The sequence below is a fragment of the Coccinella septempunctata genome, chromosome 1 (genome assembly GCF_907165205.1).
Source record: "Coccinella septempunctata chromosome 1, icCocSept1.1, whole genome shotgun sequence".
NCBI classification, from domain to species: Eukaryota; Metazoa; Arthropoda; class Insecta; order Coleoptera; family Coccinellidae; genus Coccinella; species Coccinella septempunctata.
In genome coordinates, this window is record NC_058189.1 from 37,497,072 (window position 1) to 37,641,250 (window position 144,179).

General features: G+C 35.6%; 7 protein-coding genes and 1 non-coding gene across 9 annotated transcripts; 5 read left to right on the top strand and 3 right to left on the bottom strand.

The window, feature by feature from the left end:
• The first annotated feature begins 9,746 nt into the window (after nt 1-9,746).
• Nucleotides 9,747-11,851, top strand: LOC123306441. Its single transcript, XM_044888449.1, has 2 exons — nt 9,747-9,962; nt 11,028-11,851. The coding sequence occupies exons 1-2, from the start codon at nt 9,914-9,916 to the stop codon at nt 11,849-11,851; spliced, it is 873 nt and encodes a 290-aa protein (XP_044744384.1). The 5' UTR covers nt 9,747-9,913.
• A 9,286-nt stretch (nt 11,852-21,137) lies between these two features.
• LOC123322741 (tyramine beta-hydroxylase) lies at nt 21,138-48,202 on the bottom strand. Its single transcript, XM_044910732.1, has 10 exons — nt 48,087-48,202; nt 46,220-46,428; nt 44,794-44,940; nt 41,532-41,798; nt 38,761-38,958; nt 38,611-38,695; nt 37,458-37,624; nt 34,628-34,810; nt 24,760-24,947; nt 21,138-21,402 (listed from the first exon to the last, which is right to left on the bottom strand). The coding sequence occupies exons 1-10, from the start codon at nt 48,151-48,153 to the stop codon at nt 21,171-21,173; spliced, it is 1,743 nt and encodes a 580-aa protein (XP_044766667.1). The 5' UTR covers nt 48,154-48,202; the 3' UTR covers nt 21,138-21,170.
• An 8,598-nt stretch (nt 48,203-56,800) lies between these two features.
• Nucleotides 56,801-63,723, top strand: LOC123316498 (casein kinase II subunit alpha-like). 2 transcript variants are annotated; one of them, XM_044902602.1, is made up of 3 exons: nt 56,801-56,988; nt 57,996-58,022; nt 62,559-63,723. In XM_044902602.1, exons 1-3 carry the CDS (start codon nt 56,972-56,974, stop codon nt 63,622-63,624), a joined length of 1,110 nt encoding a protein of 369 aa, XP_044758537.1. In that variant the 5' UTR covers nt 56,801-56,971; the 3' UTR covers nt 63,625-63,723. The 2 variants fall into 2 exon arrangements, with proteins under 2 accessions (XP_044758537.1, XP_044758546.1); XM_044902611.1 differs by lacking the exons at nt 56,801-56,988; nt 57,996-58,022 and adding an exon at nt 62,371-62,504.
• Nucleotides 63,724-65,602: 1,879 nt separating this feature from the next.
• On the top strand, nt 65,603-65,675 carry Trnar-ccu. The gene has a single exon. It is a non-coding gene; the product is annotated as a tRNA-Arg (tRNA).
• A 1,184-nt stretch (nt 65,676-66,859) lies between these two features.
• LOC123316484 lies at nt 66,860-86,090 on the top strand. The gene is made up of 6 exons (XM_044902579.1): nt 66,860-67,105; nt 67,162-67,311; nt 73,129-73,259; nt 73,312-73,567; nt 77,868-78,224; nt 85,782-86,090. Exons 1-6 carry the CDS (start codon nt 67,015-67,017, stop codon nt 85,919-85,921), a joined length of 1,125 nt encoding a protein of 374 aa, XP_044758514.1. The 5' UTR covers nt 66,860-67,014; the 3' UTR covers nt 85,922-86,090.
• A 17-nt stretch (nt 86,091-86,107) lies between these two features.
• Nucleotides 86,108-109,335, top strand: LOC123316489. The gene is made up of 6 exons (XM_044902593.1): nt 86,108-86,240; nt 87,378-87,530; nt 98,864-98,994; nt 99,066-99,321; nt 101,911-102,279; nt 109,189-109,335. The coding sequence occupies exons 1-6, from the start codon at nt 86,150-86,152 to the stop codon at nt 109,305-109,307; spliced, it is 1,119 nt and encodes a 372-aa protein (XP_044758528.1). The 5' UTR covers nt 86,108-86,149; the 3' UTR covers nt 109,308-109,335.
• A 5,861-nt stretch (nt 109,336-115,196) lies between these two features.
• Nucleotides 115,197-117,601, bottom strand: LOC123306451. The gene is made up of 3 exons (XM_044888462.1): nt 117,407-117,601; nt 116,995-117,154; nt 115,197-116,725 (listed from the first exon to the last, which is right to left on the bottom strand). The coding sequence occupies exons 1-3, from the start codon at nt 117,599-117,601 to the stop codon at nt 115,197-115,199; spliced, it is 1,884 nt and encodes a 627-aa protein (XP_044744397.1).
• A 9,837-nt stretch (nt 117,602-127,438) lies between these two features.
• On the bottom strand, nt 127,439-129,763 carry LOC123321168 (prostaglandin E synthase 2). The gene is made up of 4 exons (XM_044908677.1): nt 129,310-129,763; nt 129,044-129,256; nt 128,562-128,764; nt 127,439-128,182 (listed from the first exon to the last, which is right to left on the bottom strand). The coding sequence occupies exons 1-4, from the start codon at nt 129,604-129,606 to the stop codon at nt 127,714-127,716; spliced, it is 1,182 nt and encodes a 393-aa protein (XP_044764612.1). The 5' UTR covers nt 129,607-129,763; the 3' UTR covers nt 127,439-127,713.
• Between the last annotated feature and the right edge of the window lie 14,416 nt (nt 129,764-144,179).

The window sequence follows — 144,179 nt, forward strand, 5'->3', positions numbered from 1 at the left end:
GTTTGATTCTCTGCAGCATAAAACTGGTCCGATTCATTTTCACAAGTCTTTCGGGTATGAGTGATGCTAAATTTTGTTTTACTGCCTTATCAGCGCAAAATTCAGAATTATTATATCTAGTCCATCTATTTTCCGGTAGTATTGAAGATATCGCAACTGGTATATCGTTGGAAAAACAAATCATATGATTCCTCAAAATCTCTTCGTTCGTAAGTTTTACTGTGTTGGGTTCAACACCAACAAGGTGGTCATACAGTTTACCCTTATAAAATGAATAATTTTGAAAAAACCATTTCTGAAGCACTCCACTAAAATTCAATTATGGGTATACTGAATGCAGCGACGTTGCCGGTTATACGAATAAATAATACAATTGTTGAGATAAATTCATCAGAGTAAAGCAATATATGATATGTAATGATATGTATAGGTAATTGAGCATTGTATTATAAAAGATAAGAGATTTGATTTTGAGGCGGCGTGTTGAGATAAATTCATCAGAGTAAAGCAAAACCAAATCCCTTACTCATTCAGAATTCTCGACAAATATAAATATGTCAAATGCGATTGGTTTATTAGTCAACAATATTAGTGCTGGCGGTAAAAGTGTTGAATAACATACCCCAGCAGTTTTCGACTGTGATAACCATATTATGTACTTTGCTATTGGAACCTATATACTGTATATAAGCATCTTTTAGGAATAAGATATTTCTCTCCGTTTGAGTTAGTTCTTGTTTGATATTCATTGAGAGTATAGATCGACCTCCATTAAATTGATTGAATCAATATACAGATTGTTTCACAAAGTGCGTTTCATTGAAGATGAATTTATCCTAAACCAACCTAATTTCCAACAATACGAAATCAAACTCACCAGTTTCATTCTCAATTACCTTCGAGTTACCTGATTTATCGTTATCAGGTTTACCTACTTGTTTTGATACAAAATCAAACACACCAGTTTCTCACTTCACAGAATATCTGATTTTCAATCACTATCAGATTTCTACATGAAGCCATGCTATCAACTCAATAAAGTCCGTACCTGCGTCTTATTGCATCAACTATATGACTTTCCATGACTGCTGTATATTTTCTTTTGAACCACCAACTGGTTTCAATTCAATAGAGTTCATACCAGTTTGTTATTGCATTATATTTTGGATTTTAGTTCACTATCAGATATCGCTGCTTGAAGCCCCGGGAAACAAATCGCTTTTATATTTAAATGGATTTCCAAAAATTGCATAATTTTTAATTCTTGTTATCCATTTGCAATTAACAATATTTTCATTCTCTTCAATAAAGACCATTATTTATTCATCAACAATAATAATAATTGATTTATACCAATGATATCTATTCAACATTTCATTCATTTCATAGAAATATTTTGGAATGTTATATTATATTAAGAAAGTATAACTTAGTAATTTTCATGATCCACACTCTGGACATTCTTTCAATTTGTCCTTATTTTGGGTAAATTCAACCCAATTCACTCTTGTGAGATTCATTATAACCTCCACCTTAAATTTCGAATTCATTCAATCACTTTGTTCTCATATACCTACTAACTGTACCAATTTCATTTCATAAATTTTCTTTCGCTTTCGACAAAGTGTTGATATCAGATTTACCTACTGGTTTTGGTTCACCAGTCTCTTTCTCCATTATTATCGATTCATTCACCTGATTTACCATTATCAGATTTACCTACTGGTTTTGATACAAAATCAGATTCACCAGTTTCATTATCAGTTACCTTTGAGTTACCTGATTTATCGTTATCAGATTTACTTACTGGATTTGATACAAAATCAAACTCACCAGTTTCTCACTTCATATTTCAATATCTGATTTTCAATCACTATCAGATTCCTACATGAAGCCATGCTATCAACTCAATAAAGTCCGTACCTGCGTCTTATTGCATAAACTATATGACTTTCCATGACTGCTGTATATTTTCTTTTAAACCACCTACTGGTTTCAATTCAATAAAGTTCATAACAGTTTGTTATTGCATTATATTTTGGATTTTAGATCACTATCAGATTTTTTTTTTTATCTCATTCTTCAGAAAGGTAGATAACTGATCTTTTTTTTTTTAATCAGCTCTTGACTAGCAATTATTCAAAGTTTAATAAGCTACAATGGATTTCCAAAAATGCATCAATAAATTCTTATTATGCATTTTCAATCAACAATATTTTCATTCTCCGGTGTCTTCGATAAAGACCATGATTTATTCATCAACAATAATAATAACTTTATTGCTTTATACCAATGATATCTATTCAACATTTCATTTATTGCCTAGATATATTTAGGAATGCTATATTATATTAAGCACATATAACTTAATAATTTTCATGATCGATACTCTGGACATTCTTTCACTTTGTCCTTATTTTGGGTAAATTCAACCCAATTCACTCTTGTGAGATTCATATTAACCTCCACCTTAAATTGCCAATTCATCACAATCACTTTGTTCTTATATACTAAATGTACCAATTTCATTTCATAAACGTGTTGATGTCAGATTTACCTACTGGTTTTGGTTCACCAGTTTCTTTCTGCATTATTATCGATTCATTCACCTGATTTACCATTATCAGATTTACCTACTGGTTTTGATACAAAATCAGATTCACCAGTTTCATTATCAGTTACCTTTGAGTTACCTGATTTATCGTTATCAGGTTTACCTGCTGGTTTTGATACAAAATCAAACACACCAGTTTCTCACTTCATATTTCAATATCTGATTTTCAATCACTATCAGATTCCTACATGAAGCCATGCTATCAACTCAATAAAGTCCGTACCTGCGTCTTATTGCATAAACTATATGACTTTCCATGACTGCTGTATATTTTCTTTTAAACCACCTACTGGTTTCAATTCAATAAAGTTCATAACAGTTTGTTATTGCATTATATTTTGGATTTTAGATCACTATCAGATTTTTTTTTTTATCTCATTCTTCAGAAAGGTAGATAACTGATCTTTTTTTTTTTAATCAGCTCTTGACTAGCAATTATTCAAAGTTTAATAAAATTCAAATTCAATAGAATATTAGAGAGAATCATTAATGTGAATATGATATTGTAATTTATAATCATCATATCTCTAATTTAAAATTATTTCGAATCATAATTTAAGCAAGACTCTAAGACTCAATCGAATCCCCTTTTTGTAAGAAAAGCTTCTATCAAGATATGCAGTTGTTCAAAGTGCTTTATGAATTTTTATTTATTTTTTTTTTTTCATCGAGAATCAGATTCTTCGAAACAGCCAAGTAATGAAATATAAATCAAATCACTCAACAATCAGACTTCAACAACCAATATAGAAGACAGACATATTCAGGTATTTTGCTATTCCAGCAATCTATAATATTTTCACCATTAAAGAGATTGGCTTTCGATCTTCTACAGTAGCATATCATAGTGTGAATAATATGAAGATTAGGTCATGAAAGTTATATATTTCAATTCTTATTCAGATAATTGAAGACTCAATTGAAATATTATTTTTTTTTTTATGAAGCCTTTAGAACATTTCAAAATAAATTGAATACTCAATTCATTTTCTAGCTATATTTCCGATAATGATCATGAACTCCTATTTTTATGCCCTTGAACAGAACTTCTACTTTTTACTTTCACCAATCAAAGAAAATAACTTCAACTTATGTCAGCTTCTCCTGAAATGATATTTTTGCTTAGGCAAATGCGGAAGCTGGTTCCTATATTGAATGATGCTCAATCTCAATTTCACTAATTTTTTTTTTTTGGTTCGAAATCTAATATTGGCAACGATGTATGCATTCGAAACATTTAGTTCAAATATACAAGAAATGTCCCGATTTCGGAAAACTATCAATTACTACTTATGAAATTATAAATTATGATTCAGGCTCTTCATTTCAAGAATACAAGAATTGAATTTTTTATTATTCTTTTTAATCAGTCACATTATATAAATGTAACTGACCTCGAAAATAAAAATTTAATATTCCTTAAATGTCATCTTTACTGTGTTTTGATTTTTAAGGCAAATTCGATATTATATTTTATATCCAGATAGTTCATAAACTACTCTTGAGATATATTCGAACGGATTTTTTTTTGATGAAATGTCTTCTAAGTTGGTTGAGTCCGATTTATATTTCGCTTGAGTACCTAATTCAATTTCAAAATTCAAATCCTTTTCAATTGAATTTTAATTAGGGAATTTCAAATCAAAATTCAATAATAATGCCCTTCAATGATAACTATCATTGAGAAAATTCCTTTTTACGAAATTTTATAACAGTCACAGACAAATTGATTTTGTCTAGTTTCAACGAGCTTTCGTTTTACTTCTCTGAAAAACCTTACAGGCTGTTGATCAACATAAAAGAGAAGACGCCCATTCTCTAGCTCCTTAATTTCCCTTGTGATGGATTGTTGCATCTTGATCCAACTCTGCTACTGACTGAAAAGACTTCGTGGTCTTTCGTAGGACTCATCGCTGATCATCAGCTAACTACGCACATATTGCTTTTCAACCGAGTTCACTTCACTTCACTCACTACCAAATTTTTCATTCTCAATAGAAGAAGGAAACTTCTCATTATTTCACTGATTAACTTCATGAACGAAAGGTGTATTCACAATTATCAGCGGCGAATTTATCTTTAACAGAGCAAGCTGGGCCCATAACCTGTTGGAAATTAGGTTGGTTTAGGATAAATTCATCTTCAATGAAACGCACTTTGTGAAACAATCTGTATATTGATTCAATCGATTTAACGGAGGTCGATCTATACTCTCAATGAATATCAAACCAGAACTAACTAAACGGAGAGAAATATCTCATTCCTAAAAGATGCTTATATACAGTATATAGGCTCCAATAGCAAAGTACATAATATGGTTATCACAGTCGAAAACTGCTGGGGTATGTTATTCAACACTTTTACCGCCAGCACTAATATTGTTGACTAATAAACCAATCGCATTTGACATATTTATATTTGTCGAGAATTCTGAATGAGTAAGGGATTTGGTTTTGCTTTACTCTGATGAATTTATCTCAACACGTATCAAAACCAGTAGGTAAATCTGATAACGTTAAATCAGGTAACTCAAAGATAATTGAGAATGAAACTAGTGAGTTTGATTTTGTATCAAATCCAGTAAGTAAATCTGATAACGATAAATCAGGTAACTCAAAGGTAACTGATAATGAAACTGGTGAATCTGATTTTGTATCAAAACCAGTAGGTAAATCTGATAATGGTAAATCAGGTGAATGAATCGATAATAATGGAGAAAGAGACTGGTGAACCAAAACCAGTAGGTAAATCTGATATCAACACTTTGTCGAAAGCGAAAGAAAATTTATGAAATGAAATTGGTACAGTTAGTAGGTATATGAGAACAAAGTGATTGAATGAATTCGAAATTTAAGGTGGAGGTTATAATGAATCTCACAAGAGTGAATTGGGTTGAATTTACCCAAAATAAGGACAAATTGAAAGAATGTCCAGAGTGTGGATCATGAAAATTACTAAGTTATACTTTCTTAATATAATATAACATTCCAAAATATTTCTATGAAATGAATGAAATGTTGAATAGATATCATTGGTATAAATCAATTATTATTATTGTTGATGAATAAATAATGGTCTTTATTGAAGAGAATGAAAATATTGTTAATTGCAAATGGATAACAAGAATTAAAAATTATGCAATTTTTGGAAATCCATTTAAATATAAAAGCGATTTGTTTCCCGGGGCTTCAAGCAGCGATAGTTGATTAGATAATGCTCAAACTTTTGAATCGGTAGTCAGAATTTCAAGCTTCAGATACATAGTAACTCTTGCAATCGATTTAATTCATCGATACATCATATAACATATAGATGTCTAAACTTTCCCTTCAAATAGCTGATTAGTTAAATACAGTGGCGGCTCGTGGTCATGAGAGCTGAGGAGGCTAATAGTTTTCGAGGAGTGTTGGAACAAACTCTTATCAATCAATAAAGTATACTTCTTCAATATAATGAAAGTTAAGTTGCCAGTTCTAAGACTAATTTTCAATGCAAGGGGATGCTATATGCTCCTAAATTTTTCAAATCTGAAAACCCCGTTTTGAACCATGAAGTATATTCTGTTTGATGAGAAAATAGTAAATATGGCCAGCAGAATAACTTTTCCCGTTTGATCGATCCAGTTTACCAATCACATTTATCGTACCAAACAACACTGAAACCTCTATTCTGACTTTTAACAACGTGTACAGTTAATTCTCAATATTCAATTCCATTTTATTTTTTGATCCGTATCAGTACTTACCCCTAACGCCCTAACAGAACAACCTATCTTAACAAGAATATATCACAAATTTCCCGAAGTTCCAGTTCTCCACGAACTCGTTACATTCAAATTGAAAATTGAAATCATAACAACTACCGCCGGACAACGCCCCTACCGCCGGAGATCATGCGAATATAGTCGAAGACGGCACGAAAGAATCGATGGAGAACAGGGGAGCTGTGCCTCCTCTGGTACATTTTACGGGCGAATATGGTACAGTAAGTCAGCTGAATTCTTGTTCGGCTAGTATGGGAGTCCAGAGAACGTATGCGTATTGCGTGAGTTACACTATCAACGGAAGCAGCAGGCCCAACAGCCTCCGTCCGAATAGGCAGTCCTAGGAAATATTCACATTCGACGCGGCGGACGCTTACGCGGCCGGTTGATTATATGATTGTTATGCTGGATTTTTATAAGCGGAGGACCGACAAATGAACTAATTTTTATCTGAATATCTAGTTCAGGTGTTCGGAAAATCTATATAGAAAATAAGGACATGCCCAAAATGAATGTTTTTCAGCTCTAAGCTTTATGAGGAGGCTTAGCCTCCCTTGCCTCCTCTGACGAGCCGCCCTTGGTTAAATAGTTTTCTTAGAGCAAGAAATTCTTAGGAAGGTCCCGTGAGGAAACGATTGTCAATTTCGTCAATCGAGTAAAGCCCTATACGTAAAAGTTCAAACAAACAAAAATTCGAAAAGGATCTAAAATGATTTCGGTTTTCGAAATTCATACTCATCGATGCATATCTTATAGGTAAAAAAAAATATAGCGCAAAATATATAATTATGGGGTACTTTATCCGGATGATATATTGTAGTAGTTATACAACGAATGATGAAACATTGATAAGTTCTAATTGATGGATTTTCTATGACAAAAGCAATCAAGTTTTTTTTCAGGAATCAAAGTTTATAGAAAACAAAATGAAATTATTCCTGATGAAAAAAAAAATTATTACATTATATAAGTGTTTTCAAAAGAAGATTATGAAGCACTGTGTAGAAAGATCTCATAGTATAATTAAAATGGATCTATATATTTTAAGTAGATTTTTTTAATAAAAGAAGAACAAAACAACTTTGGATGTTCTCACGGAGTTATCAATTAATTCAAGATTATAAAATATGTTCGAATTATTTGAATTCTAATTTTTCGAAAATAATAAGTACAATTTAATACAAAAAAAAAATGCAAACTTTAATCGCTGCCTCATCCATAGAAAAAGGTTATATACAATATGGTTCTATAAAAAGCCGTCATAATACGTGAGTTAAGACTATAAAAAAAAAAGGTTTTAATTTGACTATTATGATGTCTATCATTATTATTATGAAGATAGAAATAATGGTTATACTAACTTGTATTAGTTTTGGGAATAGTACGTACTGCAATCCATACGAGATCAGAACATATTGAATATATGTATGTTATAAAACTCAAATAAAATCGCAGAGGTTATCAGCTCTCTGTTATTTCAACCAAACTATTACCAGACTAATGTCTGTTAATTCATAGCAGGTTTAGGAAATTTAAGTTTTAAATGTTTATTTACTAGGTATTACTATTTAATACTGAAAGTTTTATAAAATGTATGTATACAATTTCTAATAGCAATGGTCTGGTGTGGTTTTTCTGGGTTTCCCACATCCTTGCAATGAATATTGGACCATCCCAGTCAACCAGTTTCAGTCACAGGGAAGTTGTTGGGAATTACCACTGTGGAAATGCGACTTCACAATGTTGATTTAAAAAAAGGCCACCAGTACTTACTGGAGAGTGCTTAATGTCCGCAACATCGCATATCGCGGGTAATTACCCAGTACATCACATAGTAGGTGTAAAAAAAGCACCCTAGACAGCAACTTTGCGACTTCTCATTTTGGAGGTTTTTGGAACGATTATTTTGACAGAATAAACTACCAAAGTGTATCCTCTATTGAAGTTATATTCATGTTCAATTTGATAATTACCATCGTGGCAATCAATTTGCACTCTGTATTCGAGGCGTTCCGAGGAAGAGTGACCCAAGCTACAATTTTTCTGAAATTGAATTAACAGTAAGAACTGCCTGAAAATGAATCAACATTTTTTATACTCGTAAACTCAATTTCAGAAAAAATGTAGCTTGGGCCTCTTCAGCTCTGAAAGCCGCATTTGTACCCTGTGTTTACTCTTACCTACATATATTTCGCATTCTGCTCTCATCCTCAAAAGGGAAATTGAACAACTATATGAATTACTGATATCTTTTTATTCAAGAATAATATGTTTCATACAAATCCAAATATATAAAATAAAGAACATGTATCTTGTTATAAATCTTCATTCCACTTCAGGAATGGCATGGTCCAGCTGAAGAAGAAAAAATCAGAGCTGTATTGATAGTAATAAATTGAGTGTCATGAATAATCTAACAACAGTAGAAGGTGATTTTTTCCAGCACAGTATCTAAAATAATAATTTGAAGTTCTCTCGATGATTCAAATCAATTCCAAGTTCGATTTTGAAGGTTGTGCATGTTACTTATCACCTAAATTCATATGATTTATGTTGAAAGTTGAACGTTACAAAGGTGCAAAAATGGGGAGGATAAGAGGGCCAAGAAGTGATCATGATGTAGTCATTATTTCAATAGGTGGTAATTATGGAGAACATGCCACCATCAAGAAATACGGATGAAAAATTCAGTAGGTACTTACTAATTTGGGGGCGTAGATTGCGAATCCGAAGCCGAAATCCCGTGCAAATGCCTAGTTTTTGAGAAAAAAAATAAAAATGGTAACTTCATTCACGTCCCTTCATTTCTTTATATTTGCCGTAAAAATGCATTCGTTCTTGATTTCAGCCAAGTATTTCGTGTAAAGATTCATTTTCAATCATAATTCATGCATTTCCATCCGTTTTTTTACCATTAATTCGGTAAAAACGAGATGTTTACGTTTGCCCACGAAATCGGCCATTAGGCCTGCCGCAGACATGCAATTTTTAGTTTTGCAACTGTTTAGTTGCAGAAGTGAGTACAATGCATTTATATGGGACCCCGCACACATGCAACTGAAAAGTTTTGCGATCGAATAGTTTCAGCCCCGACAGAAACTAAACTATTGCGCAACTGTTTTGAGCACAACGTTCATAGTGCAGCTGCGCCCACTTGCGATCGAATAGTTGCAAGTTCTCTCTTCCGAAGTGAACCATGTTCCATGCGCGAGAAGGTAAGCAATTGAATTCGTTCGTTTATTTGCATGATTGAATGAAATTGATGTTTTTACTAAATGCTTGTAATATCGGAGCGGAGATTTTAGGCCGTAAATGTTTTCAAGATAATGATCTATAGTTAAAACCATTACAATTGGTCATAATAACTTTTTGACAAAAAATAAAATTTTTCTTTTTAAGAATTCGAAGATGACGGCGACTGGACGGAAAAGTTCATTCAAGTTATCCAAAGTAGACCTCCCATATTCAATACACGGCTACCAGAACATTCTGACCGGAATTTAATCTGTCGCCTGTGGGAAGAAATTTATGAAATCATGGTACCACGATGGCAAGAATTGACCCCAGCTCAAAAATCATCCAAAGGTAAATAATAAAATAATAGATTTCAATATAGGTAGCATGAAATCGATTTATTCACATTCAACTTCAAGTCATATCTTATCGTACTGCCAAGGAATAGAACCTTGAGGTGAAGTAAAGTAATTCACAAAATAATTTCTTGCTGTGGAGCCAGCATGGGTCCCTCGAATATTTGTGTTACTTAGATTGGCCAGGGGGCATGTATATAATGTATCTTCATAATTTATTCCATCTTTCTGCCTCACATAATTATGAAGGACGCAACATGCCTTGATAATAGCATCACAAAATGGAAGATCCACATCTAATGGTCTGTGCAGAATCCTCCATTTGTTGGCCATGATCCCAAATGTACACTCGACCATTCTTCTTGCCCTAGTCAGTCGATAGTTGTAAATCCTTTTTGCAATACTCAAGTTCCGTCGTCCAAATGGTCGTTGAACGTGTTCGGACATTGCAAAAGCTTCATCAGCCACAAAAACAAATGGCATTGGGGTTCCTGTGTCGTCATTTGGTAACCGTTGATTGGGAGGCAAATTTAGAGTACCTTCGTATAGTCTTTTACCGAAATTCGATCGCTGAAAAACATGTGAATCACTAGCACTCCCATATGATCCAATATCAACAGATATGAAACAATAATCCGCATCTGCAACAGCCATCAGAACTACAGAAAAAAAATGTTTGTAGTTCATGAACTGAGAGCCTGTACGATTTGGCTTCCGAATTCTTATATGTTTGCCGTCTATTGCACCCACACAGTTTGGAAAATGTGTAACAGTTGCAAACTTCTCAGCAATGTGTCGCCATGATTCTTCTGTCTTTGCAGGCATAACTTCATCTTTGAGACACCTCCATATTTGCTCGCATGTCTCTTTAACAATCCGTCTTATAGTTGATTCTCCAATCAGGAATTCATAATGAAGTGATTGAAAACTATTTCCCGTTCCAAGGTATCTACGACAAAAAAACCAGTTTTATAAGAATTCTGAAACTTATTTAGAATAGAGAGAAATGAGACGTTCATAGATAAGAAAATGAAATTAAAACTATTTTTTTTTTCCTTAGGAAACAAAATACAAAACAGGTGGAGGAATCTGAAAACATGTTTTCGCAGGGAACTCAACAAGCAGAAAGGCTCTTCGGGTCAGGCTGCAAGTAAGCGCAAAAAATATGTTTACTTTGACCAGTTACTGTTTCTCCTACCCACAATGGAAGACAGGGCAACAGTAAGCGAATGTACGTCCATAGAAGAAGACTATTCCGGAAGCGATGATGAGTCTCAAGTTATTCAGGTAGAAGACCAATCACAAAATAATGAAATAAAATTGAGTCAGCCGGGTCCTTCCACTCAAAATCCACAACCAATAAATCCGACTACTAATTCCACCCCAAGTAAACATCTAACTACCCCGCTTGGTACTTCTACCCGAAATAGACAACTGATGACACCCAAACGTACAATACCATTAAAAAAAAAAACGGAAACCTATGAGGAATCCTTACTAGCCATTTTGAAAGAGAAAAAAGCAGAACCAATCGATGAAGACCAATCCTTTCTTCTTTCATTGGTACCATCATTCAAGAAATTGAATGATGCACAGAAGCTTGATGCTAAGATGGAATTTTTATCGACATTGAAACGTCTTACACAAACGAATGAAACTTCTTACTATCAAAACTCCCAAGGATACAGGAATCATCATAGTTATGGGTATCCTGCTTATTCAGGCAATTTAGTGTCACCAGCAAATTTATTTCGGACTTATAATATCGAAAATTATCAATCACATTCCTCAACATCTACACCAGCTTTGAGTGAAATTTCGCAAAGAAGTTCTGCTAGTAGTTGTGATCACCTCACTTCCATGGAAGTTCCAGACTTCACTTGAAAATGTAGAAGCACACAGGATGTACAGTTATTATATACACACCTATACGTATGTGATAATAAAATTTTCTCAACATGCTTGTACGAAAATATTTCCCTTACCTTAAAGTAACTGAAAGTCTTTCTTCTGGAATGATGGCTTTCCTCCACTTTGTGTCTCGATATGTAATATAGGGTCGTATCATTTCCAAAAGTTCATCAAAACTTGCTATACTCATTCGGTAATACTTAAAAAACTTTTTGGGGTATTTTCTTAAATCTGAATACACTTGATGAAATTGACCCTTCATCAAACGCTGGGAAACGATTGGGTGTACCCAATATTTCCTAGCACAAATGTAGCACAAATTTTTCCACTAATTTTTGAGGAGAAAAATCAAAAGTGCTGAGCTAACTTTTTTCTTCATTTTCGATTTTCCGGGAGATAAGAGGGACTTTCGCAAACATTCAAACGGCACAACACTGAACATGCATAGCACAACCTGTTTCAGTCGCCAAAACTCATTTTTTGGATAAGTGCTGGGCTAGCCCATTCTATACATTTTGTGAAATATTTTGGGAACCGTGTGGAATAAAACAAAAATTTCAACGGCACAAATCAGCACAAACCGAGCACAATTCAGCACAAAAACTTTTTTTTCGTAAATCGAAAAGTGTAGGGCCAACTGCACACACATTTTCGAAGGACCAGAATCCTTCGGGTCTTAAAATGTTCTGATCTAATCCTTCCCAGATTTCTCCGAGTTGGATTCCTAAGTCATTAAGAGTAGCAGGATGATTTTCTGAACTTCTCAGCCTTCTATTGAGGTTGTCCCAAACCTGCTCAATCGGATTGAGATCTGGACTTCTTGCTGGCCATTCCATTCTAGAGACTTCAACCTCTTCAAGGTACTCCTGAACGATGCGCGCACGATGGGGTCTGGCATTATCGTCCATAAAAATGAAATTTTTACCAATGTATGGGGCAAATGGCAGTACATGCTCTTCAAGAATGTTCCTTATATACTTATCAGCATTCATAGCTCCATTATCAACGACCACTAGGTCTGTGCGAGCAGTCAAAGATATTCCACCCCATACCATAATCGATCCTCCCCCGAAACCAGTAGTATTCAGGAAATTGCACTGAGCATATCTTTCATGTGGACGTCTGTATACAAGGGAACGTCGATCACAATGGTAGAGGCAGAATCTAGACTCATCTGTGAAGAGAACTCTTTCCCAATCGGCCTCTTCCCAATGGATATGCTCTCTCGCAAAATCCAAACGCGCCCAGGATGGACTGGGGTAAGAGCTGGGCCTCTTGCCGCGACACAAGGCCTTAAATCACATTCTCTGAGGAGATTTCTTATTGTCTGAGTGCTAATTTGCACCTCATGAGTTTGCTCAAGCTGAATTTGAAGGAGGCGAGCGGTTGCAAACCATTGTCTCAACGAAGAAACTCTCAAGTAACGTTCTTGAATGACAGTTGTTACCCGTGGTCTACCCTGTCCTGGTGCTGGTCTTCGGACATTCATACCTGTCTCCCTGAATCGCTGCAACATTCTGGACACACTTGTATGGGAAACTCCAAACTTTCTGCAATTCTTGTGCATGTCCACCCTTTTTCTCGCAAAACTACCGCTTGGGCACATTCCTCTTGGGTCAAATTGCGTGTTTCGCGTTGCATAGCGATCGAGTGTAGAAAATCAAACGAAAGAAAAACTATTGATCACTAGAATTGATCGAGAACAACTGATTTTAGAATGGAGCCAATACATTCAAAATCTGATAATATCTTCTTTTTTTATTCCTGCTGGGAAAAAACATTTGTATTGAAGAAAACCGTTGAAAGTGGATAACATATGCATGCATAATTCTGATTGAAATAATTTGCATTGAGAACACCTTCAGTTGTAGAATAAATTTGAGATTTCCATAATGTGCGTTAATTTTTTTGCGCAGTGTGTTTGTCGCTTGACATAATTGTCTTCTATGTTCTCAGAAAGTTTGAGTGTCATCTGTCATTAGAAACGAATTCCATAGACAGAACTGGTCACCACTGATTGCATACAAAGATTATGGAGTAGAAAGATGGGAAACGAAGCGACTAAAGTGATGTGAGTGCCATCTGTGTTACTAGGACCCTAAGATTGGTTAGAATATCAATTTGAGGGCCATTTGCAGAAACAAATCTCTCGTAAACTTAACATTTTACTGCATGTTAAGTGAGAACTGTTAATCCACGTAAATTGTTGTATGCCGAATGCATTTCTTGTATGAAGGGCTCATATTGGGAGATTATGACCTTTATACGTCCATTCAATAATTCTCAAGTGCTACTCCTTCAATATATTCAGAAATTGCAAAGATTTCATTGATTTCGTTTTGGTAATCGAAGGACTGTCAAATTGTTGATTGGACAGACAAAGTTTTATGAAACCTGCTATGAGTATTTTGTTCATTCATTAATCAATTTGTATATTGTGTGATGAAGAGATAATATCATAAAGAAATTATAAAAAAAGCTATACTGAAGGGCTAACATACAGGTCTTGTATATCTCTGTAAGTTTTTTTTTATTGTGGTTCTGAAAATTCTGTGAATAATGTAAAGAACTGAAGTTTGTATGCTTTGATGGTATATTGAATATTGGTTCATATTAATTTCTGATATAAATTGTACAAATTCAACTAATTTTATCAATTCACAACAATGTATTGCACAGAAATAACACCTTTGACGTATAACAGATCACCATACAGGATGAGTCTTTGACTTGTAAAAATATTTTGACAGTAGATTCTTGAAGTCAGAAGAAACACTTTTTCCTGTAACGAATCTGTTCGGTTCAAAAGATACAGGCTGTTGAATAACGATAAAAAAAATATTTTTAGTTTTATCTCACAAAGGATTTATCGAATGAAATGAATTTCGGAATATAGTTTTTCATTTATCCAATTAATCTCTTTCGAACACAAAAAATCAACCACGTCTCCTAGTTTTTTCATTAAGACCATCACGTACCTTAAAAATACCAAAAATTCGAAGAACCCAACTCTTGAAACTAAGTTGGACGCAGGGCCGCGCCTAGCCAAAGATGCGCTCCTGGGCTAATAATATAAATCCGCCCCTTTTTGTTATTCCTTACAGTGAACGTCTAAATAATCATTAATTGAAATTTTTTTTTATTCAGTTTTGGAAACCGTATGTTTTTTTTTCTTTTGACATCTGTAAGTATTCTCCGGATAAAAACTTGAATTTTAAAATTATTCCTCTTTATTTCCAACGAGGTAGGCAAATGTCGTTTTTTGTCGAAAAAAAAACGAAATGAATGAATAATTATTCTTATACTCTATAGTTGAACTCAACACAGATTATACGATTTTCACAAATTGAGTTTCAATTTCAAACAACGACACGTATCGTGGTTTGAAACTCAATTTGTGGAAATCATATAATCATTCTGACTGAACAATTACCTACTTTCCTCAAATTATCAGCATATGAGTTCTGGCAGCGAAAAGGCTTTTTACCACTACTAACAAGTAGGAAATATTCTTATTCAGTGGTGAAAAAACAATAATATGAATTTGGGCTGCGTCACACTATATAGAAATTATAAATCAGAACTGCACCATAAATATTTAAAATAAAAGAATATATATCATCTTCCTGTTATTTGTGGAATCATTTACGGCAGTACGATAGTAGAATGAATAATGAATCTATAACTCACCTTAATTGAATATTAGAACTAATTTATTTAAGTCTCAAAACACAGTGTACCTATATAACGATTTGCAGTGAAAAATCTAAGTAGGATTCACGGTGCACTTTTATTTGTGAATAACCCATGTCTTGTCGGTATTAGGGGAGGCATTATAAGCTTGGGAGAAAAAAAAATCGAGTGTTAAAAATTCCTAGCATCAAATGTATATCTAGTCGGAAGCCAATGCACAAATTTATCTAATATCCGAAATCATCAAAGGCGCCGCCGTCCTATCAAAATCGTAAATATATCAGTCGGCCCCTCACGGTAGTGGACACTTTTTTTACAACTTATTTTGGATATAACTTATCAAGTTTGTCGGCATTCTCTTTTATGAGTGTTATCTAATGAATGTTTGAACACAAATATTCAAAGAGTATTTTTTATATTTTTTCGTCTAATGCACCGTTTTCGAGTAATTTGATGATCAAAAATTAAAAAGTGTCTGTGAAATTTGAAAAATTGGGTAGTTTGGCTGAATAAACACTCAGATCAACAGATCTGTAGTGTCACAGATTTAGCTAGTTATTCTGAAGATGGTTTTGTTTTTCCAGGGTTGGCACAGCTCCTTATGAAAAGTTAAAATGACTATATCTTTTTATCAGGGCCGAATCGGAAAAAATGGTATGGGAAAAAAGTGCTTCTTTTGACCCCAAGAATTTACTGTCGAAATATTTGTTCGAGTCAAAGTCTCACCTTGTTTACTCTTGTGTCCTATTCAAAGTTCTAAGTATTTGTTGTTCATTATTTTGAATTTTTGGGAATTGTTAGAAATTGCGAATAAAAATATAGTACATCCGACAGAGTTTTCAATCGATCTCAATTGATTCCAAACCATTTTCAAATGAAAATTAACATCCTGATCACAAGACAAAACCATACTTTGTTTTCTAGACTCATGCCACCCTGCATTCTCCAAATTACCTTGAGCACATACAGGATACTCTGAACCCATCCAATTCGTCGTTGGAAAATTGGAACAGTTTTCCTCCGGCCGTCCAACGTATCTAGAATCGAACTGCGCCAAATTTCCGGAGTATTCATCTTTCGCGCATTTCGCGTACGAATTTGCGTCATCTTCAGGGGGCGGCGCTGAAGGCTGCCATCCGGGAGGCAGCGACGGCGCGCCGTAATTCACATAAACCTCGTTCGCCCCACATCGACGGTCCATCAACGGGGACAAGATCTGGCCGTCCTTACGGCCGTGGAGGATCCGTCTACCGATCACTATGTCCGATTTCCTGGACGGGGAATCGAGGTTCCTGTCTTTTTTTCTTATGGTAGGAGTAGGGGCCGGTTTCAGGCGGAGGAGGAAGGTCACCTCGTCTTCTACTTCGTCGGTTTGGTCCGTACTGAGTGTGTAAGTTCGGATTGGAAGGCTTCACACTGGCCTCCAAGATCTCCTGATTTAAATTTAATGGATATATATTAAATCGAGAATGTATAATATTATGTTGTATCCTTCAGTCCAACTCACTTCGAAAGGAATAATCCATTTGAAAAAATCGTTCAACCACTTAAATCTACTGCGAAATTAGTATACAGGGTTGGGGTAGGGAATGGAACCAAACAAATATCTTTAAAACTAATAAGAAGATGGCGCATAACGCATCTGATGCTTCAATTTAAATGAGACACTTTGTTAAATTAAAAGGAACCTATCATTTGGAATTCGTAAATAGGAAAGTGAAAGTAATTTGAAAAGATGTGGAAGAAATCACTATGAAGTTTGAAATAAACCTAATTTTCAGCTTCTACTGTACCATTTGCTATCATCAAATTGTCGATGATTCACTCATTTTAAATAACGTTTTTGAATATGTTAGAAGAAAATGTGAGAAGTGTTTGGAGCAAAGAGGAAGATATTTCCAATAACTACAATTCTGGAGAACTCTAAAACCTCAAAAAATCCCTTTTTAATCTGCTAGTAACTTTTTCTGGGAATCACATTATATGGTGTGAACTCTCAATTGTAATATCTATGCCTAAGTCTCTTCTGCCATTTGGTATCGAAATGAGCCATTTCATAAAATCGTGTAAGTTACTAAAAAATAATGAGAACAATTCAGCAATCCTAAATTTCTATTTTCGTTATTACGTAAATATCGAACGAGCCAATATCCTAAACGAAACCACATGGTCGAATCAGGAGATGAGTTTTTTCCCAATGTTTTGCGATAATTCAGCTAACAAACGGACTAGAGTCGTATAAGGATCTATTTCAGAAATCATTGTCAATTTTTATTCAACTTCGTCATTTTGAAAGTTCTGTATAGGCGATTTTTGGTGAAACGCTTCAATTTGACCAGTTCTACCTTCTGATGAAAAAAAGACTCACCTTCAAATACACCCTGTATATCAGAAAGCAGATCATAGATCTCTTGATTGGTTCTCGAGTTACAGGGCGTTTCTGAAAAATTACGATTTCACATATTGTTTGTCTTGTTTTTTATATATTTTGGGGTTGTACATTGAAAAATTGACATTGTATGTATAAAAAATTGTTCGAATAAATTCGTGGGACTCCTTATCTAATATATAAAATTCTCGTGTCACAGTTTTCGTTGCCATACTCCTCCGAAACGGCTTGACCGATTTTGATGAAATTTTTTGTGCTTATCCGGTATCTATGAGAATCGGCCAACATCTATTTTTCATCCCCCTAAATGTTAGGGGTAGTCCACCCCTAATTTTTTTTTTTATTTTTTAGACAAAATTTTTAATTTCTATTTTTTTATGATACAACATACAAAAGGAAATTATTTATATGGCAAAACAACATTTGCCGGGTCAGCTTGTTGCATTATAAAATTTCATTCTCTTAGCAAACGGTGTTCGAATCGGTGCGAAGTGTTTATCGAATATTTCTTCCAATTCTGCCATAGTTTTTTCTTCGGTTTTTTCGGATTGCACTAATCGAACATCAATCGATAAGAAGCCCTAGCTGATCTGTGATAAAACTCCAGTTCTACTTGCTCTGTATCGGTGTTTACTGGCCGAACGTAGTCTAAATACAGTGACTCTATCAAACACAGTGGCGACAATTGGAAATTTAGCAAGAATATGGCGGCTTAGAAGCACAGATTTCAATGCTATGATCTCTAATTCGTAATGCGGATTGGCTCACGTCACGTCACGTTACCAAATCCGCCATATTCTTTCTAAAACAATGAAAAACGAGAAAACAATTGTCGCCACTGTCTCATTAGAGTCACTGTATTGATAATACGTTTTCAGCGCCATCTCATTTTCAAATGTGTTTTCACTGGCCAAAATGTAGTCGGTTTTCAGTACAGTGACTCTAACGAGAGTCTCTATAGTTTTTAGTATTTACTAGCGATATGAGGGCGTTTCCTATCTTTCTACTCTACAGTGGCTCTAACGAGACAGTGGCGACAATTGTGGTCTCATTGTTTATCGTTTTAGCAAGAATATGGCGGATTTGGTCACGTGACGTAACGTGAGCCAATCCAAATACCGAATTAGAGATCATAGCATTGATATCTGTGCTTCTAAGCCGCCATATTCTTGCTAAATTTCCAATTGTCGCCACTGTCTCGTTAGAGTCACTATATACTCTATAATCTTTGGGGTGATTATTTTAGAGGCGGAGAACTTTAAATTCAAATAAAAAATTTCCATGTAACCGATTTGACAGTTCTTTGTTAATTTCAATTAAGTTTTCTTTGGCAAATTCATCATGCCTAGACTTACTTCGGTCCAACGCTTGCAAATTATTAGAATTTATTACGAAAACCATGGTTCAATTCGAGCAACTTACCGGACATTACGTCCATTTTATGGTTGTCATAATCGTCCTTCAGAACGATTAATTCGAGAAACTGTAGATCGTTTTTGCAATAAGTTTACGATACTGCGCTTCCCGTTAGACGTCCGACAGTGCGTACACAACAAACCATCGATGGTGTGCGAAGAAGTGTTAAAGAAGACCCAAATGCGTCTATTCGTCATCGCGCTCAAGAATTGAGCTTGTGTGCATCCACTTTAAGGAATATTTTGAAGATTTTTGTTCAAAACCTTTCAAGATTCAACTTGTACACGAATTAAAATCACAAGATCATCGTTTGCGCCGTACATTTGCTGAATTGGCAGAAGGAAAAATTGTTATGAATCCACAATTTCATTTGGAAATATTGTTCAGTGATGAAGCACACTTCTGGTTAAATGTGAATAAACAAAATTGCCGCATATGGAGCGATAATAATCCACAAGCCTTTGTCGAAACACCATTACATCCATAAAAAGTCACTGTTTGGTGCGCTTTATGGGCCGGTGGGATCATTGGTCCATATGTCTTCAAAAATGATGATGGTCAGAATGTTACGGTCAATGGTGAACGATACAGAGACATGATTAATAATTTTTTTGTGCCCCGATTGAGAGGTATTAATATCGCAGACATGTGGTTTCAGCAGGACGGTGCCACATGCCACACAGCCCGCGATACAATTAATTTACTGAGGGAAACCTTTGATGATCGAGGGATTTCCCGAAATGGACCTCTTAACTGGCCACCGCTTTCGTGCGACTTGACGCCTTTGGACTATTTTCTCTGGGGGTATGTGAAATCACAAGTCTACGCCGACAAAGCACAAACGATTGAGCACCTGGAAGCCATTATTCGACGGGTTATTGCCAGATTTACTGCGAAAAGTGTGTGAAAATTGGACCTCAAGATTACGTCTTGTACGTGCCAGCCGCGGTGGCCACATGCCCGAAATAATTTTTAAACGATAAATGCCAAATGTTATAAAAACCTATGTTCATAAATTTTTATTTTTATTTTGGGTGTTTTATTACGATTTAAAATTCTTCGCCTCTAAAACAATCACCCTTTATATTGTCCAGTCGGAGATTCTGAAGTTGAGTTCTTGCAGACGTCCAATGATTCCCACATTTGCACATGTGTTGATTTCTTCGTTACCTTTCATCATAAAGAAAAACATAACATCTGATAATTATTATCAATCGTTGATGCACTAATTTATCAACTTTCTTCTCGTCGCCAATGTGGTGTATTTAATTTCACTCAACTAATTTGAGCTACATTATTTTATATTCAAATCTTGGAGATAACTACTATTCACGACAACAGCTCGGAAACAAGTGTTTTATTAATAATTCATATGTACAGTAGGTAACAATTATCGATTCTGCGCAAAACTTTAAATTGAATACATCACAATAACATATTTTAAATATGGTGATTCAATCAGCGCAAAGCGCAAGATACTTTCATTATATATTGGGCTATTTCCGATGATACGTTGTTCCACAACGACTGCACCAATATTTCGAACTCTTCTGGCTGCGAGGTTATTTGAAGTCCCAGAATTAGAAAAATGAGACTCGTGACCATCGAAACTTCAGATATTGCACTCTGCTTCTTGTTGTCGAAACACCCATTATCAGAATCATTGAAGATTTCAAGAAAATACCTATAAAACATGGGTTTCCAAATTTATGAAATAATTAATAAAAAATCCATACTGCGCTATAACATGATAATAGATACTTAAATTTCATCATTTATTGCATCATCAACATCTTACAAATTTGTACAGTCCCTAGGGGTTGGTGGTAAAGGATTAAGAATAGAAGTTATAGGAGTGTTCTCCCAGTATCCTGGAAATCTATCTCCTGATGACATGTTGCACTGCATACTCAATGGTGATTCTCCATATACTTCCAGTAGGAGTTGTATGCGCATCTTATTCCATTTTATGGCTTTGTAGTTGTCCGAAATTCCTAGCGAAGATGAAGTTGGTTGTCCTTCCCACCTGAGATGGTTTACTGAATTCAAATCTAATTCATTATTATTTTTGAATCATAACGAAGCAAAAACTTTTTTTACGACTTATTAAAGTTAGACCCTTTCCAAGGGGTGTTTGAAAGCACCCTTGATTCTAGGTTACACCACCTGCTGTAGTGATGCAAACGAGGTCAACGAGACGAGATTTCAAGGTCTTATCTCGCCGATATTACCATCTCGTCTGTAAGGTCCTAGTCTAGTCTACAGTCTACTCCTTTTTCAGTTGTTATTCAGAAAGGATAAGATGTATTTCAGAAATTATGATTTTAATTTAGAATAACAAATTGTAATTCACAAAGTATAGAAGAAAATTCAAATTGGTAGAATGAAATTCAGAAAATGTAACGGTAATTCAGGTTAGTGCATATAGTTAATCAGAAAGTGTAACATGTAATTCAGATGAGAGCCTGAGCTTCTATTCAGAAAGTATCAATTGTAAGTAATTCAGACACCAACAACATTCCTTATGTTTATGTATTCTCCTAGATACCCAAACATGAATCAAGTATACTCCATTCACTTTTATTTTAGCACTCGGTTGGCCATGAAAATTTGACACATTTCACTCTGTATAGTACGAAAATGTGGGGTTATGACGCTTGTCAAATCATTTTTGGGTTTTAAATCAACGCTATGTTGCCCTTTCTACGTGAAAGTTTCTGTTATTACGTATTTTATCACAATGTCGAATCTCTTCGGAAAATGTGTGACGAACATAAAATTGAAGTTCATACAAACTGATTGGAGGCATACCAAATCCAGTTATTTGAATGGAAAATACAAGAGATCAGTATAATATCATAATTTGCACTAGCTTGAGAAGAGTTAATGTTCGTTATCTTCTTTGGCTAAAGTTTGAATACGTTACATCAGTTGTAGATTTCAAAAATATTAACCCGAAGATGAAATGCATATGTTGTAGTGGTTGGGAATGGGTATCTCCCGAAGCAATCAACAGATAATTACAAGAATGTTACATTATTCAACAAAAATCATCTTACATCAATATAAGTAAAAGGAATTAAAGGAAGTTTCAAGTGAAGATGAACTTCACCATTGAACAAAAATTTCACATGAATAATCAATTAACAGGACAACTGGCGCGTATTTTTGGCTGTTCATCTTGATACATTGATATAATAATAATAATTAGGTATTTATTGGTACCTTAAGGCATTTACAATGTATAGGACAAGTCAAATGAAAAATAGAGAAATCAATATTCGGGAACTTATTCTACGATGACATTCATCGAAAATCCTGTAGTAAACTTTTCGCATTAAATTCATTCAAATATAAAATACTCAAATGCCACCACTTTTTTGGGTCTTCCAATAGAAGGAAATTCTTTGTCATCCTCAACATTCACAATCTTTTTGATTGTGGAAATATTCAGCTGAAATATAAGTCGTTTAGATTCGGATGAAACATTATATGAATTCTCTTACATTGAATATTTTCGCTACCGTCTGATGTATTGTGGATTTTAGAATATCAGGGTATAACTCGAGGTATAACTATTTGAATGAGCGGCCCCTGAGTTCTACATAGCACTTCCTGAAACCCTGTCTCTTTTTTAAATCACTTTCGGTATTTTCGTAATAAAAATTGATATTAGTTGTGGCAACGGCGTTATGACATTAACAAACTTTCATGAGTGCCAACTTTCCTCCGTTCTAGTTACAAAAACTTGAGAAAATTATTTCATGGCCAACCGACTGCTAAAATAAATTTGAATGGAGTATACCTACCTAACACTCATGTGTTGAAGAGAACTGCTTGTGTATGTATATTCCGAGTTCAACTAAAACAAATCTAATTATTTTTGTTAAACTCTGAGATTATATTGACCAGGCAAAGACAAAAGGAAATTTCAAAGGGGTGTACACTCCACCACAGCATTCACTATTCTGCAGCTTCAGCAATCCCCGTTGAGGCCGTTGACTAATAAATATTTATTGATATTTAATATGTAATAAATAATTTCTTGTTATATCGTATTACGTAGTCTTACTTATCAGATCCTCAACACATTCTATCATTCTAAATTGCAAGTGATGATTTCTGAATAACATTTACTAATATAAAATTTAAGTTTCTTAATAAACTTTTTAGGGTTTTCACTCCCAATCTCTGAAACAAAATCAATTAAAAATGAAATAAACGATTTGCTCCTGCGTAAATTCTTGCACTAATTTGTCAGGAGCAAATTGACTAGAAAAAATTGTTGCCTGACAATGAACTGAAAATAAATAACGTTGAAATTATAATTTTATGTTGTAACGTTTCGGAGTATATATCAGACTCCTTCATCAGACGAAAAATATATTTTCGAAAATCTTCTGAATTGTGGCTTTTGTTTGATAATAATTGTCAATACATAGAAACAGAGACTGCAAAGAAACGTTGATCAATTTAGTTTTGAAATTACCGTTTCTATGCAGTCTCTGGTTCTATGTATTGACAAGCCACTCTTTGAATTTTTAGAACAAACACTGAATGTGACGATGAAAACGGATGTTAGAGAAGGAACGACAAGATACCGTATCATCTCGTTCAAATCCTTTTACAGTTTCTAAAAACCTATCGTATCGTTTTTGGAATATCACGATATAAAATTTTTTATGAATATACCTAACGTCCAGTTTCATAATCAAATTTAAAGTCACTTTAAGCTTGAAGCTTCCTTTACTGTCATTTTAACGGCCGGTTTCATAATCAAACCTAAAGCCGCTTTAACTTTAAAGCTTCCGTTAACCCTACTTAAAATGACAGTAAAGGAAGCTTTAAGCTTAAAGTGACTTTAAATTTGATTATGAAACCGGCCGTAAATTATTTTCCAACAATGAATGAAGTTATGCTTTTATTCGATTAAAATTCTTGAACTTTATCAATTCCTGTATTTACAACAAATTGAAGAAGTCTTACTTTTATCGCTTGGCTTTCCACGTAATAAATTTTTTTCATTCACGAAAGTATTTCAATCTAAATATGTTAATTCGATTTTGACATTCTTCCTTTTATTGATAAATAATTCAACGAAACAGAAAATAAACAATGAATTCTTAGGGAACGGCTGGATAAATAGCTATACGTATTTTACGAAGAATAATGACACCTCGCCAATATCTTCGAAAGATGCTTTGCAGCAAAGATTTGAATTGAACAAATCTCGATTTACTCCCAACGTTCAAGCTCTCCCAAAGAATTATCGCTTCCCTTCAATAATGCTTTTCTAAATTGGTTGCACAAATGGCTATTTCAGTTTATTCAGGAAAATATTTAACACCATTTGCATACTCTGACGAATCGAGGAAATACTTACTCATTCATATAACGAAAGTATGTCTGAAGTGCTTGATCAGAAATGGAACTTTTGCAGACCTCCAAAGAAGTTGCCGGAAAATAATGAATATAATTTACACACATCTCGTCACTTATAGCGAAGCCTCCCAATGTAATATTATCCCTCTCTTCAGTATTGTAATCACACCTTGTTATCAGAGCGTCACCCTAAAAATAGAAAGGAGATGTAAGTTATGACTAGGTACTATATTATGTGACAATTTATTGAGTTCCTGATAATAATTTATAATTCTATTTTTAAGAAAATTCATTGTACACCAATTTATTTCAGCATGAATATGATGAGAATGTTCCTGCTGTTGGAAGAATATATAATGGAATATCATCATTATGTTCATATGAAAAATTTATCGAGCTCAGCATTGAAGCAAGCCAGTGAAAATTCCCGTAAACAATTTATATGTGATCAATATCTAGATTATTTCAATAGAGAAGAAAAACTGAGGAGATATATCTCTCAATTAATTGAATCAAAAACATTATTTCATGATTTTCACGAATATCAATTGTTTAACCACGACAAGTGTTACGCAATCACATAAAGTATCTTCAGGTGGTTGAAGGTGAACTTATCACGTTATTGAAAATCAGTTAACTCTGTTTTAAGTTTAATTAAGGTTTTAAATCAAGTATCGGCATCAATTCAATATCGAATTATGCTCAAATCATGAACCACGTCGCATAATATTTTCCTAGAAAATCCCACGTTTCTTTTCGAAATTAAAGCTTCAAACAAAGAAGCCTTTTGTTGTTTACTGCGACTTTGAGTCATTACTTGAACCAATCAATGATATCAATTTGAGTTGTATAAAGTAAAGACTTAAGTTTCACTCAAAAATCTCATTTGCCCCGGTACCGCCGGAAACTTGGCTATGGACACTGACATTTGGCAACGCTTCCTGTAAGATTATCAAATTATAGGTACACTCGACCTACTTGAGGATTTAAAAAGTAGAAATTTTATGTCCGTTTCTTCGACTTATCATTATTTTCTGCTGGCCTGCTACTCATCAAGTGAGAATGCCGTTTGAACTCAAAACCTACAGAATGTCTGATCCCAGTCCCAGCGTTTGTTTGTGTTTTTCATGTAAGGAGACTTAGGCCAGGCGCAAATAACGTGCGTTCAAAAAAATTCGTCGTCAAGTAGGCTATGGAATTTTGTAGGTTGATTTTCTGTGACTAAACGTAATTCTTTCCTTACATCACACTCATCAGTCATCACAGCCAAATGTAAACATTGATGACATTAACCTATTTATCGTAATTTTGTGTGAAAAGGCAATTTGTCAGAAAAAATTACTTGCACATTCAATAATGATTTATTAGCATTTTTTCATTGAATCAGATTACAAGAATCCAAATAATCTGAGGCGATTGGAAAAATTTTAACCTTAGTTCATAAGTCAAAGACATGAATCTTGAACGAATCGAGTATTATGTTTTTTGTACTTTCATATATATATATATATATATATATAATGAAGAAAGTGATCACGCCTAAACAGGGAGGCAATGAATTAAATAATGAGGATAAATTCAGATGCATACCACCCGACGATATGAATATCGACAAGTGTTACGATCTGAATTGAGCTAGCCAGTTTGTCATCGTCAAGGCCCCCAAATGGAGTACGCTCCACCGAAGAAAAGCAGATGCTGACCATGGTTTCGGCCTCATTTGGCCTCATCAGAGCAACATAGCATTTTTCCACGGTGGAGAACGTTTGGAATTGATGGAACTTTATTCAATGTTGTTATGTTCTAGTGGGTATTATTTATTTACCCACAGCGCCATCCAACATGAAACGGTATCCGATTCAATCCCCCCCAGATAGAAACCAAGACGAAGACAATAGCATATGTCCCATATTTTCCCTAATTCAGTACGCCGGTTCGCCTTGCGAACGTCGGACGTATGATGGGAAGTCTGAGACGCGCTCGGTTCTCGACAGAATACGATGCCGGCGATACAATCACTTTCTTCATTATTGTATCGCCGGCATCGTATTCTGTCGAGAACCGAGCGCGTCTCAGACTTCCCATCATACGTCCGACGTTCGCAAGGCGAACCGGCGTACTGAATTAGGGAAAATATGGGACATATGCTATTGTCTTCGTCTTGGTTTCTATCTGGGGGGGATTGAATCGGATACCGTTTCATGTTGGATGGCGCTGTGGGTAAATAAATAATACCCACTAGAACATAACAACATTGAATAAAGTTCCATCAATTCCAAACGTTCTCCACCGTGGAAAAATGCTATGTTGCTCTGATGAGGCCAAATGAGGCCGAAACCATGGTCAGCATCTGCTTTTCTTCGGTGGAGCGTACTCCATTTGGGGGCCTTGACGATGACAAACTGGCTAGCTCAATTCAGATCGTAACACTTGTCGATATTCATATCGTCGGGTGGTATGCATCTGAATTTATCCTCATTATATATATATATATATATATATCCGGTTTTATAGCGTCCTACGCCTTCCGGTTCCCAGTCTCCAGCCTCTTCTATCCTCCCATTCTCCTGGTCTCAGATTTCTCTCAGACATTGCCTTTTGTTTGCCGCTCATCCAGGTAACCTTTGGCCTTCCTCGCTTCTTCCTTTCCCTCGGTACCCACTTCAGAGCAAGTTTAGGAATTCTTTGATCTGACATTCTCTCAACATGTCCATACCAAATGAGCTGCTTCTGCTGAGTATCCTCTATTATTGTTTTTTCCACCTTCATAAGTTCCCTTACTCTTTCATTTCTCATCCTATCCATTCGCGATACTCGGGCTGATCTTCGCCAAAAGTCCATTTCAAGAGCTAGAAGTCTTTTTTCAAGGCTTTTTGTTAACTGCCATGTTTCACTTCCATATAGGACGATACTCTTGAACACAGAGGAATAAATATAGCGTTTCTTCTCAGCTGAAATGCTTTTGGACCATAGGATCGAGTTTAAGTGTCTTATGGTTGTTTTTCCCTTGTTTATTCTGCTCTCTATTTCGTTTTGTGTTCTTCCATCTGCTGTTATTTTCGTCCCTAAGTAGATGTATTCATCGCAGGCGTCTATTTCAACGTCGTCATTCACCATCAACTTTTCTTTCTCTCCGCCAACGCACATATATTTGTTTTTTTTTAGGTTTACTGTGAGACCCCAATTTTGGTATTCTTCGAAAAGTCTTCTTGACATGAACTCCAGATCTTCTTTATCTTGTGCAATCACAACTTGATCATCCGCAAAGTGAAGTGTGTAAAGTGCTGTATCGTCTGTAAGCTGAATTCCCATTCCATGGCAAGATCTTCTCCATCTCTTCAAATCTTCATTTAAGTATATTTTAAATAGAGTGGTGGATAAACAGCAGCCCTGCCTGAGACCTTTTGTAACTGTGAAGGTTGGCGAGAGGGATTTTCCCAGTTTTACTCTTGAGTAAGATTGTCCGTATAATTGTTTTATTGCACTGATTGCCGTGCTGTTGATTGGTGACATTTCTAATACCTGCCACAGTTTCTTTATCGGAACTGTATCGTATGCCCTCGTGAGGTCTACAAATAGAAGGTGAACTTCTCGATTTGTTGCTGTTTTTTTCTCATTTATTTGGTTGATGCTGAAGATGTTGTCTACACATGACCTGCCAGCTCTGAAACCTGATTGTTGTTCAATATCATAGGGATCGTATTCATCTTCGATTATTTTTCTCAATATTTTCCCATATATTCTACTGAAGGTACTCGTTACTGAAATGCATCTATAGTTTTGGCACTCACTCTTCACTCCTTTTTTATGGATTGGTGTGATCCAAGCTTCCTTCCAAACTTCCGGTATTGCCGCTCCATTAATAAACACCTCGAATAGATGGCGCAACATCTTCACCAGTTTTTCTGTGCCATTTTTCAGCAGCTCTGCTGGGATTCCTTCAGGTCCTGCAGCTTTTTTGTTTTTCATGCTCTTTAATGCGTTCCAAACCATTTCCTTTTTGACTTGTATATGTTGTCCCTGGATGGTGTAATTAGTTGGTGAGTGTGTTAAATATTGTTCTCAGTCTTCATTTAGTTCCTGCTCAAAGTATTCTTTCCATCTTTCCAGTTTTATTGGGTTCAAATTGATCTTGTTTGATCTTTCTCTCCTCAGTTCCTTGATCAGTTTCCATGATTCGGATGATCTTGCTCCTCCAATATGGGACTCTATTTCTTGACATTTTCTCTCCCATGTTTCGTCTTTGTTCTGGATCACCATACGTTTGAACTTCGCTCGTTCACGTTTATATGATATATTATCATTAATATCATTAGAGTTGAGCATCCTGTTATATGCATGCTGTTTAATCCGTTTTTGTTGCTCCATCTCATCATTCCAAGTAAGCTGAGCATTGTGTGAGTTGGTATTTTCCTTTCACCTAGTGCTTCTTTGGCCGCAGTGTGTAATGTTTTAACTATGTGTTCATATAGTGCATTCGGAGTATCTTCTAAGAAACTCTCTTTCAGTTTTTGGTCCAGGCGGCTTTGGTACAGTGTTTTAGTGCTCTGGTGGTAAAATCCGTCCAAGTTGTATCTAACTTCCTCCAATTTATCTCCCTGCAATTGTGCTTCGTTCTGTTCTCTATCATTTTTGAATGGTATAAAGACTTGTGCCTTTATCAAATAATGATCCGACCCGCAATCTGCTCCTCGGTATGCTCTCACGTCTCGAACTTTCCATCTGATGTTTTGTTTTACTATCACATAGTCGATGATTGATCGTAGGCCTCTGGTTTGTTGGCGCCAAGTGTACTTGTGAATATCTCTATGTGGATAAAACCCATTTAAAATTTTGAGACTTTGTTTTTCGCAGAACTGTATTAGTCGTTGTCCATTATTATTCAGAACTTCTTCTCCATATTCTCCAATGACCTTATCATTTTTCTTTCGTCCTGTCCGAGCGTTGAAGTCGCCAAGAAATATCACTTCACGTTGATTACCAACCCTCACGAGTACATCCTCCAATTGTTCTTGAAACTGATCCTTTTCAAGGACGGTAGCATCTTCGTTCGGGGCATAAACACCTATGACAGTTGTTCTATGTCCTTTTAGGTTGAAATTTGCTGAGATTATCCACTCATTTACAGCTTCCCAATCTGTTAGTTTGTGTTTAAGTTCTTTTTTAATCAGTAAAGATACTCCTTTGCTTGCTCTATTGCTTTTAGGGACTCCGCTGTAAACATGAATGGAGTCTCCAACTTGTTCTATACCGTTTCCTTTCTTCTTCGTTTCGGTTAAGGCAACGATGTCGACTTTTCCCTGCTTCATAACCTGCTCGACCTCCACTAATTTTCCCCTTATTCCTTGAACATTCCATGTACCAAAAATCATTTCCTTATGCCGTTGCATTCGTCGCCGTGAGTTTCCGTCCAGATTCCGAGGCTGGTTTGTGGTTTTTTTTGCCGTATCAGGTTTTCCGAATAATGGGGAGCAGACCCATTGCTTCAACCCCCAACTTGGAGGACCAGGTAATTTGTGATCAGAGTTTTCTTCTCCTAGCCTTTGGTGAACCAACATCAAAAACTACAAGGCAGCAGCTTCGCCTGTATCCTAGGCAGGAGCCCTCACAGGGTGCTATCATCCGGGCCAGATGAGCCCTGGTTTTTTAGCGAGGTGTTACTCCTCGATCCCTCTCCCTTTTTCAACCTGGCTTGGGACAGGCTTTGGCGGGATTTTTGTACTTTCAATTATGTGAAAAGATTATACCTATTACAGTAGGTAATAGAAATAAATCACACTAAGAACCTCAGAATATGTTTATTTATCAATAAATAAAATATTGCATTGACGCTGACAGTGAAAATCCATAACCAGAGGCAGTCTCTGCCATAACTGAAGAAACTGAAATATAGGGGTTTTTTTACAATGAGTTTCACGTTTAAGAGTTCTATATAATTAAAGTAGCTGTTGGAAATGTCCTCCTCTTTGCTCCAACCACTCACATCTTCTTTTGAGAGATTCAAAGACATTATTCAATATAAAAGGATCATCGTTAATTTGATGAATTTTTTCAATGATCCTAGTCTTGAGTTCGTCCAGATTAGAAAGAGGTAATTGGAAGATAGAATTCTTCAAATGGGGCCATAACAATAAATCACATGGTGTAAGATTACACGATCTTGGAGGAAATTCATTTTCAGTATTGAGGCTAATGAGTCGATCCTGAAAAATATTCCTTAGTGTAGGCAATGTTTCTACAGCTGTGTGTGCTCTGGCTCCATCTTGTTGAAAATAACTATATGACCATTCTTCGAAATTTAATTCAGCTATAAAAGGCATGATAATATCCTCTTTATAGCGTTCCGCTGTTAAAGTTCCGTCAAAGAAAATTCTTCTCTGACTGATAGCACACCAAACTCCGATTTTTTTAGAATGAAGTGGTGTCTCAATGTGAAAATTTTCCGGATTTTGACTGCTCCACATTCTCATATTTTGGGAGTTGACATATCCAGAAAGATGAAACCAGGCTTCGTCGGAGAAGAAAACTTTATTCAGGTTATCGATGAATTCGTTTAGAAACCACTGACAGAAGGCCATTCTACGAGGGTAATCAACATCTTCAATCTTCTGATAACATGTCAATCTATAAGGATACAAATTGATGTCTTCTTTCAAAATTGTGTGACATGTTCCAACAGAGACTCCAGCTAGTTGAGATAAAACACGAACAGAGGTTCGTGGAGCTTCTGTCATCACATTCTCAATATTTTCGATTAACTCGGGTGTTCTCTTCTTTGGTCGACCACTTCCTTTTTTTCTTTGAACGCTACCTGTTTCACGAAAAACGCTCACACATCGCGAAACAGTACTCTGGAAAGATTGGTAATCTACAGCAACGTTGGGATATTCGATCCTGAAGTCGCTGAGACATTTCTCAACAGAATATTTCCACTCGCCTTCTATTTTCTCCCCATTTCTGAAGTAGGATTCATTAATGAATGCTTTTTGTACGTCGGTAAAAACCATCTTTATTATTCGCTGATAATTTTAATTTAACAACAATCCAAAACGCTAACTTGTTAGCTAACCTGTATCATTACAGGTATTATTACAGTATTATTATTAATACAGCACAGGCTAAGGACAACGTTTAGATACGCTTTTTAGACGTTTAAAATTCCATACGATTTACGACGAATTTTTTTGAACGCACGTTAGAAACGCAGGTTAGTGAGTTTTTGTAAAACATAGAAAAGAACAAGACAAAAGCGTGACAGTGACTTGCAGCGCAGGAAAAAGCTGCGTCACCTCACCAACCTTTGTTTCTATTTGCGCTTGGCCTTAAGGTGAAGTGCACCTACTGAAGGAAATAGGTGTAAAGTATTTCTCGATTCTCTCGATTACATCGAGATTCGTCACCATTCCCTGATGGGGGTATAGCATCCCAATACGTCCATCCAGATACGGACAAACCTCAACTTGGATTTTCCAAGAGGGCTAAATTAATAATTTTTTTTGATTTTCAATATTACTCGATTTCCTAAAGAATAAACTCATTAACTTTTGTTGTACTATTCGTAGCTTAGCTTGAACATTACCGTTCTCATTTTTCTTTTTTTTTTAGTATCCCATCAGAAAAGTACAAGGCTTAGATAGTATAATCAGGGTCAAAATTCATTCAAAACGACAGAAAAAATTGCGAAATACGAAAAAAATGATAAACTTTGAAAGGCTCAATCTTGGAAACTACAGAGATAGTTCTAGTATTACGAGGATGTATTGATATTTAGTTAGCCTAGACCAGTTCCATGCATAAAAAAATATTGCGTTACCATAGCAACGAACAATAACTCATTAGAAGTGTCGGTGCGAAGTTTGAGGTCAAAAAAGTGAACCAGAGTTACGCAATAAATTAAAAGAAAGAAGATGTCCACGGAATTTGTGAAAATCGAAAAATTGGAGTGTCGGGCCATCATCAAGTACCTGTATTCAAAAGGATTAAGAGGTGAGCAGATTTACGAAGATATGCTTTACCATTGGTGATCAATGTTCATGATTTTATCAGACTGAAGCACTGAATATTTCATACGAACGCGTTCATCATATAATTTACGTCAATTTGGACATGAGAGAAATTGCTGCAAAATGGATCCCCAAATGTTTGAATGTTGACCAAAAGCGTGCAAGGTTAGAAGCATCGCGTTAGATTTGTGCTCGATTTGAAAAGGATGTAGACTTCTTGAACCGAATTTTGTTACTATGGATGAGACTTGGGTACATTTCTACGATCCAGAAACAAAGCAACACTCTGGTTCTCCAAGACTTAAGAAGTTTCGTGTCCAAAAATCTGCTGGAAAAGTTCTTGCTTCAGTTTTTTGGGATTGCCATGGAGTTATCATGATTGATTTTTTAGGTAAGGGTAGAACAATAATCGGAGATTACTATTCGACATTACTGACCACTTTACGGGAAAAAGAGAAAAGACGCGGAAAGCTATCCAAAGGTGTTTTGTTTTTGCAGGACAACGCCCCTGCACACAAATCTTATGTTACCATGCAAAAAATTCGTAATTTAGGGTTTGAATTACTAGAACACCCCCCCTCACTTATTCACCAGATTTGGCTCCATCCGACTATCATCTCTTTCCTCAACTGAATAAAAGTTTAAAAGGTCGTAAATTATCTTCCAACGAGGAGGTAATGAAAGCTTCGGAGGTCTGGCTTGCAGAGCAAGAAGAAACATTTTTTTTTGAAAGGTCTAGAGACGTTGCAAGTTCGCTGTAATAAATGTATCTAATTAAGAGGAGAATATGTTGAGTAATAAAATATGTTGACATTGAAATTTTGTTTGGTCCCATAGTAGGCTAAGAATTTTTCAATATATCCTTGTATATGGTAGCAAATTTAGTCTACTTAAAAAACTGCCTTCGGATGTTTTTTCAAAAACTAATTCTTTAGAGTTGTAATCGCCAAAATTTTTAAAAATAATTATTTTTTCGACTTTCGACAAAGTTGCGTTTGGCGCTCGAGGTCACAAACTTGGATTATTCATTAGGCCAACATCAAAAACAAGTCGGCAAAACATCAGAACTACCGGATTTGACGCATTCTGTGATATATAAAGTTACTGGACTATGTTGTAGTTGATTCTGTATTTATATTTCACTTTTTTTCATTCCATTGTTGGATTATACAATCCAATGATGATTCTGGAAATAACACGATAATTTATTGTATTGTATACATATAGCTTATACTTACAACCGAATAGGACATAGGTTACAATTTTAAATATATTATGCAGATATGAAAAATATTGTTTTGTTTTATGGCTAACACAAATTCGAAGTACTTAAATACATAGTTCTATTAAAAACTCATTCGTGGCTTTCCACGCACCATTGTCATTTTATCCGAACTGAGCTCTTTTATGCTGTCGACCTTCAATACTTTTTGGTTTCATTCGGCCGTAACGCAGATTTGAACCTATCAATTCACTACCAACTTCTGAGCGCGCCCAAAGAAGTATTCAAAAATCCATAAATCAAAAAACAACTCCACTATTCCACAATCTGAACTGCCAAACTACTCCCGATTCAAGTATCCCTAAATCCCCCTGCTGTTAACGCTACGATCTGCCTCAAGTACCTTACGGTGGTCCAGTAGGTATCGACATTATCTCATTACTAGTATTATCCAAATTTCGTCATCTTGAAAGATTTGCATGATAATAATAGGTACTCAATGTTATAGGTTAGGTTATTCTGACCAGTTGTAGCTTATATAGAAAAGTCTCAACTTTTGAAAACTGTATTGTAGACTAGCTTTTCATAATGATATTTGGCAGTATTTATATAATGGTCAGTTTGAGGTAAGTAATGACACTTACCGGAAGCACTGTCACAGGTGATTTGAGTCTTCTTATTTCTTGGAAATGCGTAGAATAGTGATTGTCGTAGTTCAAAAGTGGAAGTTCACGTCCATTTCTGAAATGTCTCGTAGCAATTTTCGCTCCTGTCAAGTGAGTATGCAGCTGGGATCCAAAAATGGTAATTCCTCTTTGAGGAAGTCCCTGAAATATTTTACTCGATATTGAATCATGAAATATATGAAGGGATGCCGTTTTTCGTTAGATGTGATGAAAATATTATTAACTTTTCAGAGAACCTAATATCAAAATAGCTAGTTTACCTATATTACAATCGAATTTTACAAAAACAATTCGTTTTGTTATAGAAATGTGAAGAGTGTTAGCCAGTTTCATAACGAAAACGATGGAATAATTTCAACACCTATTTGGATATATTTTTGAAAACCATTCCTCAATGGTTAGTATCATGCCATGTCCGAACATGAGGATAAAATATTCCAAGCGGAATACAGTAATTTTACTTTTTAACAGTTTTTTAGAGACTTACCACGAAAAAGTTCCGAGAGGAAAAACAGGAGAATACCCTGGTCAGGGGTGCTCAGACTTGATTCGCCTGCGATCTACTTTAATATTATCAGACTCTGATCGATCGACTTTGATAAACTGCAAGTACCTATATGTAATGTAGTGGAAAATATTTATACAGAGTGAGTCTTTGACTCGTACAAATATTGAAACAGTAGATTCTTGAGGTTGAAAGGAACACTTTTTCCTATACCATTTTTTTCAATTCATCCCTGATAAAAAGATGAAGCCATTTCAAGTTTTTATAATGAGCTGTACCACCCCTGGAAAAACAAAATTACCATCAGCTAAATCTGTGACGCTACACATCTGTGGATCTTTCAAACAGAGTTGTATTCAGCTAAAGTACCCAAATGTCAAATTTCACAGATACTTTTTAATTTTTCAACATGAAATTACTCGAAAACGGTACATTATATGAGAAGATAATGAAGAATACTTTAATTTTAAAAAACGTTCAATTATTCATTAGATAGCGTCCAACTTAGTTTCAAAAGTTTGGTCCTTTGAATTTCTGGTCATAATGAGAAAACTGGGAGACGTGGGTGATATCTTGTATTCGAAAAAGATTCATCAAATAAATGAAAAACAATATTTCAAAATTCATTTCATTCGATAAAACCGTTTGTGAGAAAGAAGTAAAAATATTTTTTTTATGGTTTTTCAACAGCCTGTATCTTTTGAACCAAGCCGATTCAGAAAAAATGGTAACGAAAAAAGTGTTTCTTTTGACCTCAAGAAATATTCGCACGAGCCAAAAACCCACTTTGTAAATCAGAAAAGGCTAATTTCTTATGAAATCGACTCGGTCGATCGCGATCGACAGTTTGAGCACCCCTGAACTAGGATTATTGGGTATATACAGTGTGTGAGCCTCTAACTTCGAATAAAATCCTCAAAAAAATTAAAGACAGTTCTCTTGTGGTCAATATTTATATTGGTCTCTTTTCGTTGGAAGAATATGTTATACAGCGTGCCCCAAATCTTTGCTTGATATTCTGTACTCTGTACTGTATTCTTACACCGTATTCATTCTGTGCTAATTATTCATTCCGTAATAGTTTTGATTAGTGATTTATCCGGTATATTCATTCTGATTTTAGCATTCATTCTGCATTGAGTACCGAGCCCGTTTTGAGTGATACTTTGGGATTTTCATTTTGAGTTTAAGTCATCATTATAGCTTTCCCTTCTTGCGTTGTGAGCTGTTTGGTTTAATATACATAGCCCTGCTTTTTTCACCGTTCTAGTAACTTACGCGAAGGGGACAACGGTTACGCCAAGTGCAAGAGCAACCGCTGGCGCTGTGACCAACCTCCGATGAGTGCCGTATATCGAGTCCAGATGTAAGACAGCACACCGTTTTTTTAACTAGGAACTAGGAACCTCAGTTTCAACCCTCCCCCGTCCTGTTCGAGTTCTACTACTGGTGGAAGTACGAGTTCCTGTGCGGCGTGCGAACCGATCTCAAGAACTTTTCTATTTGCGTACGCCGAGGACCAATCTGCTCCTGTAATCTCCAACTGAATTTATGTGCCGAACCATCAATCCCATCTCTGCGGTTTGTGACGGGAACTTTGATTCTTTGACATATATTGTTGGAATGCTCTTGGTGCAACTGTAGAGCTATAGATTAAGTTACATGAATGGTGTACCTAATGCTCGGTTGTTCCCTTTTTTCTCTAGGTTTAGTTTATCTCGCAATAATGTTTAGTCTAATTTTTGTTAATTTCCTGTAATTGGGTTTTTTCCTGTAGGAAATAAATGGCTTAAATGGCTTATTATTATATTATTATTATTTGTAAATCATTCCGAGAAAATCTTTTTGTTGTGTTTATTAGAGTGTTTGCCAATTCCCTTTTTGTACTGTAATTTTTGCTTGATTGATCTCAGTTTATATACCTGAAAAGCGGTGGATTTTTGGAGTTATGTAAAATGCCTAGTGCGTTCCTCATTACGAAACAACCAATACAACTTGTGAACTGTTAGTTATCACTAACACCCCAGATAACACCGAACCTTGCCTTCGACTCGAAGCCACCAGGGAAGGTTTGTTGTTTTCCCTTTAAAGAATAGCTGGCGTTTGAGACATCCAAAGCCACGTCGCCGTTACAACATATGTTATAACATATCGGCTAGACCCTCTTAAGAATAAGGGCCGAATTCAATGTGGATTTGTTTTCAATTTTATTTCGCCGATTTCTGCGCAACCTGGGGGCAATTATGAACTGTGTGATGTTGAGTTATTATTCAATTATATTACCACTGCTGTACATTCGCTCACACAATAACCAAATAAGGGAAATTGATTCAACTTCGGAGGTATGGCCATTTTATCTGTATATTCTAAACCCAGTTCCATTATTCCAGCATCCATATCCTTGAGGACATCGGACACATATAATCTTATTCCAGAGCTGTCTACTAAGCCTGAAATGAAAATATAGGTTAAAAAACAAAGACATTCAAAATAAAAGTATCAGAAAAATTTAATCATGCAAATTTATTAAATAGGAACTGTAAAGTAGATATGTTTTCTCCGTAAATAAGATCTTAATTGTCTCTCACCAAAGTTTTGTCTAAAAATTCTAGAAATGATGAGAAATTTTTTCACTGCCAGAACAGCTGATTTTTCTGCTTCAGAGCTTAGAATAAAACTGATAATTGATATTTATCTAGAGAGGGCCTTTTACTACCAGCTGCGGTATTATGATTTTCTGCATAGCTGATCAAATGATCAAATATTAAAAAACGATGTAGCACCGTGGAAAACATCCTGAATTTGGGGATAACCGAGTTTACCCATAAGACAGAGTAAATACATCCGCTCCCTATTTCCGCTCCCCACAGGTGGGATATAAAAGAAGATCTTGTCCTGCCTGGCATTCATTCTGTATTGAGTATTCATTCAGTCTTAGTTTCAGATTAATTAGTTCTCGACATCGCGACCTTAGAATAGTTATTCATCCAGTATTCTTGATTGATTCTGTCGTCTTACTTATAATTATTTTATTAGTTTTTACTGTTTATTGATTCTGTATTGAGTATATGCCTGTAGATTTCTTTTTATTTCCTTGTACCCGTGATGTGTGCCACTACCCTATACTGTTAACTTAGAACCTCGGATTAAATCAACCCATCTCTTACAGTGACTACTAGTCAGTAATTGATATACAAGTCACCCTTGTATATATCAATTACACCCAATTCATCTCCTGCTTGAAATAAATAAACATAACAGAGCTTTGCTTCAGTTGATACAACCTTCCATATCATTTATTAGCCACATTTGTTCGTTATTTGGAAAACAATGTAGGTACCAGTATCCCTCCATGGCATTTCCATTATTCTAAAGCAATTCTGATAAGAAGTTGTATTCTTATTCTACACTACATGCAAGTATGAAATTCAAATACCTGATATTAATTCCGGATTATTATAATGAATTTCCAACATAATATATTGGTTGAAATCTGATCCTCCAAATGGTAAACTGGCTTCCTGTAAGTATATAGAGGGGATAAAAATTGCTTCTTAGTGACCTTATTGTTTTTAATGAAACGAACCTCTGGGTATGTGAAAGGACCTGCCCCCATTGCCCATGCAGCCAATACTCTTTTGCACACATTAGTTTCTGGTGGTCGTTCAGAAGCGAAACAAGAGCCGTCGTAAAGTGGGATTTCCACATTTGCTGGAGCGAAACAATGAAAAACTTCCATGTGATGTACAACCCCTTCGCTGCTCTTTTGTATGTGTGATTCAAACTGAAAATATCGAGATTATGGATGAAGTGATATTCAAAACAATAGATAGTGTATTAACCCCCAAAAAATTAGTTCCTTTTTATTTATTCATAGGGATTTCTGATTAGTCAAGCTTCGGTACTCAAATAATTTCCAATTTTGGATTGAAATGATGTAAAAGTAAATAGTAGGTGAGGGGGGGTTACATTTCATTGCGACCTTAAGGTCTATTGTGCCCCCCATCAGAGCTGTTCTCACAACTATGCAAATGGTAAAAATGCTGAGTCGAATCTATAGATACTACCCAACACTGTATCTTGTGTCCCCATTTGGTTCAATGCTCATGAAATTAATGGATTATATTCCGAAATGTAACACAATGTTTTTCGCTTTGCTGCTCTTGATGGATCAGGTGTGGTAAAAATTCATCGAGTTCAGTACCTTCTGGTCGAAATGTATGTAGCTGACCCAATTTTGTTGCGCATCACACGCGATTACTAGTTTTATCGGAATCCTCGCCAATTTGCCATCGTCGGGACAACTAAATGGAGAACGTTCCACCGAAGAAGAGCAGATACTATGATCAGTATCTGTGCTTTTTCGTTGTATCGACGATGGCAAATTGACTAATTCAGTTTGTTCCGTAACGCTTGTTGATATTCATATCGGCGTGTGGTATGCATCTGAATTAATGCTTATTAATTGCGACCAATTTCAGATAATTATTATATTAGATTTCGGCGAGTTCGACGATGATAATATATTGTTGTCGTGATTGACAGACGACGAGTTTCGTCTCCTGCCCGTAAACATGTCGCTCGCAACTGGGTCAAAAAACGCCTGATAAACCGGAGTCAGGCAACCCAACTCACGCTCGGACACTCATTGGTGTATTTATTGCCTTCCTGTTAAGGCGTTATCATTTTTTCCTCCTCGAAAATATTCATTTTTTATCTTTATTGAAACATTATATATTTTATTTTGACAATGCGGGCTTTTTTCTTATGTTATATCCTATTTCAGTGTTCATCTCTGAAATTAAGAGCATCATCTTGTCACAATCTATAACACAACAAGTAGAATAGCTCTCTTCGGAATTACCATCCTTTTCGGTTTTGAGTTCATTGAGAGTTCCAATTTAAACTTGTTGTTTCCTATCGAGTCGTTAGTTTTTAAGGAGTTCTAGTGCCATGAACTACGACTATTATTTATGTCTCTAAGTGGGAGCGCCCAACAAAGTAGCGTAGCACTGACATGGCACATACATGACAAAAGCGATGCATAATAATAACTGACACTCAGACCACCAAAGTAGCGTAGCACTGACATATCACATATATGGCAAAGGCGTTGCATAATTTTCAGATACCACACCTAACCTATGCTTTGTTCAAAAATGTTATGATAATCCAAAACTCGAGGTTATTATTCGAGCAATTGTTTATATGGATTTTGTTAATTAATATAATGATTCCAATATTAAGGACTTTGAATAAACATTTAACATTGTCCTCAAGGTAAAGGCATTTTCACTTTAATGTAACAAAAACAAATATTCTATTATAGTATTTAAAGATCTTGGCGAAAGAGCTAATATATATTTATGTGAGAAAACAAATTACATGAGACATATGAACTATATCTGATCTGTAATACCTAGAAATTCATCATTGGACAGTGAGGAAACTTTCTTACAAAAACTTTTTTCGTCGACCTCAACATAAAATGACATTGTACGTACTAATTCCCGAAGGAAAAATCCACTATTTTTGATGGCAAGTATTTTTCGTGTGCATTAGATACATTTCGTCTAATCGTCTGTAAACACTTTTCGTCCGCTGTGTTTGTCGTTAAAAACAAATACGACAGTAGCGATTAATCAATTTCGAGAGCAAGGATTTCATAAAAAATATGTAAAATAAGCAATAATGAGCCCTCCTATAGGCTTTGGAAGTTACGGACCATCATAAACCAGCTTTAATATTTAAAATTTTTATATTTTTCGAGTAGCCAAAAACTGTTTAAGGGATTAAGGAATAAGTAACCGGCCAACATAAACAAGGCCTAATACTCCTCCAGAGATGAGGGAATTTGCAAATAGGTTGGATAAACACCATACAACTGAGTAGTTTTACTATGATAAAGTTATGTGAGGTCGACAAAAAAATGTAATATGCATATCGGCAAAAAACTGTCGTTATTGTCTCGCCTGCTGCTCAATTTACAGTCTGGTCTATAACGGACAGTTTTTGGTCCTTGGTACATAAATAACTATTGTCTGAAATGATGTCTAGTTTTTCTGCCGTTTCGGTCCTTTGGTATTTTTTACTTTGCCTCAAGTTAAAGCAGGTGGAGTAACTTAACATCATGTGTAAATTTTCGACCTCTTCATTTTTGGCTCCAAAAGTAGAGGTCACATTTGAGCTTAAAATGACCTCAAATTTCAAGTTCAGGATCAATACTACAATACTGGTTCCATTATATTAGGAGAGAGAGGATCTTAACACGCATAAATGGTCAAAAATATTTGCAGTTCAATACTTTTTCTATCTATTGTGTACCAAATTTGCTAATCTCCTAATATAATGATTTACCTGATAGATATGATGTTTTTTCTTGAATCTAGTGGGTAATTTGCGGACGCTGCACCAATAGGTTGTCTCTTCAGCTGGAACCCTTACTTTATCAACCACAACATCGTAATGCATAACATAAGGGGGCAGTTCTGACACGTTGATATTCTTGAGTAGGCTGACTCTTATCATTCCTTCATTCTGCTTCGAGATGTTACGGAGGTTGAAACCTTCTACACTAGGTAATGGACCTCTACCTCTCAGCCATACAATGTGAGTTGTTCCTTCCTTGAATCAGACCAACACTTTCTCATTACCATCATGTGGTGAAATCTAACCACGTGAGTCCAGTATACGAGGATATATTGAAAAATTCTTAGCCTATTATAGAGCCGAACAAAATCTCAGTGTCAAAATAAATTTGAGAAGTGATGTTGAATCCCTCATTATTGTGTACAGCAATTTATTGACGAAAATTTAGAGATTAGAAACTAATTAATTCATCCAACCGGTACATTCCACCTTCGGTCCTACACATGTCGAAATTGATAAATAACATCATTACAAATTTGAACCTTTCCATGTCATCTCATTGTTTTTATTCTGGTTTCTCGAGTGATAGGTGTTTTCAGCTTACCTACATGACACATAAGAATTTGACGAGAAATGACCTACGGTTTTCTTGAACGCATTGCTTTGCCTTATTTATCCGTTTGAAAAGGTAAATCTAATTTTAACAGTGTTTTTAGTCCTGAGAGACCCGGCTGCTTCTAAAAGTAACATCTTTGTGTTGTGATAATGTTCTTATTGTTTGTAAACCTGTTTATGTCAAAGTTATTGTTTATATTCTTACAAATATATTTCCAGCCTTGAAAAAGATCCGAACTAAGGATCAAAACGTCGGCACTTCAAAAAGGATTGATTTCATTTGCCCTGTCCTCAAGCCACAAACTTACTATTCCAATTTCATGCAAGGACGCGAAGAAGACAATATGTCATCAGTGTCAAAATATTTTATTACTCTACAAATTCTCCTAATTGGATTCATGTATTACAGTGAACCTGCAACGTCTCTAGACCTTTAAAAAAAAGGTTTCTTCTTGCTCTGCAAACCTCACCTCCACATCTTTTATTACCTCCTCGATAGAAGAAAATTTACGACCTTTTAAACTTTTTTTTTCAGTTGATCATGGTCGGATAGTCGAATGAAGCCAAATCTGTTGAATAAGGGGGTGTTCTAGTAATTCGAACCCTAAATCACGAATTTTTTGTATGGCAACTGGCAACATGAGATTTGTGTGCAGGGTTGTTGTCCTGCAAAAACAAATCACCTTTGGATAGCTTTCCGCGTCTTTTATCTTTAATGTTTTCCCGTAGAGTGGTCAGTAATGTCGAATAGTAATCTGCGGTTATTGTTCTACCCTTATCCAAAAGATCAATCATGATTACTCCATGGCAATCCCAAAAAACTGAAGCGAGAACTTTTCCAGCAGATTTTTGGACACGAAACTTCTTAGGTATTGGAGAACCAGAGTGACGCCATTCCATCGATTGTTGCTTTGTTTCTGGATCGTAGAAATTTACTCAAGTCTCATCCATAGTAACAATTCGGTTTAAGAAGTCTACATCGTTTTCAAATCGAGCACAGATCGAATGCTTCTACCCTTGCAAGCTTTTGGTCAACATTCAAACATTTGGGGATCCATTTTGCAGCAATTTTTCTCATTTCTAGATTGACTTGAACTATATGATGAACACGTTCGTATGAAATATTCGGTGCTTCAGATATCCGAATATACCTTCGAATTGGGCTAAAGCCCAATTCGAAGGTCTGATAAAATCATGTCATGATCCGCATCGATATTTTCGGGGACTGACACAGAAACTGGCCTTCCCGATCGGTCATCATCATCAATGGAAAATTTACCTCTTTTGAAGCTTGCAGTCCAAATTTTCACGGTCGCATAGGAAGGATTTGATCACCAAGGGTATTAAGCATATCTTCGTAAATCTGCTTACCTCTTAACCCTTTTAAATACAGGTACTTGATGATGGCTCTATACTCCAATTTTTCGATTTCCACAATTTCGGTGGACATCTCCTTTCTTTTAATTTATTGCGTAACTCTGGCTTACTTTTTTGACCTCAAACTTCACACTGATACTTCTAATGAATTATTGTTCCTTGCTATGGTAACGCAATTTTTTTTTTATGCATGGAACTGGTCTAGGCTAACTAGATATCAATACATCCTCATATATGAAACATATTTTAAAGAAAATTAGTGGAAATAGGTAAGCATTGAGTGAATGTACGGGGTGGGCAAAATTGGTGATACCTGAACTACAACTTTTTAACCCAACGAGATAGAGAAAAATGAATGTATCATTCATGTCGTCTTTTTTCGAGAAACTAATAATGCTATCAACTGCACTCCTCTATCTTCTTTTGTTTTTGAGTTATAGGCCAAAATTCAAATTTGGGTGATTTCAACTTTGGTCATTATCTCCGTTGTGCTAGGATGTTGAAATGAAGACATTATACAGACACTTTTTTGATAGCAATCCAATGGCGCTCTATGATTTTTTCCTACAGGTTCATTTGCTGAACTATAACATAAAGTTGTGTTTTTTCTTATGAAAAGAGTAATTTAAAATGACTTAGAAAGAATTGCCACTTTTTTACCATTTCAGAAATATATTATACATCCCCCTCATTCTTTCTGAGTCATTTTAAACTACTGTTTTCATAAGAAAAAATACATCTTTATGTTATAGCTCAGCAAATATACTTATTGGAAAAAAACATAGTACGCCACTGGATTGCTATAAAAAAAGTGTCATGTTTTCATTTCATCATCCTAGCTTAAACAGAAACGGAGATAATGACCAAAGTTGAAATTTTAATTTTGACCTACACCTCGAAAACAAAAGAAGATAGAGTAATGCAGTGCATGGCATTATTAGTTTCACGAAAAAAGACGACCGTAATGTGCCTTGCCTCGTTGGGTTGAAAAAGTTGCAATTCAGGTATCAGTAATTTTGCCCACCCTGTACACTAATAGCAATAAGGCTAAAAAAACTACTACTCAATAGAATTCACTTCATCACATGGCTGCGGGCCTTTGAACTCGCCTTTGAAGTTTGAATCTTTCATTACGGTATTTATGACTTTATGAGTTGTGAGGCTCAACGATTTTTTTGAAATTATTATTTCGTAAGGTAAGATTGTTAACTTCTATATAACAGGTATGACAGGGGATGGTGATTTGTTACTTCCTTACCTCAATTATATAATCATGTTCATCGCAAGTATCAAACTTCCTAGTGAATGTGAACTTCGTAGTGCTTCTACTATTTTTATGCTGAAAATTATTGCAGTTTTGTGTATTATCCAAATGAAGATTACCATCCTCATCAGCCCATGTATCCTGAAGAAAATGAGTTGTTGAAATAAATTACGCCAAACAGTAACTTTTTGAGCCTTAAATTGAACCACACTGATTGAAATGAATGAAGTATTTGAAAGAGGCCCACAAAACTTTCCACGTAATCAGTCATGAAACCAGGTGAAATTCCTTATTTATACCCATAAAGAAAAATTTCTCTGAAAATTTCTTACAGGGTGATTCATTCAAAATTTTGACAAAAATTGATGAATTTTGCTATTAGTTATTCTGTCAGTAGGCTACAAGCAGTGAACTCTAGAAGAGGTCTTTGGAGTTCACTGGCTACAAGAGGAGCATTGCTTTTTGTAACGTCAATTTCAGCTGATATGCTGATCTCGCTTGGCTGTTTTGCGAGAATGGACCTTATCAACTTGAGCGAACAGAAATTCATAACAGAAATAAAAAAACAAAACCCTGTGGATGTTGTTATTCTGAAAATTTTTTTTTCAATTTAACTTCTGGTTTTCCCGAAAACGACAAATATTTTTGCGGAATATACTTTTTTTATATTTTCTGAATGCCCAATCAATTCACAATTCGATTATGGATACGTAATTCTATATTCATGTCGAGTAATATTATTCATTCAAAATCACACTGAAAAAGTCGATATTCGGAAAAAATATCCATTTTGTCTATATTTCAATAAAAACTTTTGAACTATGCACATTGGACATGATGAAATGTATTCTCCAAATTGCCTCAGGGTAATTTTCAATGTATTAAAATAAATAAAATCAACATTTATACTCGTCTTTTTGCATTGAATATTGAATTAGAATTCACAAAATATGAGAAAAAAAGTATATTATACAAAAAATTTGTCGTTTTCCAGAAAACCGGAAGTTAAAATGACAACAAATAGCTAGATTTGTTGTCATTTTAGAAGAATTGTTTCTCTACCATTCAATTCTGAGAACCAATCAAACCAACAAAATGAAATTGTTTTTGCAAAACCATTTTTACGTAATATCTTTCCACTTGATAGTTTTTCGATAGAAAATTTGGATAGCATTCGAAAATACAATAAATATATTATTTGATCAGTTTTTAATTTTGTTGGACCAATGAGTAAAAAAATCCTGAGGCCCCTCTACTTGAAACACACTGTACTAATTTTATTCGTCCTTACTAACCCACTGGGTTATACGTTATTATAAGCATTCTTACTAGGTACTAGGTTAGTTAGAGTTAGGTTTTATTTAGTTATGTTTATATTATTGAAGAGATTTTCTGTAATTAAAGAACGAAAATATATCACCTCAAAATTCAGTCGATTCCACCCAGCACTCAGTACACAATAATCTGCTGGAAAATAATTCCCTCTATCGGAGAAACCTATAGCAAACCATTGAAGATCTAAACGAGGTAAGTGTATCTCAAATACTATACTTTTGGTGGGATAGTCCAAAATCCAGTGCAACATCATTTCACTTTTTGAATCGAGGGGTGCATGGAATATTTTATTACCTGCAAAGATAAATTACTATTAATTACCCATCTCCCAGAGCCCACAACGAATTCGAGTTTTTAAATTTCATTTAAGAAAAACAATATTATAATGGAATGAAAAGGAGAGATTTCTTGTACAATTTCAAGAATAAAAATATGGGACTGCAAATGCTACCGAGAGATACCTACAGGGTGTTATTTGAAGTCTTATTTTCAACTTTTAATTCTTCTTTTAATTATTACCCCCCCCCCAGAAATTCAGTCTAGGACCACCCTTGATCTGTCCGAGAATTTTTCTACAAAATAGTAAATACGGAGGTAAGAATTATTTTGTGCTTTATTTTTTATTCTATCGGCATATTAAAATGAGCATATACCTATATCCATTTCTAGTGCAATAGTTATTTCAAGTTTTTCCGGAAGAATGACTCTATTCGGACATGAATATGAATAATCATTGAATGGAACAACGCATTTTTGCATATTGAAAGGAGATATCAACAATTGTATATCGTTATTTCGAGGCTTTCTCGAAAACATGGGACAAATCGCACAGAAATATCAATAATTATTCAGGGTACTTCAAGATGACATACAAAAAATATATAAATATACAGGGTGTATATAAGTAGTTACGAAAAAATTTGAAGCGTGATTCTTTTAAAATAATGTTCATATAATTTTTTTTTGATCAGCCTTGCTTGGATAATAGTAATCTTCAACGTTTTTCTCTAAAACAAGAAAACTGACAGGAATGAAATTGAATGAGGAGGCAATCAAAAGATGTTGGTACTAGTCAAATTTAAGTTCGAAGATGATTCCAGCTGAAACAACTCACGCTACGTATCTGGTCATAAATTATTTTTTTCTTAAAAACCTTATTTGTTCAAAATGAATCAAGCTATCAAAAATGGTATAATATGGACAAGGACAAGTTCAAATTGGAACTCCACCAACATGGGAGTGGATATTAAGTTTGCATAATGAGCTGTGCCACCTCTGGAAAAACAAAATTACCTACACATCTTTGGACCTTTAAAACTGAGTTGTATTCAGCCAAAGTACCTAATTTTCAAATTTCACAATTTCCACAGATACTTTTTAATTTTTGAACATCAAATTACTCGAAAACGGCGCATTAAATGAGAAAATATTGAGAAAATATGAAGAATAGGTACTTTTTTTTTCAAAACGTTAATAAATATGCATTAAAAAGAGTCCAACTTAATTCAAGGATTAGGTTCTGAATTTTTGGTATTTTTTAATGGTACGAAATATCTATAATGAGAAAACTTTAAGACGTGGGTGATAACTTGTGTTCGAAAAAGATTCATCAAATAAATAAATAAAGGTTTTCCAACAGCCTGTATCTTTTGAACCTAGCCGATTCGGAAAAAATGGTTAGGGAAAAAAGTGTTTCTTTTGACCTCAAGAATTTACAGTTAAAATATTTGTACGAGTAAAAAACTCTCCCTGTATATATATTTTTGAAAACTATAATAATTTTTTTTTAAATATGAGATCAAAAAATACCATCTGTATTCAAAATAAGTAAATTTTTTTCACCCTTAGTACAAGGGATAAAAATAAATTGAACATAGCACTTCGTATTTCCAGTGAAAAAGTGCCTATAGAAAGTTTTTTTCGTTTTAAGATTTACAATCTCTAATAGTTACCTGCAATAACGGCACCATGTAAAGATAAATAATAAATTACAACATTCAAGTTTAATACTTCAAACATTTCTGATTACTGAAGTTGAGGAGTAGGATTTGAACCTCCATGAGCGAAGATGAACTCGGAGATTGCGCTGAAGGTCCTAGGCTGCTAGGGCTCTTACGAAGGATTTCTTTTTTTTGCGCACTGATTATTCCTAGAAACAATTGCTCGAGAAATCGCTGTTGTGCAATATAGTGTAACAGAAAGTCCATGAACATGAACAATTCTCTGACAGCAGTTGAACATTCCACGCACTTGCAAAAACCGTCTAGGGTTTTGCAGAATTTCAGAAATAAAGAAAATAGGGAACAAAAATTTTACAACATAGCATCAAAAACATGATGTAGGCATGAGAGAAGATCCGGGACTATTTGTTCGATCCACAGAGGGTGGGGATCCAATTCTGAAATTGGATTCGAAACCCATAATGAGAAAATTTTTTTTGTTGATCGTCAACACAGATTTCACCTCAATTTTCAACCCTTTTGAAACCTTTATATCGAGTTGATTCCTATGCAGAAATGCCATTGCTCTCACTGAATGAATTTTAATTTTCTCAATTTCTTTAACATAAGATTGAGATGTATTAGTATAAGAAAAGTTCAGAAACTGCTTCAAAAGTCGGAAATGAGAAAACTATAATTTTTTTTATTTAAAACGCACAATTCCTCCCAATTTTCGACTCTGTTCGATAGTAAATATCAAATTGATATGGAAATGCCGCTTTCAACATTAAATAATTTTTTGAAGTTGGTGTATACATACAGGGTGTCCCGTAAAGACCACGTCAAACGAAAACGGTAAGTAGATCAGAATGTGCTCCACCTGATGTGAAAAATCTTTCATATGAAAGTCTCACAGTTTTCGAGATATTGGATATTTTATGAAAATGTTGAATTTTTTCACTTAAACTGCTTTCTCTTTTGCGGAAGCTACAATTAAATACTTTTCGGTTTTTTTCCGTAAATTTTGTTGCAATGAAAAATACCAAAAAATATTATACAGGGATTCTGAAAAAAAAATTGAAATTCATGTTCTGAAGGAAGTGTTTTTTTGTGCTGAATTCTATCTGACGTGGTATAAAAAAAAGACACTAGAACTTTTCTGCATATTACGTTGAAAAGTTGCCCATTTCGTGAGGATTCCGAAAAGGTAAAATACAGGTGAAAACCTTCTTCACGAAAAAAGATATTTTTGAATGTTTATCGAAAATGGAACATTTCTATGAAAAACTGATTTTTTCACCTCTTCCATAAATACTTTTATTTTGCACTTCCTGCTGAAAATAATCAATCAACAAATTAATAAAATGTTATTAAGATGCTAATTCACAGACTGAGTTTTCTAATTCACTGACTGAGTTTTTTTATTTCATTTTCTTTTCCTAAAGAACTCTCGAACATCGATATGATGTGATGCGATTCAATGATTCACCAGACTTTAATCCTCTGGATATTTTTACTGGGGTTTTTTAAAAAAAGGAAATTTATTCGAATCCTATAAGAGATGAAGCACACCGCATTCGTATTTCAGCAGCCAAAATAGCGGGGAGAAGTTTGTATGGTTTGAAAAAAGGATTTCTCAATAGATGATGGGCATGTATTAGCGAAGGGGGTGGTCATTTTGAGCATTTGCTCTAATAAGAATCCTGAATTTTTATTATTGATATTTTTATAAAGTTTCTTTACAATAGATTTGTTGATGTTGAAGGTCCTGTGCGTTATTACATTATATCATTGCAATTAATGAATAATTTCATTTTATAAGTAATTTAAGGACTAACTGACATTTTTCAAGAGAATTATTCAATATGTTACAGCAGAATCTGCAAAATGAAAGAGTTTGTGGAATAGGTGATAAAATCAGTTTTTCACAGAAATGCTCCTTTATCGATAAACATTCAAATATCTTTTTTCGTGACGAAGGTTATCACCTGAATTTTACCTTTTCGGAATCCTTACAAAATGGGCAAATTTTCAACGTAATATGCAGAAAAGGTCTAGTGTCTTTTTTTTATATCACGTCAGATAGAATTCAGCACAAAAAAACACTTCCTTCAGAACATGAATTTAAATTTTTTTTTTCAGAATCCCTGTATAATATTTTGTGGTATTTTTCATTGCATGAAATGAGGTAATCATTCAACAAAATTTACGGAGAAAAAACTGATTCGAAAAGTATTTAATTGTAGCTTCCGCAAGAGAGAAAGCATTTTAAGTGAAAAAATTCAACATTTTCATAAAACATCCAATATCTCGAAAACTGTGAGACTTTCATATGAACGATTTTTTCACATCAGGTAGAGCACATTCTGATCTACTTTCCGTTTTCGTTTGACGTGGTCTTTACGGGACACCCTGTATATGATTCTAAAGGTTATTTTTCTTTGTATAAAACATCGTGTTCAGGGTGATATTCTTAAAGTGAATTTTTGTTATAGAAATACCCCAATTATCATAACTCACCCATATGCTTTTTTGACGTAGACCACTTTTCCTATCATTTCATGGGTCTTAACTAGAGATCATATCTGGAAAACCATTCTGAAGTGTTTTCAAGCAGTCTTCTTCAGTTTTTCGAATCATAGTACAGGTGTTCCAAAAAGCCATAGCAATTTCTCGAAAATGACCTTTAAAAAATGACAAAAGAAAAGGTCTACTTCCCAAAAAGAAGGTCCTGATACTTTTTTGTCTGTTGGATACCCTACCTAGAGGTTGGTCCCTATTTTTGTGGAAACATTTTAGGAATAAAACAAATTTCAAAAACTATATTTTAAAAATATTCTCCGTTAAATTCCGACTTTGAAGTCGGAATGTTATTTACTTTGGAACCGATACAGACTTGATGCACAGGGTGTTCTACGACGACATAGATTATTTCTCCATATATACAGAGGGGTTGATGAGAGGTTTTGGTTTCGTAATACAATATGTTTCTGTTTTAATGAATACTGAAATTCATATTGTGTGTATTCGTAAATTTATGATGTAATTGTTATTTATACAGGATGTTCTTTGATATTATTCAATTCTCCTTGCATGATGAAATCATATGTAATATATGTATGTATTATGAAAATCTTATACAGGCTGTTCTATGACGGCTTCGGTCATTTCTCGATATACAGAATGTTTTATATGTAGGTACATCGATAGGTACAGGTGTAGGTACATACTGTAAATGGATAAGGAATATTATGTACTCATTGTTCTTGGATTCTGTTTTCTTCAATGAAGAGGTAATTTCAAACGAGCTTTATGTGGCATTCACTCAGTAGTTTTGACTTCCTCATGAGAGAAACGCAGAAGATATATCCTAGAAACTTCTGCATACATAAAATCCTTACATTGGCGGCCGTATTTTGGTCTGGGAGCTTTTTTTAAGGTTACTATTTCAGTACTGGGGTGGGGGGGAGGTTGTGCCCATCCTGGCTTCTATCCGTCTAGTCCATTAATTCATAATTATTCAAAAACATGTACCTAATGACAATTTTCTTCAATAAAATACATCAAGTTCAATATTTAATAAAGAACAACGTGTTTATTTTGTGAAATCTGAATACTCCCATGAATATCTCAGTATATTTGGAAATGAACCGTCATAGAGCAGCCTATATGAGGTTTCATCACACTTGTGAGAAATCTGAAGAAACATCAAAACACACCGGGTGTACTGATTTCTCGTCCATTGAGAGATCCTCACGAGTACCCACATATGAGAAAGAAGTTTTTTCATAAATCATCCGGTATATACCTAAAAAAAGAATCATGTCAAAGTACTTAGTACCTGTAGAAGTTTGGAACTAATTAAAATTCCGAGTTTGAAGTCGGAATTGAACTAAATTCGAAATTTAATAATAATAATAATTATGAAGTTATGATATCTAAAAAAATTATGTGAGTAACAACTACTTAGAGCTTCATATCAGGTATGACAATGTTTTTTAGAAGCCGTAAAAAAAAATTTAAAAATTTTCAAATTGTCATCGCATTCCAAAGACTATATCTTTTAAGGGAGGTCGATTTCTAAAAAAACTACCACTGCTTACAGTGCTTACTTTCATCGAGGAATCATCTCCTTAAGTCCTTCGCATTTGTTCACAGACACCCTGTATTATATTGTAATTAAATAGATCGATACAAATATCCAGCTCAATATTTAATTTAGTTTTCCCAAAACTTCCAGTGGACGCTGTAAGTATAATTTATCCATCATCTCCATCGTCGAGAACTCAGCTCTATTTCGTACCTATAGATGCGTCATTCTAATCTCCCCCCAGGGATGGCCAAATTGCATTTTAAATCGAATTAAAGCCACAGGTGTCTAAGATCGAGTGAAATTAACACCCCATCAATCTGAAAATGTACACTCCATATATCCTAATGGACCCTGGAGTTTCTTTGTGGCCGTTGCTATCTCTCCTAGGTTTTGGAGTGTCCAGTTTCATAAAATTCTCAATCTTCACAATCAACAACAAATCCCTCCGGGGAGTGCAGAGTTTTACTCATATGATATCTCAGTTGATCTATTCTTTTTCGACATGTCGCATATTCTTAGCTTCTTAAAAGTTTTCCGTCCAGCCCTGAACAGAAAGGATCCTTGATTCCTGATTTCATTGGTGAGATGTACCGTCTTCAAGAGCGCTGATCACTTCTCAATATCCTTATCACTATTTCCAAGGTTTTTGATGATTTTGGCATTCAAAATTTTTCAAATCATCGCCCTTCTGCGTTCAAGAAAGATACATTTATTTGTAACGAGCAGTTGGGATACAGGCTTCGATTCATGTTCATACTTTTCTTGTGAATCTTCATACCAGTAGATTCGGGTGACTGGGGATAGTCCTGTAACTTGGGACAACTACACCTTTTGCAGATTTCTTTGTTTCTTACCATTTATGAGTGCAGGAACAAACTTCTAAGATATTGTAGCGTCTCTTCGGTTAGTTTAATAATTAATTCCTGTTGAGTTTGTCGTGACCAGTGCGGTTGAGTCGACGAATTCAGGACAGTAAAAGCACGTCTTTTATGGGCCCTTATACTTTCTAGTGCCCTGTATATGCGTTTCACTTTTCGCATGTGTAATTTTTTTCTAGATACGTGGGATATTGGGATATTAGATCTGTCATGAAACAAGCACAACATTTATTATTATTTACGTTATTTTCTACCATTGTTTCCACAAAGAAATCACCAAAGAATGAAAGAAATCAAAGTTCCCTTGTTTTGTTCAGTTTTTTTTTACATTTGAGTTGCAATATATTTAATTTCGCTGTAATAGGGGTTTATCATTCGACTCAACTATATAATCACAAATTATTATTTTTTAAAACTATACACCGTCACAAAAGTCACCTATTTCATTTGAGAGTTGAGAAATCAATGGATTTTAACTTGTGTCCCAAGCGTCCCAAATCAGTGGGTGACTTATGACAAGTATATATATATTTTTTTAATTTATATCCGAATTCTGAAGCATTGTATATATCCTACTCAATAGTCTGGGTCATTGTCATTCAGCATATTTAAAACTCTTTTTCAGATAAAAATACGTCAGCGTTTTTAAAATATAACAAGTTGAATTTAAAAATCGTCCCAAGTCAGCCAAATCTACGGTACCTATCGAGAATCTTGATAGACAGACAAACTGCAAAAATATCGTTATACTGATGACAATAAAACTGACCCATGTTCTTGAGTGCAGATCTGCTCTTTCAATCAGAATACCACTCCTAGAGCATCTGGCTTTGGAAGCAACGAAATATCGGATGCTCTAGCCAGAAATTCATTTTTTTATACAGAGCATTACAATCTTTAACAGCCAACATGCCAACAATAATTGTAGCATGTGTATGAGATACAGTTCTAGCAGAGGTTAGCGTAAACGGGGTACCACACAAATTGGTGTATGATACAAGAGCTTAGGGAAAAACCTCAGTAAAAAAACCCTTTCTCCCCGTGAGTGTAGTGGATTGCAAGAAATTAAATTGTTCACGAAATAAGCTGAAATATTTTATACTGAAGGGCATCTCGCACTGCAAAAATTGAAGGGAAAATCCAGAAAGTCTTCTCCAATATACCAGAAACTTTTATCTTAAATAGAGAGATAACAAAAGCTGAAGAAAATGATAAATTAATAAAATTAGATTCAATACATGTCAAATTGACCTAAAATTGACAACCCAATTCAAAAAAGATTCGGAAACTGCATGGATAGCTGTAAAACCATGCTGAAATTTATAAATCGGACAATGATTAACCAGATGATTTATGGTTTCTTCTGGTTCCCCGCATTCACAACTAGGGCTTTCAACTGAATTCCACCTGAAAAGCATACTATTGCAACGTCCGTGATCTGTTCTTATGAGATGAATAGGATGTTAAATATCCATAGGAGAGCAACCTGGATGGTGCTTGCAATATTATTCGGTGAATTGATAAATGAATCTAAGAGTTCACGCATATATCGAAGAAATCATGAAATTCATTGTACAGGACGATTTCGTGAATTTTTAATAACTGTCCAAATTTATGTGATACGGTCCTGCAAATCCAATGATATTTGATTGCAGTTTTCTGGAACCTCATGAAAGCTATATTCATTTCAAATTTTGGATGAGGATTTCCATTCAAATTTGAAAAATTCAGAATCTAGAACTCCTAGATACTATAACTACATATGGGGGTCTTTGGTGATCCTTCAGGTCTAGGTGTTCTATATTTCCCATTAAAATGTTTCCCATCTTATCCGGGACACCCGGTATAAAATATTCAGAAGGTGCTCGTACACATTTTGGTTGAAATATCATGTGATTCATGTATTTTTAGTGAATTTAATGCGATGATATCTGATATCGTAGAACTCATTTCGAAAAATATCCATGCCTGAAAATCATGCACTTCATAAAGTTGGAATTTTTCATTAAACCGAACATTGACTCTGAACACGGAAGGAATTCAGGACATGTCCCCCAATATACCACACCGTCTTCATTTCTACGAGCTAGTGGGTCGTTTGAAGGGATGCATTCCATTCCATCTCATTTCATCACCTCACGCATATATACAGGGTGTGTCGGGAGTAACTGTACAGGGTATCCCAAATTGCTTGATTTTGGCTGTTTCTGGTACTTTCCGACTAGATAGGTAAAAACGTTGGGCTCGATTTTCGTGAGAAGTCCATGAATGGAACCCGTTTTACGACATCTTCATTTGTCTTGAAGATACGACCAAATTTTGATATTTTGTCGATTTCGAAAATGTGCAGTAACTTCTTTATTTCCGAAAAAATCTGAAGATGATGAAAGCTTTCTACAGGCACTTTTTCATCGGAAATACTATACCATATTCAACTTTTTTTATCTCTTGTACTCAGGGTGGAGAAAAAACAACTTCGTTATTTTAAATTAGAATGCATTCTTTTCTTGGTCTCATATCATCAAAAAAAAATCCTTTAAACAATATATATATATATATATATATATATATATATATATATATATATATATATATATATATATATATATATATATATATATATATGTGGATATATCACTTTCTTACTCATGGCAAAATCACCATTTTAGTAAAATTTTTATATTTGATAGAATTCTATGAAACTATTGACCTCAAAATTGTCCACTCCCTACAGATCTCCATCTCTATGACACGAATTGAAACTTTCCGTTCTTATAATTGATAGCTGAAACCCCTATAACTTCATAACTTCAATAAAATCATGTAATTCATGTAACACTCAATTGGAATAAATATCGAACAGAATTTCCATGATAAAATTCAATATAACCTATAAAAAGTTCTTAAATTGAGTTCTATTATTCTGTAAACAAATTCTACTTCTTTTTCTGATAGAATTCACTGAATGAAACAGCATAACTGGGGAAATATCTCTGATGTTGTTCCTGACTCTATGCTCTAAATCAGCCCTATTATAACTGGAGTGGAGTTTTGAAAATTTTATTTTTAACATATCCCCACACGAAGAAATCTGAAGGATTGAAATCTGGTGATCCTGCTGGCCAGGCAATAGAATCATGCGTTCCCATACACTGATTTATCGAATAAACTCTTCAATTTGATTTTAGGTCGTTTGTGTAGAGAGTGGCAAAAAAAGTTGCCTTTTTTAAATGAAACACCCTATATTCCGTTCGACATTTGAATAGAGCTTAAGAAGACGAAATCAAATATACATATATAGCTTCACTGCTTTATGGGTCTCGGATTGCCCTTATCTGATTTATTGATAATTTTCAGCAAAAATGATCCAATATTCGAAATACTGTATGTAGGTTATCTTTCTAGCTATCGAATTGTAGTTTTCGCCAAAAAATATATCTCCTTTAGTCCGTTTTACATATAGATAATTTCTGACAGCTCAAAAGCAGTGTTGCCACATTTTGAAAATGCATAATTTTCTTTTTTTCTTCGAATGGGATACTCCATATAAAATGGCATCGCTTAAAATCCCGAATTTAACCTATTTCACAAGAAATTTTTTTTCATCATCCAATTACGGAAAATAAGCAATGAAAATAGAAGACTCATATGTGAATGGATTCTCCCTCGTTATGAAAATGTAAATATTTTTAATCGAATAACACATGTACCCATTCAATTTCGGAACTCACGCTCATATGGAAAGTATTGAAAATATATTTCATACCTTATCAATACGATTTTCTCAGTATAATACGGTCTGTCGGAAAATTAAACCGTTGATTGTTCAATGATTTCCTTCAATGCTGAAAGGGATCTTTTCAATTAAGAATTACTGGTACTTCATTTAATCTGGAGAAGAATATTCAGAGGTAGAGGAAATAAGAATGAGGACCCAAGGATGGTGAGTAATGCTTTCTGTCATTCACTTTTATAACACCTCACTGAAATTGACCTAACCTAATGGCATAGAAACAATAGAAGTAATAAAAATATTTTATGAGGGAACTTAAGAATTTTTTTCTTCTGATATGGAAATTTATTCGGAAAAGTTATTTAACCGTAAATTATTTGGCGACGTATGAGCTGGGAGTTTTTTCGGTGTTTTCCCGCAAAAATACTTTTCTTGATATACTCGTAAACCCTGAAGGATACAAAGATTTAGATTTACAGTGATATTTCTGTTGTTTACAATTTTGATGCTCTACTTATATCCCCCCCTCGTATTTATTCATTTACACCCTGAATAGTTTAAAACCCTTTACGGAGTAGCAATGAATATAATTCAAAACCAACTGCGATGTTGATAAAAATACCCTGTAGGTACAATTAATTCATAGATGGGAGGTCTTCATTATGAAAGTTCTATTTCATGAAAAAATCCTCAATATTCGAGAAAGAAATTAATTTCAAATTGTTCTTCGGAGAATATACAGGATGATCTATCAATTTTGACTTAAATTTCTTTCGTTTTTATATTTCAACATAAGTAGTTTCAAATGAGAAAATATTTCAGTTATTGCGCTTAACTGCAAGATTTAAATGATTTAAATTGAATTTCGAATATCTAGCCCTGAGGAATTTAGCACCTCATTGGCCATTTTATTTAAATTTTTCCGAGATACACAAATAAAATATATGTACTTATCTACCCTATTTTAGTTTTATAATATTCCACCTGAGACACCGAATATATGTATAAGAAGAAAGGGAAAGTGAACCAATGGAATTTTCAACAACCATAACACTATTGAGCTGAAAAAAAATTTAAATTATATTGATATAGCAGAGATGTAGGTCAAAGAATCCACAATTCAGCGTGCTCACTGAATCCGATAATTTTTCCCTGTTCTTTCTGATCCCTCATGCCATGTTACAAAAAAAAACTAATCATTAATTTTTGTTTTACAGGCTACCTGAAAATTTCATTGCACGTAGGTAAGAAAACTGAAGAAGGCTATCTGAACATGACTGAAAGGAAGAATAAAAATCAAATATATCGCTTCTAATCCTTAAAAAAAATTATCCAAGTTCTCATGAAAATATTATATAATAAATTGATCACTGAAATCTCAACTGCAAACTACTTATTTATGATTAACTCTTCTTAGTTTTTGCTGTTTCTTTTCTTGAAATTTTCTCTGGTTCAAAAATAATCAAAAACGAGTTGAAATTCCTTTACTGCAGCGCTAGTCAGAAGTTCTCTCCCGGTACGGCTTCATGAAGAAAGTTGATATGCTACTCAAAGTGCCTGATATAACACTAGTTGTGACTTTATTACTAAATAAAAATATTCTTTCACAGAAATAAGAAGATATAAATTAACTTAATAAATGAGCATCAATATATAAAACGAATAACAAAATTAAGAGGTAACCAAGTTAAGTAGGTAGTATCTATATTATATGATTACACAAATATACAGAGTGTCTAGTGTCTGTAAATAAATGCAAAAAGACTTTGGGACTCCTCCATGAAAAATAAGTAGGATGTTAGTTCATTTTCGAACATTAAATTGAATATAATCAATAACGACCATTCACCATTTGATTGACTCTAAAGTTTCTCATTGAATGGAATTGTGAATTCATACACATTCACTTCACCGTATTTTTTTCTATGGGCTAATGTGCAATTGTAGAATAAAGTTTTCTTTATTGTTTGGGTAACAATGTCAATTAATACATATACAGGGTGTTCCATCTCAGACGAGCTACCCCGTATATTTCTTATCCTATAGTGAGTGGAAAAATTTCCCCAAACAAGTCGAATGATTTTGTTTGGGGGATGTATATTTGAGTTTTGCACGAGCAACCCCCTAAGAGGGGGCGCTTCAATCCCTCAAAATTAAATATTGAAGAGGAGATGAGTGATACTTCATTTGAAAGTTCTTGGAAGCCTCTTTACAACAATGTATAAAAGACATACCTGATTTGGATGAACCGTTTCCGCCAAAAATCCATTTTTGCTCAAATCGGCCACCTTGGTTATTCTTACAATGTACACGTCAATTTTCATTACATTACCCTTTTTACAAAACTTAATTGCAATTTTTGCTCTAGTATCAAGAAAAATGCTCTCAAACTATGAATAAAATAATTAAAACATTTCCTTATGTTGCCTTAGTTTTTTGTTCTTACAAGGTGTTTATCTGGTCATAATACGCTCTTCGATCATTTGATGTATTATAAATCAATCTGCTGGGTTGGAACTTTCCTGACTTCTTCAAAATTTCAAACATAATTATGGTGTAGGTTCACATTACAAGAACACCTTCCAAACATATAAGTTTGCTTTTCTGACGAATGTACTTTTTCACTTAATGGAGAGGTTAACCGGAATAACTGTAGATTCTGGAGCGACACAAATCCTCATGTATTTCGAGAATCTCACACTCAACGTCCGGAAAAGCTAAAAGTTCGGGTAGGAATTTTGGGAGACCACCTAATTGTACTTCTGTTTATTCCTGGTAATTTAAATGGCGAAATTCATCTTGAAATGCTGGAAAATGCGATTGATCCGTTAATAACTGAAAAATTTGGAAACGATCCTCTACTACTTGAACAACAATTGCATTTCCAACAAGGCGGAGCTCCTCCTCACTACGCCGCAGCAGTTCGCCAATACCTCAATTTGCAATACCCTAGTCGTTGGATTGAAAGAAGAGGTCCTATAGAGTGGCCCGACGATCTCCTGACCTGAACCCCCTGGACTTCTTCTTGTGGGGACATCAAGTCCAAGATTTTTGTGCATCAGCCCGAAAATTTGGACGAACTACGCCAACGAATTGTAAATGAGTGTCGTCTCATAAGTCCAATTATGCTGAACCATGTTAGAAACGGTTTTCAGTCAAGATTGTCTCATTGTTGTATGGAAGTCAATGGAGGAAAATTTGAACATTTGATTCGAAAACGCAAATTAAATTTTTTTGATTGTGAGCATGATAAAACAATTCAATTTTTTTAGAATGTGATTTTTTGAGTTTGTAAAGAGGGCTCGATAAAAATCAAAAATGGACTTGTACAGGGTGGGCAAAATTCGTTGTCTACTGAAGGGATCTCGAGAACTATAGAAACTAGAAGAAAACGGATGACACATTCTCTAGTTTTTTTTCCTTACTATTCCAAATCTGAAAACAGATCCAGCCTAACGGTCATAGATTTTGAGTTATGAACAAAAATTGAGAAATTGTCATTTTCAATGAAGCTGAATAACTCGCTTATTTGAACTCGTATTAGAAATCAGTCGTTACATTCTAGAGGCACTTTTTTATGAGAAATTCGAATATGATATTAAGAAATTTTTCGATTCAGTCATTTTCCAGATACGAAAGGGATTTCTGATTTTTCAAATATAAACTATAGTTGAAAGTTCTTTCATATTGCTGAAAAAAATTCAATACTTTTTCCTGCTTTTCGATTCTCTGTTCAATTATAAGTAGGCTGGGTTACCATAGCAACCGTTGAATATGCATTATATTTTGTGAACCTGAGCCTCTATGATTGAAATCACGGATTGCTGAATAAATATTCTATGATTAATTTGCCATCGTTTGTTCTCGGTATGTTTGGCATGCTTATCTTACGATGGTTCACAATTCGAACACTACCGTTGACAGAAGTACCTATTTTTCATCATCTTACTTCTTTAAAAATTATAATTATAGATAGCTATCGTAGTTTATTTATAATATTACTGACTTTTAAAGTTTCTTTCATAAATAGAAAAACGATAATTGAATAAATTTTGTTCTTTAATAATTAGACGAAAGTCTTTTACTCTCTGTAATAGGATATCGATCTCGATATCTATATATAAAAAAAATAATTATTCGTCAGTTGGTGATTCCTATCGCAGAAGGTTGAGTTCATAAAGGATTATGTGGAGTTCACGAACCATAATGCATTTTCATCGGTCGCCAGCCTACTGAAAATTCAAAAGTGAATCGAAAAGCAGGAAAAAGTATTGAATTTTTTTTCTTAAGTTATATTCATGTGAATAGCGACATATGATACATTTTTGAAATCAGCAAAAAAAATTGCAGCAAGATGAAAGAACTTTCAACCATAGTTTATATTCGAAAAATCAGAAATCCTGTCGTATCTCGAAAATGACTGGATCGAAAAATTTATTGATATCATATTCGAATTCCTCATAGAAAAGTGCCTGTAGAATGTAACAACAGATTTCGAATACGAGTTCAAATAAACGAGTTATTCAGCTTCATTAAAAATGACAATTTCTCAATTTCAGTTCATAACTCAAAATCAATGAACGTTAGGCTGCATCTGTTTTCAGTTTTGGATTAGTCAAGAATAAAGAGCTCGTCCGTTTTCTTATAGATCTTATAATTCTCGAGATCCCCTCAGTAGACAACGAATTTTGCCCACCCTGTACATTGTGAAAATAACCAAAATATTAAGTTAGCTCAGATAATGATTTTTGTAGAAAACGGTTCACCAAAATAACGTTTTTCATATACCGTTGTAAACCCCTCTTCCTTATTTAATATTTGGGTTTGGATGCGCCGACTCTTAGGGGGTTGCTAGTGCAAGCCTCAAATATACGTCAAAAGATGACCCCCAAACAAAATCATTCGACGTGTTTGGGGAAATTTTTTCAATCACTATAAGATAAGAAATATACGAGAACGCTCGTCTGAGATGGAACACGGGAACACCCTGTACCTATATGTATTAATTAACATTGTTCCGGTAGTTACTCGGACAACAAAGAAAACTTATGTTCTACAATTTCACATTACCCAATGATTATGAAAAAAATACGATGAAGTAAATATATGTGTATGAATTCATCAAGTCAATTGGAGAGTTAAGAATCAATCAAATGTTGAATGTTTAATGTTTGAGTAGTGAACTCACTGAACTCAGTAAAAAATCGTTGTTTTTTGGAAGGGGCTGCAGTCCGAAAATCGTCGTCTACCACTGGCTACGCCACTGTCTATAATGAGAATTTATTATTCATTGAAGGGAGCTTCTTAGCAGGTTTGAAGCGAAGTGCTGTATTTTCAGAAACACATTGTCATTTTATATTTGTAACCATACGATTTCTGAATCAGAAGCATGTAGAAGCGCGCAAATTTTCGAGAAATCTTCTACCAAAGCGTAACAGATTTGCTCTTTGCTTCTACTCCCCCCTTTCAAAAATAGACCACTGAGTTGCAAGAAATCCCAACAGATAACAACATAGAATAATAATATCTCATTCTATTCCTTAACAATGCATAATGTTTCATGTCTATGCTTCATCCATATCTCGATTCATAGACGAGTTCGAAAATCAAAGAAATAATTTAGGCGCGGAAATCATGTACTCCTTAATTCAAAATAATATTTCAGTTTCTTGACACATTTAAAATTCAATTTTACTATTTAAAATGGTTGAATATGAGGAATTCATGTTAGTATGAGTTGGAATTTTTGTAACTTTTAATGATCTTGAATTTTTTTGCAGGGAAAACAGCGCACAAATAAAAACTGTGTCCAGAGTTTATGCCAATGTTTTTGAGGGGAAACCAGCCTCATTTTATGATTATGATAATTTCACACCAAAATTAGAGGATATAAATGAATACACAATTGTTAGACATTTAGGTCAAGGCAAATACAGCGTGGTTTTTGAAGGATTGAATGAGGTCAAAAACGAAAATGTAGTAATTAAAATATTGAAGCCAGTCAGGCGAAAAAAAATCAAGAGAGAAATAAAAATCTTAGACTACCTAAAAGGAGGAGTCAATATAATTAAATTATTAGCAGTAGTAAGTATTCCAAATACTGATTTGAATGGTCTCATCTTCGAACACATGGAAAATAGCGAGGTTTTCAAAAAAATTTACTTGGAATTACATGAAGCAGATACACGATATTACATGTATGAAGTAATGAAAGCTCTAGATTACTGCCATAGTAAAGGAATAATGCACAGAGATGTGAAACCCCAAAATATCATTGTGGATCAGAAGAATAAAAAACTAAGACTCATTGATTGGGGCTTAGCGGAATTCTACCATCCAAAACAAGATTATAATGTTAGAGTAGCGAGCAGATACTTTAAAGGACCAGAATTGCTTGTTGATTATGGCTATTATGATTATTCTTTAGATATTTGGTCAGTTGGGTGCATGTTCGCCTCGATGATATTTCGGAGAGATCCATTTTTTCACGGTTATGACAACTATGATCAGTTATTACGAATCGTGAAAATATTGGGAACCAACGAACTCTTCACATATCTAGAAAAGTATAACATCCCTCTCGATAGTAAATTCATCAATATGTTAGGACATCACAGCCGGAAAAGTTGGCAGAGATTTGTCCCAACAGAGACAGAACATCTCGTCAACGAAGTGGCTATCTCATTTCTAGAGGCAATGCTAAAATACGACCATACAAAAAGAATAACAGCCAAAGAAGCTTTGGAGCATCCATATTTTCTTCCTTTGCAACGAAAGGCGAAACATTCCTCTGTTACACCAAATTTAAATAATTTGACACTCGTGAAGTCGGAAGCTGAAAATTGAAAGCGAACTTGTGAATTGCAATTATCAACATATTGTGGTTTTTTATTTATATATATATCATCGTTTGTGAGCCTGGAATAAAGTTTATATGGTTTCGAATGTGTCCACAATGTGCAACTTTATTTGAAAAATGATCATCATCATTATACCTATCATATTCTCCTGACTCTCCCAAGGTACTGAGGTACTCCTCACCTCAGAAGCTCTGTTTGTTCGAGTTCGGACAACCCGTTTATTTTTTCTTCTTCTTCTTCCTTTTACCAGTATATTTGTATACAAATACAAATATAGGTTATTTTCAATCGCTTGTGTCCTCTAACCGCAGTATAGAGCATATTTTTAGGTACACTTAATTATGAAACACTGAAACATACCCTGTGTGTAGTTACCTACTTTATAGGTAGGTATATGTGTTAGTATGTGAATTATAACTCAGTAGGAACCTACCTATGTACCAATACGATGAATTATGCAAAATTTCGTATCCCACTAAAAAATAAAAAGATTTTCAATAATTCTGATTGCCAGATAACATAAATTTTGGAGGATCATTCATACATGCAAATGGGGTGTTGAGTTTTTTGACTTGATATTTTTTGCATATGGTTGGTGCATCTTCTCTTCTACTATTATTACGGCAGTACGGATCCTTATAGGCTGTGACTAGAGTCCCGACTCGGATCTCGTGTCCCCTGAGTGAAAGGGGTGAAAGGAGTAGCGAAAAACTCAATTTTCAGTACAAATCATAAGCTTATACCCAGTCATATAGAAACAATGATTCATATTTCAATCGTGCATGTAGTTAAAAATAAATATCTTGTTAAAGTTTATCTCATTTTCAAATCATCACATTTATAAAGAGAAAAAAGGACATTCTTGAAATGAAACATCTAAGGTGAACATTTTAAACAGAACCACTACCTTTACCTTTTTGACTAAATTTTCATACACCCAAAATAAAAATACATTTTATTGAGGAGCCGCATCATTATTTCGTATAAAATATCATACATTTTACAAATATATTAGGCAGCTTCCTTTCTCGATCACTTTTTTTTATTCAAGAATGGCCGTAAGGAAGAGGTTCATTTCTGAATCGAAAATTACGTCTGGCAATTCCTCTGTATCAATCGTAGATAGAGGTATCAATTTACACTAGACAATTCTCAACTTTCTCACTAGTTAGAATTGCATACTTTGCTACAGCTTCTATTCTCAAATTCCAAGATAGTATTTTCTCCTGTCTTTTCAATCTTGATTCAGAAAAAGCCCACACTATTTTTTGATAAGGAATCACTTCTTGAATTTTGTCGCAACTATTCATAAATAATATTATACGATTCGCGAACATAACCTCAAAACCCTTTTACAATTGTCGGTACTGAACAAGGATCCCGAGTAAGGCCAAGAGACTTGTTTGGTAATTGACTCATTTGAATTCGTCAGTCGGGACTGGACACAGATCCCGAGTCGGAACTCTAGTCACAGCCATCCTGATATTCCTGATATATATAATAGGCCATTCAGACAAATCTTCAACTTCTGCCTATGCAGAAAGGCTTACTGTTTTTGACTATTTATATAGTTTATACGTATATACCTAGTAAAATTACTGCCAAAAGTTATTGAAAAGCTGTTTTTTTTATGAATTTCGGAGAAAAATTGGTTTTAGCATTCACTATTGAACTACCGATGTTTTTTGGTAGAAATGCTCAATGCTTCGAAACTTAAGTGTCTCAAAAATATTACCCCTATACCTATAATTTCAATATTCAAATGGGTGAAAAGGTAATATCTCCAATAATACGAAATACTTGTAGTGTGTGGTTCAGTTAGAAAACATATCATAGTGAAAATGGCTACATTTTAGTAATCAGTTTCTTATGAATTGATTATGGATTTTCATTATTCATCGATCTCATAAATCAAGTTAACGTTACAATATTCTTGACTAAATGAGTTTACATGTTATAACACAGCCCCTGTGGCCTAATGGATAAGGCATCGGCCTCCTAAGCCGGGGACTGTGGGTTCGAGTCCCACCAGGGGTAATAAAACTTTTTGTCGTTGAAGATAAAAATTTATTTTAAGCTGATGTTGATATTCATTTTTAATAACTATATATAGCCCATGGAGTAGACAAGTAGAAGAAATGTCGACGTTTTTAATAATAGAGAGTCTTTATTCCAGATAATGACTTTTATTGTTATTTGTGACAGTTCTTTCTTTTTAGATTTTCAGATATTAGATATGGGAGCTCTGAAAGACATGAAAGATACTATAACTGAAGATTCAATTAGTACGAGTTACTTCCAGGGGTATTGGATTTTGAATAAGTAAGTATTGTTTGCAAAAGGGCAAAGGCAGCCCATATATACGATTAAATAAATAAGTTACAGCTTAGGTATTCTTCTATTGACATTCAATAATAATAATTAAAATATATCCGTTTGCTATATCCATGTTTGATAGGTAACTGAACATTTTTCTTGGGAATATGGACAAATATTGATTCACATTACGACTGAAAGAAAGATTTTCGAAGGAGTTATAACTTCTTAAAAATACAAATGCCCAAATCAATAATAATAAAAGGAATCGACTTCTCAATTTGTGAGATTGCAAGCATTTGAGTAGGAGAGAGACTCTCCGAACGTCGAACGAAATCAATATAAATTTTATGAAAAATAAAACATTTTATTTTCGTCCACATGTCACGAAAAATATCTAGAATAATTGAAGTAATTTAGGTCTACTGAAGTATACCTCACCAATAAATGTCGATGAAATCCGAGAAATATGAAAGCTTCGAAAATTAATGAATTACTCCTACTATATTATGTATACTAAGACGATTAGTCCAGTTTGTGTGCCGTTCATAATTTTGCAGTAAATATTGGCTTGAAAAGGCTGATAGGCAAAACAGTTGCTTTTCAACCTAAATTTTACTCTCTGAGGACACAAATTGACATTTCATCATAAATTGACAATTATTTCCAGTTTTCATAGAATTTCAACCTCTACTTTTCCATAAGTGTACACTTTATACCGGAGAAGTTTCAGTTATTCTGTTTCAGTTCGCAATTCATCAGTGAAAACTGAGAATATCTGCGTATTTTACTGATCGTCATGCGGCTCATTTTTAGAAATTCGTAAGCTGTTCGAATTCTTACTATTTCAAGTGAAATAACTCATTGATTCTCTACTATACAATAGACAAAATCTTACAGAGATTGCTGTTCACTATGTTCCCAAAGTAAAACAATTTGTTTATTGAATGCGTTATTTAGCAAACTTATATACTGTACCGTTAGTGCACACTAATTTGCGCTCAGAAATTGCATAAATACGGTTGTTAACAATGTGCTTGTTTATTTCGGAAAGTAGAATATGGACCATATAATTAGAAATATCCTGGTGTTCATAATGTTTGCGATAATCCAGAATAGTGCAAGAATTACCAATGAAAGAGGACCAAAATGTAACCTTTTATTTTACAAATTATTGATATTATGTGGTTTTCACATTTATTTTCAGGGTTTGGGATAGGTATTGTGAGAATAGCTAATAGTGTCTGTACAGGTCTGAATGGTCTGGAAGGGACTTGTTATACAAGGCTTCAGTGTCGACGTGCTGACGGCTTTTCTTCTGGTGGATGCGCTCAAAATATAGGCTCCTGCTGCGTCAGTAAGTTTCAAAACATAATTTTTGGGAAGCATATTTTTTATTATTTTTATATTTTACTGGGCATTTAACAGGGGATAGAGAACAAGGATTCCGAATATACCATTTTTTACAAGTCATATAGAAGTTGCATTATCAAGATATAAGGTATCTCAATTTCGGTCATTTATTTTCATAGTCATATTTTAGGTAACATCCAATATTTTCTTTTCATATTCGATATATATTATGTGTTAAGCTACTTTCATTCAAAAATGACGGTCAATTGACCCCCCCCCCGAAAAAAGCTTCATCCGCCCTTATTTCTAATAATTTATATAGACATCCCAATAAATGGACCCATAATATTTTTAGAAACTTGGAAAGAAAACACCCTGTAATTCGTTTTTCCGTTCACATATCATTAAGTATTTGAGAAGAGCAATAAACAATGTGATTTTCATTTTTCCTCATGAATTTAAGAGGAACTATTAGCAATAAGTATATGGCAACTCAGAAAATTAATTAAAAATCATGGGTGGAAAATAATTAATGGAGGGAACTGGGAGAGTCAGGAGAAGTGAACTCATTGAGTTCACTGTTGAGGGTTTATGATGCAGATATACGATACGATATTGTATCAAAAAAATTCAAATAAAATGAAAAAATTGAAGATGATTATATTACCTACAACATTTGGATTCACAAATTACCAACAAAACCTGAAAATTAATCGAAAAAAACTCATTCTTGTTTTTAATTTTTTTTCGAACAAAAAGAAAACCATTTAGAGTGAAGTCATGGAAACGAAAAATTTGCTTAGTGAAATGTCGAATTTCAACCTCCGAAAACCCTGTAATAGGAAACCTAAAATGAACGATGAAATAAAAAATAATATTTTCGAGAAGAACTAGAATAGAATGATTGCCTTGAATTTTTATTTTTATAATGAAAATAATGGAAGTTAAACACATTTCAATTCAAAATCATCATTAGAAATTTGTATGGATTGTTCGAAAATTCTCAAGAACTGCTGCAATCATTTCCTGTATATATTTCAAATGTGTATAAAGGTACTTACACGGTTGGGGTTCGAACAAAGTTTTCTTTGGATGATATTCATTCAGTATTACATGAAATCCTCTGTTTCGGATTAATTTAAACCAGCATTAGGTGAAAATGAAAAATCATAACATTCCTTGAAAAATATAGATTCGAAATTTTTTTATTTTTTTGTGTTTCTTGTCTTACAATATAATAGTATCACTATAGTAGTTCAACCTAGTGGTTGAAAGTAAACTGTATTATTCAATACCGAAAGAAAATAAACTATTATAAACAAGCAACTAAATGAATTTTTAGGAAAGAGACGGAGAGTAATGATGATAGTTCCTAGATCATTCAAAGCAATTTTAAAAGTTGTTTTTAAAGGTGAGGTTTTTTTTTAAGGAAGGAAGAAGAGTCATCAAAATAAGTTATTTCATTAAAAATTGCCTGCGTATAAAATATTCAAGATGGTGGAGCTATAACCCCCGCAATTTCGACCAAATTTCCTTGAATTCATTTCAACAAAAAAATCGATCAATATTCTAAACGAAACACAAATGATCTAGGATCGTCTATTTGAGTGTAAAATTTTTTAATTTTTCTTAACTTTGTCGTTTTTTTAAGTTTTATATATGTAAGAGATTTTTCGTGAAGCGCTTTATGTTGACCAGATATATACCTTCTGTTAAAAAAAGCCTTACCTTTAAATACCTTAATACCTATTTTCTGTAGTTTTAAAGACCTCGATCTCTATACCGGTAGATTCGGGTGACTTGGGACAGTCCTGTAACTTCCGACAATTACCCCCTTGCAGATTTCTTTGTTTCTTACCATTTATGAGTGAAGGGACCAACTTATAAGATTGTGTAGCATCTTTTCAGTTAGTTTAACAATTAATTCCTGTTGAGTTTGACGTGACCAGAACGTTTGAATTGACAGGAAAAATTAACGAATTCAGGAGAGTAAAAGCGCGTTTTTTTATGAGTCCTGCATGTAGAGTCCTGTACATGTGTTTCACTTTGTGCATGCTTAATTTTTTTTTCCGGATACGTGGGATATTAGATTGGTCTTTCATCAGTTCTTTGTACAATGTTTTGTATAACCTATTTTTTTTATTTATTGCCGTCAGAAGACCATTAGTGATCCATTTTTCTTTACCTGCTTTTCTGTTTGTAAGTTTTATTTTCGTTGAGTGTTCTGTGTATCGCCTTATTATATCGATAAAATCTTCCGTGAAAGAATTCACATCTCCTTCCCTGATGAGCTCGTTCCAGTTGACTAGATTTAGTTCATTTCTCAATTCAGGATAATTCATATATGTTTTGAAACAGTATTTTTAAAATCAAGACTTAATAAAGTTGTATAATGATCTGTTATATCCGTACGGGATAATGTATCCTCTATTCTGATCTATTATATGATGATGACAGTTCAGGAAGAAGTGATCCAAGCAACTACCACTGGTCACATCGTTTATGTAGGATTTAAATCCAAAAGAACTTAACATGTTCATATATTCTTCAATATTTTCATCATTCTCTAAAATATTAATGTTGATATCGCCCACAATTACATGGTAATCGCATGATCTAGTTCCTTCGATGTAGCTGAGCAACTCTCTATTGAAACTTTTTTTTACATACTTTGATGCGTTAACGTCCATTTCTTTAGATTTGGAAATAAAATATCGCGAAATTGGACTATTTTGTAACTTTTATTTCTTAACTATGCCGACGTTTCGTGGAAGTTCACTGGTTTCACTCCAAATGTATCGCACGATTGATGCTTCCTTAACTCTACTTTTTAATAATTTATATGACTTCAACTTTTAACTAATTGACTAGCCTTGAGAAAGAGGTAAACTTCCTCGAAACGTCGGCATAGTTAAGAAATAAAAGTTACAAAATAGTCCAATTTCCCGATATTTTATTTCCAAATTTTTTTACATACCTTCGGCGAACGATATATTCCAGTTATTTTTACTGTCTGCTTTGGTAGTATGATCCAAATCTATGACATTTTGTTCTCCTACAGGTATTATTTTGTGACTATATTGGATGTCTTCTCTGAAGTAAGCAATAACGCCGTCATTCCTATTGTAGTTCCCGTTGTTATACACACATGAATATCCTTTTATCTGAAAAAGTTCCAAGTCCGGTACCCTGAAAGTTTCTGTCAATACAATCACTTGAAAATCTCCGGAATACTTCCCCAGCAATAGCTTCAATTCATCAAAATTTTCTTCCATACTGCTTATATTATTATGTATTATCTTGAAGTTATCTCTTTCACCCATATAATCAACCGCCCTTCGGTTCCAAGTATTCAGTCTTATGTGTTATCTCATCGAAATCTCTCAGAAACTGATCCATTTCAAACTAAGAAGAACAAACCATAACAAAAGAAACCCAAAACCAATTTAAAAATAAATGATAATTAGGTACTTTATTTGAGCAATAATAGACAAAACAAACAAAAAATAGCTCATCTTCTTCCCAGTCTTGTGTTAACCACCTCTCTTGCTTTTGGTTCCCGTGTTACCAGCCTTCTGAGTCTTCCCCGCAATTCCTGAAGATCCTGAAGAATGTGATCTCGTTCTCCCAAGCTCTTCAAAGTCTTTCGCTTTATTCAGTACTAGATTTGATATTGAAATTTTCTTATTTATCCTCGTGTCTTCTCCCTGATGTATGTGTTCGGACTCGATAAGTGTTGATTTGTGAGAGGCTATGAGGGTCGGATGATCAGGCACGATGATCAATTCCTGGGTTTTTTCATCTGAGGGATTGGGTTTTTCAATTATATTTTTGGAGATATTCAGAGATTCCTCCGACTCTTCTGAACTTTTTAGTTGTTCGATGGTGTACTTTTCACCGTTTACGTATAGACAATCAGATCGTATAAATGCTTTTTGTTTATTAGTTTTCGCTTCAGCCAATTTTTGCCTCAGGAATTTGAAATTTTTGCGATCCTCTTCGCATATAGGTCCTCGTTAATAAAGACTCGAGTACCTTTGAGTTTCAGCCTATTTTGAATCACCTTTGATTTGGCTAGGTGAGATAGAAATTCAATTTTTATCACTGATTTCTTCTCATTGAGCCTGAATATGTTATTCACTTCTAGCTCAACCAAGTTTATATTCAGCAGGGAGTTTAATTGAGCAATCACGGAATGCACTAGGTCTGCGTTGTCTAGTGCTAGTCCGGTTACAATAATATTGTTCTTAGGCCCGGTACTTTCACCTTCGAATAAATTTTATTCAACGAATAATGACGTACCGACATTCGATCTATGACAAATAAACTCTTCTAATTAAGTTTCAATGACAGATTTATTCGATGAATAACACTATCTGAAAGTGAAAAGGCTGCATTTTTACTAATCTTACGAATAAGACTTAATAAATGCGAATAAATTTATTTATTCGTACGTGAAAGTACAGGCCCTAATAGAATTACTTAATTTTAAGTAGCTCACTCTCAACTTTACTGACTTTTCCTTCGCAATTATGTATTCTCCATTCCGTGTTCAATCCAATTTCTTTGATTTCTTCCCTCAGCTTCGCTAGTTCTTCTTTAATTGTGGAAGTCTGATGTGCAAATTCACTCCTCAGGAACTTCGACAATTCCGCATTCACGGCCATCCTCTTCTTGAGAATTATAAGCGTGTGTGGTATGCTTTACAATTCTATTTTATCAGCGACACAGATGCAGGCAACAAGATTCTGATATAAACAAACCGACTAATCAATTAATTAGTATTTTGTATCTATGAAAGGATTTTTTTCAGACAATTTTTCCGCTAATCTGTAACCACCACTTCAAACTTCTTGTGTGTACAAATTTTCAATAATCATCTGAGGTTCTTATTTCAGAAACATGAAATTAAGTAGTGGAACCGAGAGAACAACTCTTCACACGGACATGCACGGAGGACATCAATATAGACGGGACTTATCAATATAGGCAATATAGACAATAGGGGTTTATCATTTAATTTCCTTACCGAATTTCAACTATACTATCACAAATTCTAATTTTTCAAAACTATACACCGTTCCAAGTCATCTATTTCATTTGAGAGTTGAGAAATCAACGGATTTCAACTTGTTTCCCAAGCCTCCAAGTGGGTGAAAATAAAATATACTTGTTGGGACAAGTATATTTTTCAACATTTATATCCAAATTTTGAAGCATGGTATATGTATATCCTAATCAATAGTTTGGGTCATTAAGCATATTCGAACCTCTTTTTCAGATAAAAATAGGTCACCGTTTTGAAAATATGACAAATTGAATTCAACAATCGTCCCAAGTCATCCAAATCTACGGTACCTAACTAGGTTACCTTTATAACTAAAGAATTGCACTTTGTTTCAAAAAATTTGAGTTATATTCATCTTCGAGCTTTTTATACAAAAATGAATGAGGACGTTTATAACAGCTTAAAAGCATTGTTGCCACATTTTGAAAATTCATAGTTTTTCCCTTTTTTATAGACGATCTTAAAGCTATAAGCCGCTCGAATCGATCCATTTTATAGGGTGTTATAGATGATTTTTATGCAGATTATCCGGATTTTTTAATTTAAAATTTTGAGTTCGGAATTCAAAAATTGTATTGTAAATATCAGTATCACTACTTTGAATATTTTCTGGATTGTGCTTCTTGAATATTAGATTCGAAATTAATAGTGCTGGAAGCTCGACAGTTTTCATAACCGAAAACCTATATCTTCATGCTTCTGATGATAAATTTCATGTTTATCAGAAGATCAGAAAAATTCATATTTTTTCAGTACAGCGCACATGTGGTGAACAATCATCCCTGAATAACACTTATTTCTCAAACATCAATTTTCCAACGTCTGTAACTTCTGGAGGAAGATGTGTCATGACAGTGCAGAAGTGCAATGCTGATATCTGCCAGGTGAAAAATCTGTTTTTTATTAAACTAGAAAATTAAAATTTCTCCATTTCAGATTAGAATCGATTTCTTATCCTCCACATTAGCCCAGCCGAATGCGATAGGTGTGTGTAACAGCGATTCCTTGGTCATTACAGGTGGAGCTGGTCCTGTTCCTGTGCTATGTGGGGACAATACTGGCCAACATATTTATCTGGATTTTAACGGTAATAGCAGCATTGACCTGATAACTTCAACATTGGACGGTTTGAACATAGGCAGAAATTGGAACTATAAGGTTACACAGATTGCCTGTTCTTGCCCGACAAGAGGTAATATTTTCAAATAATGTATGAAAATAAACACAAAAATTCACACAGAATCATCCAGTAACTGAAAAATTCTGAAATACTTATCATATTTTCCTGCCAACAGTATCAAATAGAATATGTTTAAATTTCCATTTAAGAAGGTTTTGAAAATAATAATTAGAAAGCATTTCATTTACACTCATACTTGAAAGAGTATGGGGAAAAGGCACAATTGTTCACCACTCTGGTTTATACTCCGAACTGGTTTACACTCCAGACAAGAATCATCGCACTACCAGCAGTGGTAGAAGTCGAAGAGGACTTAGTATTTAGTTTTATTACCTTTGGCTTTGGACTCGACATACGGCCTTGGCTGGTGCCCAACGATGTCTGATCCTTAAATGGAATTGAACGAAAATGGGAAAAAGGTGGATTTTGACTAAAAAAAATAAACTTGATTACAGCATGTTAAGAAAACCCTCACGATGAAGAAAACAATAATTGAAACACGAACCTTTCGATCCTCGCTCGAAGTAGCCGTCATGTGACACTGCGATCTCGGTAGGTTTCATTGCTCGTCCAAATTTTCTTCGATCTGTCATATGTCCCCTTGGAAAACTATGCTGTAAAAAGCTCAGAAATGAATGCCGCAGATAAAAGTCGCATTTGTTTTTATATTAACTTACTCTATGCCAGTCAAGAGACATCTCTAAATGGAACATTTTGGATTGAATTGTTGATATTGGGTTATCATCAAAAGTCATGGCGGACTTTCAGAGCTCTACAAAATTGTAGTTCATGATTGTCCTCTTTGTCATTTTTTTATATAGGAATGAATTCTACATGAAAACCTACTCGAATAAATCATCCACATTACAGTGGAATTCCCATCGAATACAGATTACAGATAAAGTAATCTGTGCCATCGAAATTGGACATCTTGTTTAGGAATTATGTGAAGACAAACTTTCACATTTATAATACTATAATAAGGATAAATTCAGAGGCATACCACCCGCTTATATGAATATCAACAATTGTTATGATCTGAATTGAACTAGCCAATTTGCCATCGTCAAGGCCCCAAATGGAGTACTCCCCATCGAAGAAAAACAGATGTTGACCATTTTTTTTCTCATTTGACCTCATCATACATACATACATACACAAAATCTTTATTAACATATTTACAGAATAAATTTACAATGCAGTTCTCTATTATAATATACAATGTATAGTTCCTACAAATAAATAAATGTTCACCTATTTTTCTGAGAATTGTGGCTGGTAGCCTTGTAAAAAGATATTACACAGGATTGCTTTCTAGTTAGTCATATTTTTAAATCATTTGAATTGATGTTGGCAGGAAAATAAAAAAAAAACCTGCTTAAGTGAATGGATAGCTAGAATTGCCAAAGGCAATCCTTTCCTAATACATTACATGCTATGGCATGAAATCTTTTAGGAAGTTTTTGTATGCGAAAAACTCATATGTTCGATTGGGTTAATAAGGATATCCTTATTCAGTATCTGAAGGAAATCAGATAGTTTGATTCATCTTAGGACGTTTAAGATCGATCCTGATTGTAAGGTACAAATACCTTATTGTATATGACAAGATGCTCATAAGGGAGCACGTGCTTATCGTTTGGATTTTTGTTGTTGAACCGTGTTGAGGTGATTTTATTGACAGGATCGCTTACATAACGAGATTTTTCATAGAACTTCGAAGATATGTTATTGATATGATCTTTAACCATTTCGATTTCTGATGGGTCATGCAGTTCAGAGATTCTTGTGAGAATATTTTTATTCAAAATTTGTCTGAGTACTTTGTTTTGAAATGTTTGTAGCGGGCTCATGGGTCGAGGTTTCAAGTGGCACCACGCTGGTGCGGCGTATGTTATTAATGGTCGGATAAGGGTTGTATATATAAGTTTTTTGTTTTGAAAATTTAAATCACTATTTTTACGCAACAGGGGATGAAGGATTTTTTTTGCGGCATATGCTTTTCCCATTCTTTTTTCTATATGTTTTTTGAAATTCAGCCTAGAGTCTAGCTCCATTCCCAGGTATTTTACTGAGTGCTTTTGGATGACTGGTTCGTTGTTTATTTTGAGTGGGAATGGTATTTTCGTGTCATTTATTTTTCGGCTGAATATTATCATTTCCGTTTTTTTTTCATTTACATGAATTTTCCAGGTTTTGTAATAATTCATGAGCATGTTCACGTAATATTGGAGTAGTTTAGTTGCTACAGTGGCGCTAAAAGAATGAGCATATATCGCAGTGTCGTCCGCAAATAAGGCTCTTTTTGTGTTGGGGAAGTTGGGAATATCATGAATATAAATATTGAAAAGTTTAGGTCCGAGTACCGAACCTTGTGGTACGCCCGCTTTAATTGTTTTTTGTTCAGAGAAGGAGCTATTAAGTTTAACCATGAATTTTCTGTTTGTAAGGTATGAACTGATTAATTTTATTATGAAAGATGGTAGTTTCAATTTAATCATTTTGTAAAGCAAGCCTTGTATCCAAACTCTGTCGAATGCTTTTTCAATGTCGAGCAGCAGCATTGCAGTTGTTTGATTTTTATTGAAAGCTTTGATTGTATCTGTTATTATTCTAGTGAGTTGGTGGGTAGAGCTGTGTTTCTCTTTGAATCCGAATTGAAATGGGTCATCAAATGATGATTTTTTCAAAGTTTGGGTTAGGATTCTTAATATAACCTTCTCTGTTAATTTGCTCACGGTCGACAACAAACTGATCGGTCTATAGTTGGTTGAAAGGTGTTTTTCCTTGCCGTTTTTAGCAATTGGTATGATTAGTGCTGTTTCCCAAGAATTAGGCCAATGGTTGAGTTGGATCATAGAGTTAATGATATATGTCAACTGCACGATGGATTTTTTTGATAGGTTCTTGATCAATTTGTTGTCGATTTCGTCTAGTCCCGCGGCTTTGTTGGGACGGAGTGTTCTGATCAGATTTTTTATTTCCGTGGGGTTAGTGAGGTATTTATTAGTTTCATTTCTATCAGATGTTAGACTCAGGAATTCAGAGACTGTTGACATGATTGTACGATCCGAATCACTGTCCGTCTGACCTATGTCATGAATTTTTTCAAAGGTGCTGGCCAGTAATTCAGCTTTTTGTTCGTCTGTAACATAGTCAGTTGAATTATGGGTAAGAGTAGGAATATCATTAGGGGTTTTTCTCAGGAGCTTCGTCATTTTCCACAAGGAACCGTCTGCTGGTTTCAAGTTTTTCAAAGTATTCTCCCATTTTTGATTTTTAAAAATTTTTATTTCATTTTTGATTTTTGCATTAAGAATGTCGGAATTTATTTTATCTTGAGGATCACGAAAATTTTGCCAGTGCTTACGTATTCTGTTTCTAGATTTAATCAAATTTATTATTTCAGCAGGTAGTGATTCTGTATAGGGATGTGTTGATTTGATTTTAGTCGTTCTGTTCCTTGCGTAAATGAGAGTTTCCGAGAATTTTGATAATTCCTGCTCTAAGACTTCAACTGAATCTATGTGGTTATTAATGACGATTTTACTGTTCAGAATTCTACGATATTCTTTCCAATCTGTGGTCGAATAATCGTAGATTTTCTTTGTCGTTTTGTCTCTGAAGTTTCCTCGTATGTTGAATATTATTACATTGTGGTTTGAGGGAAGTTCGGGTAAAGACTGAAGGTCACTAATGTTGGGGTAGGATTTAGCTAGCAAAAGATCTATTGTTGTAGGGGTGGTGTTATTGTAGGGAAAGTGAGTAGGACTAGACGACTGGTGAAGGGCACATTCGTCATTCTTTTCCAAAAATTTCAGGAGGGTTCGGCCGTTGGCATTGTTAGCATGACAATTAAAGCGGGCGTTGAAGTCCCCAGCAATTAGGGTGTTGTTAGTTGAGAGTAGGTTCTCTAGGCAACTTTCTCTGAATTTATTGGAAGGTTTATTATAGATCGACATAATTTTTGGACCGTTTGCAATTTCTATCCCGACGTTTTCTATATTTGACCTCATCAGAGCAACATAGCTTTTTTCTCTGATGGAGAACGTTTGGAATTCATGAACCCTTATTCAATACTGGCAAGCGCTACTGAGTACTATACAGTTACCAAGAGCGCCACCCAGTATGAAACGGTGTCTGATTCAATACCCTCCAGATGAAGACAATAGCATATGTCCCATATTTTCTCTTATGTATTCATTGCCTTCACGTTTAGGCGTGATCATTCTATATTATTTACAATTCTAGTACGTATTATGTCCATGAGGTTTATGCTTGTTTGTTACCAATATTCGTGACGTTATTTTAGCTCCAGCAGGCTGTTTGATGTATTATACGGCACTTTCGGGTACCGTCACCAGTTTCAACTACGGCGCTTCGACGGCGATAAACCCAGCAACTAATCTTCTAGGCACAAGAGAACTGGTCAACGAGAACTATGGAATTTGTGTTGCAATGAGTCCAGGCTATTGTTCGATTGAATGGAGTGCCTGCTCGGATTCGTCGTTCATAGTTTCAGATAATGATGCTGCTTTAAATCCTCCAAGACCATTATTTGGAGAAGATTGTGACGCTGACTTTGTAGTTATACCCAACCCTTTTTTTCCTAATGGAACTGCAGCTCCATCAGATAGGATATGTGGAAATCGATTTCCCACAGTGATAAGTAAGTTCTTCTATTTTTTCGTAGGAATCAACACATTTTGGTGAATAATTTTGAACAGTTTACTTTGGAAGTTCAGAATGCTAATTACTAACCTATAATACCAATGTTCTCTTATTATTTATCTCATTCTAAATTTTTTTCATAATTTTCAAATAATTTTTAAAATGGACCATTATTCTTCTACTGCACTACACTCTTAAACACCTGAAACTAATGAATAAGTGAGATGCATATTGTTGAATTTCGAAATAGGAATTTATAGGAATATTCGATCTCGGACAGGTAATTTTGTGGGTTGGTAAAAGAGAGATGAGCACTTTCACTACAGTCTAGATTTTTATTCACACACAAGAAATATACAGTTAAATCTATTTCAAAAAGGTACTCACTCGTCTTCGTCGTAATGTGGAAGAGGCCCTTTCTGTCCGAATCCGCTCATTTTATCCCTTCATCCCCACTCGTTTCTAAACTTTCTCGACTTTTCGGTACTGACAGAACCCCACCAACTCTGAGGTGCGCAAAGTTGTCAATAGGGGAGGCGTTGCCAGATTTAACACATATTTTTCCTATTTTGTAATTTTATATTCTCCCTCAACCTCCATGGACAAGTATTTTAATTACAGGGTGGTCCAACGAAAACTTAACACCTCAATTTTCCGGCTTCAAAATGAAAATGTGAAAAATCTCTCGAACCCGTCAATTTATGATTCGAGGGAGACAACATTTCAGCTTTTTTCATCCCCGTAACTTCCGAACCCTATCGGTGGTGAGCACCACCCCTTAATTTTGAATAGGGATGAGAGGTGTGTGATTGAAGATCGTATCCAGTATCCATCGATAATGAAAGAACATCAAAAACAGTGAAAGGGGCAATGTGGAATTTATCTCGAGAATATTATTCGTATCCACATTTCGAAGGTATTTAGTAGTTATGTTGTTACTTTTTTTTTCCGAAAAAGTATGAATTTTTTTTCCAGAAAAGTAGAGCACCGTGTTTTTGATTTATCTTAGTCTATTGTGAACTTTTATGAACGTTACAAGTGTGTCAAATCGATTGTAAATTTGTGGTAGAATCAAAATGCCGTTTTCTGTAGAAGAAAGGGTGGAAATGATGAAATTATTCTTGAGATATAACGACTCTGCGCGCACAACAGCGGCTCTATTTAACGAACGACATCCTGGAAAAAATGTATCCGCTGCTTACCTTGTGCAACTGTTTGCCAAATTGGACGTCACTCGTTCCCTCGAAAACAAATAGAGGTTGCATGAAAGAGACGAAGCGAGGGACGTGGCTGCCTTAGGTTATGTAGCAATGGATCTGACCTTTAGTACCAGGAAATTATGTGATGTTTCTGGTGTTCCACGCACAACAATCATGAGAATCCTTAAACAACATAAATTCCATCCCTATATGATACGATTGGTTCAGGAACTGAATGAGGGTGATACCAATCAACTCCATTTTTTTTAGTACTCACTGAAATGATTAAGGGTAATCAAAACTATATATTCGATATCTGTTTTGCGGACGAGTGTTCATTTCACCTTAAGGGGCAGTCGTGCCAAAGAATATCAACTCTTTGATAGTAAATACGGTTCGAGATCAAAACGATCGAACATGGGTTGCTTCACGGATGCTACCCGAAATACAGAAATGTGCCATCTTTGAGCAATAGCCTGAATTACGAACTGTGTCACCTGTCAATTCTCTCGAAATATTAGGAATATTGAATAATTTCCAGTTATTCCTAAATTTCATCGTAATTTTGGCATACACAGGTTGATTCATAACTATTGGGACATAGGCTAAGGGCAGACCTTTTGGACCAAAATATGGCGATATGACCAAATATACCTCAATAAAATATTGCTGTGGAAAAAGATAGAGGGCGTTAAAGTTGATTTTTTTCTTTCGTTTTTTGCTAATAATTTCACTGTATATTATTTCATCCGTTTTTAAGAAAAACACAATTGAACAGTTCAAAGCATCGGAAGGGGATTTGAACTAACGATTTATTTATTTTATTTATATATTTCGACGATAATGATAATTAAAAACAATGTAACATAAAAAGAATGAACTTAAATTAAATGTTCTTCTATGCCTTTTCTAATTCTTTTAATGAAGGACTTTCGAACTTCGAAGAAAATATTATTCCGTCCCCTCATAGAAAATTCAAATTTTACGCCCTCTACATTTTTCCACAGCAATATTTAATCGAGGTATATTTGGTCCTATCGCCATATTTTGGTCCAAACAATTCTCCCTTAGCCTATGTCCCAATAGTTTTGAATATCCCTGTATAGGGTGTCTCAAAACTAGTGAATCAAACGTCACACCACGATGCAGTCTACCAATTAATATCGAATGACACCAACATTAGTTCATCGAAAATGTACCGTTTCCAAAATATTTAGAATTTTATGAAATTAGGGCCAATTTCGGATTAAGGTTGGTGTTTTCGCCCATATTAATCCTAGATTATTGTATTATCCGCAATTAAGATTATTCTAAATAATTTATCGAAAATCTCAGTAAAAGTACATTAAAACAATTTTTTTTCTGCATAAACTAGATGGGGTTTACTGTGAATAAGAAAAATTATTAAAAGAAAATTGTTTATATTCATATTTATTATTTTTCGATCAAATACTTGGAATAATTTCAATTAAGGGTGATTATACAATAGTCTATAATTAATCAAAAACTGGCCCTGTGATTGAAAAAAAAGTAGTTCGGAAATCGGCAATTTTGGCAATTTTCATAAAATTCTAATTATTTTGGAAACAGTACATTTTTGCTGAACTAATGTTGGTGTTATTCGATAGTATTTGGTCTACTCTATCGTGGTGTGACGTTTGATTCTCTAGTTTTGGGACAGCCTGTATAACAATGAACATTTTTGCAATAGGTATATAAAGAAATGGACCGCCGATGTCACCTTGCTGCTATTTTTATCTAAATATTCATGTTTGAAAAACCGTCGATAAATGATTGTGAAGACAAGCTTTATAGACACTATTCAACATTATGTTCATCCTAAAAAACCAACTAAATTGAAAACTAAGATGCGGAGTGACATCAAGACGGCCTTTAACTTAAAATTTAAAATAATCAAGTCTTTACGTAAATGGAACGTAATGAAAGCGTGAATTATAAAAACTAGTGAATGCCGTTTTAGAATGGAGATTCTTGAGGAATTACCTTCCCCTTCTCCTTAATGGCATTGTTAACCGACATAACTGTCGGTATTGGTCAGATGAAAATCCGAGATTATTTCGTGAGTTGTATACTCAGCCTTGCCAAAAATTCAATGTTTGGGCAGGTACACTACGCAAAAAAATTAACGCACATTATGGAAATCTCAAATTTATTCTACAACTGAAGGTGTTCTCAATGATAATTATTTTTATCAGAATTATGCATGCATATGTTATCCACTTTCAACGGTTTTCTTCAATACAGATGTTTTTTCCCAGCAGGAATAAAAAAGATGATATTATCAGATTTTGAATGTATTGGCTCCATTCTAAAATCAGTTGTTCTCGATCAATTCTAGTGATCAATAGTTTTTCTTTCGTTTGATTTTCTGCACTCGATCGCTATGCAACGCGAAACACGCAATTTGACCCAAGAGGAATGTGCCCAAGCGGTAGTTTTGCGAGAAGAAGGGTGGACATACACAAGAATTGCAGAAAGGTTTGGAGTTTCCCATACAAGTGTGTCCAGAATGTTGCAGCGAATCAGGGAGACTGGTATGAATATCCGAAGACCAGGACAGGGTAGACCACGGGTAACAACTGCCATTCAAGAACGTTACTTGAGAGTTTCTTCGTTGAGACAACGGTTTGCAACCGCTCGCCTCCTTCAAATTCAGCTTGAGCAAACTCATGAGGTGCAAATTAGCACTCAGACAATAAGAAATCGCCTCAGAGAATATGATTTAAGGCCTCGTGTCGAGGCAAGAGGCCCAGCTCTTACCCCAGCCCATCGAAGGGCGCGTTTGGATTTTGCGAGAGAGCATATCCATTGGGAAGGGGCCGATTGGGAAAGAGTTCTCTTCACAGATGAGTCTAGATTCTGCCTCTACCATTGTGATCGACGTTCCCTTGTATACAGACGTCCACATGAAAGATATGCTCAGTGCAATTTCCTGAATACTTCTGGTTTCGGGGGAGGATCGATTATGGTATGGGGTGGAACATCTTTGACTGCTCGCACAGACCTAGTGTTCGTTGATAATGGAGCTATGAATCAACGACCACTAGGTCTGTGCGAGCAGTCAAAGATGTTCCACCCCATACCATAATCGATCCTCCCCCGAAACCAGGTATTCGAACATTCTTGAAGAGCATGTATAGTGCCATTTGCCCCAAACATTGGTGAAAATTTCATTTTTATGGACGATAATGCGAGACCCCATCGTGCGCGCATCGTTCAGGAGTACCTTGAAGAGGTTGAAGTCTCTCGAATGGAATGGCCAGCAAGAAGTCCAGATCTCAATCCGATTGAGCAGGTTTGGGACAACCTCAATAGAAGGCTGAGAAGTTCAGAAAATCATCCAGCTACTCTTAATGACTTAGGAATCCAACTCGGAGAAATCTGGGAAGGATTAGATCAGAACATTTCAAGATCATTTTGAGTATGAACCGTCGTTGCCGAGCTGTAATTAACGCAAGTGGTGGAAATACCAAGTATTAAATCACTTATCAGCATTTCAGTATTTTCAAAATTGTTCGTTTCTCTTCTTTCACATAAGATTCGGTGAAATCCTGAATTTTTCTTCCATTTAATGATGTGTCTTGTTTCGTTCAAAACCTTCCCGAGAGAACATAAAAAATAAGTTATAAAGTCAATGTAGAGTTAACTTTCATTAAAATTGAGATTTTCAGAATGTGCGTTAATTTTTTTGTGCAGTGTATTTATGGAAATCACATAATCGGCCCTAATTTTATATACCCATCCGGTAATATCACTGTCCAAATGTATTCAGATCTATTGGAGAACGCTAATTATCCAGCCCTTGTCCAAAAGTGGAGACTGCGGAAGACCATCAAACGATCATTTTCCAACAAGATGGCGCACCACCTCATTTCGTTCAACCGGTGCGTCAGGTCATAGATCAAAATTTTCCTCACGCCTGGATTTGAAGAAGGGGACATATTGACTGGCCACCCAGATCGCCTGATCTGCCTCCACTGGACTTTTTTCTGTGGGGTCACCTGAAATCCAAGATTTACGCTACCCAGCTTGAGTCACTGGATAATTTACGAACTCGGATCATTAATGAATGCCGTCAAATTACACCAGGAATATTAAGTAATGTACGGAGTACGAACGTTTTCAGCAAAACTTATATTATTGCATGGAATTTAATGGTGCCCATTTCTAGCAGTTAATAAACAATAATCATGAAAGTTAGTACTTTTCCACTATTTTACCTGTCATTTCGTCATCGAAGAAAATTTTGAAGCGGAATTTTAGGGTCAGATGGTACTGGATACCACAGACTAATTGAACAGTTAAGTTTATCTATGCTGGATACGATCTATGTTATCGCAAACAGCTCAGACGATTCGAGCGATTTTCCACATTTTTAAATTTAAATCCGGAAAATCGAGGTGTTAAGTTTGCGTTGGACCACACTGTATGGTATAACACTTACTCTTTTTCACATTCGAATAATTGCACTGTGAAAGATTTTTCAATTTTTAGTTCACATTGCTATAACTAGGTCTTTTATGGTTATTGAACTCAAAACTTTACTCACCGTTCACTTATCTTACACCAGAAAACATTAGCCTCCTTACTTCACTTCATATACAAGGCAGATGTCAATGTTAGAAAGAGTTCGTTGAATTTTAATCTGAGTTTAAGTGAAGCAGAGTTATGGCCATATGCACCGTTTCATTAAACGAGATTAATTCCTTAAACATCCTTTTTCTCCATAGAGATTCTATGCTTAAACGTCGTTTTAGAGCTTAAGCTACGTTCAATCAAACGGTGCATACGGCCATAAATCACCTTTTGGTGAAATTAGCCCTTAGATGTTTATGCTGAAAATTTGTATGTTAGGAATTTGTGCGTTATTTTTACCTCTCAGTGTGAATATATACAGGGTGTTTTCAAAAGTGAGCCTTTTTTCACAGATGATAGGATGAGTCATCAAAATAAGTAATTTCACCGAAAATTGTCTATATAAGACATTCGAGATGGCTAAGCGAAAGCCCCTCTAATTTCGATAAAATTTCATTAAACTTCAAGTACGGGACTGTGGAAGATGACTCCGGCATCGGAAAAACGGAACGAAACATACAACATATGGCTGGACAAGAATGGTTCGGTACATCCGAGTATATCTGATTAGTGGCACTTCAAAAAATTGTTGTATCGTGCAATTTGGGGTGAAAACACTGTAGAAAATTTAGACAGTGTATTGAAGTGCTTATAGAGACAAAGTGCCATTATTATTAGGTTCCTACCCTAGTTCACCCCATTTTTGCGAGAATTGTGGGGGTTCGAACAAGAAGATTGTGATGACCATTGCGAAAAAATTTGTGAATAATTCGGAGGAATTTTATTGGTGAGATTTTGAATTAATATTCTATTTCTTTAAAGTTGGTCCTAAGTATTTTTCCGTCAGTGGGCATCGAAATGAGTCATTCCATGGAATCGTTTGAATCACTAAACAATGAGAAAAATTCGGCAATCCTAAGTTTACATTTTCATGTCAACGTAAAAATCGAACGGGCCACTATCCTAAACGAAACCTTATTATGGTTGAGTCGTGAGTCCACGAGATATGTTTATTCCCATTGCTTTGAAATAATTCAAATGAAAAATGATCTAGGGTCGTATTAGGATCTATTTCGGTATTTCAACTTTGTTATTTTGAAACTTTTGTAAAGGTAGGTGATTTTTTGTGAAACGCTTTATTTTGGCCAGTTCGACCTCCTGTTTAAAAAAGCCTCACCTTTAAATACACCCTGTACATATTATAGGAATAGTACTTAAATCCATATCGTCTACAGATACAAAGACTTTCGCAGAATTTTGCACAAATCGTAGGACCTGGAAAATAAATAGCATCAAATTTTAAAAAAAAAGTGTACCTCTAGAATTTTCCTTCAGATGGGGTACCTACAACTTTCGCAGGAACATGGCAACCAATTCTCATCTTGACAGAATGAATTCTGAAGACGAAAGAACTACTTCGAGATTTATTTTTTTTACATCACCGTGTAGAAAATACTCTTAAAATGTGCCTACGATGCATAAAGGCCAAAAGTATTCTCAAATAGGGTATCACACGCTTTGAGATTTTATCAAAACCTATGCAGGGATTTTTCCAAACATCCAAGGGATTTTAAGAAAATGAATATTTTCCAACCTTTAAGTTCAAGTATAAATAAAAAAAGACAATATTCAGTTATTGTTCATAAGATATATCAAAACTTATTATTGTAAATAAAAATTCAGAACAAAATTAATGAGTTATGTAAATAACAAATCAGGTATTGATAAAATATAATTATAAGTGGCTTTTCATTTTACAGCTTATTCCAAACCCTTCGTACTCACAGTTGTCACCAATGGAAATGAAACAAGCACTCTAGGTCCAGATGTAGGAAATGTCGGTTTCTGTTTGAACTACAGACAGAGACTCTGCACTGCAGACACAGCCATCATGAGATAATATTCTCATCTTGATGAAGCAAAATATTGTGTTCCATTTTTGTTATTATAGTTATGTAGGTTTTCATTACAGGTTACAGGCCTCACAAACACCGTTAAAATTAAACTAGGTATGAGGTGAATATTTTGGTGTGTGATAATTGAAAGAATAAATAAACCGAATAAGAACATTCTTTCTCATATATTTATTAGTCTTCATTGCATCGATCATAACTGTGTTTCAACCAAAATGTTTCGCATTTTGAAAGTTATCGCTGTGTGTATTTTTTACCATCATTGTTGCGCTTTTCAGATTGCCGAAACTAATAGGACATCGAAATGTAAGTTTCAATTGACATTCATGTCTGATGCCGTTTTTCTGAATTTCAAAACGCAAAATTTAAAACTTCAAATTTAGATTTTGAATCAAGGCCCATACAATGTGGGAATATTTATTCAAACTCTTTAGTATAATCCACAACCATCCTTTCAAAATTAATCACATTATTATATTTATTGAAACAGGGAATTTCTGAAGCTCTTCGATTCATAGACGTAAAGTTTTTCTACTCTCGAACTTTTAACTTTACTTTACTTTCCACACGCATTGGCGTTTGGAAAGTAATACTTTTCCAAAACCGTGCGGAAATACGTACGGAAAGTGAATAGCAGGGATTTTTTCCGCATGCAAATATTAAGGAGTCGCATCAATCATGATAACTTATTATTTTGGCATGTCTCTATGCACCAATCATAAAATGCAAACGTCTCTCTATGCGGCTGAGAGCACAAAAATAACTATTTCCATTCTATTGAACAACCGTTTTCACATGTTTTGAATTTAATATACACCAAAAAGAAGAAATGATTAGGACAGTTTTTAATCAAATTAATTTGAAGACTTGAGATAGAGATATTTATTGAATATACATAACATGCTGAAAAAATCCTTCCACAAACACGGAAATGTTCTCCAATTGAAATATGAGGAATATTATCTTTGCGTCAAAATCTTTTGATTATTTTGGTGGATAATCACTTTCATCCTACAACATAGAAATTAATTCAAAATCTTGCTTTTGACCGGCATTCTATCGACCATGACTGGGCTTCCAAGTAATGATTCTTCTTTTCTTCAGTTTTTCGAGGAACGCTACAGTACCCTTATATGTTGAGGAATCATCTCCGATTGTTGTTATTCATTAGACTACAAAATATGAAAAAAATGAACGAAATTTCCAACACAATATAAACTTCTCGAATTTTCGTCAAATTTTGACTGAAATCAAAGCAAACTACGAAAACACACGGTTAAATTCACCTCTCCTAGAAATCAAACGAATATGGTATTCGAAAAAATCGTAAAACTATATAGTTGGCACTTAGCTGGTTAATGCCCCTTGCCCCTTTTGAGCTCCGTTATTTCGATAAACTCAGAGACAAGAGTCTTTCTCTATGGATAAACTTTAATGTTTCAGTTGCTTTCGGTATTGGTTTAGTCAGGTTCGCAAATTCCCTTTGTGTAAGCCCTGATGGCCTTGAAGGAGCATGTTATACGAAAAGAGAATGTAGAAAGTTTGGAGGTACTGGATTCGGAAGCTGTGCTAATGGTTTAGGAGTATGCTGTGTAGGTGAGTAATGTAAAAAAAAACCTGACCCAAGGCCCTAGGGGTGTAAGCATGGGGATTTGGCCCTTGAAAGATATTTGAACGATATTGATGGGATTTGTAGGTACCAATGATGTTATGAAATCCTGAAAGTGTCATATCTCTAACTCACTTGTTTTTTGAGAAAGAGCAAATTATGTGAAAATGACGAAAACATTTTTCTTTCAGAAACTCATGAATCGATTGTTCCTAATTTTGGATATATCCATATATGTTTTTAAGGCTAACGGTGGCTTGTAGAAAAAAAATTATGATATTCATCGGCTTGAAGGTTTTGTGAAAAATGAAATTCTTATTTTTCCTTTCAATTTTCAACCACTATACAATTCTGGCACAGTTATGAAACAATTTTTTTGGAAACCTCGTCCCTTCTTCTATAAAATCGTGTTATTTTCGAATCTCAAAAGAAGGTACGCCATAGTCGAAAAAAATAAAAATCATGTTTTCACATGTGATTTTCACACTAAACTATACTCATTATAGTTCAGTGGATTTTCAGCGAGAACACAACAACTCTCATGAGCATACTTAATTTTTGATGAGATGAGGTATATTATACCACAGTAATTCGGTGAATAAAATGCCTTCATCTATAGCTTGTTTGCAACAGCCGAAAATTCTCTAGAGAATTTCCTCGTGAATTCATGCACCGTTAATTCTTTCAGTAAAATTCACTGTCAAGTTGCATACATATACTTCATTCACTTTTATTTTAGCAGTCGGTTGGCCATGGAAATTTGACACATTTCACTCTGTATAGTACGAAAATGTGGGGTTATGACGCTTGTCAAAACATTTTTGGGTTTTAAATCAACGCTATGTTGCCCGTTCTACGTAAAAGTTTCTGTTATTACGTATTTTATCACAATGTCGAATCTCTTCGGAAAATATGTGACAACATAATTGAAGTTTATTCAAACTGATTGAAGACATACCAAATCCAGTTATTTGCATGGAAAATACAAGAGATCAGTATAATATCATAATATGCACTAGCTTGAGGAGAGTTAATGTTTGGCTTACATCATTTGTAGATTTCAAAAATATTAACCCGAAGATGAAATGCATATGATGCAGTGGTTGGGAATGGGTATCTCCCGAAGGAATTAACAGATGATTACAAGAATGTTAAATTCTTCAACAAAAATCATCTTGTATCAATATAAGTGAAAGGAATTGAAGGAAGTTTCAAGTTAAGATGCAACTTCACCTTTGAACAAAAATTTCACAGAAATAAACAATTAACAGGGCAACTTGCGCGTATTTGTGGCTATTCATCTTAATACATTGATGTAATAATAATAATTAGGTATTTATTAGTACCTTAAGACATTTACATTGTATAGGACAAGTCAAATGAATAATAGAAAGATCCATTTTAGGGATTCTCCGATGACAATTATCGAAAATCCTGTAGTAAACTTTTCGCATTAATTCACTCAAACATAAAATTCTCAAATGCCACCACTTTTTTGGGTCTCCCAATAGAAGGAAATTCTTTGTCATCCTCTTCATTCACAATCTTTCTGATTGTGGAAATATCCAGCTGAAATATAAGTCGTTTAGATTCAGATGAAATATTATATAAATTCTCTTACATTGAATATGTTCGCTACCGTCTGACGTATTGTGGATTTTAGAATATCAAGGTATAACTATTTGAATGAGCGGACCTGAATTCTGAATAGCACTTCCTGAAACCCTGTCTCTTTTTTCAATCACTTTCGGCATTTTCGTAATAAAAAAAAATTGATATTAGTTGTGGCAACGGCGTTATGACATTAACGACATTTCATGAGTGCCAACCTAACTTCGTTCTAGTTACAAAAACTTGAGAAAATTATTTCATGGCCAACCGACTGCTAAAATAAATTTGAATGAAGTATAGTAATCTCTGCCAAAATTCTGTAGAGAATTCCCCAGAGAATTTTCGGCAGTTACAAACGATCTTGAGACTGTTAGTGAAAAGTGCAGTGTTTGCTCCAAATTATTGAAGAAAGCTCCTAGTATACTCCTAAACGTTTATCATCATATGAAGATATTTCCCAGCTTTCTATAACTTCTATAGTATTCAATTGTGATTCTTCTATTGGTGATATTGTCTGTGTCAATTGTCGTTTGGGTAGTATAAGAAAAGAAAAATTGATTGTGGTGTGAGTCTACCGTTTTCTGTGTTCGACACGTGTTTCGCTATCACAATAACATCTTATCAGGTGTGTGAAGGTGAACTGGCCGTGGTTTAAAAACACATTGTGTGAAAATCGTATAATCCAAGTTCAATTATGGATTTTCATCAAGTATCGGCCACATCAATTATTCATTTCTTCAATCGAATTCTGATCTTTTGAAGCGAAAATTTCGTCCACAAATGGCAGTGCAGAGTACATTGTTCCGATAAAAAGAACTATTTCAACCAATGGATACTGTTGCCTTTGTAACAATAGTCTTGATTTGGCAAGAATTCCACAGAATGCCCTAATGCAATGACTTCATTATAAAACGGCGAGATGGAAATCGATGCTGTCCAAAACATCAAAGTCTAGAACTAATAAAAGTTCATTGTAACTGGAATACAATTGCCACGGACAATAGCACCCGTAGAAAAATCACATGTGGCGATAAGGTCGCTTCTGTTCTTTGGCGAAAGAAAACATGGTTTTCATTTTTTTTTAACTATAGCGTTTCTTCCTTAGAGATTCGAAAATATCACGATTTCATAGAAAAAGGGACATAATTTGCTCTTTCTGTAAAAAACGAGTGAGTTAGAGATCTGAAACTTTCAGGATTTCATAATATCATTGGTACCTACCAATCCTAGCAATATCGTTCAAATATCTTTCAAGTTCCAAATCACCATGCTTACACCTCTAAGGCCTTCTTAGGTAGTATTCTTAACGAAAAGAGATTTAGCATTTCAGAGTTGGACATTATGACTGGTTTCAGAAATATAAAGGTAGAACTTTCTGTCATTGTAATAAATCAGAATGCGAATTGCTCTATGTCGAAACGCAAAAAAATTCCATCTCTACACGGCATCAATGTGCATGGAGTATTTTGAATGGGCAAGTTTCCTAAAACTCCAAAATCGAATTTAAAATTATTTATGGTAACCCTTTTCCATTAGTTATCCAACACGTAAAAGATTCGCTTCAAAATTAAGATATTTCAGAAATATACCCTTCGAAACTTCGAGTATGTAAAGGCTTGTGACGTAGAATGCCTTTACTGAAGTCTAGTAATTTTTGTTAATTAGACAACAGTGGAACTGATCAAGAAGATATAGAATTCTATATCCACACATTTCAAAAAATTGTTTCTGTAATCTGTGTCTATATATTCTTAAAAACGATGACATTTTGTGTCATTGTTTGATATTTCTATGCACTATTTGTTTTCCTTGTCAAATGTGATCACCAAACTTGATATTTATTAAGTCTATGATGATCATAAAACTTTCATGACTTTTATTGATTCGACGGGCGTTGCCGGATTGTGAAAATGACGTAGAATGTTCATAAGAGAGCACTTCTGAAATCAGAATTTTCGTAAGTGAATACAGACAAAACGCATTATGTTAAAATCAAAAAAAAATATATTTCGATATATTTGAGTTATAAGGATTTCAATGACATATATTTTGAAATTCAGGAAAATACCCCATTGTTTCTTTATATTCGTTGGTTCGAAATGAAAACAGAGAAGTGTATCGTGAAATTTACGAAAGCGATGAGCAAACAGTTTGAACTGGCAATTATGTATCATTGACATACAACTGGAAAGTTTTGCGATTAATTTTGGCAATGTATGCTTCCATAGTATGTTTCTGTATATTATTGGTGAATGTAAATAAAAACACACTGTAATTATTGTATAATTCTTTGGCGATCGATTTCGGCTATGATTAAGCCATCATCAGGCCAGCTGCAATTACATTTTCACAATTTAAATGATGCTATTTTTTATGTAAACGGTGGTCATTGTAAAGGAATGAGAGTGTGCAATCCTACCGTCGTTGGAGGTAAATTGGTATTTACCTCCAACATTTACATTCTTTCACAATGACCACCGTTTACATAAAAAAAGCATCATTTAAATTGTGAATATGTAATTTCAGCTGGCCTGATGATGGCTTAAGCTGCATTCACAATCAATTCGCGGGCCGAAGTGCACTTCGGCACGAAATTTACCATTCGCAATAATCTTGGTACCAAATACTCAAATGAATCAAAAATGTAACTGATCAAAGCATAAGCATCAGCATCATCTATAGCCGGCACGAAATTCCTTGCCGAAGTGATAGTTTGCAACTTGCAAGAAATTTTGTCTTGAATTTCATTGTGAATGGTAACGGAGAACGCCATCTGCTAAGCTTCCGTGCCGAAGTGCACTTCGGCCCGTGAATTGATTGTGAATGTAGCTTTAATCATAGCCGAAAGAATTATACAATAATTACAGTGTGTTTTTATTTACATTCACCAATAATTTTGCGATTAAATAGTAAACGATTGCAGAATTCTCTTGGGCATAACGTTCTTAGTGTATTTGCGCTCTAAGGTACAATTATATTGTACAAATAAGTGTCGGTACTGTAGGGGGAGTCCGGGAGACTTGCTCAGGTAGGAGACTTGAACCACCTCAAATATGTCAATTCAAATTGCGCGCTACCGGTCTTGTAAATAACTTGCGACATACCTACTCGTAACAAAGCACAACTATAGTCTATCCAAATCCGAGAGGCCAGCGTAAACAAACTGACTAACGCGTGATCTTATTTAAGGTACTCCTCTTATTGGTCAAAGCTTCAGGAACGCCATGTTTGCAGGTGGGAGTAATGCAGTACCGCATTACGTTTGATTCATTGATTGTATGCGAATTGTTGTGCAGAACTGCAGAGATCATTCATTGCTTTTTCTTTCGTAAATTGGTTTATAGTTGTAGCAAGTTATTCAAGTTACAAGCATTTAAGATAATGTCAAGTACTGATACTGCTGAGGAATCGCGTGTTGACTTAAGTCCTCCAAAAAAGAGACGTCTGAAACGACACTTCAGTGCCGAGATAAAAGATATGATTTTGAATACTTATAAAATTGAGATTATTCAAAATGCAGGAATGTGTTTAAAGGACGTAGAACTCCGAGTTGCTGAGAGACTTGGCATTGGAGCTCGAAGTGTTAGGAGAATTATTTCCGAATACATAAATTCCGGTGTTCTATCACAGCCGGCAACAAATCAAAATCGGACCACCAAATGGGAGTCCTTATCAGATTTCGATAAAAATGTAATACGGCGAAAAGTTCACGAGTTTTTCTTCAGAAATGAACACCCGACTATAGAGAAAGTATTAAAAATAGTTAACGAAGACTCGAACTTGCCAAATTTTAAGAAGAGTACCTTCTCTATAATATTGAAAAAACTTAATTTCAAATATGGACGTCGCCAACGCAACAGTTTTGTTATGAACCGTGACGACATTAAATGTTGGAGAAGAAACTATCTCACGAAAATTAGGACCTTCCGTGATGAAAACAGGAAGATTTACTGCTTGGATGAAACTTGGGTAAATACCGGTCATACTAAATCCAAAGTGTGGACCGATGAAACAGTTACATCTTCTCGGCAAGCGTTACTTGCTGGATTATCTACTGGATTAAAAATCCGTCTGGGAAGGTCTTGAATTTTGAGTTTAACCCTTTGGTTTCATAAAGCTTGATCAGAGAATCAACGATCGAGTGACGGATGAACGTCAATTAGTTTTCAGTCGATAAGTTGGTCATAAGCATTCTGAATATCATTCTTTCACCAAATAATTATCTATACACGCCCATTTGATGATTCTCAACTGCTACTCCTCCAATATATTCGGAAATATGAAAGTTTCAATGATTTCCTTCGGGAAATCGAATGCCAAATCGTTGATCGAGCAATCAAAGTTTTGTGAAACTTGATGTAAGTACCTTTTTGGTGGAAAACAATTTCAACATTCTTTTTCAAATGAAGTGAATATATTTTTTCAGGCAAAGGGCAAAGAATTATAGTGTGTCATATTGGCAGTGACACTGGTTTTTTAACTGGAGGACTCTGGACTTTCCAATCCAAAAAAACTGGTGACTACCATGAAGAAATGGATGGTCAGTCCTTCGAAAAGTGGTCGAGGGTATAGTTCCTAAATTGGAGGAAAATTCTATAGTAGTTTTAGATAATGCTCCTTACCATTCAAGGAAAATGGAAAAAATTCCTAATTCACAATTCAGAAAGAGTGATATCCAACAATGGTTGAGGGAGAAAAATATTGATTTCACCCCTGACCTCATAAAAGCGCAATAGTTGCAGATAGTCAGGCAGAACAAAGAAAACTTCGAAAAATACATTGTGGATGAAACCGCAAAGGCCCAAAATATTACTGTACTTAGATTACCGCCCTACCACTGCGAACTGAACCCTATTAAATTGATTTGGGCCGATGTCAAGAATTTTGTGGCAGATAAAAACACCACATTTAAAATGGCTGACGTCCAAAATCTTTTTCAAGAGGCTCTCTCACGGGTTACTTCCGAAAGATGGAGAAAGTGCGTGAAACATGTCAAACAAAAAGTTGAGGTAGACATGTGGAAACTGGATAATATTATGGATGATATAACACCAGTCATCGTCAACTTAGAGGAAAGTTCTGCATCTTCTGACGACACTACGGGGTAGTCACTTTTACAAAAAAAATATTGTTACACATTTATATACATAGTATTTCTTAAAGTGGGAACTTTAGATTAATTGTTCATGACTCAGACTCGTAGATAAGCATACACATTTTTCACCGGAACTGGAACACTCAAAAAGTTTTAAAATATAACGCTCTCGGAATTCAATTTATTAGTACACCTCTGCGTTATCACGTTCTTGACGCGTGATCACTTCATGCTGCAATGTTTACCGCTGGCCTCTTGGATTTGGATATACTATAGTGGCCGCCATCAGAACAGTTCGGGAGTGAAAGGGTTGAAAATGATTTTGTTGTTCGGAAGTAAGAAATTGAATAATTTTTGTTTGTTGCAATGTCTGAAAAGTTTGAGTTGGTTATTTGTTTAAGTTATTTGGTTTTATTTCTTTCATTGATTGATTGATTGATTGCTGTATCCCGTTACCGGGAATAAATCTACAAAAAGACATAAAAAAGGACTAAGACTAAGACTTATAATTCCTTAGGGATAACACTCCGGGCATGGATAGTCACCAACCAGATCTGGCCGCCGCTTGATTCTTCTCGAGTCTCCATTATAACTGTGCACCATAGACCTCCAATGTGTCCTGTCTAACGCTATTGGTTCCCAGTTATGATTGGCATTAACTGATTTTAGGGATTGATGTAGTGTATCCTTAAACCGCTTAAACTGGGGTTCCGGTTTCCGGGCTCCCTCTGTCAATTCGCCCTACAGAGCTGTTTTGGGGAGTCTTGTGTCTTGCATCCTCAGAATGTGGCCGCTCCATCTGAGTCGGGCCCTCGTTACATGAGTCTCAATTGTTGTACAACTCGCGCGTTGCAAGACTTCCGCATTCGAAACTTTGTGGAACCATCTGATGTGCATTATCTGTTTTAGATGACGTTGATGTTCAAGCTGTTTAATATGTCGCCTGTAGGGCGTCCAGCTTTCGCTTCCGTAAAGAAGCGTTGGGAGGACGTCTGCTTTGTAAACAGCTGTCTTGGTCTTCAGATTGAGGTCGTGATTTTGAAACACTATCCTTTAACTTCCAGAATGCCCGTGATGCCGAATTGACGGTTGTGTATTTCCGTGTCCAGGTTAGCCCTAGTATTTATGAAGCTTCCCAAGTATTTGAATTGCTCGACTTGTTCTAGAGATTCATTCTCCAGGCTGGTATCTGTTTGAAGGCGCTTCAGGCCTCCATCGCATCTGAATCTTATTCCAACACCTCTTACAGGCATAGTCATGTCAGCAATTATCGAGACAGCTATGGCGAAAATATTGAACGGTAAAGGCGCTAACACGCCTTTACTATACGGTAGCGAAACATGGGGTACAAGACGAATGGATGAACAAAAACTGCATACTACGGAAATGCGCATGCTTCGATGGGCAGGGGGGGTTACACTTAGAGATAGGGTATATACGGGGTAGCTTCAAGGTGGCACCAATTACCGAAAATTTGAAGGAGTCCAGATTGAGGCGGTTTGGACATGTGATGCGTAGACCGGAAGATCACGTAGTGAAGAAGTGCCTTTCCATGGCTACTAAGAAGAGGGGGAGGGGCAGGCCCCTGACTACCTGGATGACGAATGTCCAGAGGGACATGAAGGAGTTGGGCCTGTCAGCTGATGACGCTTATCGGCGAGATGAATGGCGCCTCAAAATTAGGAAAGTCGACCCCGCATAACGGGAAAGGGCTAGGACAAAGAAGAAAGAGAAGAAGAAGAAAGGCGCTAACACGCAGCCTTGTTTTATTCCAGAGTTGGTTGAGAAATGGTCGGTTGTAGATCCATTATGCTGTATTCTAGTGGTGTTGTTTGTATGAAGGCTCTTACACACTGCTAAGAATTTTTCGGGTACTCCAAGGAGTCCCATGATTTTCCATAGCGCTCTCCGATTCACCGAGTCGAAGGCCTTACTTAAATCGATGTAGGCTGTATAGATCCTTGATTGTTGTTCACGGGCCTTCTCTTGCAGCAGTCGCAGTGTGAAAATTAGGTCCACCGTACCTCGATTTGGTCGAAAGCCGCACCGAGATTCGGGTAAAAGCTTGTCTAGGAGTGGAATCAGACGATTAGCCATAATCTTCGAGAGAAATTTGCCGGCCACGCTAAGCAACGATATGCCCCTGTAATTGTTGCAATTTGACGTATCGCCTTTGTTCTTATAACTAAGGCGTCTCTAAAGTCTTGTGGCACATCTCCTTGTTCCCAGATCCTGTGGAATAGTGCTAGGAGACTATTGACAATGTCTTCATCCAGGGCTTTGAATATCTCCGCTGGAACGCCGTCTTAACCTGGTGACTTATCATTCATCATATTTTTAATCGCACCTATGATTTCCGACATTGAAATTTCGTCATCAAGCGATGTTATCGTTTTTCCTCCAAAAGAGGTGCAATATGAGTTTCGCTGTCGGCGAACCAGTCTGGGGATTTTAGGGAGAGTTCTGTGCCCAGTATTTCATTGATTAATCAATTAGTATAGAGCCTTTTTAATAATAGTTGAAACAGGTTCAAGAAAATATCTATTGAATAGACTAAAAGGGAGTGCGGGAGACTTGACCCATGCTATGGTCGGGAGACATAATCAGTGGTCCAAGTTTCCCGCACTGAGCTAAGATAATTTGCTTCAAAAAAGGAAAATTGAATAATAGAAATGAATATAAAAAAATATACAAAGGTTCAAAACAGTGAAAAACATCTCTAAAATAAGTGAGAGTGGCTCTGATATAGAAAATATCTATTGTATACGCTGATATATCTGATGATGTAAACCTTGAGCGCCCACCAAAGTAGCGTACCGCTGACATGGCACATACATAATAAAGGCGATTCAGAATTCTCAGATATCGCATATCTGAGTGAACTATCAGTAATTATACTTCATTCAAATTTATTTTAGCAGTCGGTTGGCCATGAAATAATTTTCTCAAGTTTTTGTAACTAGAACGGAGTTAGGTTGGCACTCATGAAATGTCGTTAATGTCATAACGCCGTTGCCACAACTAATATCAATTTTTATTACGAAAATTCGAAAATGACGAAAGTGATTGAAAAAAGAGACAGGGTTTCAGGAAGTGCTATTTAGAATTCAGGTCCGCTCATTCAAATAGTTATACCCTGATATTCTAAAATCCACAATACGTCAGACGATAGCGAACATATTCAATGTAAGTGAATTTATATAATGTTTCATCTGAATCTAAACGACTTATATTTCAGTTGAATATTTCCACAATCAGAAAGATTGTGAATGAAGAGGATGACAAAGAATTTCCTTCTATTGGGAGACCCAAAAAAGTGGTGGCATTTGGGAATTTTATGTTTGAGTGAATTAATGCGAAAAGTTTACTATAGGATTTTCGATAAATGTCATCGGAGAATAAGTTCCCTAAAATGGATTTTTCTATTTTTCATTTGACTTGTCCTATACAATGTAAATGTCTTAAGGTACTAATAAATATCTAATTATTATAATCACATCAATGTATTAAGATGCATAGCCACGAATACGCACAAGTTGCCCTGTTACTTGTTTATTCATGTGAAATTTTTGTTCAACGGTGAAGTTGCATCTTAACTTGAAACTTCCTTCAACTCCTTTTACTTATATTGATGCAAGATGATTTTTGTTGAAGAATTTAACATTTTTGTAATGATCTGTTAATTCCTTCGGGAGATACCCATTCCCAACCACTGCATCATATGCATTTCATCTTCGGGTTAATATGTTTGAAATCTACAAATGATGTAAGCCAAAGAAGATAACGAACATTAACTCTCCTCAAGCTAGTGCATATTATGATATTATACTGATCTCTTGTATTTTCCATGCAAATAACTGGATTTGGTATGCCTTCAATCAGTTTGTATAAACTTCAATTATGTTCGTCACCTATTTTCCGAAGAGATTCGACATTGTGATAAATACGTAATAACAGAAACTTTTAAGTAGAACGGGCAACATAGCGTTGATTTAAAACCCAAAAATGTTTTGACAAGCTTCATAACCCCACATTTTCGTACTATACAGAGTGAAATGTGTCAAATTTCCATGGCCAACCGACTGCTAAAATAAAGTTGAATGAAGTATAGGTACATATTATGCATCGCTTTTGTCATGTATGTGCCATGTCAGTGTTACGCTACTTTGGTGGGCGCTCTCCCGTAGACAATCGTTGGCCATTGGAAATTGTTATCTTTTAATGTTTTTCCTGATAAACAAACTTATGGTTAAGTCTCTTTCGCCCCCTGTTCAACTCTCCTATGGGTTAGAGAGACATATGAGACTATTTTAGGTTTATAAAAAAGAATTGCTGTACTCAGAATGTTCATCTCACCATAACACTTCTATTATCTATCATTAACTATTCGGGCATGATTTATTCACGCAAAAAATTGAGTTGCTACCATTTACAGATACAACTTGAGTGGCTTCAGAGTCACAAGGGGTTCAACTCTCCTGGACTTCCCATACTTCGCATGGATGTTTAGAAATACGCAATTATGAATGTTCGAATATCAAACATCTTGCAGTCGTATATAATAGTAAAATTGCTAACATAGAATTCTTAACAATTTTTAACCTTTTTGTGCAGTGCAGAAGAGCTGCGACGGAACAACGACTTCAAACAATACATATTTCACCAGTCCAAATTTTCCGAGTTCTTATGGTGAAGGAACAACTTGTTCATTCAATATTAAGAAGCTGGACAACGATATATGCCAGGTAAAAAGAAATGAGATTTACATTTATATTATGAAAGTTATTCCTCCAACTCTCCCAATGATTACTTTTAGGCAAGAATTGATTTTATTGCCTTTTCGCTGGATCAACCAAATGCAAACGGCGTTTGTGTTAATGATGGATTAACTATAATTGGAGGAGCATCTCCTGTACCAACAATTTGTGGCGAAAACGGTGGTCAACATATATATGTGAATTTCGCCGAGAGGGGTAGTATACAAATGAATATTTTCACTGGACTTTCAGCAAACACAAGGAGAATTTGGAGCTTCAAGATATCACAAATAGGGTGCGACTGTCCCACTAGAGGTAATAATTATTTTCCTACTAGCGTTTCGAAAGTATTACTTTCCACACGCATTGACGTTTGGAAAGTAGTACTTTTACACAAGCAAATATTAAAGAGTCGCATCAATCATAAAATTTTGGCATGTCTCTATGCGTCAATCATAAAATTCGAACGCATTTGCGTGCGGGAAAGGAATAGAAGGCGTTTTTCCAGCACCTTTTGGGAAAGTATCTCTTTGCAACTTGAAATGCGTGCGGGAAAAAGGTTGAACGCGCAAGCTTGTAGAAAAGTAGCGGCCACGATCACGCCGCTATATCACTGAACAGATCGTGATATTTATTATGTGATATTACATTTGCATGGAACGCTTCTCGATCGTGATCGTGGCCGCGGCCGCTCATATGTGTTCACCGCCTAATTACATCAGAAAAACAGAAATAAGAAGTAATGAATTTGAGAAGACTGAGTTGTGATATAATGATGATGGCCAAGAGGTGAAAACTAAAATGTCTAAGTCATAAATGAAATCAATACATTGAATATGAGCAGTGTAAGAATATTATAATTTAAATATGAGCAGAGCAAGAATATTATTATTTAAATATGAGCAGAGAAAGAAAATTGAAAATTGTATATGAGCAGAGCAAGAATATTATAATTAATATAAAAAACGTTGGTCTTGAAGATTGTAAAATTCATCAATGAACACAACATTTACAGAACCGGATTGCTTACAAGTAAACACGATTAGAACGTCCATCAGAAAAATAGGAGATACAAATGATAAATCATGAGAGGTACAGAATGAGAGTACTAATGAGGGAAATCACTAATCGTTGGTTTCGAGAAGGGCAGAAGGCTTGAGAACTAATCTGTATATCGAGCATTTCGAGCAAGGTGAATGAATATGATGATATATCAATGAGAATACAGATTATGATGAGGAGATTATACCAAATGCGAGAGTACACGATTACCAGAGCAGGCCTTCCGGGGTAGAACCAGGATGAGGGACAAACAACCAGTGTCATGGCTTACCACTGACCGTTGAACCATATTTGAGAAGTTCACATCTTGTTCTGAAAGAAAACTACTAATTCCAGGGTCCACCCTGGAGGACTTGACATCAGTAATTATTTATGTACGTGAGCGGTTAACATCAGAATTGCCTCGAGAAATGAAATAAACTGATTCAAATAAATGAGATGATCATGAGAAAACAATAAATCAGCTTTCATTATCAATGAAAAAGACATGAGAAGGTTTAATTCGGGTGCTACATACCCATTTCCATGTGAGAAAAAATAGAGAGGTCTGCAAATCTTTGGAAAATTATAAAATACTCGTATCATAAAATATTCAGGAGAATGCATTTAATCGAATTGTCTCGTGTGAACCTATTAACTAAGCAGTACCAGTAAGAATTATAAATCTGTTTGAAGATTATGAATTAACATTGCAAGCGGACTCATTTCATACAGAATGAACAGAACATGAAAATGGTTATTTAATAATTTTGAGAAAACTTCTCAGTCTTCTGAGAACATACATTACCTTTTGAGTAATTAGCACCAGAATTGAATGAGAAGACTTGAAAGAAAATTACTTTGATGAGATTACAGAAGTTTTACAGTAAACTAGGTTAGCACAATGAGAAGTAATTCAAGTGAACAAAGAGAATGGCAAGAGAATGTGTAGTTTTCCGCTTCGGAAAAACACCGAGAGTGGGGCTGCTACTTCGGTCGATTAGCGCACCGCAAAATTGGGGTACTATACGAGGCCATCCATAGCTAGCCAAGAGCGTAGACAGGAACAAGGTCGGAGAGGGCATGGTCAATTTTCCGCACAGAAATTACATCCTTATAAGACCATTTGTTGAGTGAATTATATCAAAGCAATGGAAAAAAAACTTATCTCGTGATGACTGACTCCACTATATGGTTTAATTCACAAATTTCTTTACAATGGTCATCACAATCTTCTTCTTGTTCGAATCCTCCAATCGTAAAAATGAAATAGGGTAACAAAAATTGCACTTCGTTAAATAAGCACAATATAACAATTTTTTCATGTGACCTGATGCAACTAATCAGAAAAACGCAGCTGTACTGATCCATGTATCTCAGCCATATGTTTGTTTTGTTTCATTTTTCCGATGCCGGAGTCACCTTCCACAGTCCTTTACCCGAAATTCAATGAAATTCTGTATCTTGAATATTCTAAAGATAATTATATAACTTATTTTGTTGGCCTCTATCTTCTATCAAAAAAAAACCTCACAGAACATACAGATAGTATGGTTCGCTTTGTTATTTTTTCACAGAAGCTCGACGAGTCGATGCGCATCTATCTGTGTCTTGAATTGTGAATAATGAGAAAATTGTGTTCAATTAACGTAGAATGAGTTGAGAGTTGGCCAACTTCTCACTTGTTTTTTGTTATTATTTGTTACTTGGCTGCATGAACACTCTCATTGAAAAATAGATAATTATTGTTATATTCGGTATTTCTTATTTTGGGCTGCTTAAAGCCATACTTAGATTATTGTCAAGCTCAACAATTAACAGAACTTATTTAAGCATTGTATAATTTTCTGAACTTTTTTTAAGCCCCATCTGGATGCCTCATGTATCACACCTCACTTTCTGGGACTGTGAGGAGCTTCAATTATGGCACAACAGGGAATGCAGCATCTTCAAGACAACTCATAAATCAAAATTATGGTGTATGTATAGCCATGCAACCTGGATATTGTTCCATAAACTGGAGTCAAACCAGTGGAGATCAGTATTCATTCAGCGTATCCGGTAATACTGCCACTTCTGCTTCAGATGGAACTATAGGCACCAATGCGGGGGCAATTATTGGAGCTCTTTGTACTAATGACTACGTTGTAATACCGAGTCCAACATTTACGGATACTCGAACGCCTGCAAATGTCGATAGATTCTGTGGGAACGGATTCGAGCCATTATCAAGTAAGTTGAAAATATGTTACTCTTCTTGCTATTCCGGTGGAAGGATTCTTTCACATTGATGTTTATTCAAGAATAATATAATATATACGATAAGCTGTACGAGTATACAATGCTAGTCAAAATCCTCAATCCTCCCTTTGTATCATTTGAACGGCTACACTCAAAATGAAGAAATTTTGAAGGTGAAAAAAGTTATCTATCAACAGCCTGTTCATAACAGGAAACGTAATAATGTTTGAGTCAGTAGTTGGTCACGTTGCAGTGCAACTGTTTCTGCATTCAAAAGTGACCCTATTTTCCAGTGTGAAAATATAGCCGAATGAGATTCGGCAGAATTTGACCTTGAATTCGTGGTACGCCACTGTACAGTTGAGCGGTTGCCGACGCAAACATTAATGGCCGTTTGCACCGTTTGTCTAAACAACGATTATATTCTTAAACAACGTTTATATCCTTAACCGGGTTGCACCGTTCCTAAACGTTGATTATAAGGCCCTTAAACGTTGTTTAAACTAAACGCAGAAATTTGCTCGATTAAAACGTTGATTGAAGTAATACTTCAAATTCGATTGACAACTGTGTTTTCTATTTGTGTTGATATAAAATTCGAATTAATAATGGATGATTTGGAAGATGAGATATTACTTGATGATGATCTTGATGCACTTCGGCAATATCGAATTTGGATTTCCTAGATGTTTTCCCCGTAGAAGAAATTATTTCGAAAGAATGGACCTCACTTTTTTCAGAAGATTTCGATTAACGAAAGAAACCTTGTTATTTTTCTTGCCATATATGGAGAATGATTTGGAATTTCCCAGATGTTTTCCCCGTAGAAGAAATTATTTCGAAAGAATGGACCTCACTTTTTTCAGAAGATTTCGATTAACGAAAGAAACCGTGTTATTTTACTTGCCATATATGGAGAATGATTTGGAATTTCCCAGATGTTTTCCCCGTAGAAGAAATTATTTCGAAAGAATGGACCTCACTTTTTTCAGAAGATTTCGTTTAACGAAAGAAACCGTGTTATTTTTTTGGCCATATATGGAGAATGATTTGAAATTTCCCAGATGTTTTCCCTGTAGAAGGAATTATTTCGAAAGAATGGACCTCACTTTTTTCAGAAGATTTCATTTAACGAAAGAAACCGTGTTATTTTTTTTGCCATTTATGGAGAATGATTTGGAATTTAATAATTAGTTATATTATACAAATATAGATATTTCAGGAATATTAGTGTTGACCCAATAAATCAATTGCTAGCTACATTGAGGTTTTATGCTAGTGCTGGTCAGTTGGCTTCTGTTGATAATTTCATAAATGTAGATGTATCGAGAGGATCGAGAATTATTCCCGCCGTTTCATTAGCAATTGGTAAATTATATTCCGAATTCCTTAAAATGACCAAAGATGAAGATATAGTGCAAATTCAACAGTCCTTTCACAAGAAGGCTTCTTTTCCTAGTGTAATAGAATGTGTTGATGTTACCCATGTTTGCACTTCAAATTCAAAACACAACACCGAATCTCCAAAAAAAATGTTCAAATTTCCCACCTTGACAACAGAAGTTTAGTCAGAAAACCTTGACTTCTTTTTCTTTTTAATTTATCTTCTATGATGTGCTTGGCTGAAATTTTGAATTTTTTATGCTGTGAGTGGTGTTGCCAAATCTATCCATGATTAAATTAAACAACGATTATGATTCCAGGGTGCAAAACGTCAAATGCTAAGCAACGTTTAAATATTAAACATCGATTAGTTTAACCATGGTTACCAGCGAAACGGTGCAAACGGGCATAATTCTCCGGTCCAGAATAATATACATAAGAACTATTATTATGACGTTAACTTTTTTTCATTTCTATTCACGATTATTGAAAGCTGAGGGGAAATAAAAATAAATGTATAAATACATGGATAACTTAAAAAAGGTACTTAGGATCGACTTTAACTTCGAAAAGTATATTAAAAAACTCTAGCAGCATTCAGTGTCTATGTTGTTGAAAAGTTGTAGGTTCATATAGAATGCTCTTCAAATTCGGGAATTGTAAAGACAAACCGCAGCAGACAAAAATGCATTTTACTGCACTTTACTGCGTCGAGATCGTCAGCGGGCCCTGGTACAAACTGAAATTACACCCCCCCTCCTTCCTTCCAAAATAAATAATATTATTGAACATTTTTGATATTTTGAATGTACAAGAGTCACTACGAAGTCTGATTTAATCTGATGAATGAAGGAAAAAAGAAATAAAATGGATCATATTTTTCTAACATAAACTCAATTGCAAGTTTTTTGCAAGTAAAATTATTTGAAACAATTGAAACCCTCCAAAACAGCGTTCTTTATTCCTAGATGTTAATAAATTTCATTCGATAGATATATGTATTTATGTATATTATTTTGAACCATACAGAGATTTTCTATTTGAGATTAAACATAAATTGTTTAACTATATAGAAAGTAAAGAAGCACAACTGCATTCATAGGTGAAATTGGTAAAAAAGCATTTTCAAAACCTTGTAATAATTCATTCATGATAATATGACACCAAAAGCAGTACAAATTAAATTAAGTAACTACTTCGAAAACCATAATCTTCAATAAGTTTAAGCTTCAAAAATCAGAAAAATCCTTATATACGTTTGTTTTTTGAACAGAAGGCATGCATTCTTTTACACATGCATTTAATTATACCTTCTTTAAAGCCATGTGATTTGAACATATTTATTCAGTTATATTCAAAACATGAACTAAATAATAAATAAATAGGTTCAAATCACCTGGCGTTTCCAAAAAGATATAATTAAATGCATGTGTGAAAGAATCTTCTATTCAAAAAACGAACATAAATATGGATTTTTCTGATTTTTGAAGCTTAAACTTATTGAAGATTAGGTTTTGAAACATCAATGTATTCAGAAAAAAATTGCAATAATTTGACGTTAAAAAATATACAGGGTGTTCCATTTGAAAAATACCAAGTTTGTGCTAAATCTAAAAAACAGTGCACTAAAAAAATGTTTGAATACGCCTTTGACTTTTATGTAAAAATATCTATGATAAGTCGTTTCCATTTTTTTTATCTTATAGATTATAGAGAGCCTGAGAAATAATAATATCTCCAAATGTGAACATTTTAGTTTTCGCCCTATATTTCAGATTTCAGGAACGAAAGCAGTTGGAATATTTCTGTTTGTGGCTTAAAAACTTTTACAAAAAAGTGATACAGGGTCGCGGAAACGGCATGTCTATATCTTTAATGATAGGTGAGTAGCTGAGATACAGTACAGTCTCAACCAAAAGTGGACACAGTGTACAGGGTATCCCAAATTGCCTGATTTTGGCTGTTTCTGGTACTTCTAGACTAGATAGGTAAAAACTTTGAGAGGAGTCCTGGGCTGGCAGTCCATAACTGAAAACCGGTTCACGATATCTTCAATTTTCTTGAAGATATGACCAAATTTTGAAATTTTGTCGATTTCGAAAATGTGCCGTAGAGTCATTCGGGGTAACTGAGCGCAGTGGGTAAGTGTGCGCAGTGCGTATATCTCGACTATGCAATGTATGAAAGAGGGGTTCATTTGGGTGAAGCAAGGGCGCAGAATCGCCAAATTAGTTTTTCATAGGATTGCGCCGTGCCACGTTTCTTTAACTTTTTATTTGCAATCAATCAAATTCACTAGTTTTCTTGTTAATTTTTAGCATCTCTGCAAATTCTGCCAGGTCCAAGTTCCGAGTCCCTCAGTGTTAAACAATATTTTATTCGATCATGGGCATATTAATCTAAATATATAATGAAAAATTTTAGGTTCTCTCAGCTGCTCAACTCTATAAGAACGTCAATTCAAATTTTGGCTTACTGGGGAAAGTGTGCGCGGGTAAGTGTGCGCGGGTAAGTGTGCGCATAGATTCATTATATGGGCATTAGTTCAGTGAGGAATAAATTATGACATTGTTGATTTTCTTGATTAAGACTCGATCAATATTGTCCTATTTGTTCAGAAAAATATAAAGAGCCACCAACAGGGGAATGTATCAAGTGTTGTGTTCACCAAGAATTGTGGCACGAACAATAATGCACTGCTTTTAAAAAGGCGCTTCTGTATTGACAATAAACAGCATTTCTCTAATATTGTAACATTTTGATGACATTATTTTGTAATTTGTTTTGATTGTGTGGTTCACAAAGCACTGCGTTCACTTACCCCGTGAGGGTGCGCACACTTACCCGCAATACGGTGCATGTGAACGCACTCCGACTTTCTCTATTAAATTCTTTTTTGCGGAAATAAAACGTTTTTGTTTGTTTGCTTTTTGATGTTTTCTTATAGATTAGAAAATTCTCTATCTTATGAATATGTTTTTATTTTCCTAGCTTCAACATTTGAAACAGGGTATGGCTTGAAAGGCAAAAGTGAGCACAGTTGCCCCGAATGACTCTATCTCCTTTATTTACAAAAATATCTGAAAACGGTAAAAACTTTCTACAGGCACTTTTTCATTGGAAATACTATACCATATTCAACTTTTTTTTATCCCTTGTACTAAGGGTGGAAAAAAAAAACAACTTCGTTATTTTAAATACGAATACCTTCTTTTTTTGGCCTCATATCATCCAAAAAAAATTAGCTTTTCAAAAATATATATATGTCGATATATTACTTTCTTACTCGAGGCAGAATCACCATTTCAGTAGAATTTGCATTTTTGATAGAATTCTATGAAACCATTGACCACAAAATTGTCCACTACCAATAAATCTGCATCTCTATGATACGAATTGAAATTTTCTGTTCATATAAGTAAATAGACGAAGTGGGGATCAATAGTGATGGGCTAGTCAATAGACAATATGAACACTATTGGTCAAACCAAAATGAAAATATTTGTAGACAAATAAACAGGCAAGGACGGTTTGGATTCAATGTATGGCTTGCAATTGTGAACGGAAGATTTCTGGGACCTAAAATATAATATGAAGAAAATTTGGCTTGTTTGAATATTTCCGAAAATTTTGTTGAGGAGTATATTGACAATATTCCTCTCAGTGAATCGAGGTTGCTTTCTTATCAGCAGGATGGCGCATCTGCCCATAATTCGCAACGAACTAAAATTTAATTGAATAGATTATTCGACAATCAGTGGATGAGTAAGCATGATCCTATGTCCTGGCCAGCAAGATCACCAGGCCTCAATCCTTTAGATTTTTCTTCATGTGGAGATATCTTAAAAATAAATTTTTCACGACTCCAGTCATTAATAGGACTGATTTAGAGCAGAGAGTCAGGAACGCCAACAGAGTCATTTCCCCAGTTATGCTGTTGAATTCAGTGAATTCTGTTAGAAAAAGAAGTAGAACTTGTTTACAGAATAATGGAACTCAATTTGAGAAATTTTAATAAGTTATACTGAAATTTATCATAGAAATTCTGTTCGATATTTATTCCAATTGAGTGTAACATGAATTACATGATTTTATTAAAGTTACAGGTGTTGCAGCTAACAAATGAAATTATATGAACGGAAAGTTTCAATTATTCGTATCATACAGATGGAGATTTATTGGGAGTGAACAATTTTGAGCTCAATAGTTTCATAGAATTCTATCAAAAATGCAAATTTTACTAAAATGGTGATTTTGCCTTTAGTAAGAAAGTAATATATAGACATATATGTATATATATATATTTTTGGATGATATGAGGTCAAAAAAAGAATGCATTCGTATTTAAAATAACGAAGTTGTTTTTTTTTCCACCCTTAGTACAAGACATAAAAAAAAGCTGAATATGGTATCGTATTTCCAATGAAAAAGTGCCCGTAGAAAGTTTTTACCGTTTTCAGATATTTTTGTAAATGAAGAAGATACACGGCACATTTTCGAAATCGGCAAAATATAAAAATTTCGTCAAATCTTCAAGACAAATGAAGATGTCGTAAAACGGTCTTATGGACTTTTCACGACAATCGAGTGCAGGACTCCTTTCAAAGTGTTTACCTATCTAGTCTAGAAGTACCAGAAACAGCCAAAATCAAGCAATTTGAAGAAGTCATCAAAATAAATCTTTTCACAAAAAAAACTACTACATAAAATATTCAAAATAGCTAAACTTCCTTTCTCTCATGCCGAGTGTGATTACACGAGAAAAAGGGTCTGATTCTTTTTACTCTCACTCCACTGAATCGAAGAGTATCTTCGCACGACTTGTTGGCGGTTGTTATTTTTTTAATGGAATTAAACATGAATTAGATGAATTCATTCGAATGAATCGAATACGTTTATCCGCATAATTCGATATTGAATTGATGTAATCGTCGTGTTCGAACATTCAAGAATAGAATATTTTCACTCTCCTTCTCCCCAATTCTGAAGTAGGATTCAATAATAAAAACTTTTTACACGTCTGTTGAACCGTCTTTTTCCTTTGCTGATAATTTCAAGAAACCATCCAAAACGCTTACTTGACAGTTCAACTGGAAGATAGTACAGCACAAGCTAAGAATTACGTTTAGACATGCAATATCGACGTTCAAAATTCCACACTCTACTCGACGACGAATTTTTTTGAACGCAAGGGACTTTGAGTGATTGTGGTTAGCTAGTTCGATTCAGATAGTCCCATTTGTTGGTTTTCATATAAATAGATGTAGAATTTATTCAACCGACTTATTGTATTCACTGTAACATCTTCTTAAAAGTTCAATCAACCGGTGCATAATTGCTATGTGACTTGGGGATACCTATTCAGATTTATATAATTATATTTTTCACGATGAAAACCTAGTGGAATATGTCATTATTGAAAGTGTTCGCACAAAAAGTGTAACAGTTTCTGTTGTTACGCCAATCAAATATAACCTAGTGCAGAATACCCTAAGTAAGAAAAATTTCTTGTTTCGGCATCTTCTAAACCTTTCGTACTGACAGTTGTAACTGATGCAATGGAGGTGGGGGACATTGGAAATCGTGGATTTTCTTTGGATTTTTCACAGCAAAGATGTACTGGAATGCCATTTTGATCGAATAAAAGAAATAAGCAAACAGAGACAATAGAGTTTTAATTCTCAATCCCGCAGAAAGAATATAACATTTCTATAAGTCGCAAAAATACGAAACTGAACGAATAAATTCCTGAAATGTGAATCTGACTTCAATATCAGACCCTCAAAGAGTCATTATAATAATAGATGGTAAAATTTTAGGTGAATAAATTTTGTGAATCTGGATAGCTGAAGTCTCCTCAAAGAAATTTTGTTTTCACTTTTTTATGAATATTTCTGAAAATTAATGATGTCCCAGTTCTTCTTCACAATATCGCCACAAAATTGATTGACGACATTATGGATATCTATAAGTATTAATTTATGCGATATATCAATATTCAAACAGCCTTGCAGGAGAGGATGGGAGACTAAAAAAAAACATCTTCATGAAGGTAACGAAGGGTATGTGTACAGTGAAAATGTTACAGACAGTCAATAATTTTTGAACTCTCCCTTTTCGTTTCCGTTAATTATCTATAAAAACCATTTTTTTTAATTACTTCTAATCCATTGGAAAGAGAAATCGTAATGGACATTTAAATTTTTTGCAGCAACTTTCCATAACATAAATGAGATACAAAAGTGGTAGCGACATTGAAAATATGATTCCTCTTGAATAGAATTTAAAAAGAAGGATTTAGTGGGAGATTCTGAAGCTTTTGTTTTTTCTCAATAAGGAAGGTTCTGTTCCTCATTTTAGTGATTCGATAATTTTTTATCGATTTTCTAATCCTTGTGGTAGGACTCTACGTTAGGTACACAACCCTTACTTACCCTGAACACTTCACGGGAGGATGGGAGATACAAAAACAGACAACACATTTAAACCCAACAAGAAACGTTCATTTCGTGTTTCATTAGAAATGACCAATGTCGTCATAGATATAGGGAAAGTTCAATTCAATTCAATTTATTCATCAAAAGGTATACAACCAAAAAAAAAAAAATATTGAACAATCTTGCAGGAATATGCAGCCTAAGCAAGCTTGTATGCTGTCATACCCTGCAACCACAAGTGATGAACCATTCTCCCTATAACCATATAATGCATTGTAAAATTTCTCAAAGATCCCTAAAACTAAGAAAAAGCAACACAAAGATAAATGACTAAATGAACGACATGTATATCCAAAACAAAATTACTCCAATAGGGTAGCTTCGAATCTATCAGAATTCAGAATCACACAATTTCGGAGCTGGTATTTAAAAACTCTGCTTTTTACATTTAGCGATGATGCCCTAAGTTATTGGGGAAGGAGGTTATACAATTTGGGGCCATAATATGCCAGACTCCCCTGTAAGTGTTTTTTATGGAACCGAGGAACAACTAGATCCTTACGCAGAATCTGTCTGGTTTGAAACTCGTGGTGAACAAATTGTTTTTTCTTTTTGATCTGATATAACAATACTTCATAGATGTATAGCTGTTTCAAGCTCAATTGTCCAGATTCTATATAAAGTCTCTTAGTTCCAAACCTTCTACCAACTTTCAAGATTGTTTTAATTAGGGCCTTATTGACAACATCAAGACAACCCATGTTATTCCTGTTCACACCACCCCACACTATAATGCCGTATCTCAATATTGACAATACAAGTGCCTCATAAACACGAAAACATTTTTCCCTGGATAGAACACTCCTGGTGTTATAAAATATGTAGCACAATTTCTTGAGTCGCCCGACAAGATAGGCAGCGTGTTCACCCCATCTTAGATGCTGATCAACGAGGACCCCTAAATACTTAATTGATATAGTTTTCTCTATTGTCGGGCAACAACATCCCAATCGGTCGCACCCATCCCCATGCAAACTTATAAACCGAAAGTTAGGCTGATCAGACGCCGTAAGTGAAAACGCTATAAATCTTGTTTTACTGGTGTTCAAACTCAACAAGCAGTGGGACAGCTGATCATAAATGAACTTCAATCCCCCCACTGCACTCTGATAAGCTTCCTCCCATGTGTCCCCTTTGAAGGTTATAACAGAATCATCTGCATAGGCCAAAATATCTAGATTTGAAACACGAAGCAGCCAATTAATAAAAACAAGTTCCCTGTGGAATACAGTTCCCTGTGGAATACCAATATCAACCAGCAGTGGTTGACTCAATACATCTCCCATCTTGACGCACTGAAACCGGCCATCCAAATAACTCTTAAATAACGTTAATGCAACACCCCTGATACCAGCATTCTCCAATCTGTCAAAAAGCAAACGATGGTCCACCGTATCGAAGGCCTTTGTTAAGTCGAAAAAAACAGAGAGGACTTTCTTATTCTTATCCATATTATAAATGACCCCACCAATGAGTTCTTGTATGGCATCTATGGTTGATATGTTTTCCCTAAAACCAAATTGTTTGTCACTCAGCATATCAGTTTTTTCAAGAAACGAGGTCAATCTTTTTTTAAGACATTTTTCGAATATTTCCGCGAAATTATTTATAATCGAGATTGGGCGGTAATTCGTCATTTGAGATCTATTACCAGACTTGAAAACACATTTTACATGCGACTGTTTCCATTCAGATGGTACTATACCATTCGAAAAGCATAAATTAATTATATGTACGAGAGGCTTCGAAACAAACATGTGAATCCGCTTAATAAGGGATGAAGCAACACCATCTGGTCCAGGGCAGGCACCATTCTTCAGTGAGGAGATAGTGTTCACAATCTCATTCTCATCAACCGGTTCCAGAAATATAGAAAGAAAATATAGAAAGGAGGAAAAAAGCTGCGAGAAAACCTTCCCTTAGAACACCAACAATAACATACACTATACAGGTATCTTTTTGCGTCCAGTGGACGTATGTACATCAACGTACGTCTGATTGTACTTATTGTACAAATGAGATCCAGTCCTGCACATCCTACGAATGTTGAGAAATATAGGTACAATTATGGACGCTCGAAAATGATCCAGTTGTACAGAAAAGTACAATTTCTGGAAGCAAATATTAAAATACAAATCTGAATGTCCAAAAGATGTACCATCATGGATAATTCATGTTGATCCAAAAATGTACATCCAGAGTGAACGTACATTAACGTACAATTGCTGAATCAGCCATGCTAATTGTAGAAATAAGATCCGGTACTGTACATCCTTTCGTTTCTTTTTCATTGCTGTATTCCGTTACCGGGAATAAATCTACAAAAAGACAAAAAAAACGGTGCGAACATCCTCAGGATGTGGCCGCTCCATTTGAGTCGGGCCCTCGTTACTTGAGTCTCAATTGTTGTACAGCTCGCGCGTTGCAAGACTGCATGCGAAACTTTGTGAAACCATCTGATGTGCATTATTTGTTGTAGATGACGTTGTTGCGTTTGTTCAAGCTGTTTGATGTCGCCTGTAGGGCGTCCAGCTTTCGCTTCCGTAAAGAAGCTTTGGGAGGACCACTGCTCAGTAAACAGCTGTCTTGGTCTTCAGATTGAGGTCGTGATTTGGAAACACTCTGTCCTTTAGCTTCCAGAATGCCCGTGACGCCGAATTGATACGGTTGTGTATTTCCGTGTCTAGGTTAGCCCTAGTACCTATTTATGAAGCTTCCCAAGTATTTGAACTGCTCGACCTGTTCTAGAGATTCATTCTCCAGGCTGATATCTGTTTGAAGGCTTTCCGGCGGACTTACCAGGATTATGGTTTTGTCGATATTGAGTCTGAGGCCTAAAGCTTCGTATTTATGTTTATAGGTCTCCAACATTATCTGTAGATCCTCTGAGCTGCTAGCGATAAGTGCGCACTCGTCTGCATATTGAAGTTCCGTGATAAACTTTGTACGGGTTTTCGCTCTGAGGCGCTTCAGGCCTCCATCAAATCTTATTCCTACACCTCTTACAGGCATACTCATGTCAGCAATTATCGAGACAGCTATGGCGAAATATTGAACAGTAAAGGCGCTACCACGCAGCCTTGTTTTATTCCAGAGTTAGTTAAGAAATGGTCGGTTGTAGAGCCATTCTGCTGTGTTCTAGCGGTGTTGTTGTTATGAAGGCTACACACTGCTAAGAATTTTTCGGGTACTCCAAGGCGTCCCATGATTTTCCACAGCGCTTTCCGATTCACCGAAGGCCTTACTTAAATCGATATAGGCTGTATAGATCCTTGATTGTTGTTCACGGGTCTTCTCTTGCAGCAGTCGCAGTGTGAAAACAGACAAAAAGCCATAATCTTCGAGATAATTTTACCGGCCACACTAAGCAACGATATGCCCCTGTAATTGTTGCAATTTTTGTTCTGATAGAGGTTAATAATGATAACTAAAGCGTCTATGAAGTATTGTGGCACATCTCCTTGTTCCCAGATCTTGCGGAATAGTGTTAGGAGACTATTGACATCCTACGAATGTTGAGAAATGAATAATTATGGGTACTCAAAAATGATACATCCAGTTGTCGTACAGAAAAGTACAATTTCTGCAAGTAGATATTTAGATCCAGATCCGAACATCCAAAAGATGTACAATCATGGATAATTCACGTTGATCCAAAAATGTACGTTGAATGGACGTACACTAACGTACAAGTTCTGATAGTACAATTAAGATCCAAATTTGTATATCCAGAAGATAATAAGATAATAATAATAATAATAATAATAACTTTATTTACCCAACAGGAAAATTCCCAGTAACAGGGTAACAAATTACATAAACTCAAAGAAAAATACATGTGAATTCCCCATAAGCAAAACGAAATGAAATGGCAAGCACCTATATACAATAATTTATCCGAGAAAAAAAAGCACAAAACTATAATAGACCAATTTTAACTTTATTAGCACAATCACAAAGCCGATATACTGGTGCCCGCTGGAGAATGTTGGTCCGAGGCGTGGGCAGACTAAACATCGGAGAACCCCTGGCAGCCATTCTTGGGACGTGGATGTTTACCCGAGAGAGAAAAAATGGGCAGTCAATCTTTCCACTTAAAAGTTTTTGGGCGAATCTCGCACACTGCTGAACCTGACGTTCAATTAAGGTTGAAAGCCTCAGCTCCCTCGCTATGCTTGAAAGATCAGCACCACGCTCAGGATAAATGCCTGTCTTCCTATATTCGACATATTTCAGGAACTTCCTATGAATCCGCTCAATGGATGTAAGATGCGTGGCATAAATTGGGAACCAAATTATGTTAGCGTATTCCAACCTACTGAGAACAAGTGAGAAGTAAACACTTCTGAGAGCAGACAGATCGTCGAGCTCACGGAAGCTCCTGAACAGGAAACCCAAAGATCTACAAGCAGATGCACACAGATCTTCAACATGTGGAACAAAACTCAGCTCACTGTCAAACCAAACTCCCAGGTCACGAAAACGATCACCTACCGCAATAAGATCATTCCCAATGTGATAAGCAAAAGCTAGCGGGTGCGCCCTCCTGGTGAAAGTAACTTTAAAACACTTCTTCAAATTTAAAATAAGTCCATTCCGCAAGCACCAACCGCGAACCAACTCCAAACTTGACTGAAGAAGTAACTGGTCATTAATTCCAAATATTCTCATGAAAAGCTTCAGATCATCAGCATAGGCTAGAGCCCCACAATTGAGAGAGCATAAAAGGTCATCAATGAAAATCACAAACAACAATGGTCCGAGGTTAGATCCCTGAGGAACACCAAACTTGAGCTCATATTCAAAAGATCTGAATCCATTATAGAATACATAATTAGTTCTTCCACTTAAATAGGAATGAATCAACTTCACAAAATTAGGAGTAAAACCAAATGATGCTAGCTTTTTCAAAAGCAAATTATGGTCAACGGTATCGAAGGCACGTGAGAAATCTGTATAGATCACATCGACCTGACCTCCATCATCAAGGGACTCTGCTATGACTTGCGAAATTGTGGCTAGGTTAGTTCACAGATTACAGAGTGGGTTAGTTACAGTCGACCTCCCCCGGGCAAAACCATGCTGTGCTGATGATAAACGTTGTTTAATATGGTGGTAGATGCTTGAATACAGAACCTCTTCATATACTTTGGCAAAGTTCGACAAAATGGAAATAGGTCTATAATTTTCCACAGAAGACGAGTCACCCTTTTTGAACACCGGAATTACCCTAGCTCTCTTCCATCTCCTAGGGAAGGTAAAAGTATTAAGGCTAATGGAAAATAAACGGTGGAGGGGCACGGCCAGTGCAGAGCTACACTCCCTCAAGAACACAGAGGGAAGCTGATCGTCACCGGATGTCAATCGATCAGGAAACTTCTCCATTATGGACTTTATCTCATCCTCTGACACTGATGGGATGAAAACTGGTGGAAGGTTAGTTGAATCATCAGTATTATGAACCCCATGCGCATCCAGGCCATTAACCCCAGAAAAATGAGCTCCAAACAAATCAACAATTTCTCTGGGATCGTCATAAAGACGTTCATCAGAATGAAAAACTCCAGGTACTCTAGTGTAACCCTTTCTTCGAGCTAAATATTTCCAGAGTGAAGATGGATTTGATCTTATTTGGCTGTGCACTTCAGACAGATACTTGTTGTACTCCAAATCAATTTCAGACTTGACCAACGCTCTCAATCGTTTGAACTCAACGAAATATTTTTCTAGACCAGTATTACGCCACTTCACTCTGTAATAATTCTTTAGGCCAATGATATGCTTTAATTTTCCTGTGAACCAAACAGGGAAGCTAGGCTCTGCCAAAGAGTTAGTCTTTTTAGGAACAAGGTCATCCAGAATCTCAAAAAGTTTTCTGTAGAAGAAATCCAAAGCTTCATCGACATTATCGAATTCTGCTATAAAATCCCAATTAACGGAGTTGATTGCCGTAGACAAAGAAGAGTAATCAGCTCTTTTAAAGTTATAGAATGAATTATCCTTCCTCGGAAAATTCACCCGACGCCTGGAAGACTCCACAGTAAGGACCATACTCAAAGCAGGATGGTAGGGGTCCTCAGGAACAAAAGGCGAGTCAGAACGGATGACTGACACCTCAAAGTTCTTGCTCGCTAGAACCAAGTCTAGCAGCCTGAGATCCTCATTCCGAACTGAGCTGCACTGCCGCAGATCCAGGAGATCGTATAGATTCCGCAAAAGAATTGATTTGGGACCACAATTAGAATCAACAAAGTCAGGGCAATTGAAGTCACCAACAAGGAACATAGTTTCTCCAGGGAAACTCAACTCCAATGCAGTTGTAAAAGTTTCCAGATGAAAAGCAGTAATATCAGGCGGAATGTAAACTACACAGGCAATAAAAGGACAGGGCTCAGTAAAACGACACAAAACCACATCTATCAACGGGACACGATCGGTTAAAAATGCTCCATCTATAATACTGAAAGATGTACTCTCAGAAGCGGCCAGCAGGACTCCACCACCACGAGATCTATCAACCCTAACAAACTGTCTATCACATCTCACTACTTTATATCCTGGAGGAAACAATTCACCATCAAAAACCGAGTCACCAAGCCATGTCTCAGTTATACAGACTATATCATACGTATATTTACATGCTGATCTGAAAAATGGTGATAACTTAGTGTTGAGGCCTCTACAATTCTGATAAAAAATTGTAACCTCAATTGGTTTATGGGACAGATCAGCAGAAATAAACCGGTTGGGCATGCTTAGTTTTTCGAACTCGATTCCACCACAGATGGAATCCCGGAGATATAACTTATACGAAGATTTGATTCACCCACAGCCAAACGTTTATCCAACTCAGATTTAACAGATTTGTAAAGTGCAATCTGCTGTGGAGTCCTATCAGGAGCAACGTATATACTCTCAAACTTCGACTTTATCTTCTTGAACTTACGCAAAATGACAGGCACCGGATCAGGTGAAGAAAAACTAACCTTTATGGGACGAGAACGTGTTTCCCTGGTAGAATCAAATTTCCCAATTCTGAAAAGCTTAAAATTTTGCCCAGAAGCATCACACTCATTAAGGATTGACTGAACCAGTTCCGAATCATGCTGCAACTGGTCACGCCTGTCAGCACCTCTCTCAATACTCCCATGTATTATTAAGTTATGGGAGCGCTTGGTTCTTTCAAGCACCTCATTAATAATTTCTTCATTGGACTGAGGGGAGGGCGCAGATCTTACCTGCGTCGCGCCAACATCAATGGACCTAGATTGTTTGAGCTCACGTATCTCATCCCTCAGCTCGCCTATCAGTTGTAAAATTTTAGGAATTTGATGAAGACCCTGCTCACAATCAAGACAGAGGTATTTCACATGTCTTCTAACATTCGAGCGTAGATGTCCAATAAGGGACGTATATGGATGGTTGTTCAACATCCCTTATTCAAAGTACAATGGACATACATAAGATGTAGATTTATGAACATACAGTAAATTATTATTATTATTATTATTTACAAAAAACCAGAATGTCCAGAAATGTACATCCACTGGATTTCCATATAAGGTCCGTGGACGTTTGTCCACAAATATAGCGAATTTAATGAAAGTAAGGAAAACTCTTTAAATTTTGACTATGCATGAAAAATTTATTCTTTACTTCATGGTTAAGTAGGGGTTTCAAGGAAGAAAATGACAATGTGCTACGGTAAACTTGAAAATTGAAAATTTCGCTACCGAAATTTTTCTTCTGAAAATACGTCTTGTTCTAATTTTGAGTCATAAAATTGAAAAATGTATATTTGGTTTGAAAAATAAAAAGAGTGATTTCTATGCACTACTCCCCTAATTATTTCGATTCAATAACACAGAATTTCGAAACTGTCATAATTTTTTTGCGAAACTACTGATTTGTAACTGTAATAATTTTGACCTCTCAATGGAATCTTCTTCAAATGCATCTCGAGTTCTAGAGGATATAATGAATTTAGAACAAGATTTCAAATATAATCTTAATCTACTCAGAGTGCGAGATATGGAGATCGATAGGTGTAAAGTCGTTAATCAAGACCTTCAGGAAAAACTTAAACATGTACTGACCGAAATGAAGGAACTAAATAAAAAATACATTCAACTTCAGCATGAATTTCAAGTTTTGAAGGAAGAGAGAAGAAGAGATAAAGATGCATTTGAAACAAAACTCCAGATGGAACAAAATGAAAAGCGTCAAAACCTACAGCAATTCCAACAAATTTTCGGTAACAAATTTCGACAAAAAAACGATTTCCTCCAAATGTTGTCAGAGATGAAAATAGCGGAGCACAAGAATAAAGATTTGATAATGAACTATGAAAACCAAATTTCGGAACAGAGCCGAAATCTCAGCAATATTCAGAAGAAATACACAAATCTGGTTGAAGAAAATGTAACATTAAGCAATAAAATCAGAGATTTAAATGCACGTCATATTTCAGAGATCTGCATGTACAAAAATGAGTTGGAAAAAAGTTCTCATGAAATAGATATCCTTAAAAAAGAAATTATTTCGGTACAAAAAGACTACAAAGCATATCTCAATAGTCAGAATAAATTGGTCAAAGAAAATAATGAGTTACAAGTCGGAATGATTACCATTGATAAGAAATACAAGGAATGTATAGCGGAGAATATGAAGCTAAAAGAAGAACTGAAATTCATGAATATAAAACTAGAAACTCTGAAACAAAGTCACAATGCACTATCAACACAAAGTAAAATTTCTCAAGACGATAAAGAAAATGAGGGATACGAAGTACTCGTAAAACAGAATAAAATAATGAAAGAAATTATAAAGTCTTTAAGAAAAAATAAGGAACAAGAAGACGGAAGGAGAGAAGAAATATCGTATGATCATAATTTTTCGTGAATGCGATGCATGTAACAGTATATGTATAAGTAGAAATGAATATGTTGTTATGATGTTTATCAATAAACCTACAAGAAATATCAAATAGGTGCGACGCTTTCTGATCACACAAAAAGTACTTAGCACCCATGTTCGTGTATGGTATCTACTTATAAGGATATTCATCAAGTCAACCTTTTTTTGGTGTGAATGATATTTATCCTTAGAACATAGAATATCAGGAAGGAGCTTTTTCGAATAAACGTGACGGGAATTGTGCGACGGAAACGGCCATATTGGTCTTCCAAATTTTGATTTGGTAAGTGGCAGACTTGGAAGTCAAATGATTCTGTTATCTGTGGCCAAATAAACAAAGTGATGTTTAAACTTCATTTTGACAACAACACTCCATGGGCGTAGGTGATGTTGAGTCTTAGACCTTAATACCATTAAGTATATAGCCAAGTAGTGTTAGGCGGGGTGAATTTACGCTTTGATTATCAATTTGAACGAGCGTGAAAAAGCTTCTGACTTTACGTTAGTACTTTCCTAATTTTTTTGATAAATCAGAATCAACTGGCTATTGAAGTTAGTTTTTTGGAAACTTCATTGTCCTACGCCACTGTTGAAACGGAAATATATGTCGGCCATATTTCTCCTCTATTCCGGTCAAATTGAAATGAGCAATATGCTCCTTCCTGTTATTCTATATTCTAAGTATTTATCGCGTTAACTTTTTCTAGTATGAAGATGAGTTCTATGATCAAAATAAAAAATGTCCATGAACACTGTAACTTCTTAAAGAGAAGTTCTTCTTGATTTATAATTTCGCATCTTTCATAGATCTTTATAATTTGTAATCACAAATCTTCACCAGTTTGTGAATAGCATCAACCCCACGCCGGCAAACCTCATTGGTAAGCAAGCTAAGCCTGGTCGATGGAGACTCAAAGGCCAAATTTTGAACGTATAGAAGTGTTTTCCTCCTCTGGAAAGCAAAGAGTTAACTCCCTAATCTTTGCCGGAAAGCCAACTCTTAGTTTTTCAAGGACCGTAGAGACCGTTATCAGAGACGAATAGTTGGATCCACCATTTTAGCGAAGAGCTCAGCACAGATTACAGAGAATCTCTCTGTAATCTGTGTCCGAAAGTCGAACCCTAATACAGCTTCTGCATGTTGTACTCACATTGCAAATGACGAAACTGACCGTCAGCCGGTCAAGTATCGGTGGGTGCGGGTGTGGGAGGCAGCGGAACTTGGCAAAAAATGCAAAATTTCAAGTGATTATATCCCGCCTGAAATTTTCTATATGTAATATTGAAACATAATAGTGAAGTCAGCCGATCGGCGGAGGGTGGAAAATACGTCAGTCGAGCGAGTGAACTTGGGAATGAAATTTGAAAATCAAGTGATTTCATCCCGAATGAAAACATATCCATGTGATTTCTTACATATATGTAAATATAAAAATAAATGACCGTCAGCTGCGTGTCTAGCGGGGGCAAGGCCGTCAGTCAGAGCAATAATGTATGAGCGAGCATTTAGGCGGTGAACACATATGAGCGGCCGCGGCCACGATCACGATCACGATCGAGATGTGTCCCATGCAAATGTCATATTCCGCCATAGATTAATAAAACATGTATTCCGCACATAATATCACGATCTGTTCAGCGATATAGCGGCATTCAGTCGCGATGTCTCACGATCGTGATCGTGATCGTGGCCGCGGCCGCTCATATGTGTTCACCGCTTTATACGGCGCGCGGAATTTTCAATGGTCTGACTGACGGTCTTTCCCCCGCTAGACACGCAGATGATGGTCATTTTTATATTTCCATATATGTAAGAAATCATATAGAGGTGTTTTCAATCGGGATGAAATTACTTGATTTTCAAATTTTTTTCCCAAGTTCACGCGATCGACTGACGTATTCTCCACCCTCCGCCGATCGGCTGACTTCACTGTTTTGTTTCTAAGTAACATCAATATTATATATAAAAAATTTCAGCCGGGATGAAATCACTTGAAATTTTGCATTTTTTCCCAAGTTCCGCCGCCTCTCACGCCCGCACCCACCGATGGTATTGAAGCTGACGGTCGGTTTCGTCATATGCAATATAACTACAACCTACAGTATTGAATTCAGCCGTGATGAAATTCCATGAAAAAAAGCCCCTGCCTCCCGGACTATAAGCGAGACACGCTTTTCGGACGAAGGTAGCTTGATAGAACAATAGTATACTTTTTTCTGGAAGGCCTTGTCTGAAGGCGAAATCAGACAACATGGCGTAGGCTTTGCCATTAGAAACGACCTGGGTGCCTAACTAACCGAAAAACCAATGGCATCTCAGAACGTTTAATGACCCTACGCTCTCCTGCAGCAAATAACACGTTTGTGAACATCATTGCAGTATACGCATCCACTTTGAACTCCTCTGACAACTTAAGGACACTTTCTACGAAACATTCGTTGCAACATTAAGTAAAATCCCGAAACGGGAACAAATTATTCTCCTTGGAGACTTCAACGCCAGAGTGGGTAGATGTCAAGACTCAGGAATAATAAGGAAACACGGCACAGACAGCATCAATTCGAACGGGGAACGTCTGCTGGCTCTTTGTGCAGAAGTCGATTGAAATTTATTCTTTGTGCAGAACACAATCTGTGTATAACGAACAGCTATTTCATAAAGAGACCCAATTCAAGGGGGACCTGGCGCCACCCGCTCTCAGGGCATTGGCATACTCTCGACTACATGTAATCGTGAGGTGGAGAAGATCTCAAAGAGGTGTTGGGTGTTGGTCACTAAACCCAGAGCAGATCTGGAATGCTGGACTGATCATAAGCTGGTAATCTCGAGAATGAAGATCTCAATGCTCCCAAAATACCAACGCAAGCCAAAGTTACTAAGAGAGCGCCTTCAAATCTCCAAACTACAAAACCCTTCTACAAAGGAAAGCTTCACAGCTGCCGTCAAAGATAGCCTAATACCACCGGATTATAACGACGACATTGAGAGTCATTGGCTTCGCTTCAAATCATCTGTTACAAATACAGCGAAAGAAATACTGGGCACAGAACGCTCCAGAAAATCCTAGTTCGCCGACAGCGGAATTCATTCCGCACCCCTTCTGGAGGCAAACCACAAAGCGATGAAAACAGCAATTAACAAGCCTGGAGATGTTGCAGCCCAAAAAAGTCTTATAAACATAAAATGCGAGGTCCGTCAAGAAATAAGAAAAATCAAGGATAGCTGGTGGAAAGAAAAAGCTAGGGAAATACAAGCTTACGCCGATATGATAACCATGACTACAGGCGTTTTTTCGAAGCTTTTAGAAGTGTTTATGCTCCAAGCAGAAAAGCTAACTATCCTAAAAGAGATGCTCATAGACTTATCCTGACTGATGATAGAAAAATTCTCGAAAGATGGAAGGAGCATTTTACTCTTAGGTCTTGAATCAGAATAACGACTCAGATTTATCTATTTCAGACTGAAGAACTGAGAAACTGTATTGGAAATACGTAATGTGAATTGTAATCATATTGTACAGGGTGACCACAAGAAACATTAGGGGAAGTTGTTTAAAATTTAACCTCCCCTTTTTTTCGATCAGTCTTGGGATCTTACGAATAAATATCCAATGAATTCCAAACTGTTAGCTCAGAGGTTACCTATTGTACATAAAAAAGGCATTATCAAAAAATTCAATTTAGGTGGGATTTGTGTGAAAATATACATATCTACATCTGGATCAGACTGTGTGTAATATGGGCCCCCTAGTGAATGATTGATAGCCCAGGTGACCATATCTCATAACAGTTATGAAGCAGAAATGTATCCCACGCTCCTTGTTTTATAACAGATATATCACACTAAGAGTACAAATACAGAGCGCTTATGTAGCAGCTATGCTCCTATGTCCGCCTCAAACAAGGAACACATCTCCTTTCTGAAAGGAGCATAAATAGTTCAAACATGGATCATGCAAATATTTGTTTCATGGGAGATCTATATATATTACGTTCATGTGCTATATTTATTATGTTTCATTTGTTATTGAAAATGCTTTCAAAAAAAGCGTTAAAAAATATGGAAATTAATATAAACTATTGCAATATTGAACTCGTATTTTGATTTTTCAAATAGTGTGTATTTATCGATCATTTTTGAAAATAAAATTGATTATTGTTCTCCAAGAAAAATTAGGGCATGTCTTTCTGGTCTTTGCACTTTCCTGCATTCCATAAAAAAAATAATCAACAGTTCATTAATGCAGGAAAGTGCAAAGACCAGAAAGACATGCCCTAATTTTTCTTGGAGAACAATAATCAATTTTATTTTCAAAAATGATCGATAAATACACACTATTTGAAAAATCAAAATACGAGTTCAATATTGCAATAGTTTATATTAATTTCCATAATTTTTCATGCTTGAAAAGAATACTATATGCATATTTCATATCTTTCTGAAGAAAATTTTTAATATAAGTATATGATTTATTCATTTATTTCTACGTATGAGGTACATGCAACACGTGAGGAAATAACTTATATCGAAATTTACACCAAACAGAGGACATTATTTATTCAAATATAATTTTTATATGCTGGATATAATAAAAACATAGCCTATTATGTGTTATAGGACTGCTATGAAAATACGAGAAATGATTTATTGACCTACAGTTCGATATCCATATCACTTTAATTCTTTTCAGTAATTCACCAATTCACTGAAAAATCACTATGATACACAAATAACTTATCAAACGTTCAATATCTGCACTTATTAACTTTGAGTAATCCACTATTCAACTGACATAACGTCTAAATGATAATAAAAACATATCGAAACGACAGCAGTATCAATAGCATTTCTCACAATCCTCCATATTTGTTTACGTTTTACAGCGCCCTCGACGGTAGTTAAAACGCTTATGGTGTCATGCTATGTTAATGATCTCAAAATGATACATGGCAAATAAAGAACAATATTACAAATATGTTACGTGGATATCAGGGAGCGGGAACATGAAATTTACAAAATGTGGATATAATTTCGATACAGCACAGGTACATCTCAAATATCGCATCAGACACGTAATGGTTACAGAAAAATAACACATAACAAAGTTCCCCATTCGATCTCCCTAGAAAACATAACAGATATGTTACTGGTCACTTGGGAGGTAACAGTTTGAAATAGGCATGCTGCATCACTGTCACCAGGAAAAAATTTCGTCGATATCCATATTCCCATCGTCTGGGACAAACTCGTGACTTGCATCCTCAGATTCGCTAACCTTTCTTGGTCTTTTGCTTGCAGTGAACTCTAAAAGACTCTAAGTTCACTGATCGCTTGATGCTTCCCTCTTCTTAGCTCTTGATTCTGAAAAGACTTGTCGTTTGGTGCCTGTTTTCTTAGACGTGCTGAGTTAGAGAAATCCAGCATATGCTGGATTTCTCTAACTCTAAATCCCGTCCCATAATAGGATCACGTAAGGGGCCCATATTACCAACATTCCATGTGATTCTTCAAAAGCATCTAATTTCTTTTCCATTCAATATTAAGGATAGTTTTTATTTTGGAATATCAACTACTGGTCACTATTCTAACATACTTACACATCAACTATCCAGATTTAAACAGAGACGTTAAGAAATACCACAAAAACCTTTACCATAAAACAATTTTGTAAATACACAAATAAACTTTTATTCCCACCTGTTTCTACAGAAATACAATCGAGGCTGCGTGCATGAACACGAAAATGTTTGAGAGCCTAATAGAAGTGTTTCAGTACGGAAATCATACCTACCAACTGTCGCGCATGCTCTAGTGGAAATATATCGGGGGCTCATAATAACTTCAGGGCTCATATTCGGACCACTTCCTGTACATTTTAAAAATGAAAACTCAATATTAATTTTTCAAGATTAACTTAAGTTACATAGTTGTTGGTATAGGTCATTTACTTTATGTAGAGAAAATGATGTCAGGAAGATGACTTCCCTGAGGAAATTTTCTATTCTGTCCAGGAAACTTCTCCACGGTCGTTCCGGTGTATCCTCAGAGATCAACGCCACCTCAGTACGTGACACGCTTTCGCCGTTTTTAAGTCATCTAAAGTACGGGGTGGGCGTTGAATCAACTAATCAGTTGAAAAAACGGTTGACGTATACTATAAACGTTTCAACTTTCAACGGTTAACCGTTTATAGACCAAACCAACTAGTTGAAATTATTTTCAACTGTTTCTTCAAAGGTAGGTAGGTAACCACTCTTTGGTTTCACACGTTTCGGTATAGAATCGTAGTAGACTGAACTACGTTGATACGACTTCGTTTCAGAGTCTAGTTCTGGTCGACGTTAACGGTTCAAACTTAAGATCCTTTCGTTTGCATAAAACGTGTAGCACTTTTCTACACTCGATTTTAGTATTCGTTTGCTGATTGAATTTACAGCACTGTAGAGGAGGTGTAGTTTATCTACATCAGTCGAAACGTTACATTCAAATTGCATCAATATTATTGTTTCTTACATTTCTGACAAAAAATAATACAGTATTTCGATCTGATGCTGGGAAACAGAACCTTTAATGAGTTAATAAGTTTCAGGAAAAACTCATGCATCTCCAAAAATATCGTTGAATTATTTTCGAAATCAACACTCGTAAGCACGAGGACGTTTATTAGTTAATCAGGTAACTAGACTAGTCTGTCGTTGATGAGTTAACAACGTCTCGTCGTCTACGTTAACTATTTAACTATACAATAAACGCAGTTTATGCGTCAACTAGTCGACGAAATTAACTGGGTTATCGACTAGATGATCAACGAAAAATAACGGTCTAGTTACGTTAGCGAGAAATGCGTCGACGACCCATCCCTAGTACTGGGTTCATGTCGATAAACTTGTTCTTTCAAATGTCCTCACAAATAAAAATCACACATTTTAGGGTCCGGAAATCGAGGAGGCCATTGCACATCTTGAAATCAGGTGACCTGGCTTTAAAAACTAATTTCAGAAGTATTCATATTGGATAACAGGAACTAGCAATTCGGTGGTAAAGATCGACAAACCATAGAATATGCGCCAACGTTTCGCAAAAATATATTTGCTTCTTCAGGGCTACAAAAAATTGAAAAAATTCAGATACACACCGACAAAGAGACAAAAAAACATCTATTGACTCTGTAGTTTGTTTTTTGGTTAGCTCTTTGTAGGTGTGTATCTGAATTTTTTTCAATTTTTGTAGCCCTGAACTTGAGCACAATTAATATAATCCCATTATTATTCACTACCTTCACAAATATCGTTAGCTAATATGCCAAAACGTTTCGCAAAAATATATTTGCTTCTTATTCGGGGCTACAAAAAATTGAAAAAATTCAGATACACACCGACAAAAAGCTTGACAAAAAACAAACTACAGGGCCAACAGATGTTTTTTTGTCAAGCTCTTTGTCGTATCTGAATTTTTTCAATTTTTTGTAGCCCTGAAGGAGCAAATATATTTTTGCGAAACGTTGGCGCATATTCTATGGTTTGTTGATCTTTACCACTGAATTCCTAGTTCCTGTTATCCAATATGAATACTTCTGAAATTAGTTTTTAAAGCAAAAATTGAAGTGGAAATCACGAATATTCTTCAACAGCTGAGAAAATTGTACAGTTCACAAGCCCGACGCAAATGGAAAAAGGCATGTAGCCCAAATGACGACTTCCGAAATGTCTGCGTTTCAGAGAGTTGGAAGAATGTCGGCGAAAACATGGAGGTCAGTTGAACGCTGATGTCAATTAAAATGCATGCAGAGCTACTCGGAGGCCCCCAAAACCCGCAGGTGAGCCATATGAATGCCAGTAATGCGGCCCCGTTATAACCAGAGATTTAGAGGAGAGATTATTGAACTGACGTAGATTTGCTTACCTTTGCGTTCGATAAACGTCAAAAATCTCAATTTTCTCGTTTTTTTTTTGCTCTTTACCGATCTGGTTCAATGGTTTAATTTAGAATATCGCGCGTTGCGACGCGCGACGGCCCGATTAAGCTGCATTCGTAATCAATTCGCGAGACGAAATGTATACTTCGACACGGAAGCAGATGGCATTGTTCATTATCATTCGTAATTATTTTCAAGTTCAGCACGGAATTCGAAGTCTGCAAGATTTCTGGCAAGCTGCAAACTATCACTTCGGCAAGGAATTTCGTGCCGGGTATACATAGATCATATGCAATGCTCATGTTTTGGTCGCAGTGTCTTTCCATAAAGTGAAAAATAATGTGAGCTTATGCGCTAATCCTTTGGCGGAATGGACTCTTCCATTCCGCCAAAGTTGGAATAGTTCTCCTATAATTGGTTATAGAACAAAAATTGTAAGATTTCCAAATTCGATTTATTTTGATAGAGCTGAATTGGTGGAACAATATATATGTACAACTATTGTGAAGTATCACCCCATTACATGATTACTTGAAATACATATTTGTAGCAATCACTTCCCATGATGAACCAAATTATGTACATATTCAAATCATTTCTTTCAATACAAAAACTGCTGAAGTAGTTTGTGAGGTTCGAATCAATTTTTGATGAAATGATGAGTTAAAATCAATCATTCAAAACAATACTGTTGGCAATTCAAAAACAATTCATCAGACAGCTGCAATCATTTTGTTTTTATCCACTTCAGTCTTCATCAGTTCAAACCATACTTTTATTTTACTATTCTTCAACAAATCCTCAAAAGCTAAACATCCTTCTATGCTGTTCAAAACTCCAAATACAGCTAAATCTGCTAAGTTTGGTTTAGCACCACCCATAAACTTCCCTCCTTTTTTCTGAATAATTCGGACCCAGAAGTTGCATTCATCATATAGGGATGTCCTAACATCGTCTTTCAACTGATACTTCTTTTTAAGTTTTTTACCGATCATTAGCATAGCATAAGCACCCACGTAGATAATCAGCTGCCGTTCCCACTCTGGAAAATTCTTTTCCCACTCCCCAACTTCTGAGAACCAATTAAAAGCTTGGAAAGCTTCTTCCTTTGTTCTATAAACGTTAGGGGATAATGTGTGAACTAGGACATCATCAACCCACTTTCTCCATTTTCTTTCCTCACTGGAAGAAGAAAAAGTTTAGTACAATTCAATAATATCTCTTATAGTCATCTGCTGATATAATGATCCAATACAGGAAGCAAAATAAAAAAAATTCAACCTATTATCAGCTCAGTCGAACTTTTTTAATTTTTATTCTCTGCCAATAATTTAGATTACAATCAACATACATCCTTACATAATTAGGATATATTCTGAAGTTCAGCTTCATTCGGAATCAAATAATTTTTTTCTTGCTCTTTCAAATTCATGAGATGGATGTACGAGTTTTGAAGTAAAAAAACAATGTTCTGATTGGAAAATGGATTTTGTTTGTTTTCTTGTTATAATATTAAATGTATAAAAAAAATTCAATATTCCAAACGGTAATTTCAACTTACTTAAGCTCTTCCATGCTTGTATCTGTTATATGTTGTTCGCTCAACATGAGGAAATATTTATTCATTATGTCATTTTTACGACTACCACTTTCATCGACATATTCTATAAAGGGATAACAATTAACTATATCTACTATTTCTTTCTCTGCATCTTTGATATATGTTGATAGAGCAGATATTATCATCGAACTATCATTTAATGGCTGTAATAAATTAGCATTAGTCAGGCGAGAATTTATACAAGTTACCCAATACATTACATCCACTTGCCCCTATACGTTAATAATATTAAGCACTGAAAATTGGAATATTCACAAATGTAACATGTGGAGTTGATAAATTTCACTGGTGAATTATTTAGTACTGAATTTCACATAGTAGCAAGTAGTTCTTATAACTAAATAAAACTATACATGTAATGTATAGGGTTGTCAGCTTCATTTATGTGATTTATGAAGTGGGAATTCATTTCTCACACTCACTTGATATTGTCCTGTAGGAGTTTTAACAACAAGAATGGGAACTTTTTTATAAGGAGACCACTTTATAGACTGCCTCAATACTGGATCAACTTCAACAACATCATAAGAGATGCCATGGTAATCCAAGAAAGCTCTCACTTTACAACAAAAAGGGCATGTCTGATATTGAAACAAAGTTAGTTTCAAGTTGCTTGAGTCATTGGGAAAGCGGATCTAGAGAGACATTTTGTTATTTTGTGAATTAATTAAAATATTTTTTTCCTTACTTCTCTAGAAGGTTTAATATCGGGAATTTTCTCAATTAATGGTATACCAGTTTGTTCATTCATAATATGGGATCTGGGCTCATTTCGGAGATAAATCGTATAACCTGTTCCCATAACACCACCCACAACTACTCCAGCTAATCCCAATTTAAAAATACTCTTTCCTTTCTCAAAAACCTTTGATGCAAATGTTCTTCTTGATAACTCTAATTTTAATTTACCCGAAATGATGTCCTGGCCAGTTTTCACTGTACTTCTGGTAAATAAGCTCAGAGATTTTGTAAATAACACCGACATTCTGGTGATAATATTTCTGATTGGATGAAGTGATAATTTGTATATTATATAATTTAAGGTTCAGATATATCAGTAGGGTTTTTCCTTCATATAATATATAATAATTATATCTTGAAATCCTGAATTTTTTCTTTCTTTCGAAACTTCAAAAAGTAAGGTTAGTTCTTCTTCTTCTTCTTGATTCTCAAGCAGACTACTCAGCAGCCAGTGATGCCCTTGACTGAAAAGGCCTGAATATGGGCTCAGCCTGAAAGACTATGCACCCAATCTCTGTGTTGTAGTATTGCTTCTTATTCCTAATTCCTGGGTCCTGGGGCATCAGGAGTCTTGGGGTTCCAATCCCAGGTTAGGTCAACTGAGGGACATTCTTTATATCATTAATATTTTGGGATTTAATTTCATGCTTTACATGCTATAGGTGGTAGGCTAATGGAGTAAGGAAGGCAACAAGCAGTTAAGGCAAAAGCACACACAGGAACTAAGTCCAGGCCGACCAGGCATGCCACTACACTCGCAAGCCACTACTAGAAAGAAACTCAACCAGCAAATCCAGCACTTCTAGTTTTTCAGAAAAAATACAATTATATATGTTAACAGGTAAAGAACTCTCATGCGAGGAAAGTGCAGTATACAGCCCGCTACTTCTGCTCAAGTTATTAACACAACCGAAAAACAAGTGTACGATATCTCCTACCTCACCACAATCACATAAGTTTGACTCTTTGAGTCCTATTCTATGAAGGTAAGATGGCGTAAGGCAATGACCGGATCTCAAACGTAGAACGACCGTGAAGAAACGGCGTGGCCGGTTGATTTTCGAAAACCAGGGATCATCCAAAAAGGTGTTGCGAGAGGCATATAACGCATAGACACGCCCTTTCAGGGCACAGATCTGATAAAAATCGTTAATCCAGGTGTTTTTTAGTTCCCTACGGAATTCTGGCCACAGTTCTCTAGGTCCACCCGGGATGATAGGAGGACCAACCTTATATCTACCTTGATTGGCCAACATATCAGCGATATCATTACCATGTATATAGGAGTGGCTAGGAACCCAGAGGCACCTGACCGCAACCCCGGCCTTCCTGGCCTGATGAAGGAGTTTGAAGGTTCTTATCGTGATGCAATCCGTACTAGAACTAAAATTAGCTGATTTGAGCGCTTCCAACACACTCAAGGAATCCGACACTATCAACGCTCTGGAGATATTATGCTGCCGAATCATTTGAACAGCAGTTCCCACGGCATACATTTCTGCAGTGAATATAGACCAGTGATCTGGTAAACGGGCTGACATTTTTATCAATGGGTTTGAGCAGAACACACCATAACCTACTGAGTCCGGAGATTTGGACAGCGACGCATCTGTAAAAAATATACAATGTTGAGGAAACTTTTCCGCCACTAACGCAACAAACTCCCGAGGATTCGATATGGAAAACTTTGGAAGGCCCGAATTAATTACAAAAACTCTGTTGAGTCTAACCTGAAGGGAAATTTCATAAAATGGGATATTCTGCATGGCCTTTATGAGTTGTTTTCTGGTGGACAGGTCAGAGAATGCCTGAACAAGAGGGGGTATGGATGTACGCTGCCAGAGATGGTCCAAAACTTCATGCTGTCCAAATATCTTGCGAACTGGGTGGTCTTCCACCTGAAGGATCTTTGAAACATACTTAAACGCCAGCCACCTACGTCTGTACACAAGAGGTTGCTGTGCTGACTCATAAATGATTGCATTAGTTGGGGTAGACTTCAACAGGGACATTGCCGCCCGCAGGACCGCATATTGTGCCCTATCAAGACGCTCCAGGTTGTATTTAGAGCATCTCCCATAAAGAAAGCTCGCATAATCTAAATGCGGTAAAGCCAGTACTTTATATATTCTGATTAGTATGGCAGGATGCCCCATGCTGTCCTGCCCAATGCTTTAATGATATTCAGTGCACCCGAAGTCTTAGCGCATGCAGTGGCAATCTGCCCGCCCCAGCGAAAATTGCTCTCAAGTTGAACACCAAGATATTTAAGTGAAGACTTCCAGGGGATAATCTGATCGCGACAAGACACATTAGGGAGGTCAACACGAGTCCTAGATTTAGAGAAAATCATTGCTGACGATTTTTCTGGGGAAAGTGAAAGATTCCTATCAGACATCCAAGCATGTATCCTCCCCAGGTCAGCTGAAAGCTGATCTATCATTGACTGTAAATCAGTACCACTTACAAGAAGGGCAAAGTCATCTGCAAACTGCAGGCTAACGGTACCAGGAGACAGAGAATCAGCAGGAAGGAGAGAATACAAATTATAAAGAGGAGGAGCCAACACTGAACCCTGTCCCAGACCACACGAGGGTGTCACAGGACCAAGGATGATCCCAACTGCTGGATGGGTGATGAACAATGTTCTGTTTATCAACATATGAACAATAAGCCGAATGAGAGTTGGGGGCACAGAGGCCATCTCAAGGTCACCCAGAAGCACAGAGGGAAGAACATGGTCGTAAGCACCTTTGATATCTAAGAATACAGCCATCACCCTCTCACCACGAGAGAATGCCCGATAGACAAACCCAGCGAGAAAAGCCAGACAATCGTTGACTGAACGACCCCTTCGGAAGCCAAAAAGAGGACGATCTGGGCCTATTCGAGTCTCGATGAGCTCCTCAATTCGATTTTTCACAAGTGTCTCGAGGATCTTTGTGACACACGGCATAAGGGCAATAGGTCTATAGCTGCCAGGAAGATCAGGAGATTTACCCTTCTTCAACAGGGGAATTATTAGAGTTTCCTTGCACTCTTCAGGTATTGTTCCAGAGTACAAAATCCGATTGAAGGCAGCCAGAAGGTGAAGTTTAACAGACATAGGAGCATGTACAAAGAGCTGATATGAAATACCATCCAAGCCTGGGGCTGAGTCTCTCTTGTTTGTCAGAGCCAGAAGAAGTTCATCCAGAGAAAACGGGGGGCAGGAATCATCAGCAGACAATGAGGGCATATTATTAGGGTCAGACTTAGCAAGGCTCTTGAGTACAGAAAGCATACATTTTTTGGAAGGAGCAAAAGAAGATGATGACGTGGAACCTGAAAATTTTTTGACTACTTTCCACATTTTTTGAAGAGTTATGAAGTCGATACCTTCACAGAAAGTTCTGAAAGACGATCTCTTTTTGTTTCTCATGAGTCTTCTACAAAAAGCTCTCTTCTGCTTGACAGCTGTATAATTTTCATATGTAGGTTCATTTCGATATTTTCTCAACATCGCTCTTCTCTCCTCCACCGCCGCAGACACCTCATCATCCCACCAATGTACCTTAAAAATACCTGACACAGGAGGTTTACATTTTGGAATGGACCTGTCGGCCGCATGAGAGATCAACATGAGGATCTCCCCCAATTCAGTGCTGGCTGAATCTTTTCCAAGAAACTCACCACTGAGGCAAGATGTGTATTCCTGCCAGTTTGCTCTCTTAAGGTTGTATTTGCGAGAGGAGTACATTCCAGTATCCACTTGTCCGCCTGCAGGACTCCCATAATCAACCAGGATAGGAAAATGATCACTCATGCTACAATCAGGGACAACAGTCCATTGCATGTTTAGAGCGATCGTAGATGAACAGAGCGCCATATCTACCGCGCTAGGGTTAACTCCAGGAGGGGTAAACCGAGTGGGGGTACCGTCATTAAGAACAATCAGATCCTCTGTCTGCAAAAACGACTCTAGAGCTGCACCATTTTGATTCATAACTCCTGAACCCCATAATGGGTTTTGAGTATTGAGATCTCCCACTAACAAAAATTGAGGGGTAAAAAACGGAGTTAAGCTTTTGAGACACGTGACAGTTAACCTGACATCTGGAGGGGAGTACATGCAGATTATTCGAAGGGACTGAACCTCAAGTGCAAGCTTTTGCACTCTTCTTGGGAACCCTATATTGTCAAGTGGGACACATCTGAACGGAAGGTTGCATCTGATTGCTGCCGCTATTCCGCCAAAACCGTCATCTCTATCTTCCCTAACCAGTGAATACCCGCGTAATGTCACACTAATATTGGAGCTAAGAAAGGTTTCGTTCAACAAGACAATGTCAGGGTTATGGTCCCTAATGAGAACTTTTAAATCGACCATGTTCTGTAGAAGTGAATGGATATTCCAGTGTAATATTCTGAGAGGAGCCATTATAAGCTTTTAAGGTTGTTAAATTGAATTATTGAATATAAGACAATAACATAGCCGACAAAAGTTGATGGCAGAGATTTAATGTATGCAACAACAAAAAAAAAGAAAAAAAAAAATTGACTTGTTTACTTGTTTTATATTTATTCATTATTATTGTTATTTTTTTTTTTTCAATAAAGACGATTAAGTGAAGCCTGGAAGGGAGACTTCCATGCTCCAGTCAAGCGGTGTAGGAGTTGATTTGGAGTTATCCACATTGTTAATATTAGCTTCTTTGTTAGAGATATCTTCGTCGTTCGAGGAGGGGGAAAGAGGCACATTTAAAGCTGACTCTGTGATAATGAGTTTTTGAGGTGGAAGAGCAGAACTAGAGGTAGAAGGATTTGAAATCAAGATGTTTGTGTTACTCGGAGTATAAGAAAAAAGTGCCTGAGAGTGGGCTACCTTATCATATCCCTCTGGCCTTTCTTTCCTCTTAAGTGGAGCTTTACTGAAAGTACGAGGGGAGGAGGTTTTTCGCATTTGTGTGGAGCTTAAAACAGGAGAAGTGTTGGGGGATGAGCGGTTTAAATTTGAGGGAAATTCTGAAGGTAGAGGAGCCAATTGCCTTCTGGTAGCCTGATTAGCTTCATAAAGTGAAAGATTGTGCAATGCCATCAACTCTCTTATCTTTACTTGCCGAAGGTATTCAGAACACATTTTATTATTAGCAGAGTGGGGACCTTTACAGAAAATACACCTAGGAGAGGTAGAACAGTCAATAAGATTATCATGAGACTCACCACAAGTTGAGCACCTGAAGTTACCCCTGCATTGGGTTTGTATGTGTCCAAATCGTAAACATTTACGACATTGAATCACAGGTGGAATATAAAGCGATACTTCAGTCCGTATGCTAAAGATTTCAAAATGTTTGGGTAGGGAGGTCCCTTGAAAGGTTATCAAACAGGTCCCAGAGGGAACTTGAGTTGTGACTCCATTTACTTGGGAGGTACGCTTAAACCTACGAACTCTGAGAACTGGAACTTTAGGGGAAATACCGACTCCATGCTGAATGATATCCTCCTCGGTAATATCTGAACCAATGTCACGTACTATTCCCATCGATGTTACCATTCGAGCTGGAATATATACATCGTAGCTATCCAATGAAAAAGTATGATTTTCCACAAACCAATTAGCTTGATCAGCCATAGAAAAACAAACCCCAACCCGTTTAAGGCCTTTCCTACATATATTTGTAACATTTAAATTAATAGAATAATTCGAATTATATATTATCTTACCAATATTCATTGGGTTGAGATTACTAATATTCGAGTTAATGGATTCGATAATAACGCAAAAAGGACCTCTATCTGAAGCATTATATCTAAATGAATTTCTTGCATTAGTTACATTATTACGCCCGGCAATAACTTGAGAAAGATTTTCAATTTCCCTCAACAATTCAGTATCTTGTGTATCACTGGCTGTTTTGCTCAATACTGCAATTTCCTCTCGTAGGAGATTAAAATCTACAGAATTAGGGGAATTAGCTCTATCAGGGGGATCTAATCTACAAAAGGCATGGTATGCCCTTGGGGAGAGAAGACTGGAGACCCGGGGTTCACCCCCGGGGCTCTCATTAGACATTATGTCCTAAGAAAAACTAGATTGCTAGAAAGAAGTACCAACTGACGAAAATACTTAATTCAGCCTAGACTTAACTAAACAACTCACCAGGTAAAAACGTAGCACAGATTAAAGGAAAAGGATTACGAGGATAAACCACCTGCCAAATCGTTTTAACCTCAATGTAACCTTGTCAAATAGGAAAAGTAAGGTTAGATTGAACTGTCACAATCACAGATTCTCTATTTTCTTGTTTTTTTCTGTACAATCATAGCCTACTAGAATAAGAACTTCTAGTAGGCTATGCCAAAGATTCCTTTTTAGCTATGCAGACAGAGACTGTCTCTGGCTATACTCTCTATCACAAAAGTAGTTAATGAATTTTTTTTTTGAGAAATTCACATGAACATATGGAAAAACATTAGTACTTTCAATCAAATACCAAGTAATAGTAGATGTAAATTGAATTCTTTATTTCCGATAAAAAAATAAAGTGAGAGTACCTACCAAAAGTACCGAGTCATTTTTCATGATAACATAGGTTTGTTCGTAGAGTGGTTTGCATTTGCAACGGTTGTGAATTGTACACACTACTTCTACTCTGTAATCTGTGCACACTACGCAGCCGCAGCAAGTGCAATTCCATTTTAGGGTAGCGAAAATCCATTTGCGCCACAGATTACAGAATAATCTGTGATCTGTGTGTAATCTGTGATTTGCGCTTGCTCTGCACCATAGAGAAAGGTCTCTGCTCTGCACAATTCACAACCGTTGTGATGTTGTGAACCACTCTACGAACAAGCCTTATCATTAATGACAGTGAATTTTCCTCCTTTTCCTGTTTCCGGTTAGGAAAATAAATATTATGTGGTTTCCATATTTTATTCAGAGAAACATGATGGTTGATGATTGAGTATTGGGTTTTAGAAATTCACAATTCTTAGTTTATATAAATATATCTTTTAAGTCCCCTTCAATTATTATTGTATTAAGGACATCTATTTCATTCATCAACCACTAACATAACGAAAAACTTTCGGTGTCGACATATTTGAGGTAGTCATAGTCTAATAGAAGTTAGGCTTCTAGTAGGCCATGGGGGAGGTAGTTTATTATCAATATTGAGTGAGTTATATATAAATTCAAACCGGAAGCGCAACAAACATTCAGTTCCCGCAAATAATTGTACGATCTTGAAGCAAAAGAATTAACCTACCACGTTTGTAAATTTCGCCACCAGTTGGCTTATAAAGATCTGAATAAAATATATGATATATGTAAATGCAAATTTCGCCAGTATACTGCCTACGCACAAGTAAAATTTCTGTGGAAAACCAATATTTATTTTTGGTTAAGAATTCCAACAAAACGTTGTTATATCGTATATATGAACATTATTATGACTTTAGCCTTGCGGCTCCTTCTCTCTAATGGTCAGGGTCAGGTCTGAGGTCTGGGCTGCTCCTCGGCTTCCTGTTGATCAAGTCCAAGGGCAGATGTAATGCTTTTTTTCGTGGGAGGGGGGGGTAATTACCTCAGATGAAATTAGAAATCAAAGATTATAGAGTTATATAATCTTATACAAGGTGTCCCGTAAAGAACACGTCAAACGAAAACGGAAAGTAAATCAGAATGTGCTCTAGCTGATGTGAAAAAATCGTTCATATGAAAGTCTCACAGTTTTCGAGATATTTGATGTTTTATGAAAATGTTGAATTTTTTCACTTAAAATGCTTTCTCTCTTCCGGAAGCTACAATCAAATACTTTTCGAATCAGTTTTTTTCCGTAAATTTTGTTGTCAATTCATGCAATGAAAAATACCACAAAGTATTATACAGGGATTCTGAAAAAAAAAATTTTAATTCATGTTCTGAAAGAAGTGTTTTTTTGTGCTGAATACTATCTGACGTGGTATAAAAAAAGACCCTAGACCTTTTCTGCATATTACGTTGAAAAGTTGCCTATTTTGTGAGGATTCCGAAAAGGTAAAATACAGGTGATAACCTTCTTCACGAAAAAAGATATTTGAATGTTTATCGAAAATGGAGCATTTCTGTAAAAACCTGACTTTTTCACCTTTTCCATAAATACTTTCATTTTGCACTTCCTGCTGAAAATAATCAATCAACAAATCAATAAAATGTTATTAAGATGCTAATTCACTGAATGAGTTTTTTTTATTTCTTTTTCTTTGCCTAAAGAACTCTCGAACATCGATATGATGTGATGCGATTCAATGATTCGCCACACTTAAATCCTCTGGATTTTTTTACTGGGGTTTTTTAAAAAATGAAATTTATTCGAATCCTATAAGAGATGAAGCACAACTTAGGGACCGCATTCGTATTTCAGCAGCCAAAATAGCGGGGAGAAGTTTGTATGGTTTGAAAAGGTCATTTCTCAATAGATGCAGGGCATGTATTAGCGAAGGGGGTGGTCATTTTGAGCATTTGCTCTAATAAGAATCCTGAATTTTTATTATTGATATTTTTATAAAGTTTCTTCACAATAGATTTGTTGATGTTGAAGGTCTTGTGCGTTATTACATTATATCATTGCAATTAATGAATAATTTCATTTTATAAGTGATTTAAGGACTATCTGACATTTTTCAAGAGAATTATTCAATAGGTATGTTACAGCAGAATCTGCAAAATGAAAGAATTTGTGGAAAAGGTGACGAAATAAGTTTTTCACAGAAATGCTCCATTTTCGATAAACTTTCAAATATCTTTTTTCGTGAAGAAGGTTATCACCTGTATTTTACCTTTTCGGAATCCTCACAAAATGGGCAACTTTTCAACGTAATATGCAGAAAAGGTCTAGTGTCTTTTTTTTATACCACGTCCATAGGCGGAAATATACATTTTTTCTGGGGGGGGCACCTCTTAGAGAGGTCTGAGGAAAAAGCTCCAGAATAACTGCTTCTTACTGTTGTTTTCCTATTTTTCTTCTTTTCTGGGGGGGGGCCCACGGGCGTCTGGGGGGGCACGGCCCCCCCTGCCCCCCCTATTTCCGCCTATGACCACGTCAGATAGAATTCAGCACAAAAAAACACTTCCTTCAGAACATGAATTTTAATTTTTTTTTCAGAATCCCTGTATAATATTTTGTGGTATTTTTCATTGCATGAATTGAAGTAATTATTCAACAAAATTTACGGAAAAAAAACTGATTCGAAAAGTATTTAATTGTAGCTTCCGCAAGAGAGGAAGCATTTTAAGTGAAAAAGTTCAACATTTTCATAAAACATCAAATATCTCGAAAACTGTAAGACTTTCATATGAACGATTTTTTCACATCACGTACAGCACATTCTGATCTACTTTCCGTTTTCTTTTGACGTGGTCTTTACGGGATACCCTGTATATAATCATATATTATAAAAACTTTGTTTGAAATATGGTTCACGTGACATCAGATGGTATAGATTTCGAAGCTCAAAGGGGGGGAGGTAAACTACCCCTATTACCCCCACCCTCCGATCTCACCACACTTCTTGTCGCATAGTGGATGGTCTTCTTCCACGTTCTTCTGCATTTCCATACTGGCGAATCGTACTTGCCGACCCTTGCCAATACCGCTGCTTGTATGGCTCTGCTTATTTTCATCCAAATTACTAAATCCACCGATAGCGTGGAAGAGAAAAATCGGGGAGAAAAAGTATCTCGGGATGCTGGTCAATCGGTCCGAGGGAAGTGATCTTAATTAATACCTACCTCTTCGAAGAGTCCTAGGAAATATAAATTATCTTTCAGAGTCAGTCAGTCAGTAAAACTAGTATATAGGGAGAATAGGGAATTTAAATAAAAGCGGTTTTCACGAAGTTAGAAGAAAAACGATAAGTAGATAACTAGATAGTATAGGAAACTCGGTCAACTCATAGAGGTTTTGAAGAAGTAGAGATCTCTACTCTTCACTCTACTCGAGTAGAAAAGTCCCGTCCTCTTAAAATAGAAACGGTAAATGGGGAAACAGGTATCTATAGTCTATCCAAATCCGAGAGGCCAGCGTAAACAAACTGACTAACGCGTGATCGTATTTAAGGTACTCCTCTTATTGGTCAAAGCTTCAGGAACGCCATGTTTGCAGGTGGGAGTAATGCAGAACCGCATTACGTTTGATTCATTGATTGTATGCGAATTGTTGTGCAGAACTGCAGAGATCATTCATTGCTTTTTCTTTCGTAAATTGGTTTATAGTTGTAGCAAGTTATTCAAGTTACAAGCATTTAAGATAATGTCAAGTACTGATACTGCTGAGGAATCGCGTGTTGACTTAAGTCCTCCAAAAAAGAGACGTCTGAAACGACACTTCAGTGCCGAGATAAAAGATATGATTTTGAATACTTATAAAATTGAGATTATTCAAAATGCAGGAATGTGTTTAAAGGACGTAGAACTCCGAGTTGCTGAGACACTCGGCATTGGAGCTCGAAGTGTTAGGAGAATTATTTCCGAATACATAAATTCCGGTGTTCTATCACAGCCGGCAACAAATCAAAATCGGACCACCAAATGGGAGTCCTTATCAGATTTCGATAAAAATGTAATACGGCGAAAAGTTCACGAGTTTTTCTTCAGAAATGAACACCTGACTATAGAGAAAGTATTAAAAATAGTTAATGAAGACTCGAACTTGCCAAATTTTAAGAAGAGTACCTTCTCTATAATATTGAAAAAACTTAATTTCAAATATGGACGTCGCCAACGCAACAGTTTTGTTATGAACCGTGACGACATTAAATGTTGGAGAAGAAACTATCTCACGAAAATTAGGACCTTCCGTGATGAAAACAGGAAGATTTACTGCTTGGATGAAACTTGGGTAAATGCCGGTCATACTAAATCCAAAGTGTGGACCGATGAAACAGTTACATCTTCTCGGCAAGCGTTACTTGCTGGATTATCTACTGGATTAAAAATCCGTCTGGGAAGGTCTTGAATTTTGAGTTTAACCCTCGGTTTCATAAAGCTTGATCAGAGAATCAACGATCGATTGACGGATGAACGTCAATTAGATTTCAGTCGATAAGTTGGTCATAAGCATTCTGAATATCATTCTTGCACCAAATAATTATCTATACACGCCCATTTGATGATTCTCAACTGCTACTCCTCCAATATATTCGGAAATATGAAAGTTTCAATGATTTCCTTCGTGAAATCGAATGCCAAATCGTTGATCGAGCAATCAAAGTTTTGTGAAACTTGATGTAAGTACCTTTTTGGTGGAAAACAATTTCAACATTCTTTTTCAAATGAAGCGAATATATTTTTCCAGGCAAAGGGCAAAGAATTATAGTGTGTCATATTGGCAGTGACACTGGTTTTTTAACTGGAGGACTCTGGACTTTCCAATCCAAAAAACTGGTGACTACCATGAAGAAATGGATGGTCAGTCCTTCGAAAAGTGGTCGAGGGTATACTTCCTAAATTGGAGGAAAATTCTATAGTAGTTTTAGATAATGCTCCTTACCATTCAAGGAAAATGGAAAAAATTCTTAATTCCCAATTCAGAAAGAGTGATATCCAACAATGGTTGAGGGAGAAAAATATTGATTTCACCCCTGACCTCATAAAAGCGCAATAGTTGCAGATAGTCAGGCAGAACAAAGAAAACTTTGAAAAATACATCGTGGATGAAACCGCAAAGGCCCAAAATATTACTGTACTTAGATTACCTCCCTACCACTTCGGACTGAACCCTATTGAATTGATTTGGGCCGATGTCAAGAATTTTGTGGCAGATAAAAACACCACATTTAAAATGGCTGACGTACAAAATCTTTTTCAAGAGGCTCTCTCACGGGTTACTTCCGAAAGATGGAGAAAGTGCGTGAAACATGTCAAACAAAAAGTTGAGGTAGACATGTGGAAACTGGATAATATTATGGATGATATAACACCAGTCATCGTCAACTTAGAGGAAAGTTCTGCATCTTCTGACGACACTACGGGGTAGTCATTTTTACAAAAAAAATATTGTTACACATTTATATACATAGTATTTATTAAAGTGGGAACTTTAGATTAATTGTTCATTACTGAGACTCGTAGTCAAGCATACATATTTTTCACCGGAACTGGAACACTCAAAAAGTTTTAAAATATAACGCTCTCGGAATTCAATTTATTACTACACCTCTGCGTTATCACGTTCTTGACGCGTGATCATTGCATGCTGCAATGTTTACCGGTGGCCTCTTGGATTTGGATATACTATAGGGAAAAACGGAAATAAATCAAAGATAAAGTCACTTTAAGGGAGAACGGCCACCGAATGCGAAGTTGAGCGAAACTGAGCGTTTTCAATGCTAATTCGGTGGCCGATCACCCTAAAGGTAAGCGCACATACATCGGCATCGGACGGACGGCATGGAAGGAACGGCACGGCAGCGGCGGAATTTTTATGAAGGTATCGCACATATAACATCGGAATCGCCGGAGGAATATATAAGTTGCGAATATGTCTTCAAGCGGTGAGGAACTAGCGTTTGTTCTGGAGGAAGAAGAGTTTCAAAAGCGAAGGAAGCGTAGACGAATGTGGATACATGATATATGTAAAAAAGGAAGGATTTTGGAGAATATGTTTATTTATTTCCGGACTTGATGAAGGACGAAAAAAAAAAAAATGGTTGCTATAATTTCTGTCACTTAAATTCTACAATTCATTATAATTTTGTACGCGCAGTATTAAGTTCTCCTGAAAACTCATGCTTCTGCCGTGAATTCGTATTTCGTATGACTACCCGTACAAGCCGCTGCATGTAGATACTTGGAAAACGACGCAGATGCCGCGGCAATCTCCGATTGGTATAGTACATATGTCGGGATCGGCCTGCACAGCACGCATCGGTCGGAATTTGATTCTCGTTCCTCAATTATTATTCCGTCGGATGCGATGCGATGCCTGCCGTCCGCACATATGTGCGTTGCTCCATTCAGTTTCATTGAAAGTAATTGACTCCGATCCGTACCGTCCGTCCGATGCCGTTGTATGTGCGCTTACCTTTAGGCGGAATTATTGAAACGGTATTCGAGGAGTGGAAGGTCTGGTGTTCGTAAAAGTTGTCCGCTAATCATCATTAGGCTCGAGCGACGATTGCAGAAAAAAGGAAGAGTTCAAATTTAGTATATTTTCCTTTTCTCTCGTATGGGATTCAGAGAAAAGCTTGAATATAGTCCCGAATTCTCCTTCCAAATTCATTGATTATTTAATTTATTTTTGTTGTGCCCTAAGTCGGGGAGTAGAATCAGTGTTCTGCGCTCCTTGCATGTGAGTTGAGAAATTGAAGATTCAAGTTGGGCATAATCGACTAGAAGCGTGGTTGTAAAAAAAGTTTTTTTCAATAGATTTGATTGTTAATTTCATTCGGGGGTTTCATTCAAACTTTCTCTCCAAAAACATAGAAATAAACATCTAGACTTTTCCTTCGCGCAACGGGATGAATCCACATTTTCTTTCTATCAGAGGGCCTTAAATTTTTGTGTTTTAACATGTTAAAATTAATCACTCTTTGTCCAGTGGAAAGCCGCTCTTCCATTGATCATGACATGAAGTGCATTGTATTACACTGGTGACAGCAGTGGGATTTTTAGTTGATTTTTCTGGGGTAGAAACTAAATTCTTTTATTTGAGAAAATTTGATTTTGAAAGTTTTGTTTTTTTCCTGGATCGAGTTAAGATTCCGAAAATGGTATATAAAGGGCCCATATGATAAAAAAAATCATAATCAGTGTCGAGTGAGAACTCGACTCAGAGCCGCGCCTAGGCAAAGATGTGCCCCTGGGCTAATAATATAAATCCGCCCCTTTCTGTTATTCCTTAGGCCTGCCGCAGACATGCAACTTTTCAGTTTTGCAACTGTTTAGTTGCAGAATTGAGCACAATGAATTTATATGGGGCCGCGCAGACATGCAACTGAAAAGTTGCAGCGATTGCCTTTGTGTGCGCCCTCGAACCGCTTGCAATCAAACTGTTGCGCAACTGAAAAGTTGCATGTCTGCGGCAGGCCTTAGAGTGAGAGTGTAAATAATCATTAATTGAATTTTTTTTTATTCAGTTTTGGAAACCGGATGTTTTTTTCTCTTTTGACATCTGTAAGTATTCTTCGTATAAAAACTTGAATTTTAAAACAATTCCTCTTTATTTCCAACGAGGTAGACAAATATTGTTCTTTGTCGAAAAAAAAAGAAATGAATGAATAATTATTCTCATACTCCATAGTTGAACTCAACACAGATTATATGATTTTCACAAATTGAGTTTCAAACCACGACACGTGTTGCGCTATCACAATATTCACTCACCTGAAGATGCTATGGTGATACCGAAACACGTGTCGTGGTTTGAAACTCAATTTGTGGAAATCATATAATCTGTGTTAAGTTCATATCATTCATTTTGACTGAACAATTATACTTTCCTCAAATTATCAGCATATGAGTTCTGGCAGCGAAAAGGATTTTTACCACTACAAACAAGTAGGAACTATTCTTATTCAGTGGTGAAAAAACAATAATATGAATTTGGGCTGCGTCACACTATATAGAAATTATAAATCAGAACTGCACCATAAATATTTGAAATAAAAGAATATATCATCTTCCTGTTTTATTTGTGGAATCATTTACGGCAGTACGATAGTAGAATGAATAATGAATCTATAACTCACCTTAATTGAATATTAGAACTAATTTAATTCAGTCTCAAAACACAGTGTATACCTATAAAACGGTTTGCAGTGCAAAATCTAAGTAGGATTCGCGGTGCACTTTTA

What these genes read in the sequence shown, in the direction of transcription:
- LOC123306441 (XM_044888449.1), top strand. Translation starts at nt 9,914, where the DNA reads ATGGTACCACGATGGCAAGAATTGACCCCAGCTCAAAAATCATCCAAA. An exon ending in AGCTCAAAAATCATCCAAAG is followed by an intron (nt 9,963 to 11,027) that starts GTAAATAATAAA and finishes TTTTTTCCTTAG; the next exon opens with GAAACAAAATACAAAACAGG.
- LOC123316484 (XM_044902579.1), top strand. Translation starts at nt 67,015, where the DNA reads ATGGACCATATAATTAGAAATATCCTGGTGTTCATAATGTTTGCGATA. An exon ending in TATAGGCTCCTGCTGCGTCA is followed by an intron (nt 67,312 to 73,128) that starts GTAAGTTTCAAA and finishes ATATTTTTTCAG; the next exon opens with TACAGCGCACATGTGGTGAA. An exon ending in GCAATGCTGATATCTGCCAG is followed by an intron (nt 73,260 to 73,311) that starts GTGAAAAATCTG and finishes TCTCCATTTCAG; the next exon opens with ATTAGAATCGATTTCTTATC.
- LOC123306451 (XM_044888462.1), bottom strand. Translation starts at nt 117,601, where the DNA reads ATGTTGAACAACCATCCATATACGTCCCTTATTGGACATCTACGCTCG. An exon ending in TTGATGTTGGCGCGACGCAG is followed by an intron (nt 117,155 to 117,406) that starts GTAAGATCTGCG and finishes CGTCCCATAAAG; the next exon opens with GTTAGTTTTTCTTCACCTGA. An exon ending in GGATAAACGTTTGGCTGTGG is followed by an intron (nt 116,726 to 116,994) that starts GTGAATCAAATC and finishes TGTTTCCTCCAG; the next exon opens with GATATAAAGTAGTGAGATGT.
- LOC123316498 (XM_044902602.1), top strand. An exon ending in GAAAATTTCATTGCACGTAG is followed by an intron (nt 58,023 to 62,558) that starts GTAAGAAAACTG and finishes ATTTTTTTGCAG; the next exon opens with GGAAAACAGCGCACAAATAA.
- LOC123322741 (XM_044910732.1), bottom strand. Translation starts at nt 48,153, where the DNA reads ATGTTTGAAGTATTAAACTTGAATGTTGTAATTTATTATTTATCTTTA. An exon ending in GGAATCGACTGAATTTTGAG is followed by an intron (nt 44,941 to 46,219) that starts GTGATATATTTT and finishes CATTTTCTTCAG; the next exon opens with GATACATGGGCTGATGAGGA. An exon ending in TACTTTCGTTATATGAATGA is followed by an intron (nt 21,403 to 24,759) that starts GTAAGTATTTCC and finishes AAACCATCTCAG; the next exon opens with GTGGGAAGGACAACCAACTT.
- LOC123316489 (XM_044902593.1), top strand. Translation starts at nt 86,150, where the DNA reads ATGTTTCGCATTTTGAAAGTTATCGCTGTGTGTATTTTTTACCATCAT. An exon ending in GTGCGACTGTCCCACTAGAG is followed by an intron (nt 99,322 to 101,910) that starts GTAATAATTATT and finishes ACTTTTTTTAAG; the next exon opens with CCCCATCTGGATGCCTCATG. An exon ending in CGGATTCGAGCCATTATCAA is followed by an intron (nt 102,280 to 109,188) that starts GTAAGTTGAAAA and finishes TTCTTGTTTCGG; the next exon opens with CATCTTCTAAACCTTTCGTA.
- LOC123321168 (XM_044908677.1), bottom strand. Translation starts at nt 129,606, where the DNA reads ATGTCGGTGTTATTTACAAAATCTCTGAGCTTATTTACCAGAAGTACA. An exon ending in CTCCTACAGGACAATATCAA is followed by an intron (nt 128,765 to 129,043) that starts GTGAGTGTGAGA and finishes AATTTATTACAG; the next exon opens with CCATTAAATGATAGTTCGAT. An exon ending in ACAAGCATGGAAGAGCTTAA is followed by an intron (nt 128,183 to 128,561) that starts GTAAGTTGAAAT and finishes TTCTTCTTCCAG; the next exon opens with TGAGGAAAGAAAATGGAGAA.